Source organism: Dipodomys spectabilis, unplaced genomic scaffold (assembly GCF_019054845.1).
Source record: "Dipodomys spectabilis isolate Male_0828 unplaced genomic scaffold, ASM1905484v1 ptg000422l, whole genome shotgun sequence".
NCBI lineage: Eukaryota > Metazoa > Chordata > Mammalia > Rodentia > Heteromyidae > Dipodomys > Dipodomys spectabilis.
Genome location: NW_024871099.1, coordinates 7,054,325 through 7,189,045, shown reverse-complemented (window position 1 = coordinate 7,189,045; position 134,721 = coordinate 7,054,325). Strand labels below are relative to the sequence as shown.

Below are 134,721 nucleotides of genomic sequence, written 5' to 3'. Positions count from 1 at the left end.
CTTATAGGCCCTGCCACTCAAAGCCCCCCCCCCCCTACAGTATTTGGAATCCAGATATGCTTCTAACCAGGGACCCCTGAGTTTCTGCCTCTAGATTTAGAGTTCCCTCCACACCCCTGCTAACAGACTCTGGAGACGAACTCCTCCTGCCAAGTTCCCTCCCAGTCTTTTAAAGTAATTCCCCCAAACTGTGGCCCTCTCTGGAGAATGCTAGTATTGTCCCTTGACCACTTTTTCCATTTCCAGGAGAAACCCGAGACTTCAAGCGCTGTGCAGTGATAACTCCCTCCCTGGTTGGGGAGCCCACAAAGGGGTCACATTTCCTTAGATTTCCAAGGGAATACCCCAATCCTATCAGAGACCCCTAATGCCTGCCTCTCCAAATCCAGCTGATTCCCTTCCCAGGAACTGAATCTCATCTATCTTCAGAGAACTTCAGAGTTGGTCCTGATTGGTGGATTATCCCCCAAACTCCAGATTCATCTCTCCCCTCCCCTAAGTCAATTCAAAAGACTTAGGGCAGGGGTGGCACCCAATCTCTTGGTTGAAGGGGTTTCCACAGTATTTTAGAGTCCCAGCCAGTGAAGGTTCTTAGGTGCTAGAAACTACCACTTCATCCAAGCTTGCTCTGATTGCCCTGATTTCTACGTAACTCTCCCCTAAAGGACTTAAAAGGGATCCTCTGTTTCCTGAGTTAGCCTTCTCTGTTCTAGAAACTTTAAGCTGTCTTTGAACACCAGAGTACCGGGAACCTAGCTGATGTCCTCCCAGGACTCCTGTCCCCTGACCCTTCTAAATTGAGGTGGCCTTTTCCTGTGCTTTTTTTTCCCCCCTCTACAGTGGTGGCTCAGAATCCTAACTCCCCTCTCTGGACCGCCCTGGCGGTCTGCCGACCCTCCTTCCCCTCGGCACAGCTGTCTCCAGCTGTTTTCAGGGGAGGAAGAGAGGGAGGGGTGCCCTCCATAGACACATCCAATCTCCCTTTGGCTCTGTGGTCCCGGGGCTCCCCAAGGGTGGGGAATGTGGGGACACCGCCCTGCCCCCGCCGCACCCCCTCTCTTTTGTTTACCCCGCCGCACAGCTGGCAGTGCCCCGCCCAGAGGTGGCCTGGGGCCCGGCGAAGGCGTGCAAAGGGGAGAGGAGTCGCGTTCCTGCTGCTTATCCCGCCCAGGTTCTACTGGAGGTGGGGCGGGGGGGGGGGGTACTGGGTATAAAGGAAGGAGGGCAAATCGGGGTGAGGACGAAGGGTGGACGGGACTGAAGGTAACAGGTTAAGACGACTGGGTGAGGCCGGGAGACCCGCGGCAAAAGGTGATGTTAGAAAGGGGTGCTTGGCCAGTGGGCGGGGCCCATGATCAATGGCAGCGCTGGGGCCGTGGGCGGGGATTCATGGTTGGTGGGCGTGGTCGAGAAGGTGGGCGGGGCCGGAACACCTTGTTCTTGCAGAAAGTGGCTATTGCTGTAATATGGGCGAAAGCAGGTGTCAGTTACAGGGAACTGGGAATGTGGCTTAGTGAGGAGCGATTGCCTAGCTTGCATGAAGCCCTGGAATCCATTCCTCAGTATCACATACACAGAAAAAGGCTGGAAGTGGTGCTGTGGCTCAAGTGGTACAGTGCTAGCCTTGAGCAAACGTCCAGGCCCCGAGTTCAATCCTCAGGACCAGCACACACCAAAAAAGAAAGGCTGAACCACTGCATCCGGTCCAAGCAAACAACCAGAAGATGTCCTCTGCCTGGCCCCCCTCCCCCCGTAGCTTGGCGGCCTACTTGCCACGCTGGAGGCTGACTTAGCATGGGGTGCGTGGGCATGAGGGGAACCTGCCCGGTGAGGGCGCCGATCGCGCATGTCCTCGATTCCTCCCCACCCACAGTTCTGTGTCCCTTGATCTGTCACAACGGCGGGGTGTGCGTGAAGCCTGACCGTTGTCTCTGTCCTCCGGACTTCGCCGGCAAGTTCTGCCAGTTGCATGCTTCAGGAGCCCGGCCCCCCGCCCCCGCCATGCCCGGCATCACCCGCTCCGTGTACACCATGCCCCTGGCCAACCACCGCGACGACGAGCACGGTGAGGGGCGCAGTCCCTTGTCCCTGTTGTCTGACCTCCAACTTGGTGACATTCTCCAGTACCTCTCCTCCCGGTCCTAGCACGCTCCCCCACCCCCATGAGACACCCCCCCCCCTTCTTTATAGACATCCCTTTGCCCTCTCTGCCAGGCGTGGCATCCATGGTGAGCGTGCACGTGGAGCACCCGCAGGAGGCGTCGGTGGTCGTCCACCAGGTGGAGCGAGTGTCGGGCCCTTGGGAGGAGGCGGATCCCGAGGCCGTGGCGAGGGCGGAGGCGGCGGCCCGGGCGGAGGCGGCTGCGCCCTACACCGTGTTGGCCCAGAGCGCCCCCCGCGAGGATGGCTACTCGGACGCCTCGGGCTTCGGTTACTGCTTTCGGGAGCTGCGCCGAGGCGAAGTGAGAAGAGGCCCGTGGGAAGGGGCCTGGGAAGTGCCGTCAGGTGGGGAGGCGCTCATCCAATGCATCCCCCACAGTGTGTCTCACCGCTGCCCGGGCTCCGAACTCAGGAAGTGTGTTGTCGAGGGGAAGGCGTGGCCTGGGGCGTTCACGACTGTCAGCCATGCTCGGAGCACCTGGGTAAGCCCCAAGGGTTGTTCCCCCGCCCTCAGGTACTGGGAGCCCCAGTAACTTTTTTTTTTTTTGGTCGATCGTGGAGCCTGAACCCTGGGGCTGGGTCTGTCTCTCAGCTCTTCAGCTCAAGGCTAGTGCTCTACCACTTGAGCCATAGCACCACTTCTGGCTTTTTCTGCTTATGTGGTGCTGAGGAGTCGAACCCAGGACCAGTGCATGCAAGGCAAGCACTCTACCACTGAGCCACCTTCCCAGCCCCCTAGTAACTTTTCCTGCTCCCCTTCGCCCCCCCCCCCCCAGGACAAACCACTAATTCTAGCTAGAACTAGAATTTTATCATTTTTAAGCTACATCTACAATTTTCTTTTGTGGGGCTTGAACTAAGGGCCTGGGCACTCTACCATTTGAGCCATAGTGCTACTTCTGGTTTTCGAGTGGTTTAACTGGAGACAAGAGTCTCACCAGGACTTTTCTGTTTGGCTGGCTTTGAACTGTGATCCTCAGATCTCAGCCTCTTAAGTAGCTAGGATTACAGTCATGAGCCAACAGTACCTGGCTACAATTTTCTTTGGGTGTTTGCTGGGGCTTGAACTCAGTCCTGAGTGTAGCCCCTTAGCCTTTTCACTCAGTGCCAGCGCCCTACCACTTGAGCCATAGGTCCACTTCTGGCTTTTCGGTGGTTAATTGGCGATAAGAGTCTCACTGGCTGGGAATGTGGCTTAGTGGTACAGTGCTTGCCTAGCATGCATGAGGCCCTGGGTTTGGTTCCTTGGTAACACATAACAACAACAACAAAATACAAAAATTAGAAGAAAGAAAAGTCTCACAGACTTTCCTGCCTGAGTAGCCAAGATGGCAGACAGGTGTGAGCCACTAGCGTTGGTCTCTACGCCATTTTCTGGCGTTGGAACCCAGTGGCTTTGGCCCCTGGGTTCTCAATGCTTTTGTGCCTTGTTGATATCCATGAACTTCAAGAGCCTCCCAAGTGAGGGTGCACAGACTCCACACCTCTTAGTCCCTACCACCCCATCTTTGTTCTGCACCCACTAATTTCCTCTCTGCCCACCCCTCTCTTCTCTCCACAGGGAACAGAGTGGGTGGAGCCGATGGACCTTGCCCCACTGGCTTTGAGAGGGTTAATGGATCCTGTGTAGGTGAGGCGGAGCTTGGTTCTCGGGTCGGAGGGCTAGTAATCAGTGGCCCTTTCCACGGTGAAGTTTTACCCAACTCACGCAGATGTGGACGAGTGTGCGACCGGAGGGCGCTGCCAGCACGGGGAATGTGCCAACACGCGCGGCGGGTACACGTGCGTGTGTCCCGACGGCTTCCTGTTGGATTCATCCCGCAGCAGCTGCATCTGTGAGCTGCCAGCAGAGGGGCTGGATCCCAAGTCGGATCTGACCTCAGACCACATCCCAAACTAATCCCGGGCCCTTCATTGTCTTAAAAACGTTCCCCCAAATTCTGCCCCCACCAAACTTTTCCTGTGATCCCTCTACCTCCCCAATCTCGCAGTCCTACCCCTACTCCCCACCCTGCCCCCCCCAAACCAATGCTCTCCCCTTCCCTCCAGCCCAACACGTGATCTCAGAGGCGAAGGGGCCCTGCTTCCGTGTACTTCGGGATGGCGGTTGCTCGCTGCCCATTCTGCGTAACATCACCAAACAGATCTGCTGCTGTAGCCGTGTGGGCAAAGCCTGGGGTCGAGGCTGCCAGCTCTGCCCACCTTTCGGCTCGGGTAAGTGCCTCCAGACGCGTCCTTCCCTCGGCTGCCAGGATCCACACAGGCTTCTTCCCAGGAGGTTTAGAAGCACTCAAGACCCCCGCCCCCCCTCCAATGGTCCTAGCTTTGGCCACGCCCCCAGTGCCCTCTTGATTGGCTGGAGGTTTCACCTTCATCCTTAGCCACACCCACCCCTGCACCACTCCACGTTAAAGTTAGTCTGTCTCCAGTGCATTCTCCTCCCCTCAACCCCCTGCTCCTGAGATACGGAATTCTGTCTCAGAGCTTTAGTCAGAGCCCCAATTCTGGAGACACAGCCTTCAGTTTAGGCGCCTTCACCCCCCCTTAGAGCACTCCCTAAGAAGTTCTACCACAGATAGAGTTCTGTTCCCCCAACTCACCCTTATAGCTATCAAACTAGATTCTATTCTTACCCCCAGTCCCTGCCATCATCCCAAATGGGTAAAAACTGTTTGTAGTTCCATCTTTACTCTCGAATACTTGCAGGACACCACTCCGTCCCTGCATCCAAGCAAAACTCCTGGCATACTCTCTCAAACCAAGCCCTGTCCCCCAGCCAACACCCTCCTGTCCACTCTTCTTCTCCGCTTCTTTCCTCTTCCTCTCCCTGTTTTGTTTCCAGAGGGTTTTCGTGAGATCTGCCCTGCTGGCCCTGGCTACCACTACTCAGCCTCTGACCTCCGATACAACACCAGACCCCTGGCTCAGGAACCACCTCGAGTATCTCTCAGTCAGCCACGTGCCCCAGCGGCCACCTCTCGGCCACCTACAGGTGAGCTGGTTCTAGGAAGTGGGGGGACATTATTTCAAATTCAGTCTCCACTCCCTAATACCTTTTCCTTACCAGGCTTTCTGCCTACTCATCGCCCAGAACCTCGCCCTCAGCCTCGGCCTCAGCCTCGACCTGAGCCCCGCCCTGAGTCCAGACCTGAGTCGAGACCTGGCCCTGAGTTTCCTCTTCCCAGCATCCCTGCCTGGACTGGCCCTGAAATTCCTGAGCCAGGTGATGTAGAGAATGGAGGGTGTTGGTGGCAGGGATTCTGGAGGGAAGAAGATGCCAGAGGAGATCAAATACAGACAAGGGTCTGGTAGGAAGAGATAAGAATGTGTGGAGGGGGCTGGGAAGGTGGCTCAGTGGTAGAGCGCTTGCCTTGCATGCCTGAGGCCCTGGGTTCGATTCCTCAGCACCACATAAGCAAAAAGAAAAAAGCCAGAAGTGGCGCTGTGGCTCAAGTGGTAGAGCGCTAGCCTTGAGCTGAAGAGCTGAGGGACAGCATCCAGGCCCAGAGTTCAGGCCCACGACTAGACCAAAAAAAAAAGAACCTAGAAGAATGTGTGGAGGGTTGCATGGTAATTAGATTGGGTCCTGGCACCAGAATTGGTCTCAGTTCTCTATTAGTTGAGAGAGACCTTTAAGTCCTCTGAGACTCAGTTTCTTGTGCTGTAAAATGAGGATGGTCATGAGGTTTCAGTGAGATAACCTCTGAAGTATTCATTCACCAGCTAGAGAGCCATGGTGGGCAGCTTCTGACAGCTCAAATGCAAGTATTTCAAGATAAAGAAGAATAAGATTCTCCTCTAAGATTGGACTTGGGGAGAAGTGGTCCCTAAAGGTGTTTTAGGTGGAGAATTTGAGGGAATTGAGATCAGAATTGGAGGAACTTCACTGACTGGACCTCTTTCTGTTTCCCCAGGTCCTTCTTCTGGTGTGTGTCAGCGCAACCCTCAGGTGTGTGGCCCAGGCCGATGTATATCCCGACCTGGTGGTCACACTTGTGCCTGCGACTCGGGTTTCCGGTTGAGCCCCCAGGGTACCCGCTGTGTCGGTGAGCTGGACTGAGGAGGTGGGCGGGGCGTGGGTGCTGGGGATAGGGTGGGGCTCTGCCCATCACCTGGTGACCCTCCCCTTCCATTCACTCAGACTTAGATGAATGTCGCCGAGTACCCTCTCCTTGTGCTCCGGGGCGCTGCGAGAACACACCAGGAAGCTTCCGCTGTGTGTGCGGCCCGGGTTTCCGAGCCAGCCCGAGGGCTACGGAGTGCCTGGGTGAGACACTTATCAGCCTGGCTCCAGGTCCCACCATTGCCTGGCTCTGGGCTCTGCTCACTCCAGAGTCGCAGTGACCTTCCTTTCTTTCCCCATAGGGCCCAGCCCCTAGTACTGCCCGGTCTCACCAGCCCCAGCCCCCTCCTTTAGATCAGCTCCAGACCTCTTTTTGGCTGCTGCCCTGCCCTCTCTTCCCAATCTAGCCCTTCTTTTCCTGGCGGTTGGCCTCTACTGTTGCCTAGCTTTCTTCCAAACCAGGCCCTGGCTCGGCTCTTCTGTTGTCCCCTCCTCTTCCCCATCTCTGACTAGCTCCGTCCCCAGGCCCCGCCTCTGTCCTACAAACCATCCGGATTGCCCTGATTGCATCCCTCTCGCACCAGATTCCCCATCTCAAACTGCCTTTCTTTCTCTATCCCTGCTCCTGCTTTCCCTTTCTTGTGCTCAGAGGTCCCTTCCATCTCTTTCTCAAATTGCCCCCTCTCACGGTCTTCCTCTGGTCCCAGCCAGGACAGCCGCCCTTGTCTGGCCTCCTGGCTCAATCCCTTCCTTTAGGCCTTCCCACTTTCGGGCTCCGCCCCCAGGCTCCGCCCCCACGTGGGTTCCTTCCATTGAATCCACCCCGGACCAGGACCACGCTTGCAGACTCCGCCCCCACTCTGATATCAGCACGGTGACCACGCCCACGCCGGCCACGCCCCCTCCAGTCTCTCCCGGGACTCTGCCCGCTCCCCAGCCACCCCAGTTCTGTTCTGCCTATAGATGTGGACGAGTGCCGCCGCGTGCCGCCGCCCTGCGACCGCGGGCGCTGTGAGAACACACCCGGCAGCTTCCTGTGTGTGTGTCCCGCCGGGTACCAGGCTGCACCTCATGGAGCCAGCTGCCAGGGTGAGGGGCTGAAGGGAAGTGGGCAAAGGGGAAAGGGGAGCCTCTAGCAGAGATGAGGGTTGGTGAGTGGATAAGGAGAATAGTGAAGTTGGCTTGGTGGAAACCCCAGGTCCTGGAACCAGATCTAAGGCCTTTATAGAGTGACCCAAGGCAGGAGAGGCCAATTAATGGGATGCAAGAAAGGCTGAATGCGAGGATGGAGAATTAGAACAACAGGGACAGGCAGGGAGGGGGTATGATGGAGGGTGGAAGGTCAAGTTGGTGGTCAGGGAAGCCAGGTGGAGCCTCAGGGAATAAAGCAGCAAGTGATCCTACGGTCCTCTTGCCCCCACCTCTCCACCCCACAGATGTGGATGAATGCACCCAGAGCCCGGGCCTCTGTGGCCGTGGGGTCTGTGAGAACCTGCCTGGCTCTTTCCGCTGTGTTTGCCCGGCTGGCTTCCGGGGTTCAACATGTGAAGAGGATGTGGATGAGTGTGCACAGGAGCCCCCACCCTGCGGGCCAGGCCGCTGTGACAACACGGCTGGCTCCTTCCACTGTGCCTGCCCTGCTGGCTTCCGCTCCCGAGGACCAGGGGCTCCTTGCCAAGGTGAGGGTGCTGGGTCCTGCAGCACCACTGCTTGCTGTGAGAGCCGTATTACTGTGGGACAGAACATCCTAATTGGGCTCAGAGACCAAGGCCAGGGGCAGAGGAATGAGATACTGAGAAGGTGGGAGTGTGTCACTAACAAAGAGGCAGGGAAAGGGATATATGGATGAGGTAGGGTAGGCTGAGAGCCTATGACATGGGCAAAGAATGGTTTTATCACGCACCAGTGGCTCATCCTAGCTACTCAAGAGGTTGAGATCTGAAAAACCCAATTCAAAGCCAGCCCAGACAGGAAAGTCCCTGAGGCTTACATCTCAACTAACCAGTAAAAAGCCAAAACAGGAGGTACAGCTTAAGTGAAATGAGTGAAAAGACCCTGAGTTCAGGCTCCAGTACACACACACCACACACCACACCACACACACACACACACACACACACAGCCTCTTGGGAGGCTGACTCAAGGCTGGAAAAGTAGATGGAGTTGACAGTGTGGAGGTGTCTAGATCCCTTTCACAGCTTGACTGGTTCCCCTCTGACCCAGATGTGGATGAATGTGCCCGGAGCCCTTCGCCCTGTGCCTATGGGCGGTGTGAGAACACAGAAGGCAGTTTCCAGTGCGTCTGCCCCACAGGCTTCCAACCCAACGCTGCTGGCTCGGAGTGCAAGGGTGAGGCCGGGGAGGGAGGGAGGAGTGTGGATGGGGGAGGGCTTGTCAGGTTGCTTCTTCAAGGCACCCTCTCCCCTGCTCCTCAGATGTGGATGAGTGTGAGAACCACCTGGCCTGTCCTGGGCAGGAGTGTGTAAACTCACCTGGCTCCTTCCAGTGCAGGGCCTGCCCTGCTGGCCATCATCTGCATCGTGGCAGATGCACTGGTAAGACCATGACCCCTGACCCAAGACCATGACCCCCAGACTTGACCACAAGCTTGACCTGACTCCTAACCTAACCTGGACCTTAGTCCTCTTACCTGGACAACAATTCCCAGCTGTGACTCTTTACCTGACCAGACTACAATCCCTGAACCCATCCTGGGATCAATCCATCAACCAATCTATCTATCTTGAATCTTATCTATCTTGAATCTGTCCTCTATTATCTATCTTGAACCTGTCTTAAGTCTGTCTTATCTTTCTTCTTTGGTCAGTGGTGGGGCTTGAACTGAGCCTGGCGCTGTCCCTCAGCTCTTCAGCTCAAGGCTAGCACTCTATTACTTGAGCCACAGCGCCACTTCTGGTTTGCTGGTGGTTAATTGGAGATGAGTCTCACGGACTTTCTTGCCTGGGCTGGCTTTGAACTTTGATCCTCAGATCTCAGCCTCCTGAATAGCTAGGATTACAGGCCTGAGCCACCTGCGCTGTCTATTTTACCTATCTTGAATCTATCTATTTATTTTGAATCTATCCACCTATCAATCTACCTACTTCGATCTTTGTGCCAATATTGGGGCTTATGCTCAGGGCTTCGGCTCTGTCCCTTAGCTTTTTCCACTCAAGGCTGGTACTCTAGCACTTGAGTCACACAATTCTCGCTTTTTGCTGGTTAATTAGAAATAAAAGTCTTCACAGGGGCTGGGAAGGTGGCTCAGTGGTAGAGCGCTTGCCTTGCATGCCTGAGGCCCTGGGTTCGATTCCTCAGCACCACATAAGCAAAAAGAAAAAAGCCGGAAGTGGCACTGTGGCTCAAGTGGTAGAGCGCTAGCCTTGAGCTGAAAAGCGGAGGGACAGCGCCCAGGCCCAGAGTTCAGACCCCACGACCAGACCCAAAAAAAAAAAAAGTCTTCACAGACTTTCCTACTGGGGCTGGGTTTGAACCAGGATCCTCAGATTGCAGCCTTCTGAGTAGTTAAGATTACAGGCCTAAGCTCACTGGTGCCCTCCTGGTCCATGAACCTATTTTTTTGGGAGTCCGGTCCTGGGGCCTGAACTCTGGGCCTGGGCCATGTCCCTCAGCTCTTCAGTTCAAGGTTAGCACTCTAACCACTTGAGCCATAGCGCCACTTCCAGCTTTTTTCTTTTTTTGCTTATGTAGTGCTGAGGAATCGAACCCAGGGCCTCGTGCATGCAAGGCAAGCGCTCTACCACTGAGCCACCTTCCCAGCCCTGGTCCATGAATCTAAAGGTGACTCCTGACTCCCTGACCTGTGAACATGAAACTTGATTGTGTCATTTGACCCCCATAGATGTGGATGAGTGTAGTTCAGGAGCCCCCTGCGGTCTCCACGGCCATTGCACCAACACCGAAGGCTCGTTCCGCTGCAGTTGTGCACCGGGTTACCGGGCGCCATCGGGTCGACCTGGACCCTGTGCTGGTGAGCAGGGGAGCGACCCCGGGCCTGAGTTAGGGCCAGGGCTCCTGAATGAGGAAGCCAGTCGGAGAAGTGTGAGAAGCTGTGAGAGGGATGGGCACTTAGGTGGGCCTTCAGGGCGGAGACACAACTGTTGTGGGCGTGGCCATATATGGTGGAGGCGGGCTTACATCAGTGCGGGCGTGGCTTGTGTCTACTGGGCGTGCCTCTCTCTGGCGTACCCTAGCCTGCTGTGGGCAGGGCTTGTGTCTAGTGGGCGTGACTCTCTGGCGTACCCTAGCCCGCTGTGGGCGGGGCTTGTGTCTACTGGGCGTGCCTCTCTCTCTCTCTCTCTGGCGTACCCTAGACATAAATGAGTGTCTGGAAGGTGACTTCTGCTTCCCCCACGGCGAGTGCCTCAATACCGACGGCTCCTTTGCCTGCACTTGTGCCCCTGGTTACCGGCCTGGACCTCGCGGAGCATCTTGCCTTGGTGGGTACCCTGAAAAAGTGGAAGAGGGTCGAATAGGGCCTCTACATAATTGGGGAGGGGAGGGGTGTCTCCTTGCAATAAGGGAGGTGGGACTTCCGGGAGTGTCAGGGTGAAGCAGGGGAACCCCGACTGGGGGAGGAGGAGGAGTCTGGATAGTGGTTGGAAAGGATCTTCCCTAAACCTTTGGGGGCGGGGTTTGCAGAAAGGGGCGGGGCCTCGGCCAGGCCAGGTAAGGCTGTACGGGCCCAGGAGGGGCAGGGAAAAGGGCAGGGGAGGGGTGTGGCTTGGGATGTTAATAGAGGAAGGAGGTGAACTCCGGTTTGGGATACTCTGCAGATGTGGACGAGTGCAGCGAAGAGGACCTTTGCCAGAGCGGTGTCTGTACCAACACCGATGGCTCCTTCGAGTGCATCTGCCCTCCGGGACACCGTACAGGCCCAGACCTGGCCTCTTGCTTGGGTGAGGGGGCCCCTGATCTGATCGTGCCCCCAAACTCTTCCTCCCTCCCCTCCCAGCTTCGACATCCCCTCCCAGCTCCCCCTGCCACCTTTGTGGGAAAGGCTTTGGCACTTAGTTGGGACTTGTGGGTGGAGCTACAGGTATATGGGGGACCATGTCATCATGGGGCGGGGCTATGTGGTTATGGGCGGGGCTTAGGTCTAGTGGGCAGGCCAGGTGACCCCATCTCTTCTCTACTTCCCCTCTTAATTTGTCTATCCCCTCCAACTCGCCTGACCGTCCCCCCGATTACCCCATCTGACCTTCATGCCTCCCTCCTCAGACATTGACGAATGTCGTGAACAGGGCCCAGCCCTCTGCGGGTCCCAACGCTGTGAGAATTCCCCTGGCTCTTACCGCTGTGTCCGGGACTGCGATCCTGGCTATCACACTGGCCCGGAGGGCACCTGTGATGGTGAGACAGACCCACCACTCCAATCTGCTTCCTGGGTGACGAAAAGGGACACACTGCCATATGGTCCGGGAGGAAGGCACCCTTCCCCTAACTCCTACCTTTCCCCTTCCTCCATGTCCTTGCATTCTATTATGGAGGCACAGGCTTGGGGAGGACACTTCCCAGTTACCTGGACAAGCCAAGAATCACCTAGCACAGAGCTAACCGAGGCAGGAGGCTGCAGGGCTTGTGGGCCAGGCACTGGTGGCTCACAGCTGTACTCCTACTCAGGAGACTGAGATCTGAGGATTGCGGTTCAAAGCCAGGCTGGGCAGGAAAGTTTGTGAGACTCTTATCTCCAAATAACTACCAGAAAACCGGAAGTGGTGCTGTGGCTCAAGTGGTAGAGCACTTGCCTTGCATGCATGAGGCCATGGGTTCGATTCCTCAGCACCACATAAGCAGAAAAAGTCAGAAGTTGCACTGTGGCTCAAGTAGTAGAGTGCTAGCCTTGAGATGAAGAGCTGAGGGACAGCGCCCAGGCCCAGAGTTCAGGTCCCACAACTGACAAGAAAAAAGAAAAAAAGAAAGAGAAAGAAATGAAGAAAGAAGAAAGAAAGAGAAAGAAAATCTCTGTTCTCATGGATCTAATATAGGCAATATGTAAATTAGTTCAGGATTCATAATGAATATTATGGGGTCCATACTATATGTAAGGCACTGTTTTATGTCTTTATTTTTTATTTATTTATTTTGGTCTGGTCATGGGGCCTTAACTCTGGGCCTGGGCGCTGCCCCTCAGCTCTTCAGCTCAAGGCTAGCGCTCTACCTTATGTCTTTATTTTTATCTTTTATTTTTTGGTTGGTCATGGAGCTTGAAGCAAGGCAGATTGACATGAGAGAGGAAGCAAGGCAGATTGCTGAATGGCGGGTATTTCTGACAGAGAGAAGAGCAAATACAAAGGCCCTGAGGTCGATTCTGATTGCGCCTTTTGAGAAATGGCAGTGTTCTGGGCACTTGCTCATCTCTGGAAGCTCAGATTCCTTGAATATCAGATTCACGACAACTTCTCAATTGTGGGATGTGGAGGCGGCATTCAGAGCCCATCCATCCAGCTCTTGAGCTCACTTCCCTCTTCTCTTTCTCTTTCTCTTGAAGATGTGGACGAATGCCAGGAATATGGCTCTGCTATTTGTGGAGCTCAGCGTTGCGAGAACACCCCTGGCTCCTACCGCTGTGTACCAGCCTGTGACCCTGGCTATCAGCCCACCCCGGGCGGCGGCTGCCAGGGTGGGTGTTGGTCATGCAGTGAGTGAGATGTGGGGGGTTGAGGTGGAAGTTCCAGAGGTGTCCTGATGTCTTTGATGGTTGCAGATGTGGACGAATGCCGGAACCGGTCCTTCTGCGGTGCTCATGCAGTGTGCCAGAACCTACCTGGTTCCTTCCAGTGCCTCTGTGACCAGGGATACGAGGGGGCAAGGGACGGGCGTCACTGCGTGGGTACGGGGCTCCTGGGGGTGGCTGGGGCCGGAGGGTAGGGAAGAACTAGCTTGTCAGTTCGTGTGTGTGTGTGTGTGTGTGTGTGTGTGTGTGTGTTGGTCTTGGTTCTTGAACTCAGGGCCTGGATGCTGTCCCTGAGCCTTTTTAAACTCAAGGTTGGCACTCTACTACTTGAGTCACACCTCCACTTAGGACTTTTTAGTGATTAATTGGAGATTAGAATCTCCCAGACTTTGCTGCCCAGGCTGGCTTTGAACTACAATCCTTAGATCTCAGCCTCCTGAATAGCTAGGATTAAAGATATGAGTCACCAGCACCTGGCTGATTCTCACCTGCTTTCTTTCATGTCTGTCCATGAATCTGTATAATTTTGGGGGCAGATTGTATAATTAGACTGCGGGCCTTGGTACATAAATCCCTCGAATTCTTCAGTATTTGTACATATCATTAACTAAAATTCAGTATGTTTTGTGGGTATTTTTATTTGAAGTCCAATTCATATATATAAAGTGCATGATTCTTTTTGGCAGTACTGGGATTTGAACTCTGAGCCTTTGGTGTTTTGCTAGGCAGATACTACTTTTTTTTTTTTTGTCATCCATAGGGCCTGAACTCTGGGCCTGGGCGCTGTCCCTCAGTTCTTCAGCTCAAGGCTAGGGCTCTACCACTTGAGCCACAATACCACTACTGGCTTTTTCTGCTTTTTTTTTTTTGGGTCCGGTCGTGGGGCCTGAACTTGGCCTGGGCGCTGTCCCTCAGCTCTTCAGCTCAAGGCTAGCGCTCTACCACTGAGCCACCTTCCTAGCCCCCAGATACTACTATTGAGCCACTATTTTTCTGGTGTGTGTGTGTGTGTGTGTGTGTGTGTGTGTGTGTTGGTCATGGGGCTTGAACTCAGATATAGGTGCTGTCCCTGACCTTTTTATTTTTTACTCAAGGCTAGTGCTCTACCACTTGACCCATACTTCCACTTGCTGGTTAAGCATGCTGGGGGCCTGGCCCAACTGTGAAGTGCCTGCCTAGCAAATATGAAGTCCTGAGTGTTCCATCAATTTCTAGTACCAGACAAAAAAAATTTTTTTTCATTACAGTAGAAAGCACAGATTTTCAGAGTTCAGGGAATTACAGATGTGTGTTCCTATCTCCTGCTTACAGATGTGAACGAGTGTGCAACGCTGCAGGGTGTGTGTGGAACTGCCTTGTGTGAGAATGTCGAAGGCTCCTTCCTGTGTGTCTGCCCTAGCAGTCCTGAGGAGTTTGACCCCATGACTGGACGCTGTGTCCCCCCACGGACCTCTGCTGGTGAGAATGGTTTGTTTATTTGTTTAGCTGGTGGATGCTGACCCTGTAGGAAAGCACTGTGGCCTGACCAGCCCTGATATGGACCGCTGCCACCAGTTAGTGCTATTGTTTTCAACAGCAACAACAACAACAACAAAAGTTCTGATCGAGTGGGTTGCCATGGATATTAGGACTCTCTCAGGAGATCTACATCCTGGCCTAGATGCTGCCAAATTACTGCATTCAGGAGGTGTTCACAGAGTGTTTAATGTGTTGAGACTTTATTGTAGCCACTGGGGTTTCAGTAATGTTCCCAATCTCTGTCCTAAAGGCCTCAAAGTCTAACAGAAAGCTAAGCTTGGTGGGTCACACTTGTAATCCCAACACCAGAGAAACTGAGGCAGGGAGATGGAAAGTGCCAGACCAGACTGAGCTCCAAAGTGAGATCATGTCTCAAATAACAACAAAAGAGATGGGGGACAGTCATCTTAGCTAGTAGGGGAGGTGGAGGTCTGAGAATCAAGGTTCACAATCACCTCACCCAGACAAATCTAAGTGACTCTGATCTTAATTTCACTAGCAAAAAAGCCAGAGTGGAAGTATGGATTAAGTGATAGATTGCCAGCCTTGAGAGAAATAACTAAATAAGAGTGTGAGGCCACTGGGCAGTGGTGGCTCATGCCTGTAATCCTAGCTACTCAGGAGGCTGAGATCTGAGGATTGCGGTTCAAAGCCAGCCTGGGCAGGAAAGTCTGTGAGACTCTTACCTCCAATGAACCACCAGAAAACCAGAAGTGGTGCTGTGGCTCAAGTGATAGAGTGCTAGCCTTGACCTGAAGAGTGGCAGGACAGTGCCCAGGCCCAGAGTTCAAGCCCCATGATTGACCCCCAAAAAATAAAAAAAGTGAGGCCTGGAATTCAAGCCTCAGTACTAACACACACACACACACACACACACACACACACACACACACACACACACACGTGCGCACAAGGCATAAATTAGAAGATGGCAGAAAGATCATGACAGATTAAGAAGTATGAAGTGTTCTTGTGCCACTCATGACTGGTGCCATGCTTGGGGCCTCGGCTTCCCCCTCTGTGACATGGAGGGTTAAGCGTCCGACCCACACTGACCTAACTCCCTCCCCCCTGTGTTTTTCCTCTCTAGGCACCTTTCCAGGCTCACAACCCCAGGCACCTGCCAGTCCCAGTCTGCCAGCCAGGCCACCCCCTCCATCCGCACCCCGCCGGCCCAGCCCACCTAGACAGGGGCCTGTGGGCAGCGAGCGACGGGAGTGCTACTTTGACACTGCAGCCCCGGATGCATGTGACAACATCCTGGCGCGGAACGTGACGTGGCAGGAGTGCTGCTGTACCGTGGGCGAAGGCTGGGGCAGCGGATGTCGCATCCAGCAGTGCCCAGGCACTGAGACAGGTGGGCACAGCGTGAGGGTTTGGATAGAATTAGAGGACCATGGGAACTGAGGAAGAGGTCACAGGTGCACGCAGAGAAGCCAGACTCTGGTGCTCACGCCTGTAATCCTAGCTACTCAAGAGGCTGAGACCTGAGGATCAAAGTTCAAAGCCAGCCCAGGCAGAAAAGTCTGTGAGAGGCTGGTAGAGTGCTTGCCTAGCAGGCATGAAGCCCCAGATTCGATTCCCCAGTACCACATACACAGAAAAAGCTGGAAGTGGTAGTGCACTAGCCTTGAACAAAAAGAAGTTCAGGGACAGTGCCCAGGCTCTGAGTTCAAGCCCCAGAACTGGGAGGGAAAAAGCCAGAAGTCATGGTGTAGCTCAAACTATAATGGGGAAAAAAGCCAAACAAGAGCACAAGGTCCTTAGTTCAAGCCCCAGTACCAACACACACACGCACACACACGCAGCAAGCGCAGGGGTCTAGGCTTAGCCCTGTCTCTTTGTGTAGCTGAGTACCAGTCACTGTGTCCCCACGGTCGTGGCTACCTGGCGTCCAGTGGAGACCTAAGCCTTTGGCGAGGTGAGACCAGACTTTAGCCCTCACCCACTCTCCATACCCTGACTCACCCTTGACCGTGTCTCTCTGTCTCTTCCTATTTTCTTTTCTTTCTCTCTCTGGATTTCTTGATCTGTCTTCATTTTTAATTTTAATGAATTTATTCTTTTTGCCCCTATGTCTCCTGAGACTCTGCATCCTCCCCCTTCATTCCAGCGGTCACACCCTCCCTTCATCCAGCCCGCCTCCCCCCTGCCCTGGCTGGGCTCCATGTCTCTCCACCCTTCCTGCAGATGTGGACGAATGCCAGCTCTTCCGGGACCAGGTGTGCAAGAGTGGGGTGTGTGTGAACACCGCTCCAGGCTACTCGTGTTACTGTAGCAACGGTTACTACTACCACGCACAGCGGCTGGAGTGTGTTGGTGAGGGTCCTACAGCTCCCCACCCCACCCCTGTGCTGTGTCTAGTCACAGCGGGAAGGCCTTCTTGGAGTCTAGACTCCATCCATCAGACTGTCAAGGGACTAGGGGAGAGAAATGGGAAGGAGAGGAGCGCTGCCACTTAACAATCAATCCCCTTCCTCCATTGCTTCCCTAGACAATGACGAGTGCGCAGACGAGGAGCCAGCTTGCGAGGGCGGCCGCTGCGTCAACACGGTGGGCTCTTACCACTGCACCTGCGAGCCCCCGCTGGTCCTGGACGGCTCCCGGCGCCGCTGCGTGTCCAATGAGAGCCAGAGCCTCGGTAGCCCCGCCTCCAACCCCGCCCCCGCGGTCATGCCACACCCACTGACCCGCCCACCACCCTCCTTGGCTGGGCCTTAAGGCCATCCCTGGGCCGTGCCCTCAAGGCGACCAGGCCTCCCCTGTGGCCACGCCCCCAGGAGGCCACGCCCATCAGAGATTTTAGAGGCAATCTTTCACTTATTTCTTGTGTACACACACACACACACACACACACACACTGCATGTCCCCCTCTCTGGCCCCCTTGTTTTGAGGTAGATTCTTCCCCTCATCTAGTTGAGACTGGCATCAAATTCCTGATCCTCCAGCCTTCTGATTCCTGATCAGATTGATCCCACTGTGTTGGGATTACAGGCATGTGCTTTACCCAAGGCCTCAGCTTTCCTTTTACACCTTGGGTGGATAGCCAATAGGGTGGAATTTTGTTTTATTCTGGTTTTTTTTTTTTTTTTTGGTTGTTGTTTGGTTTTGGTTTTGGTACTGGAGGATTGAACTCTGTACTTTTTCTTCTCCTGTTTTGTTTTGAGTCTTTGACTCTGGATGCGTTTGTATCTCTCTCTTTAGGTTTTTTTTTTTCCTTTCTCTAGTTTTGGCCCTGTCTAGTTGCTCCTCTCCACTTTTCTGTAAGCTTCTGACACACTTTTTATCCTTCAGCCCAAATGTTCTTCTCTCCTTTCCTGTTCCTTAACATCTTCACATTTCTGAGACTTCACTCAAACATTTCCCATAGGATGTCAGGCATGGTGGTCAATGCCTATAATCCCAGCACTCAGGAGGGGAACTCAGCCTTGGAGAGGATCTGAGTACCAGTCCCTCCTCCTGATGCTTGTTTTCCCTGCCCACAGATGACAATCTGGGAGTGTGCTGGCAGGAAGTGGGGCCTGACCTCGTGTGCAGTCGGCCTCGGCTGGACCGTCAGGCCACCTACACAGAGTGTTGCTGTCTGTATGGCGAAGCCTGGGGCATGGACTGTGCTCTCTGCCCTGCCCAGGACTCAGGTACCGCCCGTCCAGCCCTTTAGGCTGCCAGTATCACAACCCCAGGTCCCCCCAAATGTAGCATCTTAATCTATGTCATAGCCTGTTTCCAAATCTTGGTCCCAAAGACACATTTTAATTTCATTTTTATTTTTTGGCAGTACTGGGGTTTAAACTCAGGTCATTGTCCTCACTAGGCAAGCGTTCTGCCACAGAGCCATATCTTCAGCCCAAAGTCACATTCTGAAGACTTCTAATTACAATAACAGAAATCCCAGGGCTGTCTCAGCAGATCCCTTAGCTCCAGCACCATAAACTCCCCAAGTCCTGTCTCTTGTATCCTCAACTCTTGAGCTCTTAGACCTCAAATGCCAGTGGTCCAGATCCCCACATCCTGGTCCACAGACCAGGTGCCCCAGATCCTAACATACAGTCCCTGGAGATCTGAGATGCCCCCCCTAATCCTCAGCCTTGGAGAAACCCAGTCCCCCCAAACCCTTGTCTTGAGTCCTCAGATCTTAGGAGCTTAGCACCATGATTCTCCAGGCCCTATCCTCTCTTCCCAACAGGGGTACGTGCATGGGGAGCAGGGGGGGGGGGCGGGAGGGATTACCCTGCAGATAGAGGCACCCAAGTGCCAACTGTGATGGCTTGCTCTTCACAGATGACTTCGAGGCCCTGTGCAATGTGCTGCGCCCCCCTGCATACGGCCCCCCGCGGCCAGGTGGCTTTGGACTTCCCTATGAGTATGGCCCAGACATAGGCCCACCTTACCAGGGCCTCCCCTATGGGCCAGAGTTGTACCCACCCCCTGTGCTGCCCTATGACCCCTACCCACCTCCGCCTGGGCCCTTTGCACGTCGTGAGGCCCCTTATGGAGCTCCCCCTTTCGACATGCCGGACTTTGAGGATGATGGCGGCCCTTACAGCGATTCTGAGGCGCCTGAGCCACCTGGGCGAGGCGCCGGGTGGTCCTATCGGTCCCGGGACACTCGTGGCTCCTTCTCAGAGCCTGAGGAGTCTTCGGAAGCTGGAGGCTACACCGGTGAGTGATGCCCTGGCTCAAGCCAGGTGAGACAGAGAGCAGAGAGTCAGGAGGCCAGGAGGGACAGGACTGGACTTGGGAAAACAATCAGAAAGTTGGATGCTTTTGCCTCATGCCTGTCTTATCAACCTAGCTGCTCAGAAGGCTGAGCTCTGCGTTCTGTAGTTGGAAGCCAGCCTGGGCAGCAAAGTCCATGAGACTCTTAACTCCCAATTAACCACCAAAAATTGGAAGTGGAGCTGTGGCTCACCTGATAGAGTACCAGCCCTGAGCACAAAACCTAAGGGACTTGGATTCAAGCCCCAGGAGCAGCACTAAATAAATGAATAACTAAATGCAGAAATAAGAACAGAAATCCTCTCTCCTTGTTCCCTCCAGGCGCTCTGTCTGAGCGATACGAAGGGCTGGAGGCGGAGGACTGCGGGATTCTGGATGGCTGTGCCCATGGCCGCTGTGTGCGGGTGCCAGAGGGCTTCACTTGTGACTGCTTTGATGGCTACCGCCTGGACATAACCCGCATGGCTTGCCTTGGTAAGGAGCAGGGAAGGGCAAGGCCCAGCCAGAAAGGAAGCTGGGGCTAGAGGTAGGAGGAGTCAGGGACTCTGGGAAAAGGGGATGAGACCAGCCTAGAGAGAGCCGTCCTTGCTGGAGGTTGGCACTTGGATGAAGAAGGGGGGGGGGAGGTGTGTCGGGGTGTGACAGAGGCAGGGCTGGACTCCAAGGCCTGGACACCACCCTGTCCACCTGACTTCTGAGGACTGCCAGTGCTGTCTGGGACAACTGCATGACCTCTTTGGAAAACATGTCTTTCCTATCTGTAAAACAGGAATATTAATAACATCTGCCTAGGTTAGACAGGGGTCAAGCCAAGTGGTTTACAGGAAAAAAACAAAAACAGCAGCTGGGGGAAGCTGGGCGCTGGCGGTTCAGGCTATAATCCTAGCTACTCAAGAGGCAGGATCTTTGTGGTTTGAAGCCAGCCTGGGCAGGGAAAAGTCCATGAGACTCTTGTCTGCAATTCACCGGCAAAAAGCAGGAAGTGCAGATGACCCCGTGGTAGAAGCGCCCACCTTGAGTAAAGAGACAGCATCCAGGCTTTGAGTTTGAAGCCCCAGAACTGCCATAGACAGGGAACCCCCAAACCTTAGTTATTTGGGCCTACCACACCCCTAGGCCGGGACCCAGAGCTGAGGCCGCCGGCCTGGGCTCCTGGGTGGGGAGGGGCCGGCCAGGCAGGCCCGAGTGGTCATTGTCCTTCGGGCCCCTCCGCAGACGTCAACGAGTGTGACGAGATGGAGGCCGCCTCCCCGCTCTGCGTCAACGCGCGCTGCGTCAACACCGACGGCTCCTTCCGCTGCGTCTGCCGTCCTGGATTCGCACCCACGCACCAGCCACACCACTGCGCGCCTGCGCGGCCCAGAGCCTGAGAGCGCGCGGCCACGCCCACTCCGCCCCGCCCCCCGCCCCCCCCCCCCCCCGCCCCGTGCGCCTGCGCAGCGCGGGGCCTGAGCGCACCCGCACTCGCCAAGGCCTGCTAAGTACGCCTGCCTGCGCGCGCCCGTAGCCTGAGCTCCCTCGACCACTCACCCAGTGCGCCTGCGCGGCCCCAGGGTTAGAGCGCACGCCACTGCCTGCTCAGTGTGCTTGCCCTGCCCCGGGCCTGAGCCTGCACCTGTTGTGGGCTAGAATTCAGGGTGCACTGATAATGTACTGTCAGGAGTAGGCCCCTGCCGTCCGGTCCCTCCCAAAACTCCCTGGACCTGGCCATCCCTTGATCCCCTTTTATGAAATCTTCAATTAAAACCACCTATTTTGTATCTTTTGTTCCTGCTTGCCTTTATTTTTATTTTCTTGGCCAGTCCTGGGGCTTGAGCTCAGGGCCTGGGCACTGTCCTTGAGGCTTTTGCTCAAGGCTTGGGCTCTACTACTTGAGCCACAGCGACACTTCTGGCTTTTTCTGCTTATGTGGTACTAAGGAATCGAACCCAGGGCTTCATGCATGCTAGGCAAACGCTCTATCACTAAGCCACATTCTCAGCCCTGCTTGCCTTTATTTTTCCTCCTGCACTTTTCCTCTTCCTGCTTATCCTTTATCTCTCTCCCCTTCTCTCCCTTCATCCCTTATGCAAGCATGAGGTCCTGAGTTTAAATCCTTAATGTTGTTGGGAGCCAGAGGTTCACACCGGTAGTCCATAGCCGCTTAGGGGGCTAAGAGCTGAGGATCATGGTACAAAGCCAGCCCAGGCAGGATAGTCCATGAGACTTTTATTTCCATTAATCACCAAAAAGCCAGAAGTGAAGGTGTCGCTCAAGTGAAAGTGCCAGGCCTGAGGGAAAAAGCTCAGGCTCTCACACATCAATACTGTATGACCCAAGAAAGAGATAAAAGAAATCCCAGGCCCCTGCTTTTACAGAACTCCTGGAAGAGGAGGTGTATGCCACACATATCAATCTGTGTTGTTAAGACATCCATAGAAGAAAAGAATACAAATGTGGCAAGCAATTTCTAAACATTTCCACTCTCTTCCTGAGAGCTCCTGTAGCATCTCATTCCCAGTCTTCCTCCCCGATCACCTGGCTGTGTAGCTGTTCTGGAAGCAGGGGACAGGCAGGGAGGCAGGGGTGGTACACAGGATTGGAAAACTTTGAGGTCAGATTTCTTAGGGTGGGGGTGGGGCGGCTAGCTGCTGAGATCCCTTACCTCCTGTGCAGTCTGGAAATTGCACCAAGCATCTAAATTTCCTCCTGCCTATGTCCCCTGCATTAGGCCCCAGCCTTGGCCTTGGGCTTTTTGGCAACACTGTCTAGGATCCACCAGTTCCCCTCTGGAATGTCCAAAGAGAAATAGTCCAGCCGGTCACTGGGCCCGCGGGACAAGTCCCGCAGCGGCCCCTGGTGGTCAGTATGCGCTGGTGCAGCCCAGGCTGGCACACCCCCTAGTGGCTGATACTTGTATGGTCATCATTATCATCACTGGTATGGTGGCTCAGGCCTGTTGTCTTAGCTATTCAGGAAGCTGAGATCTGAGGATTGCAGTTTGAAGCCAGCCCGGGCAGAAAAGTTCCTGTGAGACTCTGACCTCCAATTAACCACTCAAAAAAAAGAGAAGTAGCAATGTGGCTCAAGTGGTAGAGTACTAACCTTGAGCACAAAGAGGCTCAGAGACAGCTCCCAGGCCCTGACTTCAAGCCCCACCACTGACCAAAAAAAAAAAAAGGAAGTCAGGGACAGTGCCCAGGCCTGTCATCCTAGCTATTCAGGAGTCTGAGATCTGAGGATCAAGGTTCAAAGCCAGCCAGGGCAGGAAAATCCTTGAGACTTTTACTTCCAAATAACCAGCAAAAAAGCCAGAGAGCAGAAGTCTGGCTCAAGTGACACAGCACCAGCCTTGAGTATAAAAGCTTACAGGCAGTAACTCAGGCTTTGAGTTTAAGCCTCAGTATTGGCACACACACACACACACACACACACACACACACACACACGTGCAAAATATATTTTTTAATCCGGAATATTATGGTTTGTCCCCGAAGATTTACTTGTTGGAAGCTTGGGGATGGAAGAAGGCACAGATCCCAGCAGGAGGTGACTGGAACACAGAGACACCGCCCATGGAGGACTTGAAGGCAGTGCTAGTGGGACTAGATTATCTCTCCCGAGAGAGCAGTTAGAAAAGAGCAAGGCCGGCACCTCCCTGGGCCTTGGCTTCCTGCCTGCCCATGGGATCTTTCCCTTTCCAGCAAGTTCCTGACATGAGGCCTTCATGGAGCCAAGCATGGGGTCAATGCCAGGCCCTGAACCTCCCAAACTATGACCTAAACAAGCCGTCCTTCTCCACATACAACCTCATGGGCTGAGGATGGCACTCAGGGCCTGAGGCTGTTTGATAAGAGCTCTACCACTGAACTACACAGCAGATCTATGTTGAGTACTTTGTTATAGCTGTGGAGAAAAGTTTGATTCTCCCTCTCTTCCTTTTCCCTTCCCTCCCTTCTCCTACCCTCCTGCTCTCCCCTTCCTTCCTCCCCTCTTCTCTTCCCTTCTCTTCTTTCTCCCCACAGGAGAACTCTCTATCTTTCTGCCTCAACTTCCTAAGTGCTGAGATTACAGGCGTTCACTCCCATACCAGCCTTTAGTGTGTATTTCTCTTCTTTTCTTTGGAAAATGATCTTGGGAAAGAGGGAGGGGAGAGGACTGAAAGGATCCAGGAGGGGACTTTGGGGGATGGAGATGTCCTGATGTGGGAGCTGGGAACAAAGTTGGTTCAGCTGGTGACTGTCCACCTAGCTCTTACACTCATAGTTTATGCTGCTACTCATGTGTGCATCTACTTCAATAAAAAGCAGTTCTAAGCTGCATACCATGCATGCATCACACCTGTAATACTAGCTACTCAGTTTAAAGCCAGACAGGGCAGGAAAGTCCATGACACTGTGATCTCTAATGTATCACCAACAAGCCTGAAGCAGAGCTGTAGCTCCAGTGGTAGATCATTAGCCTTGAGCACAAAAGCTCATGGATAGTGCCTAGGTTGAGTTCAAGGCCCCAGGGTTGCACAAAAAGTAAAAACAAGTTTCTATCTCGGAAGACCTACTGGCCTTTCCCAAGCTTAGCAGAGCCTTCAAGGCAAGTGGCAGACCAGAGACTGTGCAAGGGTACTGGGGCAGCCTGAGCACTTGTCGGGTTTCTGAGACAGTGTGGGGGCTGGGCTTCCTTAAGGGGCTGAAGCCAAATGGGAGGACACTTCTGTAACACCCCTATCTAGTGCTAAGGTCTGATTAGCGGAGAGGGACTTTACAGGCTGCTCCCTAAGCTTTCCAGGGGTGGTCTCTCTTCTGATTCTTTCCTTGTCTCCTTTCTTCCTTCCAATTTTTCTCCTCCACAAGGAAAAACAAAGCCTCGAGGTGATTTAGATAAAGTATCACTCTATTGTAGCTTACCCCAAAGGATCCAAGTTCAAATTTTGACTTTGTAACAAAACTTGAAGAAATAATAATACTTGTGGCGGGAAGTTGGCTCAGTGGTGCAGCGCTTGCCTTGCATGCCAGAGGCCCTGGGTTCAATTCCTCAGCACCACATAAGCAAAAAAGAAAAAAGCCAGAAGTGGTGCTGTGGCTCAAGTGGTAGAGCACTAGCCTTGAGCTGAAGAGCTGAGGGACAGCGCCCAGGCCCAGAGTTCAAGCCCCACGACCAACAAAAAGAAAAAAGAAAAATGGAGTGGTGCTGTGGCTCAAAGTGGTAGAGCTCTAGCCTTGAGTGAAAAAGTTCAGGGACAGTGCCCAGGCCCTGAGTTCAAGCCCCACAACTGACAAAAAAAAATAATAATAAAGCGTCTGGGAATGTGGCTTAGTGGTAGAGTGCTTGTTTAGCATGCATAAAGCCCTGGGTTTTATTCCTCAGTACCACATGAACAAAAAAAAGCTGGAGCTGGGCGCTGGTGGCTCACGCCTGTAATCCTAGCTACTCAGGAGGCAGAGAGCTGAGGATCATGGTTCAAAGCCAACCCTGGGTAAGTAAGTCCATGAGACTCATCTCCAGTGAATCACTAGAAAACAGAAGCGGTGCTGTGGCTCAAAGTAGTAGAGCTCTAGCCTTGAGCAAAAGAACTCAGGGACAGCATCCAGGACTTGAGTTTACGCCTCACAGCCAACAACAACAAACAAAAAGGAAGACAGAAAATAGGGGGAGGCACAAATATTAAAACTCTGGATGATTTCTGAAGGTGGGTGAAGGGTGTGTGTAAGTTAGCTTAAGACTGTTGTATTATTGTTTTGCATCTTCTTCTATGTGAGCTTTCTCTCTCTCTCTCTCTCTCTCTCTCTCTGTGTGTATATGTGTGTTTTACATAACTGGGTGAGCAAATTGTTTACACAGCCTGTGTTTTCGCCTTCTTAAAATGTAAGTAGTTCCTAAGTTAAAATGTCTCTGTGTAAACACTGATTCTAATGTTTCCATTCTGTTTACTCAGAACGGTCTCATCACCAGGGGCTGAAGCTGCTCCCAGTTTCCTCCCATTATAAATAACGCCCCAACAGGCGGCCCTGGGAGTCCCAGGGGTGGCATTCAGGGGCCAAAAGGTGAGGATGGCTTGATAACCTGCCAGCGCCCGGCAGCTGCCGTCTCCTCAGACAGAGGGAAGACTTGCAGTACCGCCTGCTGCAATCATGACTCAGCTTCTCTCTCTCGCTTTCTCCTCTCTGTCAGTCTCTTTTTGTCTGTCTCTCCTCCTATCTCCCCTCTCTCTTTTTTTCTGCTGTCCCTCTCTCCTTTTAGCGGCTGGTGGCTCATTCTTGTAATGCCAGCAACTTAGGAGGCTGAGATCTGAGGATCTGGTTTTGAAGTCAGCCCAGCAAGTAAAGTCTATGAGACTCTTATCTTCAATTAGCCAGCAGTGGGGCTATGGTTCAAGTGGTAGAGCACTAGTCTTGAGTACAAAAACAAAAAAAAAAAACAACTAAGGGGAAATCCCCTCCCGGTCTTTTGTCCCTTGAGTTCAAACCATAGGACTGGCACACACACACTCACAAAGCGGCTGTTGGTACAAATTGTGGACTGGGGAGAGCTTTCTAGAGGAGGGAGGGGCTGCACCGGGCCTTGAAGGATAACTTTTTTTTTTTTTTGTCAGTTGTGAGGCTTGCAGTCTGGGTCTAGGCGCTGTCCCTCAGCTCTTTAGTTCAAGGATAGTGCTCTAGGGCTGGGAAGGTGGCTCAGTGGTAGAGCGCTTGCCTTGCATGCCTGAGGCCCTGGGTTCGATTCCTCAGCACCACATAAGCAGAAAAAAAAAGCCAGAAGTGGCGCTGTGGCTCAAGTAGAAGAGCACTGGCCTTGAGCTGAAGAGCTGAGGGACAGCGCCCAGGCCCGGAGTTCAGGCCTCATGACTGGACCCCCGCCCTCCAAAAAAAATAGGGGCTGGGAAGGTGGCTCAGTGGTAGAGCGCTTGCCTTGCATGCCTGAGGCCCTGGGTTCGATTCCCCAGCACCACATAAAGAAAAAAGCTGGAAGTGGCACTGTGGCTCAAGTGGTAGAGCGTTGGCCTTGAGCTGAAGAGCTGAGGGACAGCGCCCAGGCTCAGAGTTCAGGCCCCACGACCGGACCCAAAAAAAAAAAATAGTGCTCTACCACTTGAGCCACAGCGCCACTTCTGGTTTTCTGGTAGTTCATGGACTTTCCTGCCTGGGCTGGCTTTGAACCGAGATCCTCAGATCTCAGCCCCTTGAGTAGCTAGGATTACAGGCATGAGCCACCTGTGTCTGGCTAGGATAACTTTTTTTGTGTGTGCTAGTATTGAGGCTTGAACTCAGGGCCTGGGTGCTGTCTCCTCCTCCTCCTCTTCTTCCTTCTTCTTTCCTTTTCTTTCTTCTTCTTTTTTTTTTTTTACTGGTCATGGGGTCTGAACTCTGGGCCTGGGCGCTGTCCCTCAGCTCTTCAGCTCAAGGCGAGCACTCTACCACTTGAGCCACAGCGCCACTTCTGGCTTTTTCTGTGTATGTGGTGCTGAGGAATCGAACCCAGGGGCTTCCTGCATGCTAGGCAAGCGCTCTACCGCTAAGCCACCTTCCCAGCCCTACTGTTCCTCTGTGTGTGTGTGTGTGTGTGTGTGTGTGTGTGTGTGTGTGTGTGTGTGTGTGTGTGTGTGTGTGTGTGTGTGTGTGTGTGTGTGTGTGTGTGTGTGTGTGTGTGTGTTCTGTCTTCCTTGTCTCCTTTGGGCAGGGCCCCAGTGGGGACCGGCAGGCACTGCGCGGCCTCAGCCAGCAGGGGGCGCTGTGCCACCGCGTTTCACTGTCCTGAGCCCCCCAGCCAGCAGGTGGCGCTGTCCCACCGTGCTGCCGAGTCCCGGACCACGTGACCTCGTCGGTATTGGCTCCGGCTGGTCTCGATCTTCCAGCCAAAGTGACTGGTGGGCGCATGTGGAGCAGCAGCAGCAGCAGCAGCCCGGGCATCCGGGCCTTGCAGTGGGCGGAGCTTCCCAGACATGACTGGAATCACAGGAGGAAGGGGGGAGACAAGGCCACGAAAGGAGCTGGGGAGAGCAGAGGCGCTGGGCGTGGGGAATGGCTTCAGAGGGGCCGGGGCTTCCCGTAGGGCCAGAGAGGGGGTGCAGGCCAGTTCCTCCGAAATGACCTCAACGCTGGGGGCTCGGGGGCTTTATTCCAGGGTTCCTGCGCTGATCCTGGGAGCAAGAAGTGGGGGGCTGGAGACCACCACCTCCTCACTTTTGTTTCCATCCAGGACGTGACGGGGGAGATGGGCAGACCCCTCCCCCTCCCCCAGGAGCTGGAGAGATGGCTCCCTTTCCCACCCTCTCTCAGGGCGCTGGGCCCAGGGGAGAAGCAGCTTCGTTATCTAGGCCAGCAGAGGCCTGGCCTGCCACTGTCCCTGATGGCTGGGCCTGTCCCCGGTCCCTGGGGCTCAGGGAGCAGAGGGGGTGCTTCTGGCCCGGCCTTAAGGGTCAAAGAGTTGGTTCAACGGAGACAGGCTTTACAAGATGGTTGAACTCAGTGCCGGCCAGGCTGGGTGCAGGTGTGTGGGCAGAGGCTTGGGGATGAGTCAGTGGGGCTTATCTCTGAGGGGTAGAGGGGGACTTGGAACCATGATCCTCCTGTTTCAGCCTCCTGAGTGACTAGGAGTACAGGCCTGAGCTGCAGGCACTAGGCCTCAGGCTATATATTAAATCCTAAGAGAGCTTTTGGAGCTTGTGGCCACATCAGGTGGGAAGTGCGTGGCCTGAATTGTGAGACCCGCAGCATTTGTGGGGAGGAGGTGTGTGGGGGGGTGGTCTTTGTTGAGCTTGGCCCCAGCTATAGAAGAAGCTACTTGTTCTCAAAGTTGAAAGGGATCAGAGGTACTTTAGAACCTGCCCTTCTTATTTTCCTCATCCCAAGTCTGCTAATAATAGAAGTGGGGTGATTAACGTCGGGCTCCCTGCAATTGCCCACATGGCAGGAGCTGAGCCCCAGCCATGACTCACAGGTAGGGCTCAGGGAGTCCCTCCTCCTCCCACCTGTCTCCCCATGACTCAGGAAAGCCCCACCCCCCCACCCCCTGCAGGCGTGCCCAGGGCCACCAGTACAGTCTTCCTTTATTGGCTGTCCTTGTATAGTACAAATCTGCAAGTTTAGATACAAAAAAAAAAATCTGGAAATAAAAGATAGAAAAGTACCCGCCAGGCACTCCATCTCTTTGTTCTGGGACTCCCTCCCCTCCCCAGCGGGCACCCACATGAGGTAACTGAGTATCTCCTCTCCCCCTCCCCACCTCCTGGGCCCCCTACCTGGCCCCTGCCCCATGAGACCTCGGTCCCCCGGATGATAAAGAGCCCCGAGTGGTGAGGGAAGGCAGTAGGGGTGGGCACAGCATTGGCAGTGAACGCAGCGTGGGCACAGGGGAGCCCTTAGCTTGTGCTGTGTTTAGGTGGGGGAGAGGAGATAACCAGACTTGGGTGGGCCCAGGAGGGCCCCTAGGTGGGTAGCCCCTCCTCTATCCTGCCCGACACTGGCAAGTTGGAAGGGCAACAGGAGAAACTGGGAAATGTAGCTTGAACTGAAGGTGGGGGGGGTGGGGGAGGAAGGGGAGAAGGGCTGGGGCGGGGCATTGCCAGCTTCAGTCCAGCAGTGAAATAGTTCCCTTAGCCAGGCTGGGTCGGTCCCTGAATTCCATCCTGTCGCAACCTGGCCATCAAGATATTGGTTCTGTAGTGGTTTCTGAGGGGTGGTGGAGAGAAGGGCTTAGAGGGGGGCGCTGAGGGGCGCAGTCTTAGGGGAGGGAGGCTGGGTCCCCACTCCCAGGCATGGCACGTCTAGCGCATCAGGGTGGGCAGGGCAGCTGGGGCTACAGTTCAATCTCGAAGGTCTTCTGCAGGTCTCCCGAAAAGGGGTTGGGGGGCCTCTCGGTGGAAGGTTTGCCTTCTAACGCTGCCCACTGGGCCTCGAAGGGGTCCAACTCAGGGGCTGGGGCAGGGGCTGGCTCTGGAGGCCAGGGGGCTCCATTGGGGCGTGGCCGGGCCTGGCCCCCAGGGACACTGGGGGCGGCGGAGGGTGGGAAGGCCCCAGCTTTGCCAAGTAAGGTGGCGGGCTGAGGCTGGAGCTGGGCAGCTGAGCAGAAAGCGTTGGCCACCATCTGTGAGGGGGTAATGCCCACCACGGGCACCCGGGGCATGGGGGGGTAGCCTAGGCCGGGGTAGGCAGGTACAAATGGGGGAGGCTGCATGTGGGGGGGTGGCAGGAACACCGCCACCTGGGCGGGTGTGGTGTCGAAGGGCCCCACGGGGGCAGGGAAGGGCTGTAGGGCAGGGGGCACTGTGGGCACCGAGGTGGCTTGCTGCTGCTGCTGCTGCTGTTGCTGAGCTTTTGCCACCTGAGACACTTCCTCCAGCCATCGTTCAGCCTCTGATGGTGTCCGTTTGTGTCCAGGCTGGAAGGTAGCTGCAGGGGGCACTGCGGGCTCACCCCAGGCAGACGATCCTGGGAGAGCAGAGAAGGTGGGTGAAAGGGCATGGGGCAGTGCCAAGCTGGTAGTGTGGATGGCTGGGCATCAGGGGGCGGCTCTGGAGCTGCCTCACCTCTGATTCTAGCATTTTAAGACCCTAGGACTGCCAGGCGCTGGGGGCTCACGCCTGTTACCCTAGCTACTCAGGAGGCTGAGATCTGAGGACCATGGTTTGAAGCCACCCCAGGCAGAAAAGTCCCCATGAGACTCTTTACCTCCAATGAATCACTCAGAAAGCAGAAGTGGCACTGGCTCAAGTGGTAGAGCGCTAGCCTTGAGCACAAAGAGGCTCAAGGACAGCACCCAGGCCCTGAGTTCAAGCCCCACCACCACCAACAACAAAAAAAGATCGTAGGACTGCATAGATTTTTTTTTTTTTTGCCAGTCCTAAGATGATCTCATGGTTCTAAGGTGATCCCACGGTTCTAAAATGAACCATGATGCTATGATAATCCCAGGGTTCTAAGATAATCCTACGGTTCTAAAATGACTCATGAGGGGCTGGGAAGGTGGCTCAGTGCCTTGCATGCCTGAGGCCCTGGGTTCGATTCCTCAGCACCACATAAGCAAAAAAGAAAAAAAGCCGGAAGTGGCGCTGTGGCTCAAGTGGTAGAGCGCTAGCACTGAGCTGAAGAGCTGAGGAACAGCGCCCAGGCCCAGAGTTCAGGCCCCATGACTGGACGCCCCCCCCCCCCCAAAAAAAAAGTCTGTGACGAATTTCCTGCTTAGGCTGGCTTCGAACGTGAGCCACCAGCACCCAGCCATATTAAAAAATAAAATAAAATAAAATGACTCATGATCTAAGATGATCCCATAGTTCTAAGGTGCCCCATGGTTCTAAGATGATCCCAAGCTTCTAAGATAATCCCATAGTTCTAAAGTAATCCATGGTTCCAAGGTAACCCCACAGTTCCCAGGTGATCTCCTGGCTCTAGATAATTCTATGGCTCTAAGATGATCCCATGGCTCTAGGATGATCAATGGTTCTTACTCTAAGCCATCCAAAATTCCCAGGTTGTCCGTGGAGGCCGTAAATGGGGAAGGGGCTGTAGGAAGGTGCCCTGGAGGGTGTGTGCCCAGTGAGGGGCTGCTGTACCTGCTGTGGCAGGTGGTGGTCCTGATGGGGGGGCAGCAGCACTGGCAAAAGAAGAGCTGATCTGTGTGCACAGAGCATTGATGCTGTCACTGTCGCTGGCACCTGGCGGCTCCATCTCAGGCACTGGAAAAAGGTAAAGGCAGAGATCAGTGAACAGGTCCTTGGGGATCCGGGCTCTTTTCCTTCCCAAGAGCATATATGCTGCTTTTCTTCTTTCCCTTGTGCGAGGAAGACTTATTTCCTGGAGCACTGCTAATCATGATGTATTATGTCACCCAGCTCCCTCCTTCCTTCCTTCCTTCCTTCCTTTCCTCCCTCCCTCCCTCCCTCTCTTCCTCCCTCCCTCCCTTCCTTCCTCCCTCCTTCCCTCCCTCCCTTCTTTCCTTCCTCACTATGCAACCCAGACTGTTCTCAAACTCATGATTTTCCTGCTTTGGCCTCCTGAGTGCTGGGATTACAGGCATGCCATCCACTCCCAGCTCTTCATACCCTTCCTCCAATTCCTTATTCTCTGCAGACATTATCAATTGATCACGATATGTCCCACCCATCTAGCCTTTGCTCCCAGCAGACAGTGCTCATCAATCACACGGTGTGAACCATCTTCCTCTTTCCTTGCCCACATCGGTGCTCCCCCTGGGGCCGGGCTCACCTGTGCCCTTCACCTGGAAGTCAGTCCGGCGCTGCAGAGTGGATGGCAGCTCATTCAGCCGCAGGCTCAGCTGCCGTTTGAATGGAGAGTTCTTCTGGCTGAGAGCTGGAAACCCTCGAAAGGAACCCTGGCGGACCAGCTGCTCCAGAGGGGCATGGCGCCGGGGGATGGCGGCTGCCGTGGTGCCTGCCGCCACTGGGGTGCCTGCCTCCCCTTTCTCACCGGGGGATGTGGTGGCGGGGGTTGGGGACACATGTCCAGGCTGGGCAGGGCCAGGGGCCACAGCCGGAGCAGCCACTGCCTCTGCTAAAGACATGAGAGATGGTCAGGTGACATCTCACATCCTAAGTCTCCCAACCTCAGCCTCCTGCTGGCTGGGATTACAGGTGTGCACTACTGTACCCAGCTATTGGATGAGAAAAGGGTACCTTGAGTACCCTACACTGATCTCAAACCACAATCCTCCCCATCTCAGCCTCCCAAGTAGCCAGATTGCAGGTGTGAGTTAGTGGTGGCCAGCTTCCTCTCCCCTTTTTCATCATCCTTCTCGCCTCAATGATACCCCTGTGTTTCCTCTATCCTACACCTGGCTTGGCACAGCTGTATCCTTTTAGCTTTCTAGATTGTTCCAGTGCCTCAGACTGGGCTCCTGCATACTGAGACTATCTTCTGACTGCTGGGAAAGCCAGCTCTCCACACTCAGGCTGAAGAAGCAGGGGAAGGCTGGGAATGTGGCTTAGTGGTAGAGTGCTCGCCTCGCATGCATGAAGCCCTGGGTTCGATTCCTCAGCACCACATACACAGAAAAGGCCAGAAGTGGTGCTGTGGCTCAAGTAGTAGAGTGCTAGCCTTGAGCAAAAGAAGCTCAAGGACAGTACCCAGGCTCTGAGTTCAAGCCCCAGGACTGGGGAAAAAAAAAAAAAAAAGCAGGCTCACACCTGTAATCCCAGCTACTCAAGAGGCTGAGATCTGAGGTTGTGGTTTGAAGCCAGCCCTGGGCAGAAAGCTGTGAGACTCAATTCTAATTAACCATCAAAAAAGCTGAAAGTGGAGCTGTGGCTCAAGTGGTAGCGCGCTAGCCAGTGCCCAGGGCCCCTGAGTTCAAGCCCCAGGACTGGCACACATATACGCACTTCTCTAGCTACTCTTGAGGCCGTGAGGCTGATGGGTGAAGCCGTCCAGGCAGGCCAACAGGAGCCTCTAGTGCTGTTCCCAAGCAGGGTCCCGACTTCAGCAGCACCCCTCCCCTCTCCAGGCGGCACCCACCTTTCTTCTTGTCTGAGGCGTCGCGCTCGGCGGGCCGCCCGCCACCCGACAGGCGGAAGGAGCCCTCGCGGGCAAAGCTGGTGCGGCTGGGGTCGAAGGCGGCCGTCACGCCGCACTCCTTCTCCCTCCGCTGCTTCCGCTCCAGGCAGGCCGCGAACGCGCAGCCCACGGCGTGGCTCAGCCGCTCTCCCTGTACATGCACATGGGGGGGGAGGGGGGTCCGTCAGAGATGGCGCGGACCCAGCTCTGGGTGTGGGGCTCCCAAAAGCGTTCCTGCACCTCTCGGGGCCTGGGTGGTTCATCAGTACTGTAGGCCAGGGTGACAAGTGCAGCTCCTGGGGTGGGGTGTGGCTCTGCATTAGGGAGATGACCCAGCACGTGCAAAGGCCCTGGGCTCATCCCCAGCATGGGTATGTGTGTGTGTGTGTAATCATAGTCTCAGCTACTCCAGAGGCAGAGACAGGACTATGTCTTGAGCCAGGAGTTCAAGGCCAACCTGGGCAGAAAAACCAAGATCCTGGCTCAAAAGCAAACTCCAATGAACAGAACAACAAAATCTCCACCATAAATCAAATATCAGCTGGAGTGAAACATGCCAGACACAAATTCTAGGAGCTAGGCAAGTGGCTCGTGCCTATAATCCTAGCTATTCAGGAGGCTGAGATTTGAGGACTGAAGTTTGAGGCTAGACCAGGCAGGAAAGTCTGGGAGACTCCAATTAACCACCCAAAAGCTGGAAGTATAGCTGTGGCATAAGTGACAGAGTGCTAGCCATGAGTTTAAAAAAAAAAAAAAGCTCAGGGACAGTGTCCAGGACTTGAGTTCAAGCCCCAGGACTTGTGCTCACACGCATGCATGCACGCATGTCACACACACACACACACACACACACACACGCACACAAAGACTGGAAGACTTAATTTATGGTTAAGATGGCTGTATGTCCCGAAGTAATTTATAGATTTAACCAACTATCAGAACCCCCAATTGTACTCTTTGCCGAAATGAGCCAACACTAAGATTCATCTGGAGTTCCAAAGAAATCCAGAATAGCCCAAACAACTCTGAAAGAAAAAGAAAATACAGAAGGAGAATCATCACATTTGCTGATTTCAAAACTTAACTATGCAGCAACATTAATCAAAACAGCATGGCACTGGCTCAGGGACACGCATGCATGCACGCACACACACACACACACACACACAGCAGTGCAAACAGAGCTGAGAGCAAAGAAATCAGCCTCCACTCACAGCCTCCACTGTCCTCAATAAGGAGGTCCACAGGGCTCCACGGGGAAAGACACTCCTCAAAAATCAATACCTACATTCTTGGAGAGTTGGACTACTCCCCCCCCACACACACACTCCACACACAGAACGTAACCTAAAGCCCAGCCTGGTGACACAGGCCTGTAATCCCAGCACTCTGGAAGCTGAGGCAGGGGATTTCAAGTTCAAGGCTAACCTGGACTATATAGCAAGTTTCAGCCCAGCCTGAGATACACACTGAAATCTTATCTTAAAAAAATAACTCAAAGCCAGGCTCTGGTGGTTCATGTCTTTAATCCTACCTACTCAGGAGGCTGAAATCTGAGGATCACGGCCAGCCCAGGCAGCAAGTCTGTGAGACTCTTATCTCCAATGAACCACCAGAAAACTGGAAGTGGTGCTGTGACTCTAAATGATAGAGTGCTAGCCTTGAGCAAAGAGCTCAGGGACAGCGCCCAGGCCTGGAGTTCAAGCCCTACGATCAAGAAAAAAAAAACCCTCAAAGCCAGGTTCTGGTAACTCAAACATGTAATCCTAGCTACTCAGGAGGCTGGGATCTGGGGGTCATGGTTCAAAGCCAACCCAGCCCAGGCAGGAGAGTCTGTGGGATTCTTACTTCCAATTAACCAGCAAAAAGCTAGAATTACAAGTATGGCTCAAGTGATAGAGCTCAGCCATGATTAAAAAAAAAACAAACAAACATAAAAGCTGGGAAGGTGGCTCAGTGGTAGAGCGCTTGCCTTGCATGCATGAAGCCCTGGGTTTGATTCCTCAGCACTACATAAGCAGAAAAAGCCAGAAGCGGCATTGTGTCTCAAGTGATAGAGTGCTAGCCTTGAGCTGAAGAGCTGAGGGATAATGTGCAGGCCTGGAGTTCAGGGCCCATGACTGACAAAAAAAAAAAAAAAAAAGCTAAGCAAGAGGTTGAAGCTCTGAATTCAAGGCCCAGCACAAACACAACAAGCTAAACACAGTCAAATACCTCCCAAAGGTGAAAACAACCCAAATATCCATTAGTGGAGGGGCAGAATAGTATTAATAAATTGAAGAATCCACACAGTGGAGTATTACTTGGCTATAAAAAAAAGAATGCAGGGCTGAGAATGTGGCTTAGTGGTAGAGTGCTCGCCTCACATGCATGAAGCCCTGGGTTCAATTCCTCAGTACCACATACACAGAAAAGGCCAGAAGTGGTGCTGTGGCTCAAGTGGTAGAGTGCTAGCCTTGAGTAAAAGAAGCTCAGGGACAGTGCCTAGGCCCTGAGTTCAAGCCCCAGGAATGGCCAGAAAAAAAAATTCAGCTCTAACACCTAAGGGTAGGAAACATCATGGCTAGTGAAGGAAGGCAGACATACGATTCTGTCTCATTCACAACAGGCAGAAACCTGAAGAAGGCAGAGTAGCTGCTGGCCAGGGTTCGGGGTGGGGAGGGGACAGGGCAGGCAACTTCATGGGTATAGGGGCCTCCTTAGGGGGGTGGGAATGTTGTGGAATCAGAGAAATGACAGTTAGTTGTCATTTTGAATACACCAAAGGTCACTGCATTACACATATTTCTGTCTTAATTTGTGTCTTTCTGTGCACTTGCTGGTCCTGGGTCTTGAACTTAGGGCCTGGCTGGCTGTCCCTGTGGTGTTCTTTTGCTCAAGGATGGCACTCTTATCACTTGAGTCACAGTTCCACTTCTGGCCTTTCTGGTGGTTCACTGGAGATAAGAGTCTCATAGAGGGCTGGGAAGGTGGCTCAGTGGTAGAGCGCTTGCCTTGCATGCCTGAGGCCCTGGGTTCGATTCCTCAGCACCACATTAGCAAAAAAGCCGGAAGTGGCGCTATGGCTCAAGTGGTAGAGCGCTAGCCTTGAGCTGAAGAGCTGAGGGACAGCGCCCAGGCCCAGAGTTTAGGCCCCACGACCAGACCCTCTCCCCCCTCCCGCCCCCCCAAAAGAGTCTCATAGACTTTCCTGCCTGGGCTGGCTTCAAACGGTGATCCTCAGATCTCCGCCCCCTGTGTAAGCCATGTGTCCCCAGCATCTCTAATATTTTGTTGGTGGTATTTTCTTCAAGAGTCTTGAAGGAAGGTATGACATTGTCCAAAAAAAGAAATATACCCATTACCTGACTTATGCAATGGTAGCCCCTCTGTACATTACCTTAATAATTATAAAATTGTATATTTTTTAAGTCTTCTGGCTGGGTGCTGCTGACTTATGCCTGAAATCCTAACCGCTCAGGAGGCTGAGATCTGGGGATCCCAGTTTAAAGTCAGACTCAGTAGGAAAGTCTGTGAGACTCTTATCTCCAATTAACCACCAGAAAACCAGAAGTAGGGCTGTGATTCTAAATGATACAGCACTAGCCTTGAGCAAAAGAGCTCAGGGATAGTGCCCAGGCCCAAGACCCATGACTGACTGAAAAACAAAAACCATCCTTTGCTATTTATTTCTGTTTTGGTGGTACTGGAGTTCGAACTCAGGCACTCAACGCTTCCTAGGCATGCACTCTACCACTTTGGCTAGCCTGGGATTCATGATCTATCTTAGCCTCCCAAGTGCTGGGATTACAGGCATGCGCCACCAACCGCACTTGGCTAAAATAACTAATTTCGTGTGAAAGTCACTTAAAATGAACAAGGTTACATTTGAGGAATCCTAGGAATTCCACGAGTATTTTAACCCTGAAGCTCAGATTTGAGGAAGCAATTACCTACTGTTCCTCGGTCTTCCCGAGCTTTGATTCTCTCACAGTTTGGTTTGCTTCTCTTCCCTAAATATTTCCATCCACTGAGTCACTCTGGGCCTCGCAAGACCTTGCTGGGTGGGATTACAAGGAGCCCTCCTGTGAGCCCTGAGGAGCCCCCCTTCTCCCCACAGGGGGTCATGGCACTGGGCCCACGCAGCCGGGTGGCTAGACACCAAATCCACACCCCCTGCCATGCGCCAACAGATCTTCCAGAAATAGCCACAACAAATTTCTGGCCCACATGTGCTCTTCTAGAAGGTTCCACTCCCCCACCCCTGGTGGAGTCTTGGTCCTCTCCTGGAACAAACACAGTACCATGGTAGCCATGCTGGGTGATAGCCAGTCCAAAACCGCAATACAACTTTTTCTGGCCCCCCCTACCTTCTCCTCTTTTTTGGGGGGAATGGGGCTAGGGGAGGTGCTGGAGTTTGAACTTAGCACCTTTGCTTGCTAGGCAGGTGTTCTATCGCTTGAACCACACCCCCCTCCCCCCCCCCACCCCCCCACCCCCCACCCCCCCCCCACCCCCCCCCCCCCCCCGGTCCCTTTTACTTTCATTATTTTTCAGATCGGGTCTTGTACTTTTGCTCAGTCACCCTTGAACTGTAATCCTCCTATCTCTGGAGCAGCTGGGATTGTAGATGCGCACCGCCACATTTGGCACTTTCTTCCTTGAGACTTTCTTGAGCTTAAGTTCTCTAGAAGCTTCCACATTGGAAAGACGCCCTGGGGAGATCCTACCGCCACAGGAAGACATCTGGCCAGTCTCCTGACGTCATCAGCCCAGAGGCTAGCAATGGCAGGAGACATCCTGGAGCCAGAGCGGTGCTGCTGGCCTTCCCAAAAAGGCCGTGATTTCAATTTCAAACTACAAAATTTAGGGGTGCTTTGTGACCCAGCAATAGCAAACTGACTCCGCCCATGTGTACTCTGCTGAGTTCAGCGAAGAGCAGCTGTCCCAGGCGCCAGCATTCCCGTATCAACCCTTGCTAGCGCCATTTACAAGAGACTCAATCAATATAAATGTGGTTTCCACTCTCCTGTCAGTTCAAGTTACATGTGTAAGTGGGCAGATTGGGGGTACTGACTAATTTTGGGGGCTCAGAGTTATTAGGATTGGGCTCTCTCTCTTGCTCTCTCTCTGACACAAGGCCTTACTACATAGTCCTGGCTAGCCTCAAACCGAGTGTCCTCCAGCCTCAACTTCCTGATTGCGGAGATGACAGGTATGCACTCCCAAGCCCAGCATGCATTGGGAGACTGGGAAATAAGAAGGGAAAGGTGTGGGAAACACTTGAGTGGGGACAGCAGCAGGGTCTGCGGCGGACGGTTTGGATGATACTCACGGAGTCCTTGAGTGCCAGGAAGCAGTGGCAGATCCAGCGGCGAGTCGTGCCATCCCGGCAGATGTAGGAGAATGCCTTGTCCAGGTTGCGGTCAGGAGCGCAGAAGGAGACTTTCTCGATGGTTTGATCCACCAGCAGGTCCTAGAAGGAAGCACGCGCACAGCGTGAACCTTCTCTCCTGAGTGCTGGGATTACAGGCGTGTACCCTCATGCTCACCTGACTGTGGCCAGTGTTTAAACAGGTTTTACATACTTTCTCTCTACTGGAAGGATCTCTCACAACCCCCCCGTCCCCCCCCCCCTTTTTTTTTTTTTTTTTAAGAAGAGGCCACTGAAGCCCGGAAGGGGTGAATCTCCTGGCCAGGCTCCCCCCACCCTCCCGCCCCAGCTGGTGAGGGGGTGGCTGGGATCCGTGCTGAGGCGGCTGCTCCAGTTCGTGCTCTCACCCACTCTATACCAACTCACAAATAACTGCAGCCCTCATTTCTGAATTAGGACTGTGCAGCGAGCTGCAGCCTTGACAGGAACACATGGCACAGTCTACAAGAGCCCTGTGGGAGAGGAGGGTCGGGAAGGTCCCAGGGGGCATGGCCAGGTATCCTTGGCCTGATTGGAGCAGAGCGGGAGGAGGGGGCCTCCTACCTTGGTCTTGTCATCCACTACTCGGAGCCCATCGGCAGACACCCACAGGACCGACTTGACGGACTTCCGGCCCATCTGGGGGAGGGGGCAGGGTACAGAGGGGCCTGGTCAGGGCCGCCTGTGCCAGGCTGGCCTCACCTCCTCCCTGGCTCCAGAGGCCCCCCTCACTCACCGCCTTCAGCTTCTTCACAGCATCTTCACACACGTGCATGCCTCGGGACTCCTCCACCTCCACGTGGCCCAGGTACTTGAGTGGAGATGGGGACGGAGAGACAGGAAATATTAAGCACCTGGGAGCCTTTCCTGGGTTCACTACCCAGATGCCACACACCCGGCACCGTGCCAGGCCCATCAGAGACGGGAATGCGTTCATTCTGCACCACCTCAATGCAAGTTGAGGTGTGCAGTGCATTTCCCAGCCCAGATGTGCAGCTGAGGAAACACAGGTGTGGATTGAAGTGTTTTTTGTTTGGTGTTTTTGTGCTGCTCTGTCCTGGGGCCTTAACTGCTGCTTAACGATGGTGCTGGGTTTGCATCCTTGTGGCTGAGGGGACTGGTTGAAGGCTATACCAGGCTGCTCTGCCTCCTGGGACCACAGGTAGAAAGAGCCAGAGCCAGTGGGCAGGGGGGGGGGGAGGGGGGGGCCTCTCTGCCCTGGCAAGGACTGATGGGAGGTGGAATGGAGCTTGGCTGCCCAGAGCTGTAATTCAACAGCATATCCTCCACTGGCTGTCTTCCCTTCCTCCCTTTCCCTCACACTCAGGGGAAGGGAAAATTAGGCAGAAGAGCTAGCCTGAGTCCCCCAGCCATGAAAGGGCTGAACTCCACAGCAAGGCCCTCAATCCTGCTGTCTTCCCATGGGAAAAGCACAACAAAGTATGTTGTACAGAGTTCTGGCTGTCTTAAAGCAAAACCCTTAAACCCTTAACAGTCGAGGGCTTTGCGAATGCTACTAATATTTTCCAGCATGATCTTCCAGTGGGGTTCTTTGTGAGTCCCCAGGGAATTGGGTAGCCTCTCCCCCAACCACCCTCCAGGTGCTATTTTCCTGGTACAAATTAACTTGTCCTGGGTTTTATGTCAACTCCAACAGGCTCCATAGCTTTTTTTTTGTCAGTCATGGGCCTTGAACTCTGGGCCCCCAAGCTCTTTAGCTCAAGGCTAGCACTCTACCACTTGAGCCACAGCGCCACTTCCAGTTGTTTGGTAGTTCATTGGAGATAAGAGTCTCATGGACTTTCTTTTTTTTTTCTTTTTTTTTTGGTCCAGTCGTGGGCCTGAACTCTGGGCCTGGGCGCTGTCCCTCAGCTCTTCAGCTCAAGGCTAGCTTTCTACCACTTGAGTCACAGCGCCACTTCTGGCTTTTTTCTTTTTGCTTACGTGGTGCTGAGGAATCGAACACAGGGCCTCAAGCATGCAAGGCAAGCGCTCTACCAGGCCATAGCTTTTTAAGAACAGAAAGCCTCTGCTCACAGCACCAGGCCTGGTATGGAGACTGGCAGGACCCAGCAGGTGGCTCCGCCCACTTCTGCACGCCCGCCCCCCCCTTCCCCCCTCACCGCCTTATGTCTCTCCTACCACTGCCTGCCCCACCTATCAGGGCCCTCTCATGGCCTCACGCCCCGCCTATCACTTGATGCCCCACCCACCACGCACATCCTATCATATCACACCACTCCCAGGGCTGTATGCCCCTCCCACCACCACCCATTTCTCCCCCCATCACAACAGGCCCTGCCCACCACCACGTGCCCCGCCCCCACTACCTTATACCATTCCTATTACCACTTGTCTTGTTCATCATGCTCCTCCCATCGCCTTATGCCCCGCCCACCACATCACATCTGGCCCAGTCACATGCCCCACCCACCTCGCCCACCGCCTTATGCCCCGCCCACTCACCCTGACCGGGAAGCTGCAGGTGCCCTTGCGCACAGCGTCTTCGTCCGCCTGCCACTGGTGCGGGCGCGATGCTTCGGGCACGTAGGCTGGTTTCCTCCGCCGCAGGCTCTGCCGTAACTTGTTCATGGTGCCCGCCCCGTCTAGTGACACAGGACAGCAGAGTGGGGCAAGGGCGGGGGTCAGTTGACATGGAAGTGGGGTTTCAGGGTCGGGGGGGGTCACAGTCCAGGAAAGGGACACGGGGGAGGGCCGGGGAGCTGGAGTGTGGCACCCAAGGGGCTCAGAAACAAGGGACGAAGGAATAGGACAGTTTGGGGTAGGGGTCATGATTCACGGCTTTAGGGGTTTGGAAGCTGGGATTTGAGTACAAAAAGCCTGAAGATCCAAAGGATGGGAAGGAAGTCAGACACTGGACAACACTAGGATCAGAGGGCATATAGGGGTCAGGGGTTACACAGTCAGAGGCTTTAGAAGTATTTGGGTTGAAGGTGCGCTGTTGAAAAGGCCCAGGAGTTGGAAGTTGAACTGGGTCAGGGGCACGGGATTCTGGTGTGGGATTCAGGGGCGTAGAAGGGCTGTGCTTGTGATGTCAGAGGTAAGGGTGTATATATGTGTGCGTTTATACCGGTACCAGGGCTTGAATTTAGGGCCTTGAGCTCTCGCTTGGCTTTTTCTCTCACAGGTGGTGCCCACTATTTGAGCTATGCTCCCAGTCTGCCTTTTTGCTCATTGAGAGATAGGAATCTTGCAGACTTTTCTGCCCAAGATGGCTTTGAACTGAGATCTTTAGATCTCAGCCTCCTGAGTGGTTAGGATTACATATGTGAGACATTGGTGCCCAGGTTTTTTGTTTTTGACAGGGTCTCACTGTGTAGCCCAGGCTGACCTGAATTTGCCACCCTCTTGCTTCAGCCTCCTGAGTACTAGATTACAGGTGTATGGTACCAACCTGGCTTGTGCATTGTTGAGTGTGTATCTCATGAGTGCCTGTGGTTCCTGGGGAATATGTATACAGTCCAATCATGTGAACCCATGTGCCTGTTTAGCAATATGAAGAAATAGTTACTTGGCACATCTTCAAGTATGCCTGTCACTCATCGGTAAGTATGCATGGAGCTGAAACAATCATCTGTGTGTGTGTGTGTGTGTATGACTAAGTCTATGGCTGTGTAAAGAATGTATGAATCTGTAATGGTGTGATCCTGTACACAATCACTGAGAGTGTGATTTTGGTGTGTATCTGTGAACTCAGGGCCTTTGATGGCCCATGCACCTACCCAGCCTCTGTTGGACCCCAACAGGTCACTCACCCGACTCCGTCCTGAAGGTCTCAGGAGGCCCCGGGGCCCCACAAGGGGCTGGGGGCAAATGCTGTTCAGGCCTCCTGGGTCCGCCCTGCCCAAAGGAGGGAGGAGAAAGTGAGAAGTTTGTTTGGGATGGGGTTGAGTTCCCCTACTTCATCCCCTTTGGACTTTAGCCAACCCCCTCCCTCTCAGGCTCCCTGGTGAGAACCCTGGTTGCCATAGCAACTGTTACCAGGGAGACCAGCCACCTGGTTCTACAGGCCTAGGAACTAGTAGGTGTACTGAGGTGTGGGGGGTATTGTTAGGGATGCGCTGGCCTCAGGAGGCCCTAGGTCCTTGAGGGAATGATATGGATTTGTCATGACACATGCACAAGGCTACAGGTTAACATATATTTACATATATGAAGCCACCTCAGGGCTACAGTTGTCCGGCACACCCAGTCACAACTCTGCATGCTTAGTTACACACAGATACCATCACAGCCACACAACACACTTCAGGTTACACTTCAGAGCCACAGAAACAGTCCTACAGTTGCCAGGAGGAAGATACATAGCTCTATTCAGGGCATTTGGGCCACATCTACAGAGATTGTCCCAACCTCACTAGCTTGGTCACACTAGCAAGTGGTCTTTGTTCACTCCCATTTTCTCAGCCACACACACACAGAGCAGGGCCCAAGCATAGCCACAAGGACGACACATGTCCAACCACACCCAGCAACAGTTGTGTTTCCTCAGGCACCCGCCCAGGAAACCCACATCCCAGGCCCCCAGACAGAATTCTATCCAATCAGAGTTCACCCATCAGGTTATCCACTAGGAACCAGACACGCAATGACATGATCACAGCTGTACACACTTGTCCCACACAGCTCCATGGCCACACAATAACATCTGGATGCCTGACAGACAGGTGTTTGGTTTCATAAAACTCTCTCACACACACACAGCCATCCAACCCAACCCTGGGCAGTCACACCAGCATACTTTTTTTTTTTTTGGTCAGTCATAGGGATTGAACTCAGGACGTGGGTTCTGTCCCTAAGCTTTTCTGCTCAAGGCTAGCACTCTATCACTTGAGCCACAATGCCATTTCCAGTTTGGAGGTGGTTAATTGGAGATAAGAGTCTCATGGAGCCGGGCACCTGTGGCTCACACCTGTAATCCTAGCTACTCAGGAGGCTGAGATCTGAGGATTTCGGTTCAAAGCCAGCCCAGGCAAGAAAGTCTGTGAAACTCTTATCTCCAATAAACCACCAGAAAACCGGAAGTGGTGCTGTGGCTCAAGTGGTAGAGGGCTAGCCTTGAGCTGAAGAGCTGAGGGACAGCACTCAGGCCCAGAGTTCAAGCCCCACGACTGACAAAAAAAAAAAAAAAAGGAGTCTAATGGAGGGGCTGAGAAGGTGGCTCAGTGGTAGAGTGCTTGCCTTGCATGCATAAGGCCCTGGGTTCGATTTCTCAACACCACATAAGCAGAAAAAGCTGGAAGTGGCACTGTGGCTCAAGTGGTAGAGAGCTAGTCTTGAGATGAAGAGCTGAGGGACAGTGCCCAGGCCCAGAGTTCAGGCCCCATGACCAACCAAAAAAAGCTTAATGGACTTCCTGCCGGGCTGGCTGCGAACTTAGATCTCAGCTTCCTAGGATCATAGGCATGAGCCACTAGCACCTGGCCACCAGCACACCTTTTATGAGACAGAAAAACTTAGCTAAGTGCTCACATTTGGTCTCACTATCATTCACATGACAAATCACTCTTACATGACACTTCTTTCTACACACAAGCCACGTGCTGCAGTACTAATGGCCATAACCTATCATTACAGAGACAGGCAGCTACATGAAAGACACAGCATACACCCAGACACAAACATCCCCAAGAAAGGCCATTCTCACATAACCAACACATTCCAGGAAGGGTCCTGTGCACATACACACACAGCATCAGTGTCCACAATACCCAGACTTCTGCCATGGTCAGTGTGCCTACAATGTTCTCCTAGGTTACCCTCTTACACAGAGACACAGCCTCTTCAGGTAATGCACAAGTCATGTGTCATTACAGCTTCACATGGACAGGTGGGAAGTCACAGCCCCACCTACACACTTAATAGAGCCATTAGCACACAGCTCAATTGCCCATAACACAAGTACACAGTTGGGTGTGTGTACAGAAGAAACTATGTAGATCCGGGCACTGGTGACTCATGCCTGTAATCCTAGCTACTCAAGAGGTTGAGATCTGAGGATGGTGGTTTCAAAGCCAGACTGTACAGGAAAGTCTGTGAGACTCTTACCTCCAATTAACCACCAGAAAACCGGAAGTAACCTTGTGGTTCAAAGTAGTAGAGTGCTTGCCTTGAGCAAAAGAACTCAGCGACAGCCTCCAGGCCCCAATTTCAAGCCCTATAACCAACTGAAAACAAAAACAAAAACAAAAAAGGGTGCTGGTGGCTCATACCTGCAATCCTAGCTACTCAGGAGGCTGAGATCTGAGGATCATGGCTCAAAGCCAGCCTGGGGAGGAAAGTCGGTGAGACTCTTATCTCCAATAAACCACCAGAAAACTGAAAGTGGCGCTGTGGCTCAAGTGGTAGAGCTCTCGCCTTGAGCTGAAGAGGTGAGGGACAGCGCCCAGGCCCAGAGTTCAGGCCCCACGACCAACAAGAAAAAAAAAAAAGAGCGAAAAGAAAAGGAAAAGGAAGAGAAAGAGGAGGAGGAAAAGGAGGAAGAGGAAGAGAAGGAGGAAGAGAGGAGGAACAGGAGGAAGAGGAAGGCGAAAGAGAAGAAACGAGGTAGGCCATGCGTAGCATTTGTAACTTGTTTTACACGGTCCTAGACAGAGTTATTTGCAGTGTCATGGGCAGTCACCATCTCACCAAATCTCAGAGACTCAAACTCAGGTAATCCAGCACATGTATGAGCATGCTCACATACACACAGAGCTACATTTTGCAGACATGCACATTCCCACAGATCAGGACACACACACACACACACACAGCCATTCAGGTTACACCAGGACATAGCCGTTCGCATACCCCAAACACACACCCCAAGTCCCTGAGCCAGCTCACAAACAACATCAGAGCTTGAGCCATACTTGATTAAATAAATACATAACCCAAATCACACATAGGAGACTGTAAGTACACACGCAGCTACAAGCAGAGTCATTTACACACACACAGCCTCCATCACATAGGCACGATGTGACTTCGGATATGATGGCAGCTACACACCCAGACTTACACAGACAAGAGTGTGTCACATACACAGAAATACAACATTTTCAAGTCACCAGGAGAGTCACACATGAAACAAGGCCTCACAGACAGAACTCCACTGAACACACACAATCACCCACATCATTGTTGCACACCAAGGCACACAAAACACAGGGCCACAAGACACGACCACACAACCACAACCATGCTCTCACCCAAACAGAGACTCACAAGTAGAGGGTTCTGTACAGGGAGCAGCTGTCATTCACAAATACTAGGATCACCACAAACACCCTCTACCACCACCACAACATGCACACATACGAAGCAGGATTCCTCACAGTCACCAGCTTTAGTACACACACACACACACATATACACAAACATGGGGTCACACTCCTAGTCACATATGTCCCCATCCCTTGTTCCCTGCCCCCCCCCCTTCAGGTACCATATACAAAGCTGCTGGTCACTGAAGCAGCTCTGCATGGGGTCTCTGGGGAGTGGCCCCCAGCCCAGCCTGTATCCTGGAGCCTGGGAGGCTAGGTCTGGGAGGAGGGGGGCGGCTGTGTACCGTCTGTGGGTGGGGCCTTTCGGACAGCTGGGCAGCCCTAGGGACAAAGAGGGTGGCCTAGGAGACCTGTGCCCTGAGACCCTTGACCAAGTGTGGGGGTGGGGGTTGACTGAAATGCTCTGTGTTTGACTCCAGTGGGGATGGAATGAGGTGGAGTTCCAGGCACGGCGGGAGGGGGGGGCACCTTGTTTTGAGGAGGGGATGTGCCTGGGACCCGCCCAAGGACTAGGGTAGGGGTGGGAAGACTGTTCTGGGTGCCTCCTTCTAAGGCCTGGGGGAAGACTGCTTGGAATCTGACATGCCTCCCAACCCCCATCCTCGGCTTGGTGGTTAAGTGGTACCCAGGCCCCCCACCCCAAGACCTTGTCTTTGAGGTTTGTGCTCACATTCCCCCTCAGGCTAGAAAAGATGAGGATTGTCTGGAATCGCTTCAGAGGCCATGGTTTTGATATTGGGGGGGGGGTTGTGTCCCAGACCCTATCCCCAAAACCTTGCTTAGGGAGTTGTCCCTAGAATTTCTGGACCTCTGTCCTCGGTCGGGGGGGGGGGGTCTCCTATGTCTAAGATCCCTATTTCCAGGGTCTTGGCCCGTGCCGGAACCGACTCCCCCCTACCTCGTCTCCCCGTTTTTGGCTGGGGGGGAGCCTGTTCCTGGGTCCCCAGCCAGGACCCCCCTCTCCAGTGTTGGCATCTCCCCTCCATCCGGGCGCCGCGGCCGCCTCCCACCCTCCGCCACATCAGCGACACCGCCCCCGACCCGAGCCCCCCTCCCTCCCTCCCACCCTTCTCACGCTGGCCGCCGCGCTGCGGGACATCCAGGGCCCCGGCGCCCCCGCCTCCCGCGGCCCCGGCTGGGCCTGGCTTCCCGAGTGGCTGCGGCTGCTGTGGCGGCGGCGGCTCGGTGTGACGCGGACCGGGCCCGGGGCCGGAGGCTGGTGCGGGATGCACGCGCGCGAGCCAGCTCGGCTCCCCGGAGGGTTCCGCTGCGGGGGCGGGGGAGCGTCCCTCCCGCCTCGGCGCCCCGCCCCTCCACGCCCATTGGCTCGCCGCCGGCTGCACACGCAAAGGGCCCCGCCCCGTATGCAAATACAACCCCGCCCTCCTGGTGGACACCGCCCCGCCCCGCCCCCCTGGTCTGGTGGGGCTCGGCGGGCCGGGGGAACCCGGCTGGGTTCTCCAGCCCCTCCCCCGTCCCCGGGGCTGTCAAGCGTGGGGGTCCCCCTCGCCTTCTGTCACCCCTGACCTCAGATTCCCCCCCGACAGTGCCGCGTCCAGAAGAACCGCTCTGGGAGGCGCCGTGCGGCCGCCTGTCCTCAAATCTTCCCGTAACCCCGGGCTCTCCCGGCCTGGCGGGGGCGGGCAGAAACGGTGACGAGGCGCTTTTCACCCTGAAGCGGGGGACGGACCCCAGCGTCTGGGAGGGCGGGGTGCGCCAGGCTCGAGCCCGGGGGAGGTCCGGGACGGGGGGGGGGGGGGGGGCTGGCCCGCTGCGCCCCTACTCCCACCCCCACCCCTCATCCTGTGGGTTTGGCCAAGCAGCTGGCGAGGGCATCTGAGCCCATTAGCAAAGGCGAGGTTGCTGGGAGTAAGAAGGGACCAGGGCCCGGGAGGCCAGAGGCGGTGTGTGGGGGTGATGGGGGGCGCTCCTCAGCTGCCACAGCCCTTCGAGCAGGTGGTCAGCACATGAGGGGGGGGCAACAGATGGCCCAGGCAGGGCTTTTAGACAAGGGGGCTTGGGGTGGGGGCTGACCATCTGCACCTGGAGGCCTCCCGAGAGCTCCTCCCCCTTCAGTGCAGAGAAAAAGAGCTGGGGGAAGGAAGGGGAGGGGCGCCTTTATTCGGAGGGAAGGTGCAGACCCCCATCCCACTCCCCCCCCCAATACACAGGCTGGAGCCCGGGGAGCGGGCAGCTGGAGGAGTTTGGGAGGCTAAGGTAAGGGGCGCCTCTGCCAACCCCTATCTTCCCTTTCCACGCCGGATGGTGGGAGAGCTGAAGGCATGCAGGGGGACGCAGGGCTCCCTCAGATGGTGGCAGAAATCCGTTAACTGGCTCCCTGGCTTGGAGTTCCCGGATGCCAACTTTGGAGTGGGAGGAGCTAATCTGGGTGCTCTCTAGCCCCCAAAGTTCCTGAGCTTCAGGGTTAAGAGGGGTGTGTATTTCCAGGGGGAGGGGTGCTCTTTGACCAGGACAAAGGGGGAAGGGAGAAGAGGCGTAGCAGTGGGTGACCCTACTATGGTGCTGTTCCCCAGCATGGAGGCTGTCATAGATCCCAAGAGAGGTCTGCTCTGGTCAGGAGCTTGGGGCCAGTGGCTGTGCGTGGTGCCTGGCCCAGTAGCGGTGGTAGATGTCATGGAAGAGGTCCCTGCAGGCTATGTGGGCTTGGAGGCGGGAGCAGGCCAGGAAGGCCCCTGCCAGCTTGCGGTGGAGGGCGTAGGTTTCTTCCGGTGGCGGGCGCAGCCGGTGCTGCAGGAGCACAGGGATGAGGCCCTGGATCCGGCGTGCTGTGTCACCTGCCCCAAAATTGTAGGGGCCAGGGGCAGCAAAGGGCTCTCCCAGGATCATCACTGCTTCCACGTGGGCATTGGAGAATGCCTAGGGGTGGGGACAGATGTGCGCAGAGGGACATGAGAGCCCCACACTTTGGGAGGCAAGAGAGACCTCAGCAATCTGGAGTCTCCAGTGCAAATGCAAGCCCCCCACTCCCCTAAGAGCGTGCCCTAAGTACATAGTAGCCTGTCCCTACTCCAAAATAACCGTGCTTCCTCAGGACTTCTTACAGACAAGGAGTCCTCCACTCCTGACCCCCAGAATCAACCCCTGCACCACAATTAGACAGGTAAGTAGTGCCTATTTTCCAAGGTTTTGTGTGTGCATGCACATGCAGTTCCTGGGACTTGATCTCTGGGCCTGAGTGTTATTCTTGAGCTTTTTTTGCTCAAGGCTGGTGCTTTACTACTTGAGCCACACCCTCACTTCTGGCTTTTGATGGCTAATTGAGGTAAGAGTCTTATAGACTTTCCTGTACTGGCTGGCTTTAAACCACGATCCTCAGATCTCAGACTCCTAAGTAGTTAGGATTACAGGTGTGAGCCACCAGTGCCTGGCCCAGTGGTTCTTTTATAATCAGACAGCTGTCCTGGATGCCTCCCCAGGCCCACTCCCCCAGGGTAAAAATATACCTTCCATATTCCCTAGTAGACAGGGGGCTCCCAACTGCTGCTCCCCATAGACCCCAGTGACCTCTACCCACCCAACCACTATTCCCCAGTGTCTCCCAACCTTGGTTTCAAAGCCTGTGAGGAATTTTAAGTCCCGGGATTTCTGCAGGACACGGTCTCTGTCTCCATCAGCTGCAGCCTTCACCACCTGGATAGATGGGTGTTGGGGAGTCAAAGACCAGTGAAGAAGCCAAGGAAGGTTCTAGATCAAAGGAAACACCTGAGCTCTGGCACCACTTGTAATGCAGCATAGGGGAGGCAAAGACGAAAGAGAGTTCCAGGCCAGCCTTGAACAGTGAAACTGCTGTTCACAGGAGTTGGCAGGTACACAGGTCCATACACAACCCAACAAGGATGGGATACTGGGGTCCCAATTGGGTTCAGTTACCCAGGGCATAGGGCCCTGGCACTCAGGATGCCCTGGGCACACCTGGCCTCAGCAAAGCAGCGAGTGTAGAGCTGAGCCCCTCTCCAGCCTGGAGGAGGGAGGCTGGCTCTGGGATCAGAGGCCAGGCAAGCCACCCACCTGGTGAGCCTCTGCTTTCCCAAGGAGAAGCCTGGATCAGGAGTGTTCTGGTCCTGGGGTGGTTGTGGACACACTCAACACAGGCTTGTGTGCAAGGAAGCACTGTGGACAACCCAAGCTATTCCTCTTATTATTGGATGTGAAGAAACGGGCTCAGTGTGGCACTGGGGTCCCCACTGTGTGGTCCTTTCTTGAGGGGAGGGGGAGTCCAGGATGAATCTGGCATTCTACTCCATTTCAGCACTCCCCACCTCCCCCCAACCTGTGCCTGTCTGGCCATCTGTTAGGCCTTGGTCCCCGGGGGCCCATGTGACTGGGCACTTTTAAACTCAAAAAGGCTACAGAGGCCTGGGGGGTTGTTGATGGGTGGCTCTGACTTTGTGTGGCCTGCAGAGGAGATCCAAAGGACCATGGGGGGGCGGGGGGGACGACAGGGAAGAAAGCTCTCCCCCGCAGCTTCCAGTTTATTCACTCCCATGGACTGCCACTAGGCATCCCAGTGCCACCCAGCAGGCTCCTGTGCCCATCTCCACAGCCTCCCGGCTCCAGACCCCTAGTTTCAGAGGGAGTATCTTTTCTTCCCTTCAACCCTTCCTTCCTCGCCCCCCTCCCCCCACCATACTGTCTTGAGGATTGAATTCAGAGCCTCATACTTGCTAAGCAAGTACTCTACAATTTCAGTCACACAATCAGCCTTTTTTTTTTTTTCCCCCCACAGTTATTCAGATAAGGTCTCTGGCTATTGCCTAGGGCTGGCCTTAAATCCCATCTTCCTACCTCAGCCTCCAGCACAGCTGGGATTACAGGCTTGGGTTACCACCCTTGGCCAAGACTGTATCTTTCCAAATCCTCTGTGTAGCTTCCTAGAACTCCAGATAAAGTACTGACCTCTGGGGCCCAAAATGATTTGGCTGTGTGGGCAGCTGCCTGGCCAGTGAAAACAGCATCAGGTAGGATCACACCTGCCCCACCTGGATGGCCTGTGGGAGGCTCAGCGTCTTAAGTCTAGCTTCAGACTAGAACCTGCATTTCATAGTATCAACAGCATCCATACACACAGAAAAGTCTGGAAGAGCTTTGACCTCTGCACAAATTGTTAGCTGGAATCCCCTTCAAGCCTCCTCCTGATTGCTCCTCTGCACCTTTCCTGGCAGGTCCTCCAGGAAACCTTCCATCATGCCCCAGGGCAGTTTCCTGTTGTCTCCTAACCCCACATTTGATCTCTCTGCTCCCTACTGCCTGTGAGCCCCACCACAGACGAGCTCTGTGAAGGTAGGCCTGAGTGGGCCCTAGGTCCCTGGTGTGTCCTCAGTAGCATCAGGACAGAGCTGGACACAGATGGTTTCACCTAGATGATTAGAAGACTGGATGAGTGTCCAACCTCTAGATACTCACCAGACAGTGTTTTCTGAGGCTCTGGGACCAACTGACCCTGATGGGTATGTGTGTGTGTGACAGCGTAGGTGAGGAAGTGCTTCCCGAGGCCAGAGCAGCCTGTAGGCAGAGGCTGGACACAGGCACTGGACAAGGTGGACATCACAGGCTCTCACGGCAAGGGCTGGGATGGGGACTCTGGACCCAGACTCCTGAAGCATGCCTCCTAGGCCTGCGGGGATGTGAGGCAGCCCCTCTCCAGGCCCAGCAGCCTTACCTGTAAATGACCCCGAGGAGCTGCTGTGCACACAGCCTCACCACAGGGCCTGGCATACTATGAAGTGCTTTGATATTTATGAGCTGCTTTTTTTTTTCTTGCCAGTCCTGGGGCTTGAACTCAGGGCCTGGGCACTGTCCCTGAACTTTTGCTCAAGGCTAGCACTCTACCATGTGAGTCACGGCGCCACTTCCACGTTGCAGGACTCACCTCGATGTAATGATCTGTGAACTCGGTCCCAAATTCCCGGCTTGCACCAAAGTCCAGCAGGGTCACCTGGGAACAAGGATGTAGGGTAAGAAGAATGTGGGGGGGACCATTCACATGTGCCTCTCCCCGCCCCCCCGGCCCGCCACTGTCTACCAGAGCAGCAAGTACCCAGCTCTCTCTCTTCATTCCTTACCCTTGCTCTCCCCACCTGGCTGGCTACTGGAAACCTCCAGTTTCCACACTTCCCAGTCACCCCAGCATGGCAGCTGAAGGGATCTGGCTTTCATTTTCTTTCAGTCCTGCTTAGTTTTCATTCATTTATTACAGTGAGGTCTAGCTATGTATGTAGTAGCTCAGGCTGGCCTTGAACTCATGATCCTTCTGCCTCAGACTCTCAAGTGCTGGGATTACTGATGTACACTACCATATCCAGCCTTAGGCCCAGAAAAATCCAGAGAACAAGATATATAGAAAAGCAAATGAACACAAATCCTACCACCCAGCTGGAAATATAAAATACTACCCAAATAGGTAGAATCTTCTTGTACTCCACCTGGACCCCCATATCTTTGGGTGTTTTGTTTTGTTTTAGGGTCATTACTTTCCTGAAACTATTATTGCAAATTACTTCTTTTTTTTTTTGGGTCCAGTCGTGGGGCCTGAACTCTGGGCCTGGGCACTGTCCCTCAGCTCTTCAGCTCAAGGCTAGCGCTCTACCACTTGAGCCACAGTGCCACTTCCGGCTTTTTTCTTTTTGCTTATGTAGTGCTCAGGAATAGAACCCAGGGCCTCAGGCATGCAAGGCAAGCACTCTACCACTGAGCCACCTTCCCAGCCCCATGCAAATTACTTCTTAAAGTTCTTATGCAGGGCTGGGAAGGTGGCTCAGTGATAGAGTGCTTGTCTTGCATGCAAGAGGCCCTGGGTTTGATTCCTCAGCATGACATAAACAGAAAAAGTCGGAAGTGGTGCTGTAGCTCAAGTGGTAGAGTGGTAGCCTTGAGCTGAAGAGCTGAGGGACAGCACTCAGGCCCAGAGTTCAAGCCCCACTATCGACAAAAAAAAAATAAATAAAGTTCTCATGCATGTGTTTCTATGTATCACCTCCTGGAGTTAGAGAAACACTCCCCAGGGAATGCCCAACCTGACCTCCTGGGTACCCAACCCAGGGCAGGCTGGGGCAGGCACATCTCCTAGGGTCCCACAGCCTCCCATATCCTCCCCCATCTCAGTGCCTTGAGTTTCTGCATCCAGGTACCAAGTAGGTCATCACTGAAGTAATGATAAAGGAAATGACATGACATCATTCTGGCCAAAGCAGTTAGGCAGGAGTCACCCTCTCCAGCTTTCTCCCCAACCATCACTGCAGGGAAAAGGGCCAGCCAGCCTGATGTGTGCGTAGTAAGGCACTCCTGTAGTGAGCTACTGAAATACTGGGGACTATTTGTTACAGCAGCACCTGTACCCTAGCTCCCATTACAAGGAACCAACCTGGTGGCTGGAGGCATCGTACAGGAAATTGGCCCAGTTGGGGTCTGTCTGCATGAATCTGAACTCAAACAGTTCCCGCAGACACAGCCTCAGGAGCTGGAAACAAATCTGGGCAGGGAGAAGTCATCTCAATGCTGTGCCCCTGCAGAGCCCCCTGGCTTGGCCAGGGAGCCTGGGCCCAGCTAGGCTCTCCCTGTTGTCCCATAAAGGACTGTACCTGGTTCCGGATGTCCTGGCTCAGGCCCTGGCACTGATCCAGAGGGACACCTCCAGCCAGCTCCATGGCCAGCACCCGCCTGGTGCACAGCTCCTTCACCACAGCTGGCACCCGGAAGAAGGGGTCATCTGTCAACAGCTGCCTGGGGCAGGAGGAAGCAGAGTAAGTGGGACATCATGCTTTAGACCTGAGGGTAGGTCTGAGCTGGCCTTCTTTTCTGACAAACCCTTCAGGAAGTCCTCTTCCTCTGGGTGATAGCTGACGTTGAACCAGTACCTCTGCACTTCCCACTGTGCTTTATTTACCCTTCAACTCGGTGTTGCTGGAGACCCAGCGACCACTTCCTATCAGAAGGATTATAGATGTGAGAGCTTGAACTCTGGGCCTGCGTGCTGTCCCTCAGCTTCTCAGCTCAAGGATAGCGCTCTACCCACAGCATCACTTCTGGATTTTTCTGTTTATGTGGTGCTGAGGAATCAAACCCAGGGCCTCATGCATGCGAAGCAAGCACTCTACCACTGAGCCACCTTCCCAGCCCAATCCTGCAGGCCTTCTGAATAGGGTGATAAAAATCCCAATTCTATCACTCCTGTGCAGAGGATGCACCGTGTATATGCTACCTGCACATTAGTCACTCAGTAGCCAGCTCAGCTTTCAGTCTGACTCTCATCTCACGGTATTCCACTACCAGAGGCTGGAGGGGCAGCCTGGGTGGAAGGGGCACCCCCTGAGGCCTGTGGGAAGTCAGCTCACCGGAAGTTCTGGGCACACGCCGCCTCCCGACGGTAGTCGCACTCCCAGGCCAGTTCCTGCTGCAGGCTCTGCAGGCTCTGTTCGGCAAACAAGCCTGGGGGATGGCATCCAGGTCAGCCGGGGATAGCCACAGCCTGTCCCCTTGCTCCAACCCTCGATCCCACCCTCCCGACACACAGCCCAGTCTGTCTCTCTCACACCTATGCTATGTTGCCACCATCCTGCCCACACCTGGGGCTCTTTGGAAGTCTGTGGATTGGACTGTCGGTCATATGCACCCCGGATCCGAGTCGTCACAGGCATACAACTTGACTTCCTCCCTGCCTCTGGTTCATGCTCTTGTCTTGCTACTGCCTCTCATCTTGCTTCTGGGCCTGTCTCTGTCTGGCTTTCTGCTGGCTCCCATAAAGTACAGCCTGCTCCATCTTCCACAGGCATGTCTTCCATGCCTGGAGACAAATGCGCTGCACCTCACCCTGAGCCCCTACTCTGCTTGCTTGGCTGCGTGGAACCCGAACTGTGCATGCTCAGTGTCTGTTTCTGCGTGCAGTCTCTGGACTGTCATGTGACCTCTTTTTTTTTTTTTTTTGGGGTCTGGTCGTGGGGCCTGAACTCTGGGCCTGGGCGCTGTCCCTCAGCTCTTCAGCTCAAAGCTAGCACTCTACCACTTGAGCCACAGCGCCACTTCCGGCTTTTTTCTTATGTGGTGCTGAGGAATCGAACCCAGGGCCTCAAGCATGCAAGGCAAGTGCTCTACCACTGAGCCACCTTCCCAGCCTCATGTGACCTCTTCTCACTCTCTGATTAGCATGTATTCTGTGTCACGCAGGTGCACACATGCATACCTGCAGGCATACCCAGCCTTCCCTGCCCAGAAACCTACTTCCTTTCCTCAGGCACCCCTACTTGGCTGGGGACAGAGTGGGCACCTCACCCTCGGGCAGGGCTGTGCTCATCTTCAGCACAGCCAGCAGGTTCTGCACGTCACTCTGGATGCTCTGGGCGACACCAGGGTACTGCAGGACAGGGGGGGCAACTGAGCGTCACATCTCTGGAACAGCAATCCACCCACCCTGCAATCCAGCCTCACCACTCACCTGAATCTTCACAGCCACTTCTGTCCCATTCCTCAGCATACCCTGGTGCACCTGCCCGATTGAGGCAGCGGCAAAGGGCACCTCCTCCAGGAAGGCCACCTTGGTCTGCCAGTCCCTGCCCAGCTCTTCTTCCAGAACTCTCTGGGGGGAGAGGGGGGAAAGTGGTCATGACAGTCACCATCATGGTAATAGCCTGCTGAGTTATTTCCAGTGAGCTGGGCTAGCCCATCAGTAACCCTGACTGCTATCCTACTTCACAGATGGGGAAACTGAGGCTCAGGAATTAAGTGCCTTGCCAAGGTGACCAGGCAGGCACTGCCAGATGGGGTGCTGAGCCCAAATCTGTATTTCTTTTCTTTTTTTTCCGCCAAATCTGTATTTCTTCCTTGCCTGTGCAAGTCTTGTGGAGACTGCTTGATAACCATGTTTTGTGGGATGGTACCAGTATGAGGGTTTGAACAGGGCCTATAAGCTGTCCCCCAGCCCTTTAGTGAGTGTGTGAGTGTGTGTGTGTGTGTGTGTGTGCTGGTCCTGAGACTTGAATTGGGGGCCTGGGCACTGTCCTTGAGCTTCTTTTAAGCCCAAGGCTAGTGGCTCAACCACTTAAGCCACAGCTCCACTTCTGTGTTTTTGGTAGCTTACTGGAGATCAGAGTCTCACAGACTTTCCAGCCCGGGCTTGGTTTCCAACTACAAATCTCAGATCTCAGTCTCCTGAGTAGGTAGGATTACGGGCACAAGCAACTGGCACTCAGCTGTACTTTGTTTTTTGAGATAGGTTGCCCTGAGTTTATCTGGCCTAGATCTCACAATCCTCCTGCTGACCCTTCACATAGGGTGGCAGAGGCAGTTCTAGGTTCTTCATTATAAATTACCTAATGATTTATTTCACCCTAGGAAATGTGTGTGTGGCTACTATTCTATTTCTCAGATGAGGAGACTGAAGCCCAGAGAGGTCCAGGCAGGTGTGTGGGAGAGAGACAATGACAGGTAGCGGAACCCTAGCTCTTGCTGCCTGGCTAGAGCACTGAGTGACATCTAGGACTAAACAAAGCACCCATCTTTTTTTTTTTTTTTTTCTTCCAGTTCTGGGGCTTGAACTGAGGGCCTGGGCACTGTTCCTGAGCTTCTCTTGCTCAAGACTAGCACTCTACCGCTTGAGTCACAGTGCCACTTCTGGCTTTTTCTGTTTATATGGTATAAGGAAGCAAACCCAGAGCTTCCTGCATGCTAGGTAAGCACTCTACCACTAAGTCACATTCCCAGCCCATTGTCCCCTCATTTAGCCACAGTAATGCCACTTGGAAATTCCCATTTTACAGCTGAAGAAACTGAGGCTGCCAGTCAGGCAATGAAGTATGTGGGGGGGGGAGCGGAGAGGGGAGGACAACTGTAGGTATGGAGGAGACTCACCAGCATCTGCCAGCGGGGCATGAAGTCGGCGCTCTGGCGGACCCGCTCGAAGATGTGTTGTAGTTGGGGGCTGATGAGACTGTTGTCTTAGGAGACAGTGGGGCAGGGGAACGGTGAGGGAGGAGGCAAGGTGGGGTGGGGGCATGGGGAGGATCTGAAGCCAGTTTGTTGGTGGGTGAGGTCAAGGGTCAGGGTTCAAGGATCATGCAATACCCTGGATGCTGAGCATTTGGCCAACCTTGAGGGCGGCCCCCCGAACAGTACACAAGGTCTGCACAATCCGCTCCGCATTGGCCTCGGACAGGAAAGGGTTGGAGCCAGGCCTAGAGCCGTCCTCTGGGGAGGAGAGGATAACCGTTAGCATTACAACCAGGATGGCTCAAACCAGAAAGGCAATACCAAGTGCTGGCACAGACAGGGGTGTATGCTGGCACACACCCTTTGGGAGGGTTCCAGAAAAGCACTTGCCTTTTTTTTTTTTTTGTATGGGGCTTGAACTCTGGCCTGGGCGTTGTCCCTCAACTCTTCAGTTCAAGGCAAGCACTCTACCACTTGAGCCACAGTGCCACTTCCAGTTTTCTGGTAGTTTTTATTGGAGCTAAGAGTCTCAAGGACTTTCTTGCCTGGGCTGGCTTTGACTCATGATCTTAGCCTCCTGAGTAGCTAGGATTATAGGTGTTAACCACAGGCACCTGGCAGCATACACTTTTTTTTTTTTTTGGGTCCGGTCATGGGACCTGAACTCTGGGCCTGGGCGCTGTCCCTCAGTTCTTCAGCTCAAGGCTAGCACTCTACCACTTGAGCCACAGCGCCACTCCGGGCTTTTTTTCTTTTTGCTTATATGGTGCTGAGGAATGGAACCCAGGGCCTCAGGCATGCAAGGCAAGTGCTCACCACTAAGCCACCTTCCCAGCCCCAACACACACCTTTTATCCTATACAATTCTCCTCCCAGGTGTATAGAGAAGAGAATGTGCCCCCTGCCTGATATGCAAACATGACCACAGCAGCACTGCTGGTGACAGTCCCAAACAGGCAACAACCCAAAAGGCTGCACACATGACTACTACTTACTTTCTTTTTTTTATTTTTTGGGTGTGTATGTGTGTGTGCCAGTACTGGGGCTTGAACTCAGGGCCTGGGTGCTGCCCCTTAGCTTTTTCACTCAAGGCTGGCACTCTACCACTTAAGCCACAGCTTTACTTCCAGCTCATTGGTGGTTTAATTGGAGATAAGAATCTCCCAGAGGGGCTGGGAAGTTGGCTCAGTGGTAGAGCGCTTGCCTTGCATGCCTGAAGCCCTGGGTTCGATTCCTCAGCACCACATAAGCAAAAAGAAAAAACCCGGAAGTGGCGCTGTGACGCAAGTGGTAGAGCGCTAGCCTTGAGCTGAAGAGCTGAAGGACAGTGCGTAGGCCCAGAGTTCAGGCCCCACGACCGGACCCAAAAAAAAAAAAAAAGAATCTCCCAGACTTTCCTGTCAGGGCTAGCTTTAAACAGCGATCCTTGGATCTCAGCCTCCTGAGTAGCCAGGTCTATCGGCATCCAGCTTGGTTTTTTTGTTTTTTTTTTTGGAGACAATGTCTCTCTATGTAGCTCAGGCTAGCTGAAATCTTGCCTTGGCCTCTTGAGTCCTGGAATAACAGGCGTGCATCATCATGCCCAGCTTTAGATGATATACTTCTATTAATGGCTGTCCCGACAGGGGCTTAGCTTTGATTCTGACAGCTAAGAGATGGCTCATCTCTTAAATAATTATCATCACACTCATCTTCCAGAAGAGAAAACTAGGGCTCAGAGAGATGACGTCACTTACCTCAGGGCACACAAGGCCAGTACCTGACACTGGCAATGTGGCTTACTCACCTGACTGAAGACTTCCTCCAGGCAGGGACTTCTTGGCTACCTCGGCCAGTGCTCCCAGCCCCAAGCCCACAGCCAGTCCTGGGGAGCGAGAGAAGGGTCTGGTAGTCTGGGGCCTGCTCTCTCCTCCCTCTCCTCCCTGACTCTTGCGAGATTGCCTTGCATTGCTATGTTGCCAACATCCTATATCTGTCTCCAACTCAAGCTCTAGCTTGCTTCTTGCTGGAGTTTCTTTCAAGGCTATTTTGCTTTCTTCAGCCTTCTCCCCAGGACCTCATCTCCCTCCCAGCACTTCAGATCTCTGGCTATACTTCATAGGTCATCTGAGAAGCTGCTGTAAATCTTATGCTGAGCTGGGTATGGTTTCTAATACCTGTAGCCAACACCTTAGAAGGCAGAGTTCAGAAGGATCAGATTTTGAGGCTAGCCAAAGCAAAAAGTTATCAAGACTACAGCTCAGTAAATAAATTGGTTTGGCAATTCATGCATGGCTGTGACCCCAGCTATATGGGAGCCTGTGGGTTGACTGTGGTCCAGACTGGCCCTAGGCAAAGGCTTAGAACTTACCTAAAAATTAAAAACAAAATGAGCATGAAGAATGGTTCAAGTGGCAGAGTGCTTGCTTAACAGGTACAAGATCCTGTATTCACACCCTACTACTGCCAAAAGAAAAATTAGGCCAGCTGGGTGCTGTTGGCTCACGCCTATAATCCCAGCTACTCAGGAGGCTGAGATCTGATGATCGTGATTCAAAGCCAGCCCAGGCAGAAAAGTACATGAAACTATGGCTCAAATGGTAGAGCACTCACTTTGAGCTGAAGAGCTAAGGGATAGCGCCCAGGCTCAGAGTTCAAGCCCCAAGCCCCACCAAAAAAAAAAAAAAAAAAGACTCATGGAGCTGGGTGTGGTGCTATACACCAGTAATCCCAGCTATTTAGGAAGCAAAAATAAGGGAATCTATGCTCTAGTTGAAAGCCAATTCAAGAAGAAGAGATCCCCGGACTCAAAAGCACACCTGTAATCTCAGCTGTTTGAGCGGTGGAAGTAAGCATGAGACCCTAGCTGAAAAAACGGAAAAGGACTAAGAGTGTGTCTCAAGTGGTAGAACATACAAAACTCTGAGTTCAATCCCCAGTACCATAAAACAAAACAAGACCCTAAACTGGGTACTGGTTACTCACACCTGTCATCCTAGCTACTCAGGAGGCTGAGATCTGAGGATGATGGTTTAAAGCCAGCCTGGGCAGGAAAATCTATGAAACTCCAATTGACCACCAGAAAACTGGAAATAGGAGTTGTGGCTCAAAGTGGTAGAGCACTAGCCTTGAGCTAAAAAAGCTCAAGGAGGGGCTGGGAATAATGTTTTAGTGGTAGAGTGCTTGTCTAACATGCATGAAGCATGGGTTTGATTCCTCAGTATCACATACTCAGAAAAAGCTGGAAGTGGCACTGTGGTAGAGTGCTAACCCTGAGCAAAAGAAGCTCAGGGACAGTGCCCAGGCCCTGAGTTCAGACCTCATGACTGATAAAACAACAACAACAAAAACTGTCTGGTGCTGGTGGCTCATATAATTTCATGAAACAGTATTATTCCTCACTCTACAGGTGTATTCATACCCTCCCTCCCTATTGTTTTTCTTTTTGAGAGAGGGTCTTACTTTATAATCTAAATTGGCTTCATCCTCTTCAAGTGCTGGGATTACAGCTGTGTATCACCACACATTATTCTGGCTGCAACCCTGTAAATTATTGCTTGCAGGTTTGAACAATTCTGCTGCATGATCCTATGTGTGTCACCTCACCTCTCCTAGCCTTGGTTCCTCATGTACATACTGGAAAGAAACCCTCATCAATCCTAACCGGGTGATGTGTGTGTGTGTGTGTGGGGGGGGGGGTTCGACAGCTCAAGCTTTCAGTAAAGGCTGTCATAGGTGCATTCCCATTTATTTTGGCTTATCAGGCTTTTCCTTTGTCACTCTTTCCATCTCTCCCTGCTGTCTCTGAGTCATCCCTTCTCTTGCTTCATTCCAATGCTGCCTTCTCTGATTTAGGTCACAGGTAGATTCCCCGAAAGTCACCTACCCCCAAAGCTGGCCAGGCGGCTGATGCGGGAGGCAGGCACCTTGCGTTCCCGAGAGCGATCACTCAGCTGGGAAATGGGAACAGGTCTGAGGACAGGATAGTGGGCCCGTTGCCCAGAGAATCCAACCAACCTGACACCACCCTTCCCCTTCCTCAAGATTGGGTTCCAGCAGTCTTCATGGGGAGTTGCTGGGTCAGGGAAGGGGGCGGGGGGGGGGGGGGGGGGCAACGATACCTGGGGCCGAGGCATCTTCTTGGGACAGGCCTCCCGTGCCCTATGAATATCCTCTTCACTCAGGCCTCTGCCAGGCCCATCCTCATGCAGCTTTTGGGCCCAAGACCCCCCCGGTGGTCCCTGTAAGAGACATAGACTTTGGCAAAAGAGCAGACCACACGAGGTCTGCTGCATGGCCCTTTTGGAACCCTTCCTGTCCTTTTACAACATGAAAGCCTCCCTCCACCTCTTCCCCTAGGGGCCCCCTCCCCAGTCTCTTACCCACCAGTGGGGCCTAGGCCCCAGGGCTGCACATGGCAGCCCAACATTCCGGCCCAGCTGTTTACAGGTCCCCCGCAGTATGCCTCCTACTTCAGGCCACATTGCCTAAGGAGAAGAGGATTATTCAGATATGAACTGTAGGACTGGGCCCCCCCATACTCCAGTGCCCACCATCCATCAAAGGCCTCCTTCCCTGCTAATAGAGCCCCCATCCCCCACCCCTTCGTTGCTAGACATCCACATATCCTCTAGGGATACTTCTCTCTACTTCTTTGAGACCCCCCCTCCCTTGTTGCTAGGCACCTACCATTCTTCCAGTAACCCCCCCCTCCCACATACACACCCCGTTACTGGGCACCTCCCCCTGTTGCTAAGCACCCACTGCTCTCAGGCGCGGGGTCCAAAAACTCGTGGGGCCTCCCATGCTTCCGGGAACACGTGTAGCCCCGCCCTCCCCGGTCAGCTAGCCAATGGCGCTGCGGAAGCTTGTTGACGGGCACGAAGCTTACGTCCTTGGGAGAAAGGGAGGGGCAAGGGGCAGGGCCGAGACGCTAGACGTTGGTTTGGGTGGGGTTTCAAAGCCAGGCTGGATTGCCAAGGGCACTGCGGGGAGCAGTCGTGCCCCCTCATGCCCTTCTACTAACTTCAGAATGCCTTGTACGCGGCGGGCCTTTGAGACCACATCTTTCTGGCAAGCCTGCACCACTCCTTCTTACACACATCACAGCCCTCTGCATAAACATCTTGCCCACCTCCCTTATTTTAATGCTTGGCAGGTTCTTTCTCCTCTGAATTCAATTCAATTCAACACTCCCTATGCACATGGAACACCTCTCTCTTTTGCACAAACACCCACATCTTGGCACCCAGCCTCCTTGTTCGTGCAGATAGATCCCCTGCCCTCACTACCCAACTGTCTCCAGCTCACACCCTCCAGCCTCTGTGTACATAAACCCCTTCACTTGCACACTGAGCCTCTGTTCCCTCACACACCCTGCTCTCTTTGATTCTGGGATGGCTTGAGTGGGAGACTTCTGTTTCCTGTAGGCCTGACATTTCCCAGAACAGCCTCAGCCAAGATTCCCAGTGCTTACTCAGGAATCTTGGCATCCCAGAAAAATCGGCTCACAGACTGGCTCTGTGTGTGTGTGTGTGTGTAAAAGTGCTGTGGGCTTATGCTTCTCACCATCTGGAATAGAAACAGCTGTTTTCTATTCCAGGGAGGAATGTAGATTGTTCCTCACAGCACCCAGCTGTCCCTGTCCAGCACTTCCACCCTTGCCAGGAATTGGGCCTGTTGGTCCTTATCTCTTTGCTGTGTGACCTCAGAAAAGTCCTAGTCCTCTCTGAACCTCAGCTACCAACCTGTATGGTGTAGCAGGTAGGCCTCTGCCTGTAATTTCTCAGTGGTCTATTAAAAGATAACTGATTCTAAAGCCCAGGGCCTGTGACCTGTGTCTCTTCCCAATAAGTCAATTTCAAGACTAAAAGCACCTAGCGGTCTCCCTTGAAAGGTGAGGATGTGACTTAAGAGCTGGAGGCGGCTTACCATTTGGGCAAAAATGTAAAATGTATCTATAACCCCCTGAAGAGCTGAGATTGCCAGTACCAAGCCTGGCACCAGATGTTTCACATACAGAACATAGAAATAGCCCCAAGGCTACAAAAGCTAGAGGCTGGCAGACCCTTTCACCTCAAGTGTCTTTATTTGTAAAATACGACAGCCCTTACTGGTCATTAGTAGTGGCCATTAGAGACAGTGAAATAATATTAGGGCTTGGTACAAACGACTGCTCTAGATACACTTACTTTCTTCCCTCCCTCGCTTCCTTCCTTCCTTGAGATCGAACCCAAAACCTTTTGCATGCAACTGTGTCATTAAGCTACATGCCCAGTCATATCTATCTATCTATCTATCTTCGTTTCAATTGCGAGACAGGGATTTAAAAAACTCGGTCCCAGACGCTCTGCTCATTGGCTGTGGCTCTACCAACTGAGCCACGCCCCCTACTCCCCCCTTCCCCTTCTTTTTGAGCTAGCTTCTTAAAAAAAAAACCTGGTAGCCCAGGCTTGCCTTCTCTTAGCCTTCCGGTTCTGAGTGATGGGATTAAGTGATAGCCTCTATGCGCAGCCGAACACATAGCATTTCTTACGGAAATTCAGTGGAGCATAAAGCATTCGCTCAAAGAAACGGCGGAGGAAGTGGCAGACACGGGTTTCGAACCCCGGCCTGTACGATTCTCCAAATCTTTGAAAATTTCCTTTTGCTTCTGCATGAAGAGTGGGTGGCGCGGCTGAACCGGTCACTCGAGGGGTGATCGGGAAGCTGGGATTCGAGACCCCGGAGATGTGAATGGGAAGGGGGTCGCCAACAGCGTCTCCAGAACTACACCTGCACGCTGCGAGGCCCGGCCAGGAACAACATCCGGCGCGCGGAAGCCACGCCCCTCGACGCAGATGGAAGGGACGTGAGCGTCATTTCCTGTGGGCGGGGCCTCGGGGCTTTCCCTGGGAGGTGGAGTATCGGTTAACCCCTGTGTGGCTGGGCGGGCTGGAGCTCCCGCGGGCCGGAACCCCGCGAGTCGGGGCTCCCCTGCCACACCCCTCACGGGATTTAAAGCCGGGGAAAGCAAGTGGGGGCCGAGCCGCCCGAAGCCCGAACTGAGGGAGCGGGCATGAGGCGCTGTCCGTGCCGGGGGAGCCTGAGCGAGGCGGAGGCCGGGGCGCTGCCGGCGGCGACGGCCCGCATGGGCCTGGAGACGCCTCGAGGTGGGCGGCGGCGGCAGCCGGGACAGCAACGACCTGGGCCGAGTGCTGGGGGCCCGACGGGACGGCCGGAGGGGGGCGGGCCTCCAGCCTGGAGAGAGGGCTTCCACTTGCACACCGAGCCTGAAAGAACCAGCCTGGGACCGGAGGTGCGGACAGACGTTCCACAGACAGAATCCTGGACAGATGGACAAGCCGATGAGCCCGAAGCAGCTGGCTTAGGAAGCGGAGAGACGGAGGAGCTCAGCCCCGATCCAGAACCCGACATGTCCGGCCTCCAGACACATCGAAAAAGAAGCCACCACAGGCCAGAGCTGGAGATGGCCGGTCCCTGGACGGAGATTGCGACAGATGGCGTTTGGACTGGTCCAAACAGATCCGACCTCCAGGCTCAGCCAGACTGTGCCAATCTCTGCACCCAGCCAAAGGTTGATGAGCCCTGGTCAGAGCTGGAAATACTTGGGTGGCAAACGGAACAAGAGGGTATCCAACCTTGGGCTGATAATCTCCGGACTCACCTAGATGGATCCTGCCTCTCAACAAAACCAAGTGCCGATGGCTTAGGGAGAGAATTGTACGCCCATAGCTCCAAGACACCCCAGGATCCTGAAGGCTCCTGGACAGACTCACATACTGATGACTCCCCCAAACATGCAAACACTCAGACATCTTGGAAAGACCCTGGGACTGAGGGTTTCCCCACACAAGATAGACATGGTCCCTGGAGACTGCATGGCACCGATGGTCCCCAGTGTACAGCCCTTGGAACAAACTGTCTTTTAGGGGAGCCTAATGGAGATGGTTCTTTAGAAGAACCAGAACCTGAGGAGTTGGTGACTCATCCCCGTTCTCACCTGGAGTGCAGCTCCCTGTCCTCTGTCCCTCGCCTCATCATTACCCCTGAAACTCCTGAGCCTGATGCCCAACCGGTGGGACTCTCCTCCCGGATTGAGGGGGGCAGCAGTGGCGGCTTCTCCTCTGCTTCATCTTTTGATGAGTCTGAGGATGACCTGGTGACTGGGAGTGGAGGTACCAGCGATCCTGAGGATCCCTCGGGGGTGAGTGGGACTCAGCCTCTTGGCTTCTTTCCATCTCCCGCTTTGAGAGGTACCTCTCCCATCCATGACCTCCTTTGATAGCCGAGTTGTCAGAGGGTTCTCCTAGCATCTTCAACATCCCCTCCTTCCCCTTTTCCCACTTTCTCCAGTTCTGGGGTCTACAGCGAATCAATCTGGGAGGGGGGTGGTCTGATTCACTGAATGTTTTTTTTTTTTTGGTAAATCTATTTTTTGTGCCAGTACTGGAGCTTGAACTCTCAATGCCTGGGTGCTACCCCTTAGCTATTTCCACTCAAGGCTGGTGTGCTACTGCTTGAGCCACATCTTTGCTTTTTGGTGGTTAACTGGAGATAATTTCACAGACTTTCCTGCCCGGGCTGGTTTTGAATCTTGATCCTCAGATCTCAATCTCCTGAGTAGCTAGGATTTCAGGTGTGGAACCACAAGCACCCTGCTCAATTGTGTGTTTGGGTATATGTGTATTTACATAATTTTGCAGCCAGAGTCTGTAGCTTGACTTGAATCATCTGGGGAAGATGAAGAACACATTAGGGAGATGGAGTACCCTTTCTTGCCTAGATGTTTTAGTCTGGCTTCTGCCTTAAGTGGTCATGAACTTTCCTCATACCTTTGCCCGTTTTTCTATAGAATGCAATCACACACACACCCCTAACCTAAAAATGCTCAGCTTAGCCAGGGACCCACCTGATCTTCCTGTAGTCCCCAGCTCCCCAAGGACCCTGGGAACTCTTGTTTACCTCTTCCACCCTGGCCCCGAGCTCGGGTGTGGCTCTTCCCAGGTGAATCAGAAGGGCTTGCTGGACAGGTTTGGGGAGGGAGGGCGGGAAGGTTGGAGCTGATGCAGGTGTGAAAGGAAGCTTCACATGTGTCTGGGAGTGCAGTCCATCTGTCTGCCAGCTAGCCTCTGAGTCCCTAGCTGGAGTCTGCCCTCAGCGCAGTTCAGCCCAAGGGATGTGTTCATACACAGACCTACCTGGACATGCCAGTGCCCGTGCACTGAGCTGAGCCCTCAGGGGCTTTCTGCCATCACTCTTATGTCTACTCTCATCTCTTTGGCATCTAAGACCAGCTGAGCTGGAAGTGGGTGACTGATAGTAAGAATAACAGTGGGGCTGGAGGCGTGGCTACCTGGATTGCATTCAACCCCTCCCCCCAGTTGTGCCAAACAATAATAACAATGACAGAGTAATAATAACCGTGACAAAGAGTTCATGCTGACTCTTTCTCCTGCCTGACCCTGTGTAGCCTCTCTGCTCTCTGCTGTGGTTAATTTACTCTTCACAGCAGTCCTATAATGTAGATACTGTGATTAAGGTGTAGACCCTTTAAAAAATATTTATTTACCGGCTGCTGGTGGCTCACGCCTGTTAATCCTAGCTACTCAGGAGGCTGAGATCTGAGAATTGCAGTTCAAAGCCAGCCTGGGCACAAAAGTCCTTGAGACTCTTATCTCCAATAAACCACTCAGAAAACTGGAAGTGGCACTGTGGCTCAAATGGTAGAGCACTCGCCTTGAGCTAAAGAGCTGAGGACACAACCGACCAAAAAAATTATTTTATATTTTTTAGACATGTCTCCCTATGTGTCCTAGGCTGGACTTGAACTTTTGATACGCTTACAGTTCTTGGGATCACCAGGCAATATTCTAAGTGCTTTGTGTTACCTCTGAATTCAGACAGCAGCCAAGTGGGGACAGTTATCTCCATCTTACAGATAAGGAAACTGAAGTACAGAAAGGTGATGTCACTTGCTCAGGGTTCTCAGTCCTGCTTGAGTTTCAAACCTGTCATTTTTAACCCCTGTAAGGATGCAGATCCATCCCTCACTTGTCTTTTTCCCAGGCCTCCCTGTCTCTAGCTTTTCCTCATCTTTTTTTTTTTTTTTTTCTTTTGGCCATTCTTGGGGCTTGAACTCAGGGTCTGGGCACTGTCCCTGAGCTGCTTGTGCTGAAGGCTAGCACTCTACCACTAGACCCACAGCACCACTTCCGGCTTTTTCTGTGCATGTGGTACTGAGGAATCAAACCCAGAGCTTCATGCATGCTAGGCAAGCACTCTACCACTGAACCACCTTCCCAGCCCCTTCCTCATGTTTTTGGAAGCTACCTCTGTGGAGCCTGCGGGCCCCACTCTTCCTCTGGTGAGATGTCTTCCTGAGTGCTGCTCGTGCTCAGCATTGCTGTTTTTCCTGTTTTGTCTCAGGCCTCTTTCCAGTGGCCCGCCATCCCTCTCCTGACCCGCCCCTCTGCTGTAACTAACCCGAGTACATAGTGTCCAAGAACATTCTGCCACTTTCCCGCCTCCCCACCAGTCATTGCTCAAGCTCTTCCCACTGACCGCGTGCTTTTCCCTTGTTTCCTTCTCCCTTCATTTGGAAATTCCATCTGACCTCAAAACACATAGCCAGCTTCCTTCCTCTCTCCCTTCTTCCTTTCCTTCCTCCCTTCTTTTCTTTCCCTCCTCACCTTCCTGTCCTGATCAGACACTAGTCATTCTCTGAGCTCCTACTGTGTGTCTGGCTTACTGCTGGCTTTGCTGAGAGGGAGAACACGGCAGGACTGTTCTCCCAGGCTGGTGGGGAGGGAGACACAGCCCATCTCCAGACATTGGCAATTCAGCACGGGCAGGGCAGATGGCAGAAATCCAGAAAGGTGTGGGAGCCTAGAAGATAGGATTGGCCAAACCAGAGCTATCAGTAAAAGCTTCCAGGATGAGGGAACATAGTTGCTGACACTGTCCTGAACATATCTGAATACTTAACCCTTGGACCTAAGATAAAAGAGAAAGGGCAGGAGAGTCAGTGGCAAAGCAGGTTAGAGGTCCTGGATTCTATCTAGAGCTTTGTGGAAAAAAAGGAAGAAAGGAGAGGAAAAGAGGGGAAGAAGAGGGCTGGGAAGTTGGCTCAGTGATAGAGTGCTTGCCTTGCATGGGTGAGGCCCTGGGTTTGATTCCTCAGCACCACATAAGCAGAACAAAACCAGAAGTGGCGCTGTGGCTCAAGTGGTAGAACACTAGCCTTGAGTTGAAGAGCTGAGGGACAGCGCCCAGGCCCAGAGTTCAGGCCCCACGACTGACAAAAAAGAAAGAAAGAAGAAAAGATCACCTCAAATTGGGTGTCATAGTGCACACCTGTAGTTCCAACCATTTGAAGGCTGAGGCAGTAGATGCTCAAGGCCAGCCAGGGCTGCAGAGCCAGACAGTCTTGATGAATATCCTTTACTCTGAGCACTGTTTCTGGAGCATCTACTATGTGTCTATAGGCGGTGTGGTGGGGACACATATCTATGACAGTGGCATGGTCCCTTCCTGCCCTTGTGGGCTCATGGGGTCAGACCCAAGTCAGAAGGCCAGCACTGTGCTGAGTGGCATTAGGAGAGTGACTTCACCTCTCTGAGCCAGCTTCCTCCTGGGTGACACGGCTGGCCCCACTGTCTTCCCAGGGTTGTATTTTTAGGAGTAAATAGGGTATGGCACTCTGGCGTATTTGTCATTGTGTCTGGAATGTTCCAGGTGCCTAGTAAACAGGAACCTCGATTAATCATCTAGGAACAGCCTCTTCTGTCCAGCTCCAGTCCCTCCTTAGTCTCCTACCCTGGCAGCTGGTAGCTGAGATCTCTGTTGGGGGGGGGGGGAAGAGAGAGAGAGAGAGAAAGAACCCCCTTAACTCTGCAGGGTGGGGGGCAGGAGGAGGACACAACTTCCTCCTGGAGAAGACCCACCTCCCAAGACCTGCTCAGGAGACAGGTGTCTGTGTGCCTGTGGAATAGACAGTCAGATGGACTGACATACTTGCCTGCCTGAATCAGGCCCTGGCTCTTGGTTGAGGCAGTGCAGAATAATACAGCTAAATCCTGTGACTAAGTTGCTTTCTCCCTCCCTCTCCCCTCTTCCTTCCTTCCTTCCTTCCCTCCTTCCCTCCCTCCCTCTCTCTCTCTCTCTCTCTTTCTTTCTTTCTTTCTCTCTTTCTCTCTTTCTTTCTTCCTTTGTTTCCCCAGGGTTTGTGCCTGCTTAGACTGTGCTCTATCACACTCCACTGGCTTGCTTGCTTCCTTCCCTCCCCTCCCTCCCTGCCTCCCTCCCAGCCCAATAATACTTATTATTACTCACAAGAAAAGTACAAAACAAAGAACAGAGGCAGCAATACTTTCCCTACCTTTGTTCACACCATTGGTGATCTTATGATGTCTAACCTCTATGAGGTCCCCTCACCCAACAAACTTGACCACAGGAAAGGGCTCTGGTCCCAGCAAGACCCCAGGTCCACCTTGTTTTCCAGCCTTTCCCTTCCCTGGCCTCTGTCCTCAATCCAGCCTTATCTGCCCCACAGACCAAACCCTGGAAGAAGCTGAAGACGGTGCTGAAGTATTCGCCCTTTGTGGTGTCCTTCCGTAAACACTACCCTTGGGTCCAGCTCTCAGGACACGCTGGTGAGAACTGGGAGGAGGGGGGCAGAGGGTGGGCAGAGGTCTGGTCTCCCTAATTCTTAGTTTCCCTGCCTATAAAATGGCTTTGGTGAGGTGACAGTCACATCTCTTAGAGCAAGTCTGAGGAATACTCAGGCCCCAGGCCTAGGCATTTTTTAACTCAGTACCTCTCACTTGCCAGGCAGGTGCTTTACCACTTGTGCCACACCTCCAGTCTTTTGGCTTTAGAGAGTCTCACTAAATTTTACTTTTCCTGGTTGGTCTCAAACTAGACCAACCATGATCTTCCTGTTTCTGCCTCCCGAGAAGCTGCAATTACAGATGTAACAAAACTCACCGCAGCCCTGAACTGGGCATTCTTATGTCAGGCTACAGGCTAATTTGTGTGTGTGTGTGTGTGTGTGCGCGCGCGCGTGTGCGAGTGTGCGCGTGCCAATACAAGGGCTTGAACTCAGATCCTGGGCACTGAGTCTAACCATTTTCACTCAAGGCTAGTGCTCCACCACTTGAGTCATGGTTCCACTTCTGGCTTTTTTTTATTTGGAGATGAGTCCCCTAGACTTTACTGCCTGGTTGGCTTTGACCTATGCTCCTCAAACCTCAGCCTCCTGTATAACAGGTGTGAACCACCTGTATCCAAATCACTCTGCTTTTTATTCATGAGTGGCCCTGGGAAGGTTACCTTCCCTTCTTGGACCTCGCTTTTTCCATCCATTGCCATGGCTACCCAAACTCTTCGAGGACTGCTGCATGGATGGAGTCAGGCAGGGTGTTGGCTTGCAGGGAGATGGGAGTGGGCTTGGAGGGGTGGCTGGGGAGTCTCTCGAACCAGTTTCTGACTGGCCCCTTGGTCCTACTGCCTTTAGGGAATTTCCAGGCAGGGGAGGATGGTCGGATTCTGAAACGCTTCTGTCAGTGTGAGCAGCGCAGTCTGGAACAGCTGATGAGTGACCCCCTGCGGCCCTTTGTGCCTGCTTATTATGGGATGGTGCATCGTGATGGCCAGGCCTTCAATCAGATGGAGGATCTCCTGGCAGACTTTGAGGGTCCCTCCATCATGGACTGCAAGATGGGCAGCCGGTAGAGTCTGGGCAGCATTGGATGGGGTGGAGGGTGTGTGTGGGTGGGGTGAGGTGGTGTGACTCCCCTTGTTCCATCTCCCCCCCCCTCCAGTACTTGGTGTTGTTTTACTACTTAAATCCTTCTGATGGTTATGCAGAGGGATTCCTTCGTGGTCTTGATTGCTATTGTTCTCTCTCTCTCTCTCTCTCTTTCTCTCTGTGTGTGTGTGTGTGTGTGTGTGTGTGTGTGTGTGTGTGTGTGTGTGTGTGTGATTTTTTTTTTTTTTTTTTTTCCTGTCCTGGGGCTTGAACTCAGAGCCTGGGCTCTGTCCCTGAGCCTCTCTCTGCTCAAGGCTGGTACTCTACCACTTGAGCCACAGTGCCATTTCCAGCTTTTTCTGTGTAGTTTATTGGAGATAAGAGTCTCACAGACTTTACTACCTGGGCTGGCTTTGAACCGTGATCCTCAGATCTCAGGCTCCTGAGTAGCTAAGATTATAGATGTGAGCACTGGTGTCTGGCTTGTGTGTGTGTTATTTAAAAAAAAAAAAAGTTTGGGGCTGGGAAGGTGGCTCAGTGGTAGAGTGCTTGCCTTGCATGCATGAGGCCCTGGGTTCGATTCCTTAGCACCATATATGCAGAAAAAGCTGGAAGTGGCGCTGTGGCTCAAGTGGTAGAGTGCTAGCCTTGAGCTAAGAGCTAAGAGAAAGCACCCAGGCCCAGAGTTCAGCCCCCACGACCGACTCCCCCCCCCAAAAAAAAAAATTGGTGTGGGTTGTGGGGCTTGAACTTAGAACCTGGGAGATGTTCCTGAGCTTTTTCACTTAAGGCTAGTGGTCTACCACTTGAGCCACATCTCCACTTCTGGCTTTTTGGTAGTTTATTAGAGATAAGAGTCTTACAAAGTTTCCTGCCTGGTATGTATTCAAACCCTGCACCTCATATTTCATCCTGAGTAGCTATGATGACAGGCATGAGCCACTGGCACCCAGCTTTATTTACATATTCTAACCCATCATAGCTTGAACTGTGTCTTCATGTAAGGAAGGATAAACCTGCCAGCCGTGTGCCTTCTGATTTTCTTTGTCTCATCCTTGTGTGCTCAGAACCTACCTGGAAGAAGAACTGGCAAAGGCCCGGGAGAGGCCCCGGCCCCGGAAGGACATGTATGAGAAGATGGTGGCTGTGGACCCTGGAGCCCCCACCCCAGAGGAGCATGCTCAGGGCGCTGTCACCAAGCCCCGCTACATGCAGTGGAGGGAAACCGTGAGCTCTAGCTCTACACTGGGCTTCCGGATCGAGGGCATCAAGGTGAGAGCCTGCCACTGACAGCAGAACCAGACGTGGGGCTGTGCTTCCTACAGAGCAGGGGAGGCTAAGAGGCTAGAAAGACACAGCTGTGAGTGAGAAGCAGGACTTGGAGGATGGACAGGCCAGGTCTGAGGAAGACTCCACTTTTCTTTCACCCCTGTAGAGATGCTCAGATCTCAGCCTCCTGAGTAGCTAGGATTACAGGCATGAGCCAGCAATGCCCAAGAGACGTATCATCTTCTCCTCTTGCTCTTTATGGCCATGGTCAAGTCCAACCTTGTATCTTCTACTATCCTAGACTCCTTGGGCTCCTCAGCTCCTCATATCCTCTGGTCATGACCTCCAGTTCTCTAGGAAGTTCTTTCCTCTTTGCTATGAAGATTAAAGATTTCTATTTTTTCTTTTTTGCATTCCTTTTCCCCTTCTTTTTATTACTTTTAAAATAGCTATTTCAAAATGTAATTTGAACAGTCAAGAAATAAGCCAGGTGTGATGGTGCATGGCTGTAATCCCAGCACCTGGGAAGCTGAGGCCAGGAGGATTGTGATTTCAAGACCAGTCTGCACTATGAGTTTCAGGTTAAGCTAAGCTACAGAGTCAGACCTCTCTTAACAAAAGGGTGAGCTGTGATTGTAGCTCAGTGAAGAGGGCTTACCTAGTATCTGCAAGATCCTGGGTGCTACTGGAGAGAAATAAAATAATAAATAAAGCAAGCCAGGCACAACTGGCTCATGCCTGTAATCCTAGGTATTCAGTAGGCTGAGAGCTGAGGATCATGGTTCAAAGCCAGCTAGGCAAGAAAAGTCAGAGACTCTTATCTCCAACTAACCACAAAAAGCCAAAAGTGGAGCTGTGGCTCAAGTTGCCAAGAGCTAGCCTTGAGCAAAAGAGCTCAGGGACAGCTCCTAGGCCCTCAATTCAAGCCCCAGTACTGGAACCAAAAAAAAAGAAAAAGAAAAAAGAGAGAGAGAAGAAAAAAGAAAAGAGGGAAAGTGTATAGAAGCCAGACACCATGCCCCATCCCCTGTACCCTACACCCAAGTCTCCTCCAAGCCTCACATCAGCTTTAGGAAGAAGATCCAAATACACTTCCGTTTTCCAGATAGGGCACCTGAAGCTGAGCTGATTTAAGACTATCCAGTTAGAGACTGTCATAGTCACAACCAAAAGTCAGAACCCTATTCTCTAAAAGCCTGGCTGGCTAAACTGGCCCAATCAAAGTTAGGCTGAGAGCTGAGCACAGTGGGTCACACCTATAATCCTGGCTACTTGGGAAGGAAGCAGAGATTGAGAGGATTATGTTCAATGCTAGCCCAGGCAAAAAGTTCACAAGTTCTCAATAAAGAGCTGAGCATGGTAGAGTGTACCTATCATTCCAGCTATGCAGGAAGCCTAAATAGAAGAATCACAGTACAAAACAGCTGGGCATATACGCAGGATACTATTTGAAAAACACCTAAAGCCCAAAGGGCTGGATGTATGGCTGAAGTAGTCTAGAGCCTGCCTAACAACCCAAGACCTTGAGTTCAAATCCCAGTACACCTCTCCCCCAAGTTAAGACTTTGGAGCTGGGTTGAGCTGGGCCAGGCAGGTGGACTTGTTTGCCTTAAACATAGAGTAGGCATCTTGGAGGCCCATGGGGAGGGGGGCGGGCCCACAATCACAGCATTGACAACACTCCTTCACCCTTCTTGCAGAAAGCTGATGGCCACTGCAACACCAACTTCAAGAAGACGCAGGCGCTTGAGCAGGTGACGAAGGTGTTGGATGACTTTGTGGACAGGGACCATGGGATTCTGGTAAGTGGAATGTCCTTGTCTCTAAATGCAGCCACCATCTATTGTCACTTCAAGTCATTTAGCTCTGGGCCTGGGCTGCTGCTGGCATGCTTTGCTCAGAGCTCACAGTCAGCTGGTGGCTTGGCCCAGGCTGGCAGTGTCCAGCCTGGCTTGACTTGGGTGTCTGCCTGCTGGCTCATTGTCTTGGCTCAAAATGGCCATCTGTCCTGATGGAGCAGACCAGTCCAGCTGCTTCTCACCTTGGGAACAACAAGCCAAGAGAGCAGGCCTTCCTGGTACCCGGGCCTGGAATGGCTGCATTCTGTTGGGCTGGGCAGGTCATGGCACATGACTAGGCCAAACCAAAAGGAAAGGGAAAGCCCGGCACTGGTGGCTTATGCCTGCAATCCTAGTTACTCGGGAGGCTAAGATCTAAGGATCATGGTTCAAAGCCAGCCAGGGCAGGAAAGTCTGTGAGACTCTTGTCTCCAATTAACCACTCAAAAACTGGAAGTGGAGCTGTGGCTCAAAGTGGTAGAGTGCTAACCTTGAGCAAAAGAGCTCAGGGATAGTCCCCAGGCCCCAAGTTCAAGCCCCATATCAACCAAAGAGAAAAGGAAAGAGAAACAGGTCCAGCCTTTCATTGCAAGGGACTGTATAACATGCTTCACTCTTGTCTGTGCCACTCCAATGAGTCCCACCCATTTCCCACTTTGGGGAGGCCTCTAGGTGGCTGACAAGTCTCTAACCAAGACACCTATCCTTTCCCACTCAGAGAAAGTACGTGGCCCGGCTAGAAGAACTTCGAGAAGCTCTGGAGACCTCCCCCTTCTTCAGGACCCATGAGGTGCGAGCCCCTGGACACCGTGGGTGTACATGAGGGTGGTGGGCCAGGCAGCATGTGGGGACCGTGGACAGAGATAAAAGGGAGGCCCTGCTGGGTGTCGATGGCTCACGCCTGCCATCCTAGCTACTCAAGAGGCTGAGGATCGCTGTTCAAAGCTAGCTTGGGTGGGAAAGTCCATGAGACTCTCCAGTTAACCACCAGAAAACGCAAAGTGGTGTTCTGGCTCAAGTGAGCAAAAGAGTTCAGGGACAGTAGCCAGGCTGTGAGTTCAAGCCCCATAACCAACAATAAAAACAAGAGAGACCCCAAAGCTTGGCTGGGCTCCAGGACACAGACAGGAACAACTTTCATTGTTACTGAGGTATGACAGAACCACTGGAGACTGATTTTGGGGGCATACAAATCATTCCAGCTCTGACAAGAAGTTTTTTTTTTCCTTTTTGTCCTAATACTCAGGCTTGAACTCAGGGGCCTGCCCTACTGCTCAACTTTTTTGCTTATGATTAGTGCTTTACCACTTGAGCCACACCTTCAGTCTAGCATTTTGCTGGTTAAGTGGAGATAGAATCTCACAGATCTTTCTGCCCAGGCTAACTTTGAACCTCAATCCTGTGGATCTCCGCTTCCTCAGCAACGAGGAGACAGTAATTATTTATAGTGTCTGTTTTTATGTCTTCTTTATTTGGTGTCAGGCGCCATTGTTGTATCACCCACATTCCCACACCATCTTTCCTGGGAAACATACTGCTGAGAGGGGTTGGGAAATCTATGAAGAGGTGTCCTCGCCCTTGGTGAGCATCCTCTGCTCACCAGGCTCCTTCATCTGACCCTCAGCTTCTTTCCTCTCTTTCCTGATGTCCCAATCTCCCCAGAGATCCAGAGACCTGGGAGTCAGGTGGACCTAGGTTCCAATCCCAGCTTGGCCCCCTCCCTAGCCTCCCGAGCCTGGCAGCCGTTCCAGGCAGTCTCAATGTCCATACCTGGAGGACAAGGGACAACACCCCTGCCACGTGGGCAGAGAGAGGATGACAGGCAAATTCATGAGAGCCCAGCCCCGAGTAAACCATTAGTAGGTGCCAGCTGTCACTGTCATGTTTGTTTTTAAACAAATGTCACCTTTGTTATCCTTGTCCCTGCCTTCAGGCATTAAATGGCAATCACAAAGGGAAGGCCTGAGGGTTCCCTCTCAACTCTGTTGCTCTGTGCCTCTGTGTGGTTTTGCCAGTTTGGTGACGCAACTTTTTTTTTTTTTTTGGTAGTACTCGGGTTTAAACTCAGGGCTTGCCCTTGCTAGGCAGGCATTCTAATACTTGAGCCACACATCTGCTTCTGGCTTTTTTGCTAGTTCATTGGAGATAAAAGTCTCACAGATTTTTCTGTCTGGGCTGGCTTTGAACCTGGATCCTCTGATTGCAGCCTCCTGAGTAGCTAGGGTGACAGGCAGGAGCCACTGGTGCCCTGCTGTACCCTTGCTTTGTATAGAAGGAAGCACACACAGAGATTAAACCATCTCTCCAAGACAGCCCTGTGACAGTCAGTCACAGAACTCAGGCCAGCTGGGACCAAGGATCATGCCATCTACCAGCCATTTCTCCTGCCAGCCAGGGCATAAACTTAGACCTTTGCCCACTCCTTCCTCACTGTCTGTCTCTCCCCTACAGGTGGTGGGCAGCTCCCTTCTCTTTGTACATGACCACACTGGCCTGGCCAAGGTGTGGATGATCGACTTTGGCAAGACGGTGGCCCTGCCTGACCACCAGACGCTCAGCCACAGGCTGCCCTGGGCCGAGGGCAACCGAGAGGACGGCTACCTCTGGGGTCTGGACAACTTGATAGGCCTCCTTCAGGGACTGGTCCAGAGTTGACCTACCCATAAGCTGCCAGGCTCATTCATGGGATGGCACTCCTCTGGCTTGGGAGGAGCCCCAAGATTCCGTGGGAGTCTGAGCTGGTGGCACAAGACCCGTGTGTGGAAGGTCTTAAGGCCCTGGAACACTAGGCAGCAGCGGGCTCTGCTATGGTCTTGGGAAAATACCAGGTCTCCTGACCCAGGGAAGGCTTCTCCTGATAGCTGGGATGACCTGTGGCCACCCTTGTGAGCCCTTCCTGGTTCCCAGATCAGGCATCATTTACAAACATGGGGCCAAGTCTCCATTCTCTCTGGAGGCTGTCCAAGTGCTGAGTGACAGGGCAGGACACTGCAGGGCACCTGCTGACACTGCCCGGGTCTGAAGTTCCTGGGTGGGGCACAGCCATTCCCTACAGCCTGGCTCTTTGGGATCCTCCCTTTTCCTCTGAGGACTCCCCTGATCTGCCACACACCCAAATCACAGCCACCTGCCTGCTGGCACTGTGACCAGCACAACCTCATTCCTTGGTGCACCAGATCCAGCCTCTGGACTGCCTCCTCTTCCTGTCAGCCCCCTGCCCTGGGGCTTTGGGGGTCCTTCCTCTCAGCACACTGGGGCTGCAGGAAGGGGGTTTCTGAGGCCAGGGTAACAGGTTTTTTTCCTTGGGAATCCCCGTGGCCTTGCTCAGGAGGGCCCCCCCCCCCGAGGGCCCCCCCCCCCCAGTGAAAGGGCAGGTGGCCCAGAAGCACAGGTGGAGGTGCTGGCCATGACCTTGGGCCTGCAGTCCAAGGTCTACACCAAAGATTCCAGAACCTTGGGTGTGGCAGATGTGTCCACTGTTCCACGGCTGCAGCATCTGTGACTTTGGCTTCCTGGCCAAAGGGAGGACAGATGGCCACCGACTTGTTTCCCAAGCCAAGGATCTGGGCTGCAGGGCTGAGAAGATGGCCCTGTCCTTTTCTACTGATCATCTTCCTATGTATTTATAAACTAGGTAGTTGTTAGATTGGGGGGTTGGGTGGGAAGGGGTTTGAGGCAAATGGCTTCACTGCGCCTTTACCCACAACACCCCAATAAACAGGACAAAGTCAATATGGTGGGTTGTTTTTTTTTTTTTCCTTTGTATCTGGGGTATGTGGGTTCACATTCGTATTCTATGTTTTAGTGCTAGAACAGAGAAGCAGGCTCAGGGCTGACTCAGTCCACATCTTTTTATTTATTTATTTTTAATCATGATGATCAGCCTGGTGCTGGTGTCTCATGCCTGTAAGCCTACCTTCCTCAAGAAGCTGAGATCTGAGGATCATGGTTCAAAGCTAACCTGGAGAAGGAAAGACAGTGAGACTATAATTCCTACTTAAACACAAAAAAAGCTGGCAGTGGAGGTGTGGCTCATGTGATAAGCACCAGCCTTGAGCAGAAAAGCTAAGGCACAACACATGGGCCAGAGGGTGAGATGGACCAGGAGAACTCAGTGGGAAGTGTTCTATGTGGTCTTCTAAGCAGGCTGGGGTTGGGGCCCAGGCAGGAGGTACCTGTAGATGTCCAGTGAGGTGACAGTTGCTTAGAAGATGCCCCCAAGAGGCAGGTGGGGGTTATATCAGGGTGGGATGGGAAGGATGTAGGGTCTGAGTTGCGTCTCCCCGGAGAGGGGGACCAGTATTCAACTCCAGAAGGGATGGGCTTGAGACAGTGGGGGGAATCGGGGAAGGGTTTCTGAACTAAATCCACAGTTGTCACACGGGGAGAAGCTGGGGCACTTGTCCAGTGGTGACAGAGCTAAGGTGTGGTCAGGTCAGTGGCTTGACTCCCGTGATCTGAGGAGCAGGGCCTGGCCACAGAGGCCGGCCCGCACCCCACCAGTGGGCACCACATACACCCGTCCATCGGTGGCCCTTGCGGGTGAGAAGTCTGTCAGCTGCAGGTTGCTATCCCGGACTTGGTCATAGTCCCACAGCTGGTAGTGCCAACTCTTGCCTTGCTTGGAGAGAAGGAAGACGGTGCCTGGAGTGCCTTCCTCTGGTAGGGATGGTAGGTGGCTGGCTGCACCAGGCGCAGGGTGGAAAAGGCCTGGCATCTCAGGGTCCTCCAGGTAGCCGAGGCTCAGTGTACCCTGCACACCCACCAGGATGCCTAGAGGAGAACAGGAGAATAAGAGGAAGAGGAGTCGGGATATGGCTAATATCCATCATCCTACCCAGGAGGCTGAGATCTGAGGATCAAGGTTTGAAGCCAGCTGGGGCAAGAAATTCCATGAGACTCTCATCTCCAAAGAACCATCTGAAACTGAAGTGGAGCTATGGTTCCAAGTGGTACAGTGCTAGCCTTGAGCAGCAAAGCTTAAGGACAGTGCAAGGCCCTGAGTTCAAGTCCCAGTACCAGCACAAAAAGAGAAATGTTCAACTGCCTAATTTTTTTTTTTTTTGGGTCCGGTCATGGGGCCTGAACTCTGGGCCTGGGTGCTGTCCCTCAGCTCTTCAGTTCAAGGCTAGTGCTCTACCACTTGAGCCACAGCGCCACTTCCGGCTTTTTTCTTTTTGCTTATGTGGTGCTGAGGAATTGAACCCAGGGCCTCAGGCATGCAAGGCAAGCGCTCTACCAGAGCCACCTTCCCAGCCCCTCAACTGCCTAATTTTATAGGGGCTCAGCAGGCACACAGCTATGTTGAGAGTGGGGCCCAGGCATCTGATTCCACACTCCAAAGCTTCAGGCATCTGAGGCTCTGCCCTGTGGTTTAGGGCAGTGGGAGGGGGTGACACTGGAAGGAGCAAAGCCTGTCACCTCCAGCCCTGCAGGAAGAAGATGCTCAGGAAGAGCCCTCAAGGCCACAAAACCTCCATGAACAGTCTGAGCAGAGCTTCCATTCCGGCCTCCTGACATGTACAATTGTGGCCTCTTCCAAGGCAGGGGGGTAATGAGGGTGACAGGCTGCTGATGCTTCCTGAACTGGGTCACGTGCCAAGCACTGGTCACATGCTCTACTGTCACCTTCCATTTCCAGATGCGATGCACCTTTGTGGAAATCCCAAACAGAGGAGCCCTGAGGCACCTACTGCTTGCCACGTCTCATGCTTGTGTCACCCGTGGGGGACATGGGTGACCCAGCTCTGCTATGCCCCAAGTGCATGGCCTGGCTGTAGAGCATCAAGGCAAGGGCAAGAATGTGAGGAAGGCTAATGGGGGGTTGGGGAAACCCAGAGAGGGGGTACAGGGACAAAGGAGGGGATCTCACCTGCACACACTGCCCAGTGGGCCTTGTGGCCCTTCCTCAGGCATGGCTCATGATTGAAATCCTCATCGTAGCTGATGCGGATGTTAAGGACCAAAGGCCCAAGGACCCACCCTTTGTACCCCCTGCTTCCCCTGCCCACCCGTCTGCCTCCCAGGCCCTGGGATACGGGATAAGCATGGGCTGTCCAGTGATGAGGTGCTGTAGGACACGAGTTCGGTTGGGACCACCCAGGCCACCATAGATCAGCTCGGCCTGGCAGCCCAATGTCTCCTGTGCCAGCCTGCCCATGTCAGCCACTGCAGGTGAGAAAGAGAACGAGAGCGAGCTCACTATATGCCTAGCAACATGCCAAGGGCTTGCACAGGATCCATGTTTCCAACCTCAATACACCCACCAACACTTGGGGACAAATACAGAAAAGAAAGCATGAAAAGCCAACCAGTAGGCAGAGCTGGGCTTGGAACCCAGGCAGCCTGGCTCCCCAATTCAACTTGGTAACCATTCTGGCTGACTAGCCTAAGGGGAACAGGCCTGGAGAATGGCGTGAGCGGCTTTCCCCCTTATCCTACCTCTTCAGCCCCTTTTAGGGAAGACCGAGGGGAGCACTAGCTTGAAGCTCTTTCCCACTCAACTCACCAGAGAACATCTCTCCCTGGGCTGTGTAGCCTCTCTCCATGGCTACCTGTACGAGTCTCTCCAGGGAGATGCCACTGGGGGGTGACAGAAGAGTGCCAGCCATCCACAAGGCCACCAACCCGCACCTGGGAGAAACAGTCCCAGTTCCCCTTAAGCCTGTTGTCTTTATTGGACCTCTGTGTACCGTAAGGTAGAGATCAGAAGGGGTTTCCATTCCCTTCACCCAGGGCACATACTGAGGGCCTTCTTGGATGAGGGATGGCAGGTCAGCACAGAAGAGAATCCACTGCAAGTCACTCCGGAATCTGAAGGAAAAAGAAATGCCTGGATTCATAAACTTCCAGCACTGAGCATGGGAACCCATGGCTGCTCAGGAAGAGTTCAGGAGATAAGAGGATTAAGGTTCAAGGATGCACTGGTACAAGAGTGAGACCCTATCTGGAAAACAAACTAAAAGCAAAATCTAGAGGACATAGTTCAAGTGGTATATTGAGGCCTTGACTTTTTTTGTTGTCGTCGTTGATTGTGTGGTCTGAACTTTTGGGCCTGAGCACTGTCCCTGAGCTCTTCAGCTCACGGCTAGCACTCTACCACGTGAGCCACAGCAGCACTTCTGGATTTCTGGTAGTTAACTGGAGGTAAGTCTCACAGAAGTTCCTGCCTGAGCTGGCCTTGAACTGCAATCCTCAGATCTCAGCCTCCTGAGTAGCTAGGATTACAGGTGTGAGCCACTGGTGTCCAGCCAAGCCCTAACTTTAATTCCTTGTACTACCTAAATACTCCCAAATTCTCCAGCCATGTTGTACATGTGTATGTGCACACACGTGAGCACGCATGTGCACACATGGGCCAGTCCTATGGCCTATGGTCAATCTGTCTTCTCTCTTCACATACCTCCTGTATAACCTGCTTGGCAGCACTGAGGGTTCCTCTTCTCCCAGAAATCCTCAGACTCCCCCAGCTTGGATCAGTCACTCACCTCTGGATTCTATCACCACAATCCTGGTACTATGGAGATAAGTGGTGGGCCCAAAATTTGACTGCCTTTTCTACTGGACCAGGCACTGGCACATCATGGCTGATAGGCCTTAGTAGAGGATTGAGGGGTTAGGAAGGTGGCTCAGTGGTAGAGTGCTTGCCTTGCATGCATAAGACTCTGGGTTTGATTCCTCAGTACCATATAAGCAGAAAAAGCCAGAAGTGGTGCTGTGGCTCAAGTGGTAGGGTGCTAGCCTTGAGCTGAAGAGCTGAGGGACAGCACCCAGGCCCAGAATTCAGGCCCCAGGACCACCACCACCAACAACAACAAAGAATTAGAGGACAAATAAACTCTTGAGAGATAACAAGTGATCTTGGGGACAAGGTCACTGTCACCCAGATGAGCCCAAGTGGGGTGAAATGTGGAGACCCTACCGGTCCTTGTGCAGCTTAAGGAGCCTCTTCACATCTTCTCTCCCCTTGGCAACAGGGCAGGACTTCTCGAAGGCTTCTTTCAGGAGCTGACTCTTCTCGAGGCCATAGACATGAGGCGGAACAGCCCCCACGGCAGTGGGTGGAGGAGGCAGTGGAGGTGGTGGAGGGATGGGGGCCTGGACACCACAGAGAGGGAGTGAAAACGAGACATTCAAGAGATTTGTGGATAGAGGAGGTGGAAGGAGGGGGGCTCTTGGAGGGACTAGTGACTCTATGGGAAAAGGGCACTGAGAAGTCATTTTGGGGTCTTCAGGAGGCAGGATTCCCCAAAAGCGTTGGTCTCAGGGATGTAGATTGCAAAGTTTTAGAGCATCCAGATGTGGTGGCAATCTTCTTGTAATCTCAGCACCTGGGGAGATGGGAGGATCGGATGCTACATAAGAAGACCCTGTCACAAACAAAAAAAGATTAGTTAGAGTTTAGTTGCCGACTGTGGTGGTTACCCACTTATTGTGAAGGAACAAAGACTAGAACCTGAAACCATGCGACACGGACTGGGGTTGACTCAAGGAATGAGAGGCCTGAGTGGGGTCCTTAAAGCTGGAATATTTGTGCTAGGAGGCTGGGGTGAACTGGGTTATATATATTGTAAGGCTTATCTTCCCCCTTTGGAGCTGGATTCCGTTTTGTGTTATAAAGGGCCAGATCACAGCTTAGAAACCTGAGCAACTTAAACCTGAGGATCTCCAAAGCCACACAGCCCAGACCCAAGTTCAGAACCCGGGGGCTGACCTTTGAGCCAGAGGTCAAGAGGTCAAAAGGGCATCAGGCAGGGAAAACAGCCTAGCAATTAGAGGAGGTCCGGGAATCAGCCAAGAGGAAAAGTCTTGAGATTGGAGACAGCTGAGACCGCCAGACTGCGGGATGAAGTTTAGGAAGTACAAGGTGGCGCCCTCCCGCGCAAAATGGCAGCTCCGGCACCCCGTCTTTGCCACGTCACGTGGACGATCGCGCAGCGAGGGCCCACCCCTTTCGCCTACCACGTGACGCGAGCCGTGAGAAGACAGGGAAGGGGTGTTGCTTCCGAAAGACGACTTCCGGAAAACTACAGCGCGAGCAGATTGGCTAGGAACTCGTGACCTTCGCTGATTGGGCCCGTAGGCCGGGGCGCGGCGGAGCGCGGAACGCTCGCAGGGGGAGGGATTTTTCTACTGAGGCGGGAACCCAGGCGTCCTTTTGATTGGCAAGTTGGAGCCGAGGGGATGAGACTGACTCTGATTGGTCAATCTTCCGAATCTCCGTGCGGGGATTGGTTTTTCGGGAAAGGAGAGGTGGGGCCAGGGAGGAAGCTTTGTGGTCCGGTCTGAGGGAACGTAGTTGAAGCTATTTGCCGGGGCTGCGGCTTTTGTTGGTAAGTTATCTCGACCACAAAACAGCCATCGGCCCCCGGGAGGGTGGGCGGAGTACTTGGTGCCGGGCCTATTCGCACGTCGCTTGGGGATTTTTTTTTTTTTGCGTTGTAGGAGTTCAGGTTATCTTAAAGTATCGCCGCTTTCTTTAACTGGCTCTACATCCGGGGTTTTTCTCCCGCACTGCCCCTTTTCCGTGTGGACCAATAGATATCGCCACTTGGGACGCTCCGCCTATTGGCTCGCGTGGTGCATCTTGGGAGTTGTAGTAAACTTTTGGAGGTTGCCCTAAGCACGCTTTCTGGAGGAGCAGGAGTCCCACGCACGCATTGTTATTTCCCTGGGTGTTCCTTCAAGTCCCACAACTCGAGAGTCTGCCTGTCTTCCTCTTATCCATCCCTGAGCAGACCCCGTAAGGCAGTTGAGTCAAAAGATTGGGAGTAACTCAGACTAAAGTCACTTTCTAAATTTTTTTTTTTTTAAGCTCTACCTCAGAATCTCACAGCATGGCAGTTCCTGAGACCCGCCCCAACCACACAATTTATATCAACAACCTCAACGAGAAGATCAAGAAAGATGGTAAGTTCTTGGTGTAGTCTGGATTGTAGATTACCCGGCATGAGTTGATGCCTTTCCATTTCCAGCATTCACTTGCTGTATCCTCCAACCAAACCGGGGGTGTGGGGGAGAGGGCTAACCCCACTGGTCTTTGTAAATAACCTCTGCCTCCATTTCCAGCCTATGCTCTGCCCTTGAACCTGATCAGCATTGGTAATTCATTTAGGCACTAATTTATACAGGATCTCTCTTAGAAGAAACCTTATTGGATTTCTCCTGCCTTCCCCTGAACCCCAGATCATTTTGCGAGTCATCAGGCTGTCTTTCCACTGGCCTATGACGTCTTCGAGCGCGGAAACTGAGATTGTCTTGATTTCAGGGGTGTTCTCATTGTTTAGATCCTCTTTACCTCCACTCCAGAACTGGGATTACAGGTTTGTTCCACCATGTCTGTCAAGCTGTAAAAGTTGAATATATGTAATCCTTACATTAAGCCTGCAGGAGACTGCTGTTTTATTCCCCCCCTCCCCCCATTTCTTTGTTACATACTAGGATTTGAGCTCTGCCTTGATTTTGCTGGGCTGGCCCTCTACCATTTGAGCCACACCCTCACCTCTACTTTTTATTCCTTATTTTGGAGATGGAGGCTCACAGACTTTTCTGCCTAGGCTGGCCTTGAACTACAGCTATCTGGATATCGGTTTCCTGAGCAGCTAGGATTACAGGAATGAGCTACCAGTGCCTGGTTATTGGAATGAAAATCTATTTAAGAACAACTTATTCTTGGAAGTGGAGGTTGGTTTAATGGTAGAGGGGCAGCCATGAGTGGAAAAACCAAGTGAGAGCATAAGGCCCTGAGTACAAGCCCCAGTACTGGCATACAAAACAAAAACTTATTCTTTTTTTTTTTCTTTTCTTTTTTTTCAAAAACTTATTCTTGAGCTGAGTAGTGGTTCACTCTGTAGTCCGAGCATTTGCAGGCAGAAAGATCTGAGGTTTAAGGGTGGCCAGTGTCACAGAGCTATGTCTTGTTTTTAAACAAATCAAGAACAATAACAAAAGCTCTCTCACCTCTTGCCTGGGATGCAGCTAATGGGGAAAACATACAATCTAACTATGTGTAAGGTCCTGACTTTGATCCTCAATACCGAAACAAATTCAAACCACCTCAATTCTTGTAATCAACAAAACTCTTAGAGTTTTTAGTTATACCCAGTGGACTGAAGGGAAAATGAATGTCAACTCTTACTATCATCTCTAGACAGTTGGCCAAAAGATCAGGCATAGTGTTGCACCTCCCCCCCAATTCAGAAGTTGGAGCAGCTGAGAGTTCAGAGGCCAGCCTGAGCTACGTGAAAAGGGGAGGGGAAAAAAAGAAAACCATCAGAAGAACCATAGGAGCTTGATGGAATGAATTTAGGTTATTACTAGGCACTGGTAGTTTTTGTGTGTTATCCTAGCTACTCAGGAGGCTGAGAGCTCAGAATTGTGGTTCAAAGCCAGCTTATAAAGGAAAGTGCAGGAGATTCATACCTCCAAGTAATCATCAAAAAGCCAGAAATAGAATTTTTGCTCAAGTGGTAGAGTGCTGGCCTTGAGTGAAAAAAAGCTCAGGGGGTTGGGAATGTGGCTTAGAAGTAGAGTGCTTGCTTAGTATACGTGAAGCCCTAGGTTCGAGTCCTTAGTACTCCATAAGCAGAAAAAGGTGGAAGTGACTCTGTGGCTCAAGCAGTAGAGTGCTAGCCTTGAGCATAAGAAACTCAGGGACAGCACCCAGGCCTTGAGTTCAAGCCCCTGTATCAATGCACACAAGAGTAGATTTTTTTTTTTTTTTTTGGTTGGTCGTGGGGCTTAAACTCTGGGCCTGCGCACTGTCTCTCAGTTCTTTACCTCAAAGCAAACGCTCTACCACTTGAGCTACAACGCCACTTCCAGTTTTCTAGTGGTTCATTGGAGATAAGAGTCTCATGCAGCCGGGCGCCGGTGGTTCACGCCTGTAATCCTAGCTACTCAGGAGGCTGAGATCTGAGAATCGCGGTTCAAAGCCAGCCCGGGCAGGAAAGACCGTGAGACTTCTATCTCCAATAAACCACTAGAAAACCGGAAGTGGTGCTGTAGCTCAAGTGGTAGAGCGCTCGCCTTGAGCTGAAGAGCTGAGGGACAGTGCCCAGGCCCAGAGTCTCATGGACTTTCCTGTCTGGGCTGGCTTTGAACAGAGATCCTCAGATCTCAGCCTCCTGAGTAGCTAGGATTACAGGTGTGAGCCACCGGCACCCGGCACAGATACTGTTTTGAGCCCTTCCCACGACGCAGTCCAGCTCCTTCTTGTCCCCAACCTGCTTGTTCTCCGCTCTTGTGACTGTGCAGTCAGGAGAGGTGACTGACCTGTGACATTCTGGATGCTCTGTCCCCTAGTTGGTGCAGTCGAGTCCTAGGATATGGAACATAGGCATCTGGTTACAATGTGGTCTTCTCTTCCTCTTCCCTGCCCACAGAACTGAAGAAGTCCCTGTATGCCATCTTCTCCCAGTTTGGCCAGATTCTGGATATCCTGGTATCACGGAGCCTGAAGATGAGGGGCCAGGCTTTTGTCATCTTCAAGGAAGTCAGCAGTGCCACCAATGCCCTGCGCTCCATGCAGGGTTTCCCCTTCTATGACAAGCCCATGGTAAGGAGACAGAGAGAATTTTGTTAGAAAGTCCTTTGAACTTTATCAAAACACATAGCTACTGCCACCTGCTTCTTGTTTGTGGTGGTTGTTGACGTCAGTTGTGGGGCTTGAACTCAGGGCCTGGGTACTGTCCTGAACTCTTGCTCAAGCCTACCACTTTGAGCTACAGTACCACTTTCAGTAATCTGGTGGTTCATTGGCGATGAGAGTCTCACAGACTTTTCCTGCCCAGATCGGCTTCCATCCTCAATCCACAGATCTCAGCCTCCTGAGGTAGCTGGGATTATAGGCATGAGCCACCAGCACCCAGTTTATATTGCCTGCTTCTTGCACTTTCGTGCCTCAGGCCTAGTCAGAGCAGATGGCAGTTGCCTGTTCATGGGAGCCCTGTTCTCCAAGTTCCTTGTCCACACCACAAGGCTTCTTTCGAGACTTGAGTGAGGATTCCTTGCTCTCCTGCTTCCAACACTATAGCCTTAAGCTTCCTAGGACAAATATAGTCATCACTCGTGATGGTTCCTGACCACCTGGGGCCTTTGCTTTCTTCTTCCCTCATCAGAGTCAGCAGGCCTAGCTCTTTGTGTGGCCATTGCTGTGCTAGAAGGCTCTCTCCAGATAGCCTCATGGTTGGCTCTCCCCCAACCCCCTTTGTGGTCTGGACAAATGTCACCTCCATGAGACCTTTCCTGGCCACCTTGTCTGCAGATGTCACTTGTCAACATGTTGGAAGTCATGTTTCAGCCTTCTTGGTCATGCTGACTGCGCTCCATTGGACGGGGCTTCTGTGTGCTTACCTGGCTGTCCTCCAGGCCTGGAGTGCGGGCCCAGCCTCAGATAGATTGTCCCTTAGAGGGCTGAGTGGGTGAGTTTTAGCACCTGCACCGCTGAGCTCTGTCCATGTGTGAGCAGAAACTCCCCTGTATGGGGCTGGTGGTGAGGCGGTTCCATCTGTCCCCTAAAAACCTCAGCGTTCTCACTGTGTGTCAGGTACAGCCTGTTCTAGCACTTACACTCAACCCTCCTCTTTTCCCAATGGGAAGCATCCCCAGTTTTGGCATGAGTAAAATTGTAGCCAAGCAGTTTCTGTACCGGTTCTTTTCCAAGTTCCCGGTGGGTCCAATTTTTTCCATCCCAGGCAGTTTGGCTCTGAACCCCACACCTTCCCTTCTGTTTTTGGTAGCGCATCCAGTATGCCAAGACGGACTCGGATATCATTGCCAAGATGAAGGGGACCTTTGTGGAACGGGACCGCAAGCGGGAGAAGAGGAAGCCCAAAAGCCAGGAGACCCCATCGGCCAAGAAGGCTGTGCAGGGTGGGGCCGCTGCCCCCGTAGTGGGAGCTGTGCAGGGACCTGTCCCGGTAAGCCACCAGGCCTCCAGCAGCATCAGGCTCTAGCTAGGTGGGAGAGACATCTTCCTTGGGATTCAGACCCCTTCCTTCCTTTTTTTTTTTTTGTGTCAGTCCTAGGGCTTGAACTCAGGTCTGGGCACTGTCTCTGAGTTGTTTTTTTTTTCCTCAAGGCTGCCACTCTACCACTTGAGTCACAGCACTACTTCTAGATTTTTTGGTGTGAAGATAAGCGACTCAGAGACTTTCTTGCCCTGGCTGGCCTCTTAATTATGATCCTCATATCTCAGGCTCCTGAGGAAACCTCCAAGGTTTACAGGTGTGAGCCACCAGTGCCTGGCTCCATTTTTTTCTTTCTTTTTTTTTGTTTTCGGTCGGTGTGGAGCTTGAACTCTGGGCCTGGGTGCTGTCCCTCAGCTCTTCAGCTCAAGGCTAGCTAGCACTCTACCCCTTGAGCCACTGCGCCACTTCTGGTTTTCTGAGTGGTTTATTGGAAATAAGAGTCTCACAGACTTTGCTGCCAGTGCTGGCTTTGAACTGCGATCCTCAGATCTTAGCCTCCTGAGTAGCTAGGAATACAGATGTTGAGCCACTGGCGCCCGATTCTTCTTCTTTTTTAAACAAATACAGTGTTTTTCTGGGAGGGGCAGGGGAGGTTTGAGCACCTCCCCTGGGTAGGTTCTCTTTTTTTAATACCTATCTCCTCTGCTAAACTATTTCCGAAGTTCATTTTTCTCCATTATCTATTGCCTGGTTTCTTTCTTCACCTTGATTTTGCTGTTTGTTTGTCTTTCTCTTTCTCGCTCTTTTTGGTCAGTCATGAGGCTTAAACTCAGGGCCTGGGTGTTGTCCCTGAGCCTTTCTGCTCAAAACTAGTGCTCTACCACTTGAGCCACAGTGTCACTTGCGGTTTTTTGGTGGTTAATTGGAGAAAAGAATCTCATGGCCTTTTCCTGCCCAGGCTGGCTTTGAACTACAATCCTCAGATCTCAGCCTCCTGAGTAGCTATGATTATAGACATGAGCTACCAGTGCCTGACTTGCCGTCCATGTCTTTTAAATCACTGTCTATGTAGAAAATTACTTTAGTGGATAAGCGGCACTGGATATAAGGCTAGTAATAAACAGGAAAAGATATACCAATGGGGCAGACAGAAGAGTCTAGAAATATCTATATATACGATCCCTTTTTGGTTTTCTTGACAGATTATGTCTGTGTAGCCCAGACACACCTTGAACTCAATCCTCCAGCCCAAGTGCTCAGATTACAGACATGCATTCTTACACCTGGCTGGTGTGGACTCTTTTCTCTCTGTCTTTCTCTCTCTTTTTTTTGGTTGGTCATGGGGCTTGAACTCTGGGCCTGGGTGTTGTCCCTCAGCTCTTCAGCTCAAGGTGATCGATCTACCACCTGAGCCACAGTGCCACTTCTGGTTTTTGAGTGGTTCATTGGAGAGAAGAGTCTCACGGGGACTTTTGTTGCCTGGGCTGGCTTTGAACCACAATCCTCAGATCTCAGCCTCCTGAGTAGCTGGGATTACAGGCATGAGCCACTGGTGCCTGGCTCTTTTTGTCTCTCATCTGAGGGCACTGTAACTTGCCTTCCCTTGGCTTCGCCTCCCACCTTAGTGTGTCGATCTCATCCTCTTCCTCTGCAGGGCATGGGCATGCCGCCGATGACTCAAGCCCCACGCATCATGCACCACATGCCAGGACAGCCGCCCTATATGCCGCCTCCTGGCATGATTCCACCACCAGGCCTCGCGCCAGGACAGATCCCACCAGGAGCCATGCCCCCGCAGCAGCTCATGCCAGGGCAGATGCCACCTGCCCAGCCTGTAAGTGTCCTGTGCCTCCCCAGTCCTCCAAAGCAGAATAGGGGAACAGAAACGGGCAGGGTGGTAGAGAGCTGTTTTAGATGGAGTGATCTGGGCAGCCATCTTGGCACTGGAGCGGGGATCCCAAAGTATAGGGCAAGTAGCTGGGGGTGAGGAGGGTGGCCTAGTCAGAGGCATCAGCCTGTTGGGAGGTGTGAAGGCCAGGGGGAGGCCGGAGCAGAGGCCAGCATCTAGATTTATCTGCCGAGTGCCAGTTTGTGCAGCTGGCCTTGTACCGCACTTTGGAGGTGTGGGGTGCAGATAGAAATGTAGGAGTGCATGTGGGGCCACCGAGCTCCCCCCTCAGCTTGCGGCTCTGGTGTTCACGCTGGTCCCCTCCGTCCTCTGCAGCTTTCTGAGAACCCACCCAATCATATTCTGTTCCTCACCAACCTGCCGGAGGAGACCAACGAACTGATGCTGTCCATGCTCTTCAACCAGTAAGTGCAGCCGCGAAGGGAAATGACGCGAGTGGGCCTCAGGGCTGTGCTGTTAGCCCCCTGAACCAGCTCAGGCCTGGCAGGCAGCAGGGACTGCTGTGGAAGGTGGAGGATTCCAGGCTGGGGCTGTGGGAGAGGCCATCTGTGGAGATGGGGTCACGCTGGTCTTGGTTTAGCCTCTGAGGGAGGGGGGTCAGTAAACTCCACGTTCTGAGCCTTTTGTGTGTGTATGTGCATTTCCTGAGGCTCCAACTCAAGGCCTAGACACTGCCCTTGCACTTTTTCACTCAAGGTTGGTGCCCTACCGCTTGAGCCACAGCTCCACTGCTGGGGTTTTTGTTTGTTTGTTTCATTGGAAATAGGAGTCATATGGACTTTTCTTGCCCAGGCTGGCTTTGAACTATGATCCTCACATCTCAGCCTCCTGAGTAGCTAGGATTACAGGCATGAGCACTGGTGCTTGCCTGTTGTCTTATTAGCACTGTCCACATTTTGGGCCTGATAATCTGTTGTGAGAGCCTGTCCTGCCCTCTGTAGGATGTTTAGCATCTGTTCACTAGGTGCTGACATGAGGGGCGGAGCCCTGAGATCTGCTGTTCCCTCTTCATAGGTTCCCTGGCTTTAAAGAGGTCCGCCTGGTCCCCGGGCGGCACGACATCGCCTTCGTGGAGTTTGACAATGAGGTTCAGGCCGGGGCAGCTCGCGACGCCCTGCAAGGCTTTAAGATCACCCAGAACAATGCCATGAAGATCTCCTTTGCCAAGAAGTAGCACCCTTCCCCTGCCCCGGACTGCCCCCAACCCCGTCCTGGGGCCACCTCTGTCCCCCTTGGCTCAGTCCCTGAAGGTAAGTCCCCCTTGGGGGCCTTCTCAGAGCCGTGTGTGAGTGCGTGGTCGCCACACAGCATTGTACCCAGAGTCTGACCCAGACATTGCACCTGGCGCTGTTAGGCTGGAATTAAAGTGTTGTTTTTTTTGTTTTTGTTTTTGTTTTTTGAGGTTTGTTTTTTTTCACAACCGTTTGTCTGTCCCATTATTTTTTTGCTTTCTATGGTTCCTTCCCTTCCTTTCATATCAACACACCCCAGGCTTTTAGATCTCACGGAATTTTGGGAAAACACAGTTGGTATAATAACATTACACAAACTTAAGTTACATTGACTTCTGGCTCTTTCTCTGTCTTGTGTCTTCTCTTTTCTCTCCTCCCCTCCCCTCCCCTCCCCTCCCCTCCCCTCCCCTCCCCTCCCCTCCCCTCCCCTCCCCTCCTCTCCTCCCCTCCCCTCTCCCCTCCCCTCCCCTCCCCTCCCCTCCCCTCCCCTCCTCTCCCTTCTCTTCCCCTCTCCTCTCCCCTCCCCTCCTCTCCTCCCCTCCCCTCTCCCCTCCCCTCCCCTCCCCTCCCCTCCCCTCCCCTCCCCTCCCCTCCTCTCCCTTCTCTTCCCCTCTCCTCTCCCCTCCCCTCCTCTCTTCTCTTCTGTTATGAGGCTTGAACTCAGGGCCTGGGCTCTATCCCTGAGCTTTTTTGTTCAAGGCTAGCATTCTACCACTTTGAGCCACGATTTCACTTCTGGTTCTCCGGGGGTTCATTGGATATAAGAGTTTCACACACTTTCCTGCTTAGGCTGGCTTTGAACCGCAATCCTCAGATCTCAGCCTCCTGAGTAGCTAGGATTAAAAGTGTGCCACCAGCACCCGACCGGTTCTATTTTCTAACTGCCCTGTGCAAGTTAGGCAGATTGTAGACCACACAAAGATGCACTTGTTAAGAGCACCTCGTTTTGTCTGGATGCTGCTTCCTTCTCCTCCTCTCCACTGTCTGCTGTAGGGCAATGTGTAGTCTTTCTCCCTACATGACGTGACGGTCAGGAAAGGAGGACGGGGTTGCTGCCATCATTCCGTGGTGCGGCCTTAATGCAAGTGGGCAAGTGGAAATATCTCACCCATTGCACAGAAGCCATGGGCCTCACGGACCTGGCGCTTGTGATGTGTGGGCTTCTGTGATCAGCTGATCCTGATTTCCAGTCTGGGAAACCACCTTTTTTTCCTCCCCACCCGCCCCACCCCCATTACCCCAAGGACTATTCATGTCCTGGTGGTATTTTGATTTTCTTATGTTAATACCAGGATAATGCTTGTGCACACACCCACAGCACACTTAGTGTGTGCTTGCTCTCTCCTGTGGTGGGGATCGGGTGTGCAATAAGCCAATAGTAAATGTGCTAATGATAGCAAAAAAAAGTGCTCACTTGGCAATCCAGAGGTTGGGGAGCGGAGCAGGAGGTGGTTCTTGCGCATGCATCTGAAACAGGTATACAGGTGAGAGAGGAATGTTCATATCCACCACTTCCTGTTTCTGGCCATGGCATATTACTGAACTCCAGGCCCTAAGTTTCTCCTCAGCTTGACAGAAAAGGAAAACTAAGGGCAGCATTGCAGAAGGGTCTGTGAAGGCTGGAGCCGAAGTACTCCCTGGGCTGAACCCCCAGAAAAGACCCCGAACATCCAGGCCATTGGAAAGGTCTGGAAGCAGTACAGAGGGCCTGGAGTCGAGTGAGAGACCTCAGGGTTCGAGGACTGTGAAGAAGAGAATGGATCAGGGTTCCCATTTGCATTTTCATGAATAGAATTGTGTCTGTCAGGGCCCTGCTGGAATGCCTGTGTTATGGAGGAGAAATAAATTTTCCACGGGAGTTGGGGTGGAGGGTGGGGTCCTGGATGAAGTGGATATGGCCACATTGAATAACCTTCACCCTCTGTTCCTCGTGCTTTTGAAATTTCCTGCCGGATCTACAGCACATGAAGACAGTGGGGGACCCCCCCTCCGCTTTTCTGGGGGGAATGCCGCTGAACCTCTTGATCATACCTGAAGACACAGATAATACCAAATCTCTACAGGGTCTTTGCCAGTCATAATTACAACTTTGTTTAATGCAGCCTTGATCTAGGATACTTTGCTGTCATGAATTATGCAGCAATGGATAAGTAAAATTGAGATTTGGGAAATTAATTTCAACTATTATGGGCTACAGCTAATTCATAGTGTGTTCTAAAATAATCTCTTTTTGGGGGGTTGGGAGGGGACAGAAGCTCTGGCCTCACCCATTCAAAGCATACACTTCACCAACCTACCCTGATTTCTTCACACACTTGTTTACCTGAGGTGGGTTTACTGTTTGTCTGCCCCTATACAAGTTTTTCACTTCCTGATGAGTCTCCAAGGCCAAGAATAGGAACTAACATAATGTGTATAATCATATTTATTGAATGAATATAAAAAATTACTCCTTTAATTTTAATTGCCAGTCCTGTGGCTTGGAACTCAGACCTTCCTGTTTTTGCTCAAGACTGGCACTGTACTACTTGAGCCATAGTTCTCTTTTTAGTAATTAACTAGAGATAACAGGCACAGGCTTTCTTGCTCAGGCTGGCTTTGAACCATGATCCTCAGATCTCAGCCTTTGAGTAGCTACGTTTACAAGTGTGAGCCACCAGGGCCCAGCTACTTTATAATTTTGAGTGGGGATCTCAATGTTTCCCATCCTCCAACTTCTCAGTCTCCCAAGTAGCTGAAATTACAAGTATATACCATTAAATCTGGCTTTTTGTGTGTGTGTACTGTGGATTGAACTCGGGGGCTCTAGCCTTTTGAGTCATTTCTCCCAGTCCCAAATCTATATACACCATCATTGCCCTGTGAAATGGGTGGTTTTGAGAGGAGGACTTAGCCTAGCCCTGGTCATCTGGTCTGGAGTTTGCTAGTGAGCAATAGAAGGGGAGGCATTGCCTGAGGCCCAGAATAAGGGGCTCACTCAGCATCTGAGCTCTGAGGCTGTTCCAGGTAATCAAAGGTTGCCTTGTTTTGTGCCCCCACCCCTCCCCTATCCCACACAAGGAAATTCCAAGATGAATTTCTATACTTGCTCTAGTTCTGTCCCTGGGGACAATGGGAGATAGCAAAGTACCAGAGTCCAGATAACTTAGCTGACTCAAAAGATGATGGAATTGAATATCTTGGCCTCAGATGGTTGGCGAGGGGAGGGGTGACTCACTTGGAGTGGCCTGGTTTGCTTTGGGGCCCATCTGGGGGCATTTTCTTAGACTGATTGCTCTTACCTTGGAAGTGCTTCTGGCTGCCAATCTGGATGGTGAGTGTGGTGGGGGAAGTTTGGTTTGGGGCGGAGACAAGGCTTGAGAACACAGGTTTCCTTGTGTCTCAGGAGGGGAGGAGGGGAGGGATGGCAAGAGGAAAGAGACCCCACTTGTTTGCTTGCTCACAATCCATGATGGCGGGGTCTGCACTGTTTCTTGTCGTCTTCTTGCTGTGTGCTTTCCCGGGGCCTGGAGGGGCAGGCCGCCCCATGCCCAAGCTGGCTGAACGGAAACTCTGTGCGGATGAGGAATGCAGCCGTAAGAGGGGGGACCCAGGAGTTGGGGGTTTGGGTTGGTGGATTGTGTGGAAGCTGTTGTCATTTCCCTTCTATTCCTTCCCTAGACCCCATTTCTATGGCGGTGGCCCTTCAGGACTACGTGGCCCCCGACTGCCGATTCCTGACCATACACAGGGGCCAAATTGTATATGTCTTCTCCAAGCTGAAAGGCCGAGGCCGCCTCTTCTGGGGAGGAAGTGTGAGTCTGGAGTGAGACAGAAACAGACAGGGAGAGAGACAGGGAGACAGGGAAGGATATGGGGCTGGGGTCAGAGCAAAACCTGTTTCTCATCTGAAGGGAAAACCAGAGGCAGGGTGGGGTACAGTGAGGGGGGGGAAGGTGAGAGAGTTCTGTGACATACCTTGTTTGTCATAGGGATTGAATTCAGGCCTGGGCACTGTCCCTGAATTTTTGTTCAAGGCTAGCATTTTACTACTTGTAGTTAGGTGGAGATGAGCCTCATGGATTTTCCTGCCTGGGCTAGCTTTGAACCATGATCCTCAGATCTCAGTCTCCTGAATGGTTGGTGATGTGAGCCACCAGCAGCCATCTAGCTACTTTATTTTTACTCTAGTAACTGTGGTATCATTTAGCACCAAGTCCTTTTCTCTTTCCCCTGGAGACAGAGTCTTGATATGTAGCTACACTGGCTTTGAATTCACTGTACACACCCCTGGTGCAAAAGTTGATCCTCCTGTCTCATGCTCCCCAAATGCTGGGATTAAATGTATCCACCACTGTGCCTGGAACCAGCTTCTTGTCTTGAGTATCAAAGATAGAACAGGGAATGATAACCTTTCCTAGTGAAGGAAGACAATAAGGAAACCATAAAAAAAAAAAAAAAGTAAATGTGTGCTACTGTATTCCTACAGAGTGACTAGGAGTGCTCAGGGAGGGCCTCTGAGCAGTTGACATTTTAGTGGAAAGGTGGAGGTAGGCATGTGGAGATCCAAGAGAGGAGAGCATAGAGGCTTTTAGCTGGGATAGGAATGCCGTCTTCCCAGATCAGGTTTTCAACAATTCTTCTTCAGGTCCAGGGAGAATATTATGGAGATCTGGCAGCTCGTCTGGGCTATTTCCCCAGTAGTATTGTCCGAGAGGACCAGACTCTGAAACCTGGCAAAGTTGATGTGAAGACAGATGTGAGTTTCCTGGGGCTGGCAGGGTTCTGGCGGGAAGACCCTTGGGAGTATGATGGGCAAATAGGCTCTGCAGCTGCTTTGCTGGTTTTTTTTTTTTTTTTTTGGTCGGTTGTGGGGCCTGAACTCTGGGCCTAGATGCTGTCCCTCAGCTCTTCAGCTCAAGGCTAGCGCTCTACCACTTGAGCGTCAGCCCCACTTCCAGCTTTTTCTGCTTATGTGGTGCTGAGGAATCAAACCCAGGGCCTCATGCATGCAAGGCAAGCACTCTACCACTGAGCTACCTTCCCAGCCCCCTGCTTTGCTGTTTGAATTGGGACAAATTTGTGTGTGTGTGTGTGTGTGTGTGTGTGTGTGTGTGTGTGTGTGCGCGCGCGTGTGCGTGCGCGTGTGCATGAGTGCTGGTACTGGGATTTGAACTCAGGGCCTCCCTCTCTCACTTGTCTCTATTGTTAAAAACTGGCATTCTGTTGCTTGAGCCACACATCCACTTGTGGCTTTTGCTGATTAATTGGAAATATGAGTATCGGATTTGTCTGTCATGGCTGGCTTCTAGGATCGTTGGATCTCAGCCTCCTGAGTAGCTAGGATTATAAGTGTGAGCCACCTAATTTTTTCCTCCCTTTGAGACAATCCTCTCTGTTGCTTAGGCTGGACTTAAACTCTCCATCCTCCTGCCTCAGCTTGCTGAGTTGCAGGTCTTACCCAGTACCACTGTATCTGGCCCTTATCTACTTTGGAGGAGCAACAATTAGAAGACTCTCGGTCAATTTGCATAGGTCTTGTGTGGCCAAATCTGGTTCCTGTGGCTACAAGTTTTTTGCTAAAACCGCTAGATCCATTGTGGCATAATTCCTCATTTTCTTTCCAACGTTTTGCCTTTCTCTTTTTCAGAAATGGGATTTCTACTGCCAGTGAACTCAGCCTACCGCTGTCCCTGCTGTGCTTTAAGCAAAATATATCAGCCCAGTGCAACTGCCTCTTTCTGTGGTTTTTTTGGGTGGGTTAGGGATGTTACAAAGGAAATATTTCGCAGGGTCCTGAATCTAACCAATCATCTTCCTGAAAATGGTGACATCACAGTTGCTAGGTTGACTTTCACTAGTGAAAGCCCGTACTGCAAGCTGGGTACCCAGCAAGGGCTCCTAAACTTAGTTTGGGGACAACAAAGAGCAAGGGAGAAGACGCTTCGTAAATAGAATATAAATTGCAGATGCAACTCAGGCTGATCTCGAACCCCGATTCCCCTACCACCGAGGTGGCATCTGCCGGACAGCGGTTTTATTTCATTTTTTTTTTTCCTTTGTGGTGGAAGAGATCCAAACCCAGGGGCACGGGCATACAAGACAAGCCATCCTCTGCTTTATACCATCTTTTGAGAGCGAGAGAGCAAGTGCACGCGTGCGTGCATGCTTGTCTTGGGGCTTGAACTCAGGCCCTGAGCCACTGTCCTTTAGCTTTTTCACTCAAGGCCAGCGCTAGACCAGTTGAGCTTTTTTTTGGGGGGTGGTTAACTGGAGATAAGAGTCTCGCAGGCTGTGCTGCCCACGCTGACTTCCAACTGCAAGCCAGAGATCTCAGCCTGAGAGTAGCTAGGATTACAGGTGTGAGCCACCGACGCGTTTTCTTTGAGACTATATGCAAAGGTTGTTGAAGAGGAATTGGCCACCTGTCCTCCCAGTTTTCTTCTTTCCTGCCTTTGGACTAACAACTGGCCCCCTCCAGCTCAAGAATCGTTCCTGTCCTGTCAATCGTGTCCTTGTCCCTTCTTCGAATTCGTATCCCCGCCCCCGTGTCCGCTCCTATCCAATCAGGAGTCTTAAATGGCCCGACTCCTGACCAAATCCGTTCCTCTGCTGGAGGAGCCGTCTCTGTCCCGCCCCTTCCCACTTGCCCCACCAATCGTTCGTCTTGGCCCCGCCCCTTTCGACTAGCCCCTCTTCCTCTACCAATCAATGTCTCTTATCCCGCCCCCTGCTCGCGGAGTTAACCAATCGCTGCTTTGAAAAGCGTGGCCTGGCATCCCGCAGCATTAGCGGGTCGCATCGGAGCGGTGTGTGTTGGGGAGGTAGTGGTGGTGGGGGGGGGGGGGCGGGTGAAGGCGGAAGTGGTGGCGCCGGGTCCGGGAGTAGGAAGGAGCCGGGGCTGCAGCCGGAGTGGAGCGGCTGCCTGCCGAGGAGCCAGGCGCGGCCGCGGCGCCATATTTGCGGCCCTTAGCGGCCGCGACCGAGTCATGGCCGAGACCTACGGTGAGGACGGTGGGCTAAAGCTAGAGGGGTTTCGGGGTCCAGGCCCACAGAGGATGCGGCCTGTGGGAATGGGGCGGGGCTCTCGGCGCAGGGGGCGGGGCCTACAGCAACAGGGGCAGGGCCTGGGCGGGAGCGGGGAGGGGTTTCGTGGGTTGGGGGTGGGTGGGCGGAGCTTGTGGAGGGTCCGGGGCGGGATTTGAGGGAGCTGGTCAGGATGGGTTCGGGATAGGCCTGGAGGGGAAGACGGGCACCCTCACGGAAGGGGCGGAGTCTGGAAGAAATGGGCGGGACACTCGCGAGAATGGCAGGGGTCGCGCTTCCGGGTCTAGCTCTGTGCCCTGGGCTGCTCTGGAATGAACTTGGTACCTAGGTTGTCCTTGAGTTAGGGTGGTGAAGGGATGGGACTTAAGCTTGAGAATAGGGTTGAGGGGAGTCTGGGGAGAAAAGGATAGGGAAATAGAAAACAAATCACTGTGAATGTACAATCAGGTGGATGCAAGGGTTTCAGGGTGCTGGTCACGGATTCATTCAAGTCCAGAAAAGCAGAGAGATTAAACACAAAGATCCCCTGTTCAGAGAATATAACTTGAAGGCTAGCTATATAGGTGCAAGAGTGCCAAAGGCCATTTGGATATTTATGACATCACTCAAGGGCCATACGAGATGATCACTACAGCTGGACACTAGTGGCTCAGGAGGCTGAGATCTGAAGCTCCCAGTTAGAAGCCAGCATGGGTAGGAAAGTCTTTGAGATTCTTATCTCCAAGATAAGAATCTTATCACCAAGAAAAGATGTAGAGCTGCACTAGGCTTGAGCAAAATAAGGGACAGGGCCCGAACCCCCAGTTCCTGAGTTTAAGCCTTAGTAGTCTCACAAAATAAACTTTATAAAAAGGATGGGGCATGGCTCAAGCAAGTAGAAGAATTGCCTGGCAAGGGAGGCCTTGGGTTCAATCTCTAGTTCCATAAGAAAAAAGAGGGACAGAGGCTAGATTGTCAACCTTGATTAAATGTTATTCTTTAGAGTCTTTAGTGGTAGCCTCGCGCAGGTTTCATGCCTGTGTTGCCAGCTGTTCAGGAGGTAAAGGCAGGAAGATCTTGCACTCATAAGATGTTTGGCTTGGGTTTGCAATTCAGCTCTTCCTGTGTGATGTCAGGCAAATCAATTAATCTTTTGGCCTCATTTTTCTCATCTAGAAAAATAGGAAATCGTAATTTATTTTATTTTTTAGTGGGGGTACTAAGGCTTAAACACAGGGTCTGGTCTCTGTCCCTTAGCTTTTTCACTCAAGGCCGGCACTCTACTACTTGAGCCATAGCTCCGCTTTATAGTTTTTTGGTGGCTAATTGGAGATAAGCATCTCATGGATTTTCCTGCCCAGGCTGGCTTCAAACTTCCATCCTCAGATCTCAGTCTCCTAATTAGCTTGGATTACAGGTGTGAGCCACCAAGGCTGGGCTCTTAACTCTTCTTGTTTCCCTTTTTGTCCTTGATTCTAACCCCATCCACATAGACTTCCTCTTCAAATTCCTGGTAATCGGCAGTGCAGGAACTGGAAAGTCATGTCTGCTTCATCAGTTCATTGAGAACAAGTGTGAGTTTCTGGCAGTGGCCTGGGAGCACTGAGCTGTGGATCTGGGCCTAGATAAGGGCAGGTGGGCAGCTGGTGGCACGGGTTGGGATGGCCATACTTATACAATAGCTCTGTTGTTGGCTTCTTCACCCTTGCCTTGGTCTATGTTCTTTGCTAGAATGGGTCTGTAGAGGATGGGGGCTCCTCTTGAGTCTCTGCACTGCTTTCTGTCTGTCTCCATCTCCCAGTCAAACAGGACTCCAACCACACGATTGGTGTGGAGTTTGGATCCCGGGTGGTCAGCGTGGGTGGGAAGACGGTGAAGCTACAGATCTGGGACACGGCTGGCCAGGAGCGGTTTCGGTAGGTAGCCTGGGCTCCCAAGGAGGGATGGCGGGAGACTGAGGTGTGCAGTGTCACCAGTGATACCACAATAGTAGCAGGCAGCCATGAAGAGCAGGAGAGACAGAAACAGAGACCATTGCTCTCAGATTAAAAGTAGCAGGGTAGGGTGGTGCATGTTTATAAGACAGACAAACAAAGCGCGAGACTTATAGACAGACTCAATTGCTCTGAGGCAAAGAAGAGAAATTGTATCTCAACCAGAGGAAAGCTAGAGTGTTTTTTTGTGGGGGGGTTGGGTGGGCGAAAAGGTGAAGGGGGGCCTCCGAACCACCAGTCTCTCTCCGCAGAGGGGGGCAGTCCCGGGCAGACCCCAGCCTTGGGGGTGACTGGGTCCCCCTGGCCCCACAGGTCGGTGACGCGGAGTTATTACCGAGGGGCAGCTGGAGCTCTGCTGGTGTACGACATCACAAGGTGGGTGTAGGGGGGTGGGTGGTGTGGGCCAGCTGGGCCCTAGCGACCCCTCTCCCACGCTGCCTTCCTCCTCTTATTTCTTCTCCACAGCCGGGAGACATACAACTCTCTGGCTGCCTGGCTGACCGACGCCCGAACACTGGCTAGCCCAAACATCGTGGTCATCCTCTGTGGCAACAAGAAGGACCTGGACCCTGAGCGTGAGGTCACCTTTCTGGAGGCCTCCCGCTTTGCCCAGGAGAATGGTGAGGCCTGAGCTTGAGACTGACCAATGGGGGCAGAGAGATTGGACAGTACATGGCGCCCATCTGCTTCTTAGCTCTGAATGGCTGTGCCCTGAAGGTGGACACACAGGGATCTGGTTCAGATGTCATTGTGGAGCTGTGTGGCCACTTGGGGGTTGAGTACCCTTAGCTGGGAAAGGGGGATCCCTGCATTGCCCAAGAGATCATCTGCCCTCCCCACCCCAGATGGGGTTGGGTTTATAGAATATCCATTAGTCTAGGGAAATAGCACAGGATGTTGTAAACTCAAGATGGCCCTAGGTGCTGAGCCACTGGTGGTTCAGGTCTGTAATCCTAGCTACTCAGGAGGCTGAGATCTGTGGATCCTTGTTCGAAGCCAGCCTAGGCAGGGTAGTCCAAGAGACTCATCTCTAACTAGCAAAAAGCCAGAAAGAGAACTGCTATGGCTCAAAGGTTAAATGTGCTAATCTTGAGAGAGAGAAAAAGAGCTATGCCTCCCCACATTTTGTAACCTCTAGATATAGAGATTTTTTGCCACTACAAAACTTGGGGTTTGAATCCTGTCTCCAACTCACCTTCCCTGAGATCTTATCCTATGGCTGATGGGTGACTGGTGGGTTTGAGGCTGTGCTAAGTGGTACTGCGGACTCAGTGGTGAAACCAGTCCAAGGCACAGCTCTCACAGGTCTCTCAGTGCAGTGGATTGGGGCCAGATACCCCATTGATAAGACAGTAAGAGTGAAAGCCAGAGAGGACAGACCAGCGACAGGGAAAGCTGTGGAAGCACCCAGGAGTCATGTGACTCAGGCTGCCTTGCTTGCTGAGCCAGGATGGAAGAGCTAGGTGGGTGCCCGGGAAGTGAGCAGCTTGCTGCAGAGGGCTGCGGTGAGGGCAAAGGTGGAGGGGACATTTGGGGAACTGGTCAGAAGTGGAGAAGAGACAGAGACTGATGGAGGCCTTGTCTCCAGAGCTGATGTTCCTTGAGACCAGCGCTCTCACGGGCGAGAATGTGGAGGAGGCCTTCCTGAAGTGTGCCCGAACCATCCTCAACAAGATTGACTCAGGTGAGCCCCGTGGGGGGTGGGAGGTGGAAAGCAGGGCTGGAAGGACTCCGAGGGGACAATGCTGACCTCCCCCATTCCACAGGTGAGCTGGACCCCGAAAGGATGGGCTCTGGCATTCAGTATGGTGATGCGTCCCTCCGCCAGCTGCGGCAACCTCGGAGTGCCCAGGCCGTGGCCCCTCAGCCCTGTGGCTGCTGAGACCTGCAGGGTCAGGTGGGACACTGGGGACACTGGGATGTAGGGAAGGCTTTTCTAGGGGAGGGGGTGGTGGTGCGGAGAAGACATGGAGACACAGAAAATGTGGCTGCAAGATAAAAAATGGCCCTCACTGGACGCTGGTGGCTCACGCCTGTAATCCTAGCTACTCAGGGGGCTGAGATCTGAGGATCACAGATTGAAGCCAGCCTGGCAGGAAAGTCCCCATGAGACTCTTATCTCCAGTTAACCACTCAAAAACCAGAAATGGAGCTGTGGCTCAAAGTAGTACAGTGCTAGCCTTGAGCAATAGAGCTCAGGGTCAGTGCCCAGGCCTGAGTTCAAGCCCCACAACTGCCAAAAGAAAAAAGAAAAAGAAAAGTAGCCCAGGGTAAGCCACGTTCCCAGCCACCGGGTACCCCATATGTCTGCCTCACCCCCAGGTCTCTGCCTGCGCTGACCAGCTCACTCAGGGGTTTCACCTATGCAGTGAGCACCTACTGTGTGCCAAGGCTTGGGGTCAAGGCTCTGGGGAGACTGTAGCCAGGAAAACAGACCAAAAAACACTATCCTTTTGCATCGACAGTCTCTTGGGAGGAGACAGAGCATAAACAAACATGTGTGTGGCTAGGGTGAGAAGAGCTATGGAGCAAATAACAAGCCTGCTGGGGAGGTGGATGGGGGATGAATGTTTTGATGGTTTCTGAGACAAGCTCTGGCTATGCAGCCCAGGCTGGCCTCAAACTTGTGATCTTCCTGCCTCAGCCTCTTGAGTACCAGGATTATAGGTATGTGTCACTATTTCCAATCTACCCCCCTCCTTTTTTTTTTTGGTTTCTTCTTCTTGTGCCAGTTCTGAAGCTTGAACTCAGGGCCCTGTGCTTGTTTAGCTGGTGCTTTCCCACTTGAGCTATGCCTCTAGCCTTTTTCGTTGGTTGTGGAGCTTGAACTCTGGGCTTGGGTGCTCTCCCTGCACTCTTCAGCTCAAGGTAAGCGCTCTACCGCTTGCACCACTTTTGAATTTTCTAGTGGTTAATTGGAGATAAGAGTCTCACGGACTTTTCTGCCCAGGCTGGCTTTGAATCATGATCCTCAGATCTCAGCCTCTTCTGTAGCTAAGATTACAGATGTGAGCCACATGTGCCCAGCCAGCCTTGCTTTTTTATTTTATTTTTGTTGGTCATGGGGCTTGAACTCTGGGCCTGAATGCTATCCCTCAGCTCTTCAGCTCAAGGCTAGCGCTCTACCACTTGAGCCTCTGTGCCATTTCCGGCTTTCTGAGTGGTTAATTGGAGATGTGAGTCTCAAAGACTTTCCTGCTTGGGCTGGCTTGCAACCATGAGCCTCAGATCTCAGCTTCCTGACTAGCTAGGATTACAGGCATAAGCCACCAGCATCTAGCTCAGCCTAGCTTTTGGTCGATTTTTTTTTTGGGTCTGGTCGTGGGGCCTGAACTCTGGGCCTGGGCACTGTCCCTCAGTTCTTCAGCTCAAGGCTAGCACTCTACCACTTGAGCCACAGCGCCACTTCCAGCTTTTTTTTCTGCTTATGTGATGCTGAGGAATCAAACCCAGGGCCTCATGCATGCAAGGCAAGCGCTCTACCACTGAGCCACCTTCTCAGCCCCTGTCCATTACTTTTGGAGAGGTAGTCTAGAGAAATTTACTACCTGGGCTGACCTTGAACTGTGATCTTCCAGATTTCAGCCTCTGGAGTAGCTAGAATTAGAGGTGTGAGCCACTGATGCCTGGCTTAATCATATTTTATTGTTTTCCACCAATGTTCTTTGTGTTTTTGTTGTTTATTTTATTTTAGTTTTTTCAGTCAGGGGCTTGAACTCAGGGTCCAGCTGCTGTTCCTGAGTGCCTTTTGCTCAAGCCTAGCACTCTATCACGTGGAGCCACAGCACTACTTCCAGTTTTTTTGGTAGTTAATTGGAGTTAATAGTCTCATGGGTTCTTGCCCCAGCTGGCTTTGAACTGTGATCCTCCTGAGTAGCTAGGATTACAGGTGTGAGCCACCAGTGCCTGGCTCTTGTTTTTATTTTAAAACTCTTATTATCTTTTTATTATTATTATTTGTTTTATTTATTTTTTTGGTTGTGAGGCTTGAACTCTGGGCCTGGGCGTTGTCCCTCAGCTCTTCAGCTCAAGGCTAGCGCTCTACCACTTGAGCCACAGTGCCACTTCCAGCTTTCTGGTGGTTTATTGGCAATGAGTCTCATGGACTTTCCTGCCCAGACTGGCTTTGAACTGTGATCCTCAGATCTCAGCCTCCTGAATAGCTAGGATTACAGGCGTGAGTCACCTGCACCCGGTTTATCTTTATTATTTTTAATTGAGATTAAGTTCACTTTACATAACCTTGATCTCACCTCTCTCCTTCCCTTCTATCTTCCCTTCCTCCTACCCTTCCTCCCTCTTTTCTTCCTTCTTTTTCTGTAGTAGGGAATTGAACCCAGGGCCTTGTAAAGTGAACAATTCAGTGACATTTAGTATGTTTACTAAGTTGTTCAATTATTGTCTCTAAGTTGTAAAGCGTTTTGTTTTGTGTGTGTGCTGTTTCTGAGGCTTGAACTCAGGGCATCATGCTCATTTTTTTTTTTAATCAAGTCTAGTACTCTACCACTTGAGCCACACCTCCTTCCAGCTTTTTGATAGTTAGAGATAAGACTCTCACCCATTTTCCTGCCTGGGCTGGCTTCAAACAGTGATCCTTAGATCTTAGCCTCTAGAGAAGCTATAATTACAGCCATGAGCCACCAAGTGGCCCAGCTAACTTTTTTTTTTTTTTGCCAGTCCTAGGGCTTGAACTCAGGGCCTGGGCACTGTCCCCGAGCTTCTTGTGCTCAAGGCTGGCACTCTACTACTTGAGCCACAATGCTTTCTGGATTGTTCTGTTTATGTGGTACTGAGGAATTAAACCCAGGGCTTCATGCATGCTAGGCAAGCACTCTACCACTGAGCCACATTTCCAGCCTACAGCAAACATTTTTGATACCTTGAAGGAAAACTGCATGTCCATGACACTATCATTCCCATTCCCCCTACACTTGTCAACCAGCAATCTGCTTTCTATTTCTATCCACCAGTATTTCTTCTGTGTATATTTGTATGCACAGGTAATCGTTCTTGAACTTAGAGCCTTGAGCCTTTGCTTTGCTTTTTTGCTTATGGCTCAGGTTCTACCACATGAGCTATGTCTCTACTTCTGGCTTTTTACCGGGATAATTGAGCTTGGATTGGCTTTGAACCTCAGTCCTCAGATCTTAGCCTCTTGAGAAGCAAGGATCATAAGTATGAGCCACCAGTGCCTGGCTTCCAATATTTTTATTTCATATGACACACTTTTTTTTTTTTGTGCCAGTAAAGGGGCTTGAACTCAAGACCTGGGTGTCATCCCTGAGCTTCTTTTTCTCAAGGTTAGCACTCTACCACTTGAGCTACTGCACCACTTCCGGCCTTTTCTAAATTGTTCACTGAAGAGGAGACTCATGGACTTTCTTGCCCAGGCTGGCTTTGAGCCATGATCCTCAGATCTCACCCTCCTGAGTAGCTAGGATCACAGGCATGAGCCACCAGTGCCCGGTTTGCACACACATTTTTAAAAAAAAATTTCATTAGTAGTTTATATTAATTGTACAAAATACTGGGTTTTACTGTGACATGGTCACACATGCATATGACACACTTTGATCATATTTAACCTCTATTATTTTATCTCACACATCCCTGGGATGTCTTTTATTTAATTTAATTTTTTATTTTATTTATTTATTTTTTTTGTCAGTTGTGGGGCTTGAATTCTGGGCCTGGGCGCTGTCACTCAGCTCTTCAGCTCAAGGCGAGCGCTCTACCACTTGAGCCACAGCGCCACTTCCAGTTTTCTAGTGGTTTATTGGAGATAAGAGTCTCATGGACTTTCCTGCCTGGGCTGGCTTTGAATTGTGATCCTCAAACCTCAGCCTCTGGAGTTGCTAGGATGACAGATGTGAGACACTGGCGCCAGGCATCTTTTATTTTTTATTTCTATCTGATAAATCAATTAGTCAAGGCCTGGCATCCATGCAGTACTCTACATTGGATCTGTGAGAAAGGGGGCGTAAGAGCTACTGATGCCCAGGAGTTACCCCAGAGATTCTGAAGTAATTTGAGGATTTCTAGAAGCTTCCAGATAATGCTTTATACAGTCAAAACAGGAACCAGTAATTAACGTGTCTGTCTAGTTTGGAAAAAGCTGGAATGAAGCCTAGAATCAGGGTGAGATCACGGACATAGAAGGACAGAGATACAAAGGTGAGATAGTGGTCTTGTGGTCCTTAGACATTGCCAGGTTCCTTTCCAAGACGCAGACAGCTCTCCGGGCCAAACAGAGACTGAAATTCCCTGCAGAGGAGAAACAAACAATTGAGACTCTGGGTGAAAGCAAAGTGTACCTACTGGCTATCAGGAAGACACTCCGAAATGAGACACAGACACTAGCTAGCCAGGCCCCAGACCCCTTAAGGTCACCAACTTCTTCTCTTTCAGCTCATCTGTTCTCCAAGACCAGCCCTGCCCTTCCGGCTGGGGCCTAGACCCAGGCCCCAGGAGGCCACGCCCCAACCTGCTCCAGCCCCAGAAAAGCTGCCCTGCCACTTTGTCCTCCTTCCCTGGCCTGGTGGGGCCTGGCTATGGGGCAAGACTGAGCCACAGGGGAAGGGAGAACCCATTCCTGCTGCTGCTTCCTCTGTCTTGGCTAACTTCTGTCTCCCTCACCCCTGAACCCCTAACCAGAACCCAAGAGCTTCCAAAGCTTGAGACCAGGGCCCTTTGGCCCCAACTTCCTGCCTGGCCCTGCTGTTGCGAGTACTGAATACATGTTATTTATTACCTGGAGGCCTGCCCCTGTCTCAAACCCTGCCCCATCCACCATAAAGCATTGTTTACACCAGTGTCTTAGCCTCTGTCATTTTGGGATGTTGGGTAGATGTTAGACGTCTCTGGTGGAAGACTGAGGGGTCTTGGTGTTTGGAAGCCTTGTTTCTGGAGTTGGACTGTGTGGAGGTAATAGGGCTCCTGTGGAAAGCCTGGAATTCAGAAATCCTCCTACCTCAGCCTCCTCGAGTACAGATATGCACACCACACCTAGCTTGCGTTCACACTGGTGACAGTGGGTGTGACGTGTTTATGACCTGTAGGCATCTCTATATTTGATGGTAGGTGACTGTGCCCGAGGAATGTGTGATTCTGAAACATGAATGCCCTTTTCCCGGTGATCAAATTAGTGAGGCTAGTGGATTTGTGGGCATCAAGGTCAAGGATGGGCCCGTGGGGTGGGGTGGGGGGCGGTCTCTTGGAGCTCAGGGTGGCAGCCACCACCTTCAAGCAGCCTGCCAGACACAGTCCTGGCTGCTCTCCCAGGCCGTTGGCCCTGCAGGGTGCTGGCAGAGAGGCCGGCCAGTCAAAATGACCTTATCTCCACAATCCTCCCCCGAGCCATGCCCCACGCGTCCTCAGAAGCTGGTCATGCAAATGTCTCCCGCATCGCCGTCCCGGGTGGTTTCATTCCGGGCCGGCCGCAGAGCCGAGGTTCCTGGGGGAGGGGAGGGGGGCAGGGCAGGGTGGAGCGGGTCACGCAAATATTTGCTCACCGTTTCTCCGTCCGCTTTCCCTGCAGGACATCCCGTACTTTCTCCGTTATAAAAAGTGCTTATGTAAATGACCGGCGCGCAACTTTACATACATTTTTTCCAACTAACTGCGCAGCCATTTTTCAACACCCCTCTCTTAGGGCGGGCGGGGAGGAGCGGCCTATGCAAATGAGTTCACTGGCCGGCCGCTTTCCCAACCCGCTGCTCCAGGTTGCTCCGCTTTTTACAGCCCAGCCGCTAGGGCTTTCCATGTAAATGAGCTCATTTGCATTTCCCCCCTCAGGACCGCCCCTTCTCAGCCGCGTTCCTACGCTCCGGGTGGAAGGGGGCGGGGCAGGATAGGTAAATGAACCACGCGCCGCCGACCGTCCCACTTCTCCAAAAGGACTTTCTCGGGTTACCCCACCCTGTGCGGCTTTGCGCCTGCGCATTGCCAATCCCGAAGGGAGAGGGAGGGGTGAAGAGCGGGCGAGGTCACGTGTCCACCGGACGCGGCGCGGGCGGGGGGGGGGGAGGAGGTGGGGCGAGGGTGGAGCGGCGCGGGTGGTGGTGGGGGCGGGGTATGGCGCTCTGTGAAGCGCTGGGCGGTTGGCACAAACGGCGTCGCCGGGGCCGGAGGAAAAAGCTCGGTGAGGAGATCGCGGAGAAGGAAATGGAGGGATGTGGGGAGGAGGAGAAGTAGCCGGAGTCGCCGGGGCGCCGCTGCGCGCCGGGCGTGGTGTGTGCGCGCGCGCGCGCGCGCGGTGGTGGGGGGCGCGCGCGGCCCGCGGAGGGCGAGTGGGGGAGGGGAGGCACGCGCGGCGGCCGCACGTTGGGCGCCGGGCGGGCGTGGGGGGGCGGCAGGGGGTACTGCGCGCCCCGAGGCCCGGGGGGCAGGGGGGCAGGCGGGGAGCGCGGGGCCTCCTCAGGGTCCCCGGAGTACGCGGACCCCCCTCGGTTGCCGTAGGCCCCTCCTCCCCGCTTCCCTTCCGTGTGTCCGTCCTCTCCGGACCTCCCTTCCGTCTGGGTGTGAGTCCAGCCCCCCCTCCAGCAGGCTTCCTCCGGTTGGGCACAGGTCGATCCCCCCCACCTGGCCTGTCTGTCCGTGTCAGGCCCAGCCCTCCCAGCTTCCCTCGGGTGTTTTTGTTTTTGTTTTCCTCTCTGCCTTCCCCCCCCCCCACCCCGATCTCTTTGTCTCTCAACTCCCCAGTTTCCTCTATGTGTGCCTGCTCCTCTCCACCTACGACGACTTCCCCTAGATTCCCTCATTTCCTCTTTCTGTAGACCCCCCCTTCCATTTCTCCTTCTTGAGCCTCCCCTCCCCGACAGATCCCGCCTCCTGCCCACCCCTCCAACCACTCCTTTTCTGCCCCAGATCCCTCCTCCTCTCTGGGATCTGGATCTTATTTCCCCGCCTCCCTTCTCTGCCGTCCTCTCTTTGGGCCATCCCATCTCTTCCCCTTCACTGTCCTGTCACAGGTGCGCGATTCCTCCCCTGCCCTGCCCCACATTCTCAGACCGACCCTGCACTTGAACTCAGGTACCCGGGGTTTGAAATCACTAGTGTCCCCAGTCATCTCTCTCTACTGTCTATACCATCTCCTACCTGTTTGTCCGTAACTCCTCTTATGCCCCTTTTTCTCTCTCTCCTTCCAGCAACCCCAGCCGGTCCCTTCTCACATCCTTAGGGACACCAGTGGACTTGGGGGCCAGCAAGCATCCCCAGAGCACCAAAAGGAGCTCCTGCTGCCGGCCCTGCCTTACCCTGCCCCACGCCAGGTCCAGCGGCCCCCGGCTGCAGCAAGTAGAGGAGGAGGAGGAGGTGGTGGAGGAGGGTGGCATCATGGGCCGGGGCCGTGCCCTCCATGCCCGGGGGATGAAGACACTGCAGCCATGGACAGCCCGTGCCAGCCACAGTCCCTGAGTCAGGCTCTCCCTCAGTTGCCAGGGTCTGTGTCAGAGCCCTTAGAGCCTAGCCGAGCCAGGATGGGGGTGGAAAGTTACCTGCCCTGTCCCCTGCTACCTTCCTACCACCAAAAGGGAGCAGCCGGTGAGGTCTCGGCTGGCAGTGGGACCTCCAGAGCCACAGCCACCGTTACCACTGCCAGTCCCCTGCGGGAAGGCTTCGGTAGTCAGGATGGCGGTGAGCTGTGGCCGCTGCAGAGTGAAGGTGCAGCGGCCCTGGTCACTAAGGAGTGCCAGCGACTGGCTGCCCAGGGTGCCCGGCCTGAGGCCCCTAAACGGAAGTGGGCTGAGGATGGCGGGGATGCACCTTCACCTGCCAAGAGGCCCTGGGCCAGGCAAGAGGACCAGGAGGCAAAGGAAGAGGGTGATGTAGGCTGTGGCAGTGGCCCCAGCACTACCAGCAACAGCACTGGCAGCGTCGGTGAGGCGAGTGCCCGGCTGAGGGAGGAGACTCTACCCTGCGCTCCTGAGCGCCTGGCCCTGGACTACATTGTGCCTTGCATGCGGTACTATGGTATCTGCGTCAAGGACAACTTCTTGGGGGCAGCACTGGGGGGCCGGGTGCTGGCCGAGGTGGAGGCGCTGAAGTGGGGTGGGCGCCTGCGCGATGGGCAGCTGGTGAGCCAGCGGGCCATCTCACCGCGCAGCATTCGCGGGGACCAGATTGTCTGGGTGGAAGGCCACGAGCCAGGCTGCCGGAGCATCGGTGCCCTCATGGCCCACGTGGACGCTGTAATCCGCCACTGTGCTGGGCGGCTGGGCAACTACGTCATCAATGGGCGCACCAAGGTAAGGCTGGGTGGGAGGCTTTCACGGAGGGCCTGGGGAGCCCTTTGATTTCTTTAGTAGTCCTAGCATGGGTGGATCGGAGGCAGGCTTCTGGGGTTCGGTTTTAGTCAGTTCCAGTGGGAACTGTGGGATCGCTGGCTTCCCTCTGGGCCTTGCTTTATGCACCTGTAAGCCGGAGGTTTAGCCTGGGGCACAGTGTTCTTAACCTTGCAGGAATCCTTTGGAAAGCCTGATTAGAGCTGGTGACACACAGCCTCGCACCTGTGCACTGGCTGTGCCTGGTTCTTGGCCCCAGGTGTCTGCACACAGCCCCTGGATAGAGGATAGTCTGTAGGGCAGTGTTTCTTCCTCTGTCCCCGGCCCCTCTCCCTTTTGCCCTGTCCTCTGATTTGTTCCTGTCTGCTGGCCTCTCTTGTCCATCCTACCTCTCAGATAGAAGACCTAGAAGGCCAAGGAGAGGGAGTTAGGGTGAGCTGGGATGAGAGAGGACGGGGGTGCTGCCTGCCATCTGAGCACTTGCCCCTGGCTACTTTGTGCTCTTGGGCCAACTGTGGCATTTGCCTCTGGGACAGCCTCTGGGGGTGACATTGTGTGTGTGCATTCGGTTCAGGCAGAGCTGTCCTAGACTGTCACTTCTTCCTCGTTCCTGACCCCCTTTCCCCTTGTCTCTTCTTGGCCCCTTTTTCTTGTAGAATAGTAGTTTTTTTTTTTTTTATGGAGTTAGGGCCTTTTTAGGAAAAATGTTCATTGAGTTGGACTTCATAGACAATTGTCAAAGCTTCATGGGCCTCCAGCTACCATCCAGGGGCCATAGCCAGGCGCTGGTGGCTCTCACCTGTAATCCTGGCCACTCATAAGGCTGAGAACTGAGGATCACAGTTCAGAGCCAGCCGGGACAGGAAAGTCTGTGAGTCTTATTCCAATTAACCACCAAAAAAGCTGAAAGTGGAGTTGCGGCTCCAGCTGTGTAGTGCTAGTCTATGCCTGTGAGGGTCCTGGCCTCCAGTCTCAGGCTTGTTGTTGGACAGGTGTGTGGGGCAGGAGTGCCCATTTCTCAGCCCCAGCGATGCCAGGCTGACAGCCCTGGCTGTGCTCTGCTCCACAAGCAGGTGTGTTCCCGGTGTGTCCTCCCTTGTCGCTCAGGTCCCATCTTAGATTGTGTCTCTGTGGCTTTCCTCCCCACCCCCAAGTCAGGCCTGTGTCCTCCCCACCCAGCTGGAACTCATCCCCCACCCCTCTCCCGTTACTTGATAGCCAGCACCCACCCCTTCCCCTGGGCATGGCTCCTGTGCTGGCAAAGTCAGTGTGGCTCTCCTGGCTCAGCAGCTGTACCCAAGGGTCAGCTCCCCCCCCCCCCCCCCCGCCCCTCCACTCCCCCCATCCCTAAGGAGGAAGTAGGGAAACCAGAACTGCTGAGTGCCCAGGGTGGGAGGCTCAGGGCCTCACACACACAGAATTAGACAGCGGGGTGAAGTCTGCTGTGTGTGTGTGTGTGTGTGTGTGTGTGTGTGTACTCTTGGCACCTTGTCCCTAATAGTATAACTCTTCAGTGTCTTTGCTGATCCCACCTGCCCACTCTGAGCAGTTTCCGGGCTGTGGCTGAGGTTTTTGCTTGGGGGTGGGGTGCTGTCAGCAGGCAGAGAGTGCGCTGGCCACTGGGCAGGGGAGCTTGACCCCAGGGGCTTCCATAGGGATACTTTTCAGACTAGCCTAATGTTGAGAGCTGTGGAGTACTTAAGGTGGCACGTGACATGAGTGGCAAGGAGACCGGGGGAAGGGATCACTGGTGGAATGCAGGCCTGGGGTGGGGATGAAGTAGATACCATGATTGAGCACAGGGAAGGCCGTAGCATGTGAGGTTGGGGATGCTGGGGTGCAATGTAGGGAAAGAGTCTAGGTGGAAGAGTCCAGTACTACCCTCTGACTGCATTCCCAGGTGGGGGGTCTTGCCCATCTCATCAGTGACTCAATGATTCCAGCACCTAGGCTGAGGCCCCACCCAGGGTGGAAGGAGGTGGGGGGTCTTCTCAGGACCACTCTTGTCTTTAGGGAGCTAAGCTGTGCAAGGTGGGCTCTCCCTCCTGATCCTTGTGGTCAGGCCCAGGGCTTGCTTTCTCTGGGGGCTTCTCCCTGTATCCTGGGGCAGGCAGAGAGCAGGTTGGGCTCTCTACTGCCTTAGGTAGTGGAGTAGATGCCCACAGCTAGGCCTGAGGGTGAACCCTAGGACTTTTCTTCATACCCCAGCCACCTTCCTCTTAGCTCCTGGGTGAGTGCGGTCAGGAGAGTGCAGGAACTCTAGCCAGATGGATGCATGCAGCAGCCCCCACTGGGAGGCTAGACTGTTAGGTGTGCGGTGATCTGAAACCTTCTCTGTGCTCTCGGGGCTGAATGCTCCTGCTGAAATAAGGTACCCTAAGGTTGCTTTACAGCTGGGGTAGGTGAGGCGGGTTGAAGCGACATGCCCAGCATCACGCAGAGTGTTTGGAGTGGGAGCTTGAGAATGAGACCGATGTGTGTGGATGTGTATTAGCCAGGTTCTTGTAGTCAAGGGCACAGGCTCTCCACATCGCAGCACCTTAGAACTTACCTGGGCTCCTATAAAAAAAGAACTCAGGCCCCACCTTAAGTCAAGCCTGGCAGCCTCTGTGGTGAGCCTGGCCTCCTCAATGCAAAGCTTCCTAGGAGACTCTACTCTGCGGCAGCCAAGGGTGAGGGCTCAGGCCAGGTGCCTGTCCACCTGGAAACATTGAAGTTGGGTTTTGCTTCACTGAGATGTCTGAGGTGTAGGGTGAGGAAAATTTAAAAACAAAAACCAAACGGTTACTCATTGAGCCCCTCTGGGTCCTGGGTGGCTGTGGAAGCTTCTGATGAACCTGGGTGGGGGTAGAGTCTTGGTTGGAATTGGGCCCCAGATGAGGAAGGACTCCTGGAAGAGGAGGGGGCGGGAAGGTCCCGGCCTGGCCTCAGCACACCACTTCCCTGTCTCCGCCAGGCTATGGTGGCCTGTTACCCAGGCAACGGGCTGGGGTACGTGAGGCACGTTGACAATCCCCACGGCGACGGGCGCTGCGTCACCTGCATCTATTACCTGAATCAGAACTGGGATGTCAAGGTAGGGCGGGTGGCGGGCGTCCTTTCCATTCCAGCCTGCATGGGACAGCGCAGGCTCTTCCTGGAGAATGGCACCTCCTTTCCAGCCCACTGCGGGGGGACCTCCCCGCTTTCCGGGAATGGTGCTGCTGGCCCAGCCCCACCCGGCTGCCTTGTACATTCTCCCCCTTTTCCTGTCTTTAGTAGCTTCCTGCCCATTGCCATGGCGATGGGGACTCTGGGCTGTCATTCATTCTAAGAGCCCGGGCGGGGGCGGGGTAGGGGAGGCACTCCCCCTAGTGGGCGTGCAGGCGCAGTGCATGGCAGAGGCGCTGGGCAGGCTCAGCTAGCCGCTGCCTCTGGCCTGCCTGCAGGTGCACGGTGGCCTGCTGCAGATCTTCCCCGAAGGCCGGCCTGTGGTAGCCAACATCGAGCCGCTCTTTGACCGGTTGCTCATTTTTTGGTCTGACCGACGGAACCCCCACGAGGTGAAGCCAGCCTACGCCACCAGGTATGACCTGTGTTTCTAGGACATGCACACATCTCAGAACCCTGGAGAGGAGGGTGGGCTGAGATGCTGAGCCAAGGTCTGGGGGAACACAGACAAACGCCCTAAAATGACTTGATTGCCCTTGTGTGGTGTCAGGAATGCAGAACGCTGATTGCACCTATGATTTCTGTTCACAGGTACGCCATCACTGTCTGGTATTTTGATGCCAAGGAGCGGGCAGCAGCCAAAGACAAGTATCAGCTAGGTACCTGCTTCCCCAGCCCTCTTTGCAGTTGTCTAGCTCCCCAAACTCCCTGTGCCCATACCCTGCAGGCCTCTGCATGTGTACCCAGGGTCTTGCACACTCTACAGAAGTACTCTACCACTTGAGCTATATGCCCTTTCTCAGTCTTCCCTCCCCCTTATGGTACTGGGGTGTGAACTCTGGGCCTCCTACATTGTAGGCAGGCATTCTGTCACTTAGGGTCTCTTGTCCAGGGCTGGCCTTGGACTTGAGTTCTCCTACCTGTGCTTCACAGTGGGTGGGATTATAGGCATGAGCCACCCTGTGCATGATTCATGTGTTGAAATGGAGGTCTTGTTAACCATTTGCTTGAGCTGGCCTCTAGCTACAATCCTTCTGCTCTCTGCCTCCCAAGTAACTGGTATTACAGGCAAGCAGCACCATGTTCAATCTTACTTAGCCTCTTCCTTGAGTCTTGACTCCATGTAGTTATTTCTCATCTCTCCCCTCCCCCCCACAGCCAGCCCAGTTTCCTATTGTCCCCATCAACAGCTTCATTTCTTTTCCCTTGGCCTCTTTGCGCCATTTCTAGTGACTCATGGTCTCCTGTCCCCTCCTCTCCCCGCTCAGCATCAGGACAGAAAGGTGTTCAAGTACCTGTTTCACAGCCGGCTACCCCTACTTAGTGGTCAGCCCTAGCGCTGCCTGGACGGACAGCTCACCTGCCTGCCCAACTTCAGGAGAGCCTCGGGCCTGGCGGCAGCCCACCAAGCCTCAGTGCCCTCTACTCCCCTGCCACCGCTGCTGCTTCTGGCTTGCCTCTGTCCTTCCTGGCGTGGAGGACTGCATGGCCGAGGACCAAGGAGGACGAGCCTGTGGCTGCCCCAGGTGGGGGCAGGGCGGGGGCAGTTGTTGGGGTGAAGCGGAGGGTCTGTGTGTCCTGCCCAATCTGGCCGTTTGTCCGCTGGGTGTGGAGAGGCAGGAGGCGCGATTTGGGGTTGAGGTGAGTCACAGCCTCTTGCTGGTGAGGGTTTGTTGGGGGGGACCTTCTCCAGTCTCCCCACTCCCCCAGCCTGGAATGTGAAGTGACTCCCCAACCCCTCTCTGCCATGGCACCGTTCGGACTGGGCTGCCACCTGCTCGGGCAGGGCGACGGTGCCAGCAGGAGCATGGGTTTGAAAGTCCTGCCAGCCAAGAAATAAAGTTTACCTCAGAACTGCACGTGTGAATCTCTCCATGAGTACAGGACTTCATTGACAAAAAGGGGCAGGAGGTCGGAGGGCTGGGGAGGCTGGGCAGGTGGAGCCTTGCCCCAGGCGCTATCAGCCGAAGCTGGGAGTGCGCTGTGGGGTGAGGTGAATGGAAGCACTGTAGGATGGCCGGAAGGAAGAGGAAGCTCTGAGCACCTATCTCCCTGGGGATATGGGTGCAAGGTGAGTACCACTGTGCCCCAGGGCTACCCACACCCAGGGCAAAAATGCTGGAGGGCCTTATCTGGGACTTTCCAGATTGGTGGGCCTAAAATGGAAGTGGTTGATTCTGGGACTGGGCAGGATGCTGGTGGGCAGACGGGAGGAGGAGGACGCGGGTGCTGTGTTGTGAGTGTGCCATCCAAGACTTACTTTTACAATGCTAGGATCAGCTTTGCACAGCACTACTGAGCACCGTCCTCAGATTATACAGCCCAGGCTGGCCTCAAATTCTCATCTTCCCATCTCAGCCTCCAGAACTGGGATTATAGGTGAGGGCCACCACTACTGGCCCAAGACCTTTCCCAAATCCAGGCCCTTGTGTGGGCTGTACAGGTGTGTACTGTGCTGCATCCCTCAGACCCCATGACCTGGGGCTTGAATTCAGGACCTGGGTGCTGTCCCTGAGCTCTTTTGCTCAATGCTAGTCTTCTATAACTTGAGCCACAGCTACATTTGTGGTTTTTCTAGTAGCTAAGTGGAGATAGGAGTTTCATGGACTTTCATGCCTGGGCTGGCTTTGAACTGTGATCCTTAGATCTCAGCATCCTGGGTAGCTAGGATTACAGGTGTGAGCCACTAGCACTCAGCCCCATGATGGTTTTGTTTTTTTTTTTGGGTTGGTAATGGGGCTTGAACTCTGGGCTTGGGTGCTGTCCCTGCACTCTTCAGCTCAAGGCAAGCGCTCTACCTCTTGAGCCACAGCGCCACTTCTGGTTTTCTAGTGGTTTATTATCTCACTGACTTTCCTGCCCAAGCTGGCTTTGAACCTCGGTCCTCAGATCTCAGCCTCCTGAGTAGCTAAGATTACAGGCGTGAGCCACTAGCGCCCAGCTCCCCATGACTTTTAAAGAGGCTGTGGGAGATGTTAGGCTGTGGAAGATGTTTTCTGTTTCTGGGATTGCTAGATCACATCAGTCTTGCTGTTGCGAGCTCCAGTCCCCAGTTGGGCACAGAACCCCAAAATCCTAACCTCTCACCAGCATGCACAGCTGCCAGCTATGGGCACTTGGGGCCGAGTAAGGAGCCACTGCACCAGCTGGTGCCACCCGAGAACATTGTGACTCACATTCTGGGCCCCTTCTACAGCGCAATGGCATCTGCTGGGCACAGGTGTGGGGACTCAATGCCCTTGAAAGCTTTGAAAAGTGCGGTGGTGCAGGCAAGAGCCAAGGGGGGGGGGGGTGTCTCACATCTGGGTTGATGCTTGTAGGTTGTTGCTCAGGATCATGAGCCCCAAGTTGCTTGGTATGGGGGGGGAGAGGTGGAGCAACTGAGATAAGTCCATGTGGGTGTGTTCATCCTGAGTCTTGAACTTAGGACCCTGTTTGTGAGATTTTTTTTTTTTTGATCAAGGCTGGTGCTTTCCATTTGTGTCACGCTTTTACTAATGACTTTTTGGTATTTCATTGGAGATAAGACTCATGGACTTTCCTACCTGGGCTGCCTTTAAAACCTGATCCTCAGATCTCAGCCTTCTGAGTATCTGGTTCATTTTCTTAATGACAGTTACTGACCATTGACAGGCAACACGCGTGTCATTTTGTTTTTCTGTTCTCCATCTTTAATTCGGCCAAGACAGGTTAGAACCTATTAGAAAGATAATTTGATTGGAAATGATACGGAAATTCCAGGAAAGAGTAACAGAACACATCGTGCAGGTCCAGGGCACAGGAGATGCGTTTCCATCCCCCAGTATTTCTGAACCCAGTGGATAAATGTACAGGATAAATTGAACAGGACAAATATAGGATGACGGGAAGGGCACATGACAACCAGACAGGAAGGGACAGTGGAGGAGGATGGAACATTCCCTAGACACCTGCCACCAAACTCCCAGGCCAGGCTTCCAGGTGTGGGGGTGTCAGCATAGGAGCACCGGCAACTTGAAAGGCCTGGGCACTTTGCCCAGCCCAGAGCTGAGTGGGGTCAGGTCGATGTCCTCGGGCGCCCCCAGCGGCTGCAAGGTGAAACGCTGCAGGATGGCAGTGAAGTAGAGGAAGCATTGCATTCTGGCCATTGACTCCCCTGGACACAGCCTGCATCCTGCAGGGGTGCAGAGGGGAGGGCCAGGAGGAGTTAAAGTGACTCAAGGGGGTTGAGAGACTGCAGCTTGCCCCCCAAAACTCTCAGGGAAAATCCTGAGGTAGAAAGATGCTTGAGAGAAAATGGAGCAAATGCAAATTCAAACACAGCTGTCCCAGGTTCAAATATTGGTAGTGTCAGAGCTAACTTTTGTGTTCTTGGAAAAGGCATAATTTCTGGGCTGTGTGTATGTGTGTGTGTGTGTGCTTGTGCTGGGACTAGGGCTTGAACTCAGCTCCAGAGTGTAGTCAAGGCTGGCTCTCTACTACTCGAACAACAGCTCTTCCTCTAGCTTTTCTGATAGTTAATTACAGTTAAGAGTCTGATGGACTTTCCTGTCCTAGCTGGCTTCAAACCACAATCCTCCAGATCTCAGCCTCCAAAGTACAAGTGTGAGCCACTAGGACCTAATTTATCTGCATTTTATGGGTGTGGGAGTTGAGGCTCAGAGAAGGGAAGTAACAAATCCAAGGCTACACAGGACAGAGGTGAGGTGCAAACCCTCTGGGTGACCAGCTGTGAGCCCAGCTCTTAGTCACTTCCCTGGTAATCCCTCTCAAGCAGCAACTGGCACACACTAGTCAATATGGTCATTTATGATTTTTCTTCTTCATACAAAGTAAATGGGAATTTTCCCGATAAAGGCAGAATTGAACCAAAACAAAGCACCAAAGCTGGCAGTACTTCAATTGCACCACCTAGTGGCAGAGATTTTAAGTTACTTTAGAGTTGGGAGAGAGTTAACTTATCTGCATTCAAGGATAAATAAGCATAGGGTGGGATGGAGAAGCAAGGGAGATACCGAGTTAAATTAGAACTAGAGCTGTAGTTACTCAGGAAAATGAGATCTGAGGATCCTGTTTCAAAGCCAGGCAATGCAGGAAACTGCATGAAATTAACCAGCAAAAAAGCTGGAAGTGGAGCTATGACTCAAATGATAAAGTGCCAGCTTTGAGGGAAAAACCAAGTGATAACACAAGTCCTTGAGTTCAAACCACAGTTACTGGCACAAATACCACCACCACCACCACCACCACCGAAGAAGCAGAACCCTAAGGCTTGGAAGACTGACTCATATACTCACCAGCTGAGAAGGGCACGAAGGCTGGACTCTTCTTGAAGGACTGATTGGCATCTAGGAAATGCTCAGGATTGAACTCTACGGGTGTCTTGAACTGGCTGGGGTCGTAGTGCACAGCATTAAGGAGGGTGATGATGTCTGTGCCCTGTACAGACCAGGAGGGGTCAGTGTTGTGCAAGCTGACATTTCCACTTTACAGACCTGGAATTCCTGGGGACTTTGAAAGGGCGTGAGGGTAGGGCACTGGACTCCATCTTCATCTGGAGTTCCCAGTGATGCTGGTGCTTGTATGGGTGTCTTGTGTAAGCAGCTGTTCGATTCCTGGGGAGGGGAGAATTCTGAGGATAGGGTTTTGAGCCACTAGGATTAAGTCCCAAACCCTGTGGATTGGAAAGATGAGCCCCAAGAAGGAGGTCTAGGACAGAAAAGGGGTGTGCGATTAAGGACAGGCCCTAGTGCACTCTGATGTGAGATGGGGTCCTGGGAAGAGGCTGAAGTTGTAGATTTAAGGATCTGAGAGGTGCAATGCTAGGGCTTGGGATGCTTCCTTGCTAAGGCCTTAGGGCACTGGTGGCCATGTCCTAGGGAGCCCACGGCCAGCTGTAAGCGCGGGAAGTCGTGGGCCAGGTGCCCAGCACACCTTGGGTGTCAGGAAGCCGCGGAAGGCCGTGTCCTTGATGACCCGGTGCGGCAGGTTCATGGGGATGACGTCAGCGAAGCGCCGCCCCTCGTGGATCACGGCGTCGGCGTAGGGCGTGGCCGCGCGGTCCTCCAGCGTGGGCTGTCGCGAGTGTTGATCTCTTCCTGCACGCGGGCTGGAGGCAGAGGAGGGAAGGCGGGGAGGGGCTGGGACTGGGGGTGGGACTTCCGGCTGCTGCTGGGATTCTGGGCGGGGCTTCCAGGACCTGGCTGGTTGGCTGATGGGTCCAGTGGTTGGGTGGAACGTGCATGCGCATGCTCTGGGGGGAAGGGGGGGCAGGAAAGAAACTTGGGGGTCCACCCAGAGGCTGGGCTTAGGAAGGGGGTGGGTCACAGACAGGGCTTTGTGGGTGGGATAATACAATGGAGGGGGGGATGTGTTTTGGACTTGCTCAGAGTCCGGGCCTTGGGAGGCCTGAGCAGGGAGTGAAACTGGAGAGATGGATTGGGTATTTGGCCACAGGCATCAATTGGGAGATATGGTTGGAGGGGTGGTCAGGGGCGTGGTTAGGGGTGTGGCTTTACATGGGACATGTGGGCGTGGTGAGGGGCGTGTTCTGGGCCAGGATTGGGGGCGTGGCTTTGGGCAGGGCTGCGGTAGGACCTAGAAAAGTGGTCATAGGGGGGACCCCTGCAGCGCGGGTAGGATCCTTGGTAGCAGGTGTGGACCCCTAAGGGCTGGGCTGGGCCACCTCAGGCGTTAGCGCTATGTGGATAGGACTCAGGGCCAGCTGGCAGGGGGGCAGCACCTTGAATTTTGGGGTATTTCATTAGTATGAGGAAGGCATGGCGCAGCGTGGTGCCCACTGTCTCGGTGCCACCGAAAAGGAGGTTATGTGTGGTCATCAGCAGGGTGTCCATTTGGAAGTGGGTGAGCGGGTCCTTCTTCTCCTGCAGAGGTTGACACATGACGGTACAGGCCAGGGCCAGGGGATCCCATTCCCCAACCGGTGCCGCCAATGCTGCTGGGTGCCAGGTTGGCTCATTCCCTGGTTCCCTTTCCAGGAAGATGGGTGGGGGGCACCTTGGGGAGGTGCAAAGACCAGATAGGGAAAATCTCAGCCTCAGGCTCCAGGCAGCGGCAAGGTCTTAATGAGCTGCTAATTGGCGCTCTCAGCAGAGCCAAGGCCCCCAGCCCTTGCCTAATCTGGGATCCCTGGAGGTTTGAGGCCAGGGTAGCAAGAGGGTTGGTTTCAGGCTAGACTACAGGTGGGATTTCCAAGCTGAGGATTACCTGTGCCATCTTGGTGAGAAAACAATCGATGAAGTCCCGGGGATTGTCAGGGTCTGGGGAAGCCTGGTGTTCACGGATGCTGCGAGCGATCAGATCTTTCATACCTCTGAAGTTCTGGAACATTAGTCGATATGACCCCACAGGCAGCCAGTCCAGAAGACCTGGGAAGATGTTGTATAGCTGGGGAGTGGGAAGAGTTGGAAAGGCTTGGAGGAGCAGGCAGGATGTCTTTATTTTCTTCCTTCTTTCCTTCCTTCCTTCCTTCCTTCCTTCCTTCCTTCCTTCCTTCCTTCCTTCCTTCCTTCCTTCCTTCCTTCCTTCTCTCTTCCTCTCCCTCTCCCTCTCCTGGCTTAAACTTAGGCCTGGACACTGTCCCTTAACTCTTCAGCTCAAGGCTAGCACTCTACCACTTGAGCCACAGCGCCACTCCCGGCTCTTTTTTTCTGCTTATGTGGTGCTGAGGGATTGAACCCAGGGCCTCATGCATGCAAGGCAAGCGCTCTACCACTGAGCCACCTTCCCAGCCCTTTCTTTTCTTTCTTGTGCATGCTTCCCCTAAGGCTTGAACTCAGGGCTAAGCTGGAGCTTTTTGGCTTAAGGCTACTGCTCTACTACTTGAACATACACCTTTGTGTGGTTAATGGGAAATAAGAGTCTCATAGACTTTTTCTGGGCTGGCTTTGAACTGGATTTCTTAGCTCTCAACTTGGTGGTGTGAATAAGCCAACAGTGCTGGGGTGGAATTTTTTGGGGGAAGGGATGTGTACAGAGGAAGGAGACATGGGGTAAATCAAGAGCTGTAAGCAGCCTGGACACCTATTAGGTCTGGAGTGGCCAGAGGATAGAGGAGATGGGTGTGGCCATCAGGGGTAGGAGTGTGGCCAGACTGGGACAGTGGAGGTTCCTGTGCAGAGGGCCATGGGCATATGGGGGCGTGGTCAGACAATAATGGTTGTGGACAAACTGGGTCTTGGAGGTCCCTTCTCCAAAGGGTTGTGGCCCAGTGTCATCATGGCCAGACTGTATCAGTGTTGGTCTCTGCAGGTTATTTCTAATGTGTTTAAATCCTGGGAACCACACCCTCCTCCCTTTTCACCCCTAGCACAGCGCTCTCCCAACTCAGTCTGCTGACCTCATGATATGGAAACTGTCACTGATGAAGTGGATAATGACCACCAAATGCTCATCACTAATTGAAGCGGCGGCCGAAGATCACCGAACAGATGATGTTGGACACGGAGGGGCTCAGCATGAACATTGGGACAAAGGATTTGCCTGAAGGGTGGAGAATGCCAGGGGAGGTTCATTTGTCTTTTCATTTTTAGATAAATCTGTATTTTTTTTGTCAGTCATGGGGCTTGAACTCTGGGCCTGGGCACTGTCCTGAGCTCTTCAGCTCAAGGCCAGTACTCTACCACTTGAGCCACAGCGTCACTTCCGGTTTTCTGGTGGTTTATTGGAAATAAGAGTCTCACAGACTTTCCAGGCCAGGCTGACTTTAACCGTGATCCTCAGATCTCAGCCTCCTGAGTAGCTAGGATTACAGGCGTGAGCCACCAGCATCTGGCTGAATCTGTATTCTTCTTTTTTTTGCGGGGGGGGGGGGGGGGGGGGGGGTCCGGTCGTGGGACCTGAATTCTGGGCCTGTGCGCTGTCCCTCAGCTCTTCAGCTCAAGGCTAGCGCTCTACCACTTGAGCCACAGCGCCACTTCCGGCTTTTTTCTTTTTGCTTATGTGGTGCTGAGGAATCGAACCCAGGGCCTCAGGCATGCAAGGCAAGCGCTCTACCACTGAGCCACCTTCCCAGCCCAGAATCTGTATTCTTTACCTTATATATAGTGTATACCTGCGTACATCTGAGGAAAGGTGGGCGGAGGGCACAGAATCAGTGGAAAATGGGTGAAAACGTGCAGCAGTGGGGCTCACTGGCTGCAGTGGACATTGGTGAAAGTGAACCAAGCAACTCATGGGCAGAGACAGGAGGCAGGGATTGAGAGAGAATTAAGGAACAGATGATACTAAGCAAAAGGAAAGAACTATACTTATTACCTGATGTATGTAAAGGTAACTGCACTGTATATTACCTCTAAAAGAATGATAAAGTAATATAACAGAAAAGAATGGGGAGAACAGGTTGTTTTGTTTTTTTTTTTTGGTCAGTCTTGGGGCTTGAACTCTGGGTCTGGGCACTGTCCTGAGCTCTTCAGCTCAAGGCTAGCGCTCTACAACTTGTGCCACAGCTCCACTTCCAGTTTTCTGGTGGTTCATTGGAGATAAGAATCTCAAGGACAGCCGGGCGCTGGTGGCTCACGCCTGTAATCCTAGCTACTCAGGAGGCTGAGATCTGAGGATTGCGGTTCAAAGCCAGCCCGGGCAGGAAAGACCGTGAGACTCCTATCTCCAATAAACCACCAGAAAACCGGAAGTGGCGCTGTAGCTCAATTGGTAGAGCGCTCGCCTTGAGCTGAAGAGCTGAGGGACAGCGCCCAGGCCCAGAGTTCAAGCCCCACGACTGACAAAAAAAAAAAAAAAAAAGAATCTTAAGGACTTTACTACCCCTGCTGGCTTTGAACTGCTATTCTCAGATCTCAGCCTCCTGAGTAGCTAGGATTACAGGCGTGAGCCTCTGGTGCTGCAGGGCTAATTTTTTTTTTTTTTTAAAGAAAAACAAAACAGGGCTGGGAAGGTGGCTCAGTGGTAGAGTGCTTGCCTTGCATACATGAGGCCCTGGGTTTGATTCCTCAGCACCACATAAGCAGAAAAAGCCGGAAGTGGCGCTGTGGCTCAAATGGTAGAACGCTAGCCTTGAGCTGAAGAGTTGAGGGACAGCACCCAGGCCCAGAGTTCAGGCCCCATGACCGGACCCCCCCCCCCAAAAAAAAAAAAGAAAAACAAAACAATGGGGAGAGCCAGGTGCTGGTGGCTCATGCCTAAAATCTTTTTTTTTTTTTTTTGTCGGTCGTGGGGCTTGAACTCTGGGCCTGGGCGTTGTCCCTCAGCTCTTCAGCTCAAGGTGAGCGCTCTGCCACTTGAACTACAGCGCCACTTCCGGTTTTCTGGTGGTTTATTGGAGATAGGAGTCTCATGGTTTCTCCTGCCCTGGCTGGCTTTGAACCGCGATCCTCAGATCTCAGCCTCCTGAGTAGCTAGGATTACAGGCGTGAGGCACCAGCGCCCGGCTCATGCCTAAAATCTTGATCATAGCAGATCCACTTCTAGGGGTGCCATTCTCATAATGAGTCAAGTGAGGACCCCCCCCCCCCAGAAATTTTGCTTTCACAACAATGGCTACTAAGAAGGATGGGTGTGAGTTAGGGGTGCAGACTGTATTCACTAAGGACCCCCCCCCACCCCGACCTTGTGTATTCTGCAGGGACTCCAACAGGAAGCTGCTTTCCTCAGGATCCACTCCTCCATGCTTCTCTTTCCCATCCCAAAGTTCCGTAGTATCTGGACAGAGAACCTTCTCAGGGCCTTCCACCGTTCTCCATTGGAGAAAGCGATGCCTGGGGAGAGGAGCAGTGCTTGGCTCAGTGGACAACTCAGCCCCTGAATCCCCCTTTTCCTGGTGTTTGCTGGAAGGGAGACTGAGTCTCTTTCCAGGGAACCATCCCTGACCCTCCAGGCTGAGCCAGGTTGTTTTCTTGGAGTTTTCATTGGGCCTTGGGCTTCCCTTTCCCCACTTCTGAACACCCTGACTCTTTCTTTCTTTAAGGACCTTATAACTTCTGGGTGCCGGTGGCTCCCACTTGTCATCCTAGCTACTCAGGAGGCTGAGATCTGAGGTTCATGGGTCAAAGATAGCCTGGGCAGGAATGAGACTATTATATCCAATAAACCACCAAAACATTGGAAGTGGAGCTGTGGCTCAAGTGGTAGAATGTCAGTCTTAGTCAGAATGCTGAGAGACAGCACTCAGGTCCTGAGTTTAAGCCCCAGTACTGGCACAGACACACAGTAAGGATTTCCTCATTGATGACACACTAGTCAGCCAGGACAGGGGTGTGTATTGTTCACTGCTCTGTCCTTGGTTTTGCCCAGTGGAAGCCTTGCTGGTGGTTACTCATTGATCACTGCACAATAAGAGAGATTAAACAAAGAAAATAAACCGAGGGTCACTCACTGGGAGCCCATCCCAGAACCAGCCTGGATGCTGGACCTTTGCATAGACCTTGTTTGTCGGGTCTTCGTCCATCCATAAGGACGGGGTCCGAGGAAAGGTAAGTGGGGCCCTTGCCCGTTTCCCAGCCTCCCTCAGCCTGGGAGACAATCAGAGGCAGTGGGGAGTCAAGTCAAGCAGGAAACTCGTTTATTAACACAGAGCAAGCCCTTTTTAAAGCAAAAAAGAGCGGGTGGCATGGCAGGGGAGGAAGAGGAACCAATCGCTGTCAAGGTCACACCCTATCATGCACCTAAGCTTGCACGGGCTGGTTACTCACTGAACGTAAAGCAAATTGGGCTCTGCCCACTCAACTCCATCTCAGCGCCATCTTTGCTGCCCATGTGCTCTACACTTGTTGCAAGTTCTCTTGGTTTTCCTCCTAAATACTGTTTACCCCTGGCCTGCTACTGGCTTGATATTTTCATCTTTCAGGTCTCAGTTTGGAGGGGAAAGCTTCCTTCTCTTTCAGGAAGCCTTCTATGGTTTTCCCTTGCTGGTTCTAACACTTTTTTTTTTTTTTGTCGGTCATGGGGCCTGAACTCTGTGCCTGGGCGCTGTCTCTCAGCTCTTCAGCTCTTCAGCTCAATGCTAGTGCTCTATCACTTGAGCCACAGTACCACTTCTGGCTTTTTCTGCTTATGTGGTGCTGAGGAATCGAATCCAAGGCCTCATGCATGCAAAGCAAGCACTCTACCACTGAGCCACCTTCCCAGCCCCAGTTCTAGCATTTTTAAATTTAAATTTTATTTTATTTTTAGGGCTTGAACTCAGGCCCTGGGCGCTGTCCTTGAGCCTCTTTGTGTTCTTACCCTGGACCCACACTGACACTGGCTTTTTCTACATCGTTTAGTGGAGATAAGAGTCTGACTCTCAGCCAGGCGCCAGAGGCTTACACCAGTAATCCTAACTATTCAGGAGGCTGAGATCTGAGGATTGTGGTTCAAAGCTATCCCCTGCAAGAAAGTCCACGAGCCTCTTATCTTCAATAAACCACCAGAAAACCGGAAGTGGTGCTGTGGCTCAAGTGGTAGAGTGCTCACCTTGAGCTGAAGAGCTGAGGGACAGCACCCAGGCCCAGAACTCAAGCCCCACAACTGACAAAAAAAAAAGTCTGACTCTTATCTCTGTGATCCCCAGATCTTACCCTCCAGAGTAGCTAAGATTATAGGCAAGAGTCATCAGAGCCCAGCTCCAGCCCTTCTTTTGGACACTCCTAGCTGTGGGAAGCCAAAAGGTTGAGCTATGAGACCCCCAAAGGACTGAGAGTTTAGAAGGCCTTCTCCCAACATACTCTCAGAATACCGAGAATTTCCTGGAAAGGCCAATCAGTCCTGGCTTAACAGGAATACAGTTCTATCCTGGGCTTGGGCTAATTCTACCCTAAACTGTGTGGGAACTTGGGGGGTAGACTAAGATTTTTGCAAAGTGTAAGATGTCCACTGTTTAGCTCTCACTCCCACGATAAGGAAATCCTCTATTATGTTTGTATGAAATATTGTCATGGGTTGAGGTTTATACTTTACTCTGCACATACTTCCCCATACGAAATCAATAAAAACCTTGGGGAATGGAACCTTGGGATCTGAAACTGGTGGAAGGCTACAGTCCAACACCCAAACCTCAATTCCACAGTCCAGTCTCTGTTACTGCCTTGCTCCTTCCTGGTTGCCACCTGTTAAGGGACATATCGTAGGTGGCAATACCTAGTTCCCAGGCTGATCTGTCTCTAGCCTTGCTGGGAAGCATTTCCCATTGTAGTGAGAACCACAGGACAACTCCTTACTATCATAGTCTCATGATGGCTTGCATTTCCCATTGGACTTTGAACCACAGGATAATGTCTTTTTTTTATGTACTGGGGCTTGAACTCAGGGCCTGGGCACTGTCCCTAAGCTATTTTGCTCCAGGCTGCCACTTTACCACTTGAGTCACAGCTCTACTTCTGGCTTTTTGGTGTTTCATTGGAGATAAGATCCTCACAGACTTTCCTTCGGGGACTGACTTTGAACTGTGATCATCCAGATCTCAGGCCTCCTGAGTAGCTAGGATTACAGGCATGAGCCGCTGGTGCTTGGCTAAGCCTTTCAGTGACAGAAGATGTTTGAGATCACTTAATAGTCCATGCCCCGTCGTTTGCTTTAAAAAAGACATTTATAATTTAAATGTGTTTCAGAAGCACAAGCCTACGTGATTGCTAAGTCTGTGGGGGCACTGGGTAGAGGAGAGGCTTAGAATGTACGATGTGCATTGCCGGACGGCAGATCATGGAGATGAGTTTGGGTTGAGGTGGGCCTGACCGTAGGGAAGTTGAAGGAGTGAGAAAATGGTGAAGCTGATGGGAAATTGGGCTTGAGGCTGGTGATGGGGATAGAGTTGGATGGACTTGCAGTTTGGACTTGAGTTGGTTTGGTGATGGTAGTAGGATTGAGGTTGAAAATGGAGACTGGGGTTTGATAACTTAGGTCAGTGATTGAGATTGAAGATGTGGCTCATCTGGGAGGAGAAATGACTAGAGAGTTCAATCTGACTAATGGTATTAAGATGGGCTGGATAATACAATTTAAGAAGTGGATGCTGGGTGCTGGTGACTCATGCCAGTCATCCTAGCGACTCACGAAGCTCAGATCTGGGGATCATGGATCAAAGCCAGCTTGGGCAGGAAAGTGTGAGGCTCTTATCTCCAATGAACCATCCAAAGAACCAAAAGTAGAGCTTGGTTCACGTGGTAGAGAAATAGCCTTAAACACAAAAGCTGGAGTTGGATAGCGATGGGGATTGGGATGGCGGTGCCATTCAAGGTTCTGGAGTGACAGGGGTGGGGAGGAGAAGCTTAGGGAATGGTGGAGAAGGGAGGAGGCTTACCATTGCCCTTAGTAAAGTTGAAAAACACTGGGTAATCTCCACGGCCACTGAACTCCTCCCCCTGGTCCACCAGCGCCTCCTTCACTGTTTGGTAACCGCTGAGTACCACGACTTTCCTGGGCCCCAGGTACCCGGTGTACATGGAGCCATATTCCTTGCTCAGCTGAGGATGGAAGGAAGTCACAGGGGGCTCTTCCCCCTCCCCCTCCCCGGCCCCATCCCGTTCCCCCAAGGCCCCATCCTGCATCTTGGTGAGTGAGGTCAGCAAATCTTGGGAGCGGAGCTGCAGCAGGTTCCCCAGAATGGGGAGAGGCCTGGGGCCAGGGGGCAGCCGGCCCTTGCTGCGAAAACCAAAGGACAGGAGCAGGTAGATGCCGGCCAGCAGCAGGAACAGCACCACGGTGCCCACACTGTCCATGCCCAGGCAGCTGCTGGGTCTGGAAAGCAAAGGGAGATGAGAGTAGGGGCCTCTCAGTCCTCTCTCCTTCTGGAGTCTTCCTTCCTCAGGTCTTGGCAATGGGGGAGAGAAAAGAGGGAGAGAGAGGCAGAGAGGCCAGAGGAGAGGGGAGGGCAGGAGGAGGAATATACGGTACAAACTAGAGGATGAGATGTTCCAAATACAGAAAGACAGGGATGTGGCTGAGAGAGACATAGCCATATTGGAGACACTGATATTTCTAGTCTTACCTAGATGTCCTTATCTATCTATCTTCTATTAATAATCTATTCTATCTATTTAATCTCCTATCCATCAATTTGTCTGTCTGGCTATAAAGATACTCACTGTAGGCACAGAGATTAGACAAATCAAAACACAGAGATTGAGCAAGATTGAGAGAGAGAAAAACGAATCTCAGAAGAGAGATCGAGGGAGAGAGAAAAAAAATCTCAGAAAGAGAGGCTGACACAAACTAGAGAAAGAGGCAGAATCAGACCTAAAGCTAGAGAAAGACAGAAGAGATGGAGATAAGGAGACAGAGAGGGGTACAATTTCTGAAAGCAACCACAACCACATCTTTGTCTCAAAAACAATAAAAACAGACAAAAAAAACCCTACCCAGAGAGATACTTCAAGACACAAAGAGAAGAAAAAAGAAGAGAAGGGAGAGAGAGAGAGAGAGAGAGAGAGACAGACAGACAGACAGACAGACAGACAGACAGACACAGACACAGAGAAAGAAAGGAGTGGGGAGAGAGGGAGATGGAGAGGGAAAGGGAGAGAGGCAAGAATGACTTAGAAGAAAAAGAGCCACAGAGACAGAACACAGACCCAGAGACATCTTGATTCCCCTAGAAGCTGGCAGGTAGGTTTGGGGAGAGGGAGATATGGAACCCACAGCCTTAGCTTTGCAGAGTCATCCCTCCTCCTCCACACCCCTCCCCTTACCTGCTGTGCACAGCGGAGGTAACTGGTGATCTGGGCTGTGGTGACTTCTCAGATTGTTTTTATCTTCACCCTTCCTTTGCTCTACCCCAGCCCTGCCCACCTCCCCACCCTGCCCTGGACCAGCAGTCCTGGGGGTGGGGACCACAGCCCAGGAACCCTCCTTCACCTGGGGCCTTGTAGGCTGCAGACTGAGCTGTGCTCTCCCAGCTGAGGCCATTGCTAGATGATTGTCTCTGATCATGGCAAAGGCTTCTGCTCTAGGCTGGGTTCTGCGATTGGGGTGGTTGTGGGGTTGTGGGGTGCAGGATGGGACTGCAGGATGGGACTGACCTGGACAGGAGCAGATCTAATGCTGCAGAGGCATCTTTTTTTTTCTTTATTCATGGGCCTTGAAGTCAGGGCCTGGGCACTGTCCCTAGGCTCTTCTGCTTAAGGGTATCTCTCTACAATGTTGAGTCAGAGCACCACTTCTGGTTTTCTAGTGGTTTATTGGAGATAAGAGTCTCATAGACTTAACTGCTCAGGCTGGCTTTGGACCACAATCCTTAGATTGCAGCCTCCTGAGTCACTAGGATTACAGACGTGAGCCACCAGTGCCTGGCTCTTTTGGTCTTTGGACACTTTTTTTTTTTTTTTTTTTTTGGGTCCGGTCGTGGGGCCTGAACTCTGGCCTGGGCGCTGTCCCTCAGCTCTTCAGCTCAAGGCTAGCGCTCTACCACTTGAGCCACAGCGCCATTACCGGCTTTTTTCTTTTTGCATATGTGGTGCTGAGGAATCGAACCCAGGGCCTTGAGCATGCAAGGCAAGCGCTCTACCACTGAGCCACCTTCCCAGCCCTGGTCTTTGGACATTTTAAAAAAAAATTGCTTTGCAACTTACTGGTCAGTGATCTTGGGGAAGCCATTTTCGTCCCTGGATTTTCTTGTGTCTAGGGGGCTGAGTTTCAGTAAGTTCCCTGCCCTCCCCCCTCCTTCTCTTCCTCCTTCTCCTGTGTCCTTGGGATTGAACTCAGGGCCTCAGCTGTGGTCTTTTTTTGTTTTGTTTTGTCAGTTGTGGGGCTTGAACTCTGGGCTTGGGCACTGTCCCTGTGCTCTTGAGCTTAAGGCAAGAGCTCTACCACTTGAGCCGCAGTGCCACTTCTGGTTTTCTAGTGGTTTATTGGAGATAGGAGTCTCACAGACTTTCGTGCCCAGGCTGGCTTTGAACTGTGATCCTCAGATCTCAGCCTCCTGAGTAGCTAGGATGACAGGCATGAGCCACTGGTACAGGCCCAGCTGTGTTCTTTAGGTTTACTTTTACTCAAGGCTGGAGCTCTACCACTTCAGCCACAGCTCCATTTCCTTCATAGCTAGTCTTCATTTCTCCATCTCTTAGGGCTTGCTTGTCTCTGATATTCTGTGACATTGGTTTCTCTGTCTCAGGCAGAGGTGGGGTGGGAAGGGCAGGGAGGATCTCAGCTGTAGGTTCTCGTTGGTTCTCTCTCTTTCTCTGGGTCTTGGGTCTTTGGCATGCTTTCTCCTTCTCTCTGTCCTTCTGCTATCCATCTCCTGATAAATCCATGCTTATACCTTTTAGCCCTGCCTAGGAGAATAGCCCCCTCCCGCTTCCTCTTTGTGAAAGACAGTGCCACAGCCTTATCAGAAATCACCTGCCTGAAACCAGTAATCACCTGACTGTCAACCACCTGACTGTGAGTCAGCAAAGGACCTCAGACTCTGAGGTCACTTCCTCATCTGCTGACATCACTTCCTGAACCACCTGGTCATGCCTCCTTCAGACAGTGAGAGGTTCCCCAGGCTTTGAGATCACTCCCGCATCTGCTGTGATCACACTTCCCACCTTTCCCTATACAATTCCACTCACCCAGAGTCCCCTCCCTCTTCTCTCCTCTCTCTGCATACCTCCATCTTGTGTGGGCCAGCGGTCTGCTCTCCCACTAATAAACTCTTTTCTGCCTGAATCATCTGGCAGTCTTCTTTGGCCTAACCTTACATTTATGCCGAAACCCAGGAGGAGATGGTGTCAGGAGTCACTGGATCCCCTCCTCTTCTCTCTCTGAGGGTCAATCTGCCTCCTGATGCTCCTCCTTGGACCAAACTGCCAAAAGCCAGAGGAACCCCACCTTAGACTTCTTTTTTTTTTTGGGGTCCGGTCGTGGGGCCTGAACTCTGGGTCTGGGCGCTGTCCCTCAGCTCTTCAGCTCAAGGCTAGCATTCTACCACTTGAGCCACAGTGCCACTTCTGGCTTTTTTTCTTTTTGCTTATGTGGTGCTGAGGAATCAAACCCAGGGCCTCTGGCTTGCAAGGCAAGCGCTCTACCACTGAGCCACCTTCCCAGCCCCCCACCTTAGACTTCTTGCCTTTACCATTGCTTGCTACACATCCACCACACGGTCTCCTCTCTATATCAGGAGAGTGACTTTCCTCTATTGATCCTCTGTTCTTTTTTTTTTTTTTTTGTCAGTCATGGGGCTTGAACTCTGGGCCTGGGCGCTGTCCCTCAGCTCTTCAGCTCAAGGCCAGCGCTCTACCCCTTGAACCACAGAGCTACTTCTGGTTTTCTGGCGATTAATTGGAGATAAGAGTCCCACGGACTATCCTGTCTGGGCTGGCTTTGAATCGTGATCCTCAGATCTCAGCCTCCTGTGTAGCTAGGATGACAGGCGTGAGCCACCGGTGCCCGGCTAAGGTCCTCTGTTATTCTGCTGGCTTTTTGGACATGGCTCCATGCCAGGGGGCCCCTGTGCCTTCTTGGCTGGTCACTTCCTACTTTGAGGATACCTGAATCAGAAATCTGACTCTCACTCTCAAAGAGACTCCAGTGGACAGGGACACCTTCCATCTGTAACCTCTTTACACTCACCAGATTCCTCCCCTCTCTGTCCTCCAGGCCTCTTCCCTCTATGTCTTCTGCATCTCTGCCCTCCTACATCCTCCGGGACTCAGTCCTTCTATGTCTTCCACAGCTCCTCTCTCCCATGTCCTTTGGAACTCCTCCCCCATATGTCCTCTGAGACTCTGTCCCCCTATGTCCTCACCGGACTTTCCAATGGGGTCCTATCAATTTCTTCTGAGCTGGGATACTTCCTTGGGATGGCTCCTTCATTCTTTAGATATTCTCCTACTCAAGCCAAAATACGTTATAGGCTACAACAGTCTTAATGGCCCATCCTTTTGGCTTGTGCCCTTGAGCGTGGGACTCTGGCGGTCCTTTTCCCACCCCTCCCCCTAGGTTTCCTCTCCAAGGTTAGGCATTCTTGGCTTGAAACTGTAAGGTAAATTAGTAGCTGATGAAGAGAATGCCAGGTAGTATTCAAGGCAGGAAGAGATGTTTTATTATTACCAAAGTGCTTCACAGCCATGCATGGTGGAGACTCACAGGCTGAAAGGAGCTAGCCGCTGTCCTGCCTGGGTTTAAGTCAGGAAGGGGTGGTGAGAAGGTGAGGCCAGGGAAGGGAAGGTGTGGCCACACTGGATGCGGATGTGACCTCAGGGCCTGGTGGGATCCTCTCCCCAGTCTGATGGGACCTTGGTGTGTGTGTGGGGACAGCTCAGGATGTGACCTCAGAGGAGGGGGAGGTGACTGCTTCCAGGTGTGCCAGTTACCTAGGTGACACAGGTACTGGAGCGGAGACTTATGCAGGAGGTAGGGAGTCCAGGGCCTGTGCAGGACCAGGCAAGACCATATAGAAACCAGATCTAAAAGCAAAAGAAACTTATCTGCTTAGAAATTTGGCCTCAGCCGGACAGCACTCCTTTATATGTTCATGTGGCTCTTACGTTAGTAAAAATGGATGGAATGGGCCAACTATTTCAAAAGATCCAAGGATTTTTTTTCCCCTATGTATTTTGGATGACCATATTATAGTAAATACTATAGAGATCATGGGAATAAAGAGTTTCATAAGGCCATTTTCCAAAATGGTTTGGTGCCATTAAGTCTGATTTACAGAGCCACACTTAAAATACCTCAGGGTAATTACTATTAATTTTGGGAGGTGAACTTTTTCTTTCCCATTTTTTGATAACCCAGTAGAATTGCAGTGCAATTAGAAGAAGATTCTTTTGAGAAATGTCATATTAAGATCTTAGAATGTAAACACATTTGTATAGTACTATCCATAACTCTTCCTCAGGTTTTTAACTACTGGAAATCCTTAACCAATTACAATAGTTTTTTCTTCTTTTTATTTTCAAAATGATTTGATTGCTTTTATTAGACATTCTTTGCTGATATTTTTTGTAATTATAGTTCATCTAAACAAGCTGTTTTCTGAACATTAAAATTTGTAATCTAAAGATAAAATCCTATTTTTAATGAACTTACAGAAGTAGCAACATCATTATTTTTCATTCCTTTAGGAAATAGCTATTGCCAAAGTGAAGAGGTAGATTATATTTCATGTTGTTATATAATGGGGATGCGTTTGGCAGAGGAATTGTTTTCTTTATAAAGTTTCAAAGGGTGTCAGTGTTCATTTATGCCATTTCTTCAGTTCCAAAATGGTTCTATTCCATACCAGAAATTTGAAATATGTAATCTGAAATCCTTAATAAAACTTGGATTTAATTTTATTACAAAAAAGAAATTTGGCCTCAGTATCAATTGACAATCACAGATTTAAAAACTTAACCACTTAGAACTTTGACCTTAGTACCAATTGGGTAATTGGACTGACCGGAAAACACCACCTTTTAAAATTTCCTTTATTTGCAGTAATATTTATTAATACATATTAAAGTAATAAATATTGTCCTGTGATTTTTTTAAATTTATGAACATTAGTACAGGTACTTTCCCCACTATGTCACAATAATACAGTGGCAATAGCAACAAAAGCAATAACAATATCTCTTCCTGTTAGATGCTTATTAAAGCTTTCATATTTGTTTTAAGTATTGTTTATTTTAATCTTCACTGCTGCTGTGATTTAAGTATTTCATTACCCTCACTTTATTAGTGAGTAAATGAAGGATTTTAGAATTTAATTTATTTTACAAATTTACACAACTCTTTAGCATTTAGTCTAAGTTTCTAGACACAAAGTCTGTGGTAGTAATATTTTTATCTATACCCTCAGTTTACTAATATTGTCCTGAAACAGTCTGTGGAAATGTTATTAAAGAAAACATCATAGTTCTTGCAGCTAATTTTTTTTTTTTTGGTCCAGTAATGGGGCCTGAACTCTAGGCTTGGATGCTGTCCCTCAGCTCTTCAGCTCAAGGCTAGTGCTCTACCATTTGAGCCACAACACCACTTCTGGTTTTTTTCTTTTTTGCTTATGTGGTGCTGAGGAATCGAACCCAGGGCCTCATGCATGCAAGGCAAGTGCTCTACCACTGAGCCACCTTCCCAGCCCAGCTTGTAGCTATTCTTTACAGAATTTCATCTCAGACAACATACTTGCAACAAGTTGTTTAAACTCAACTTTTCAATAACACACACTTCTTGCAATTTTTTTTTTTTTTTGTGGGTTGCGGGGCTTGAACTCTGGGCTTGGGTGCTGTCCCTGAACTCTTCATCTCAAGGCGAGTGCTCTACTGCCTGAGCCACAGCGCCACTTCTGGTTTTCTAGTGGTTCATTGGAGATAAGAATCTCATGGACTTTCCTGCCCACGCTGGCTTGTCCCTGATCCTCAGAGCTCAGCTTCCTGAGTAGCTAGGACTACAGGCATGAACCACCGATGCTCTGCTGCAAATTTTCCTTTTTAGTGGATTACTCTTCTCAGTTTAAATTTTGTTAGCGGTTCTGAGCTAATTCATTAACATATCTGTTTAAAATTTTATACGCCTACAAATCTTTGAAGCTATTGATGTATGATTATGAAAAGAATGTGTGCTGTAATACAAAGATAACAACAAAAATGCAAAGCCCATAACTACAGGCAGCAAAATAACAACTTGAAGGTATACTTGCTGTGATAAATTGTCCCCAGATACTAGATAAGTATCTGTCAAGACACAAAGGCCACCAAGCATTGACTAGCTCCAAGCTTGGGACATAGGTGAACTTTGAAGAATGTACAGTAAGAGGGTAAAAGAATTTCTGTAAGGATCATGATAACTAATTTCAATATTATAATACATTTCAAATTTGTGACATGTTTGTGCCCTCTCAAACCACTGAAGTTTCCTGTAGTCTACTTAAGGGTCTTTGGGGGAAACACAGTTCTTTGACTTTGTATTTTGAGATAATTTTAGATTTATAGAATAATTACAAAAATAGCTCAAAGAGCTACATGTCTTTTATCAGCATCTCCTAAGATTGAAAACCCACAGAACCTTACTATAATTACCAAGAGATGTAATACTTCAAAGTAAACTGCTTTAGTTACATTGGCTGTTTTTTTTTGGTCGGTTGTGGGGTCTAAATTCTGGGCCTGGGTACTGTCTGGGTACTGCTCTTCAGCTCAAGACTAGTGCTCTACTACTTGAGCCAGAGCACCACTTCTGGCTTTTTCTGCTTATGTGGTGCTGAGGAATCGAACCCAGGGCCTCATGCATGCAAGGCAAGCACTCTACCACTGAG

General features: G+C 52.5%; 10 protein-coding genes across 19 annotated transcripts in view; 6 read left to right on the top strand and 4 right to left on the bottom strand.

The window, feature by feature from the left end:
• Ltbp4 (latent transforming growth factor beta binding protein 4) overlaps positions 1-20,918 on the top strand; it is a 22,419-nt gene extending 1,501 nt beyond the window's left edge. The window contains exons 2-30 of one of the 2 annotated variants that reach the window (XM_042667862.1): positions 1,874-2,065; positions 2,215-2,462; positions 2,540-2,642; positions 3,722-3,790; positions 3,873-3,995; positions 4,210-4,374; positions 5,003-5,152; positions 5,228-5,383; positions 6,075-6,206; positions 6,302-6,427; positions 7,187-7,312; positions 7,660-7,902; positions 8,447-8,572; positions 8,659-8,778; positions 10,086-10,214; positions 10,558-10,683; positions 11,020-11,142; positions 11,465-11,596; positions 12,735-12,866; positions 12,951-13,076; positions 14,232-14,378; positions 15,529-15,795; positions 16,288-16,359; positions 16,629-16,757; positions 16,933-17,079; positions 17,925-18,077; positions 18,721-19,101; positions 19,480-19,632; positions 20,374-20,918. In XM_042667862.1, coding sequence (XP_042523796.1) covers positions 1,874-2,065; positions 2,215-2,462; positions 2,540-2,642; positions 3,722-3,790; positions 3,873-3,995; positions 4,210-4,374; positions 5,003-5,152; positions 5,228-5,383; positions 6,075-6,206; positions 6,302-6,427; positions 7,187-7,312; positions 7,660-7,902; positions 8,447-8,572; positions 8,659-8,778; positions 10,086-10,214; positions 10,558-10,683; positions 11,020-11,142; positions 11,465-11,596; positions 12,735-12,866; positions 12,951-13,076; positions 14,232-14,378; positions 15,529-15,795; positions 16,288-16,359; positions 16,629-16,757; positions 16,933-17,079; positions 17,925-18,077; positions 18,721-19,101; positions 19,480-19,632; positions 20,374-20,528 — 4,451 coding nt within the window. In that variant the 3' untranslated portion in view covers positions 20,529-20,918. Of the gene's footprint in view, positions 1-1,873; positions 2,066-2,214; positions 2,463-2,539; positions 2,643-3,721; positions 3,791-3,872; positions 3,996-4,209; positions 4,375-5,002; positions 5,384-6,074; positions 6,207-6,301; positions 6,428-7,186; positions 7,313-7,659; positions 7,903-8,446; positions 8,573-8,658; positions 8,779-10,085; positions 10,215-10,557; positions 10,684-11,019; positions 11,143-11,464; positions 11,597-12,734; positions 12,867-12,950; positions 13,077-14,231; positions 14,379-15,528; positions 15,796-16,287; positions 16,360-16,628; positions 16,758-16,932; positions 17,080-17,924; positions 18,078-18,720; positions 19,102-19,479; positions 19,633-20,373 lie in introns of both variants that reach the window. The other variant, XM_042667861.1, reaches the window with a different exon arrangement.
• Positions 20,919-28,372: 7,454 nt separating this feature from the next.
• On the bottom strand, positions 28,373-46,597 carry Numbl (NUMB like endocytic adaptor protein). 2 transcript variants are annotated; one of them, XM_042667960.1, is made up of 10 exons: positions 46,396-46,597; positions 41,808-41,892; positions 40,498-40,637; positions 38,768-38,842; positions 38,596-38,670; positions 37,954-38,094; positions 32,601-32,790; positions 31,335-31,640; positions 30,683-30,805; positions 28,373-29,561 (listed from the first exon to the last, which is right to left on the bottom strand). In XM_042667960.1, the coding sequence occupies exons 1-10, from the start codon at positions 46,417-46,419 to the stop codon at positions 28,930-28,932; spliced, it is 1,791 nt and encodes a 596-aa protein (XP_042523894.1). In that variant the 5' UTR covers positions 46,420-46,597; the 3' UTR covers positions 28,373-28,929. The 2 variants fall into 2 exon arrangements, with proteins under 2 accessions (XP_042523894.1, XP_042523895.1); XM_042667961.1 differs by having other exon boundaries at positions 31,335-31,637; positions 46,396-46,464.
• An 824-nt stretch (positions 46,598-47,421) lies between these two features.
• On the bottom strand, positions 47,422-63,036 carry Coq8b (coenzyme Q8B). 6 transcript variants are annotated; one of them, XM_042667932.1, is made up of 15 exons: positions 62,694-63,036; positions 60,620-60,724; positions 60,359-60,478; positions 60,124-60,190; positions 58,045-58,122; positions 56,394-56,516; positions 56,181-56,266; positions 54,769-54,909; positions 54,606-54,687; positions 53,672-53,765; positions 52,919-53,060; positions 52,702-52,809; positions 51,211-51,276; positions 48,885-48,971; positions 47,422-48,197 (listed from the first exon to the last, which is right to left on the bottom strand). In XM_042667932.1, the coding sequence occupies exons 2-15, from the start codon at positions 60,719-60,721 to the stop codon at positions 47,895-47,897; spliced, it is 1,599 nt and encodes a 532-aa protein (XP_042523866.1). In that variant the 5' UTR covers positions 60,722-60,724; positions 62,694-63,036; the 3' UTR covers positions 47,422-47,894. The 6 variants fall into 6 exon arrangements, with proteins under 6 accessions (XP_042523866.1, XP_042523867.1, XP_042523864.1 ...); XM_042667933.1 differs by having other exon boundaries at positions 62,773-63,036; XM_042667930.1 differs by lacking the exon at positions 62,694-63,036 and adding an exon at positions 61,002-61,089.
• An 88-nt stretch (positions 63,037-63,124) lies between these two features.
• Positions 63,125-76,826, top strand: Itpkc (inositol-trisphosphate 3-kinase C). Its single transcript, XM_042667929.1, has 7 exons — positions 63,125-64,443; positions 68,791-68,890; positions 69,754-69,967; positions 71,055-71,259; positions 72,957-73,058; positions 73,813-73,884; positions 75,546-76,826. Exons 1-7 carry the CDS (start codon positions 63,295-63,297, stop codon positions 75,747-75,749), a joined length of 2,046 nt encoding a protein of 681 aa, XP_042523863.1. The 5' UTR covers positions 63,125-63,294; the 3' UTR covers positions 75,750-76,826.
• A 266-nt stretch (positions 76,827-77,092) lies between these two features.
• On the bottom strand, positions 77,093-82,044 carry CUNH19orf54 (chromosome unknown C19orf54 homolog). Of its 2 annotated transcripts, none has more exons than XM_042667950.1 (7): positions 81,808-82,044; positions 81,016-81,463; positions 79,839-79,907; positions 79,603-79,727; positions 79,133-79,262; positions 78,967-79,037; positions 77,093-77,867 (listed from the first exon to the last, which is right to left on the bottom strand). In XM_042667950.1, exons 2-7 carry the CDS (start codon positions 81,312-81,314, stop codon positions 77,530-77,532), a joined length of 1,032 nt encoding a protein of 343 aa, XP_042523884.1. In that variant the 5' UTR covers positions 81,315-81,463; positions 81,808-82,044; the 3' UTR covers positions 77,093-77,529. The 2 variants fall into 2 exon arrangements, with proteins under 2 accessions (XP_042523884.1, XP_042523885.1); XM_042667951.1 differs by having other exon boundaries at positions 81,016-81,424.
• Positions 82,045-82,324: 280 nt separating this feature from the next.
• Snrpa (small nuclear ribonucleoprotein polypeptide A) lies at positions 82,325-90,306 on the top strand. Its single transcript, XM_042667873.1, has 7 exons — positions 82,325-82,426; positions 82,909-83,003; positions 85,478-85,650; positions 86,834-87,013; positions 88,659-88,838; positions 89,229-89,317; positions 89,928-90,306. The coding sequence occupies exons 2-7, from the start codon at positions 82,931-82,933 to the stop codon at positions 90,085-90,087; spliced, it is 855 nt and encodes a 284-aa protein (XP_042523807.1). The 5' UTR covers positions 82,325-82,426; positions 82,909-82,930; the 3' UTR covers positions 90,088-90,306.
• Positions 90,114-95,860, top strand: Mia (MIA SH3 domain containing). The gene is made up of 5 exons (XM_042667876.1): positions 90,114-90,163; positions 93,206-93,720; positions 93,806-93,939; positions 94,773-94,883; positions 95,775-95,860. Exons 2-5 carry the CDS (start codon positions 93,456-93,458, stop codon positions 95,796-95,798), a joined length of 534 nt encoding a protein of 177 aa, XP_042523810.1. The 5' UTR covers positions 90,114-90,163; positions 93,206-93,455; the 3' UTR covers positions 95,799-95,860.
• Positions 95,861-96,961: 1,101 nt separating this feature from the next.
• On the top strand, positions 96,962-105,955 carry Rab4b (RAB4B, member RAS oncogene family). 2 transcript variants are annotated; one of them, XM_042667875.1, is made up of 9 exons: positions 96,963-97,129; positions 98,644-98,724; positions 98,952-99,066; positions 99,457-99,519; positions 99,610-99,764; positions 100,733-100,828; positions 100,911-101,055; positions 103,856-103,861; positions 105,551-105,955. In XM_042667875.1, the coding sequence occupies exons 1-7, from the start codon at positions 97,114-97,116 to the stop codon at positions 101,024-101,026; spliced, it is 642 nt and encodes a 213-aa protein (XP_042523809.1). In that variant the 5' UTR covers positions 96,963-97,113; the 3' UTR covers positions 101,027-101,055; positions 103,856-103,861; positions 105,551-105,955. The 2 variants fall into 2 exon arrangements, with proteins under 2 accessions (XP_042523808.1, XP_042523809.1); XM_042667874.1 differs by lacking the exon at positions 103,856-103,861 and having other exon boundaries at positions 96,962-97,129; positions 100,911-101,041; positions 105,553-105,955.
• Positions 105,956-107,173: 1,218 nt separating this feature from the next.
• On the top strand, positions 107,174-114,433 carry Egln2 (egl-9 family hypoxia inducible factor 2). The gene is made up of 6 exons (XM_042667798.1): positions 107,174-107,284; positions 108,291-109,388; positions 112,381-112,500; positions 112,853-112,989; positions 113,166-113,233; positions 113,843-114,433. The coding sequence occupies exons 2-6, from the start codon at positions 108,528-108,530 to the stop codon at positions 113,896-113,898; spliced, it is 1,242 nt and encodes a 413-aa protein (XP_042523732.1). The 5' UTR covers positions 107,174-107,284; positions 108,291-108,527; the 3' UTR covers positions 113,899-114,433.
• An 8,654-nt stretch (positions 114,434-123,087) lies between these two features.
• On the bottom strand, positions 123,088-128,245 carry LOC122097368 (cytochrome P450 2F5-like). The gene is made up of 4 exons (XM_042667799.1): positions 128,192-128,245; positions 127,052-127,241; positions 126,805-126,967; positions 123,088-123,286 (listed from the first exon to the last, which is right to left on the bottom strand). The coding sequence occupies exons 2-4, from the start codon at positions 127,220-127,222 to the stop codon at positions 123,114-123,116; spliced, it is 507 nt and encodes a 168-aa protein (XP_042523733.1). The 5' UTR covers positions 127,223-127,241; positions 128,192-128,245; the 3' UTR covers positions 123,088-123,113.
• Positions 128,246-134,721: the final 6,476 nt, after the last annotated feature.

Coding starts and splice junctions, on each gene's coding strand:
- Rab4b (XM_042667874.1), top strand. Junction 99,520..99,609: donor CTGGTGTACGACATCACAAG/GTGGGTGTAGGG, acceptor TCTTCTCCACAG/CCGGGAGACATACAACTCTC. Junction 100,829..100,910: donor CCTCAACAAGATTGACTCAG/GTGAGCCCCGTG, acceptor CCCATTCCACAG/GTGAGCTGGACCCCGAAAGG.
- Snrpa (XM_042667873.1), top strand. CDS start 82,931: ATGGCAGTTCCTGAGACCCGCCCCAACCACACAATTTATATCAACAAC. Junction 87,014..88,658: donor CTGTGCAGGGACCTGTCCCG/GTAAGCCACCAG, acceptor CTTCCTCTGCAG/GGCATGGGCATGCCGCCGAT. Junction 88,839..89,228: donor AGATGCCACCTGCCCAGCCT/GTAAGTGTCCTG, acceptor CGTCCTCTGCAG/CTTTCTGAGAACCCACCCAA.
- Mia (XM_042667876.1), top strand. CDS start 93,456: ATGGTGAGTGTGGTGGGGGAAGTTTGGTTTGGGGCGGAGACAAGGCTT. Junction 93,940..94,772: donor GCCTCTTCTGGGGAGGAAGT/GTGAGTCTGGAG, acceptor ATTCTTCTTCAG/GTCCAGGGAGAATATTATGG. Junction 94,884..95,774: donor AAGTTGATGTGAAGACAGAT/GTGAGTTTCCTG, acceptor TCTCTTTTTCAG/AAATGGGATTTCTACTGCCA.
- Numbl (XM_042667960.1), bottom strand. CDS start 46,419: ATGTCCCGCAGCGCGGCGGCCAGC. Junction 38,843..40,497: donor CCTGCAGCTTCCCGGTCAGG/GTGAGTGGGCGG, acceptor TCTCCACTCAAG/TACCTGGGCCACGTGGAGGT. Junction 38,095..38,595: donor TAGTGGATGACAAGACCAAG/GTAGGAGGCCCC, acceptor GCTTCCTTCTAG/GACCTGCTGGTGGATCAAAC.
- CUNH19orf54 (XM_042667950.1), bottom strand. CDS start 81,314: ATGACTTCTCAGTGCCCTTTTCCCATAGAGTCACTAGTCCCTCCAAGA. Junction 79,263..79,602: donor CCAGGGAGAGATGTTCTCTG/GTGAGTTGAGTG, acceptor TCTCACCTGCAG/TGGCTGACATGGGCAGGCTG. Junction 77,868..78,966: donor CCACTGGGCAGTGTGTGCAG/GTGAGATCCCCT, acceptor GTTCTCCTCTAG/GCATCCTGGTGGGTGTGCAG.
- Coq8b (XM_042667930.1), bottom strand. CDS start 61,043: ATGGGAGGCCCCACGAGTTTTTGGACCCCGCGCCTGAGAGCA. Junction 52,810..52,918: donor GCCAGGACATCCGGAACCAG/GTACAGTCCTTT, acceptor CTCCCTGCCCAG/ATTTGTTTCCAGCTCCTGAG. Junction 48,198..48,884: donor TCACAGGCTTTGAAACCAAG/GTTGGGAGACAC, acceptor CCCCACCCCTAG/GCATTCTCCAATGCCCACGT.
- Itpkc (XM_042667929.1), top strand. CDS start 63,295: ATGAGGCGCTGTCCGTGCCGGGGGAGCCTGAGCGAGGCGGAGGCCGGG. Junction 69,968..71,054: donor GACTGCAAGATGGGCAGCCG/GTAGAGTCTGGG, acceptor TTGTGTGCTCAG/AACCTACCTGGAAGAAGAAC. Junction 73,059..73,812: donor ACAGGGACCATGGGATTCTG/GTAAGTGGAATG, acceptor TTTCCCACTCAG/AGAAAGTACGTGGCCCGGCT.
- LOC122097368 (XM_042667799.1), bottom strand. CDS start 127,222: ATGGACAGTGTGGGCACCGTGGTGCTGTTCCTGCTGCTGGCCGGCATC. Junction 126,968..127,051: donor TGCTGACCTCACTCACCAAG/ATGCAGGATGGG, acceptor TTCCATCCTCAG/CTGAGCAAGGAATATGGCTC. Junction 123,287..126,804: donor CAACTTTACTAAGGGCAATG/GTAAGCCTCCTC, acceptor TCCTCTCCCCAG/GCATCGCTTTCTCCAATGGA.
- Egln2 (XM_042667798.1), top strand. CDS start 108,528: ATGGACAGCCCGTGCCAGCCACAGTCCCTGAGTCAGGCTCTCCCTCAG. Junction 112,501..112,852: donor ATCAGAACTGGGATGTCAAG/GTAGGGCGGGTG, acceptor GCCTGCCTGCAG/GTGCACGGTGGCCTGCTGCA. Junction 113,234..113,842: donor CAAAGACAAGTATCAGCTAG/GTACCTGCTTCC, acceptor CTCCCCGCTCAG/CATCAGGACAGAAAGGTGTT.